The sequence below is a fragment of the Pipra filicauda genome, unplaced genomic scaffold (assembly GCF_003945595.2).
Source record: "Pipra filicauda isolate LSUMZ 115617 unplaced genomic scaffold, ASM394559v2 scaffold162_size1660881_pilon, whole genome shotgun sequence".
In the NCBI taxonomy this organism is placed as follows: domain Eukaryota; kingdom Metazoa; phylum Chordata; class Aves; order Passeriformes; family Pipridae; genus Pipra; species Pipra filicauda.
The window spans coordinates 651,273-795,451 of record NW_024104129.1 but is presented as its reverse complement, the minus strand read 5'-3'; positions in this window follow the sequence as shown (position 1 = coordinate 795,451).

The window sequence follows — 144,179 nt, the reverse complement described above, 5'->3', positions numbered from 1 at the left end:
TCGTCATGTTCCTACTGCGTACTCTATGTGTATATATGTATGACACAAGTCTGCCTAAACAGAGAACTTTTTAAATTTATAGTTGCAGTAATTTATTTAAAACTGTGATACACTCTGCACCACACGTGTTAAAAGCTGTTACTGAGAAGATAACACAATATAAATAAGACTCCAGTGATTTTCAAGCATTCAGGCTTAGTGGTATCTAATTCAGTCTCATATTTGAGTAACAAATCTTAGCGGCTACATTTTAGAAGCCCTGGTAACAAGGAGTAGGATAAAAAGAGAGAAGAGCAGTGAATAAGAAAAGACAACAATTTGGAAGACAATTTGTAGGTATCAGGGTGAGTCAGAAAGACGCATGTCTGTCCTACAAAAAAGATTTCCTCCTTCAGGCAGGAAAGTCACATCAGTCCCTTTTTTCTTTCCTTCACCTCTATTTCCTTTGATATTATACTACCAGACTGCACCCACTATTATCATTTTTCTGTTTTCCCACCTCTTTTATTGAATTTCTTACAAAACAGTTGATAATGAGGATAGCTATCCTTACCCTGGATGAAGCCTTGCCCCCCTCCCACAGTACACAACTGTTCAGAGGAAGTATACTATTGGACCTAAAATCTGAAACACTTTGTGAACCATTCCCTGCTACCATTCAGGCTTTAAAATTTGTTTGTTTGTTTGTTTCGGACCAGGCAAAATAGAGAGCACAGATAAAGTGAAGTAAATTAATTTTGATGTCCTAAGGTAATAAGTCCTCTAGCATTGTGGAAAGATAAAAAATACTATGTGTAGACTGTGAAGCATGAATTTAATATGTCCTTTTAGTTATTTTCCTGATGGCAACATACAGTATTTAAAACACTGTGACAATTCCCTCACCCTAAATGAAGCTGTCAGAATACATTAGCACTTTTCCAGTTGTTTCCACAAGTCCTCAGCCCTGCAATGCATATGCAGCATATGTATTATGCCTGTCATCAATTATAACTGGATCATGTGAGCACGTTTTCACAGATACTGTGGGATCAACATGACCTGAAGTTGGTGAGAGGACAAATCAAACCACAGTCTCAGGAGTGAAGCTTCTGGCACCAGGCACCCATATTCTGCATAGATCCTATATTTTCTAGTCCCGTAAGGTTTGCACTGGTGAAGACCATACTGGGATTTACTCCATCTTGATTTGTAGCAGCTTAACTGAGAAAGGATTTGAGGACCAGGCAAGTGTTTGGTAACCGACTGGGAATGCAATCTCTTTGAACAAATGTGCCTACACTTTGGGCAGTTTCTGTTACATGTATTAGCATTTCTAATCTACTAACAGAGAACATTTTAATTGTGCTTGTGCTATCAAACCTGCATGAAACAGAAAATCTGCTGAGTTCTTCAAGATGCTCCTTTGTTTTAAGCACCGAGACATTTATTGCAGTCTTCCCAGCTTTATTAATAATGTTATTAATATTCTTTTTGCACAGAGCAGCAGTAGAAAAGTGCCTGGTACTCGTGGGTGTTTCATTATTTAAAATGTAAATAAGAAGGGCTGCAAGAAGTTAACCATCTCAGCAGGAAAAAAGGAACAAACCTTTAGTCTGACAGATAAGGGCTTATCACCGCTTCCCTCATTAGAGCATATGAAATACTTTATAGTCTTATATCTGTAACATCAACAAGAATATTTTTCTTTGTTCATACACAGAATTATTCACCTGCCTGTTTCTTTAGGAAAGGAATCTAGATGAAAAGTTTCTGAATAGCCTGTAAATTGATTTTATTTTCACAGAGTTATCAAAAAAAACTTTCCTTGATTCATCCTCTACTTGCTTCTGGATTGTACTGACTGGGTAGAAAAGGCAAGGGTAAGTGCATTTCACCTGTCACCACTGAGGCCTTGGGGAACTCTGCATGCAGAGCTGTCTGTGGCATGTATAAAGGAGGGACAGGAGCTCTCTTTTGGGCCTGTACACCTCAAAGGTTTTGTGCTGTCAATGGATAAGTCCATGTCAAACCGAGTTGAGAGGGATTTGAGCTGGCTGGGATTTGGCAGCTTTCATATTCTGGTTGCAAACCTGCACTCAGTGTGAATATCAAGCTGGTAATTGGTATCCATATGACAGAAGATATCTCCCTTCAGATTTTTCAACTGACCATCACTGTTGTCCCACTCGTCCATGTCTTTTTCAGGTACTCAGAAAACACAGTGAAAAGTAGTCTGAGAGCAGGTCTGAGTTACATAGGTCGCTCTTCTGCTGGAAAGTTTTGGACATTAGATACCAGTACACCACACACAGCAAACACAGCTGCTTTCCTGTGGTTCTGTGTTCTTGCCACTGGCAGTTGCCCCAGGGCAGGCAAAGAGTAGGTACAAGGCAGCTGTGCACCTTCCAAATCCAGTGGTTGATGGTTTTGTACAGTAGTAAAGAACTGGGTCTAGTTAAGTATGTTTGAAAACTGCATCACACCACTGCCTGGTCTTTCACACAATCATATAATTTTTACATTGAAAAAGACTTGCACTGCCAAGTCCACCATTAAACCATGCCCTATGTGCCACATCTACATGTCAGGGCTCCAGAACCTGCAGTGTGAACAATGTTTGATTTTTACTGAGATTCTGACTACTTCTCGAGTATTTAACAACCATAGGAGATGCATTGTAAGAATGTTATAAAAAAATCAGTGCAGCGTAGAAATCAGGGTAATTTTTGAGTCAAAAGTGTGATATCAGAGGAGCAATTGTTTATATTAACTCTTAAATTTCAGTCTGAATAACCCCAGTCTTGAGTAATATATGTGTGTGTAAAGATGGTGGATTTTTGATGTCTTGTGTATGGGGATAATAATAATGAAATTATTAGTGTGGCGGATTTCAACATATGAAAAAGTTTGAATTGAAAGGTTATTTTACAATGAGCAAGTGCAGCAAGAATACTTCTTGTCCAATTTTATGGTTGCTTCTCAAAGGTTCTTTGTCTGTAAAGTATCTTTGTCTGTAAAATAATGTGCAAAAAATGGTTGCCCTGTATTCACATAACCTGCATTCATTTTCTAGTTTTCTCTATGTATTATGGAATACCCTAACTGACCTCATAATAGACTTACAGAAGTCATTCTCATCCTTTTATACTTCTCTTTTATTCTCTTTTTATAACTACCTTCAAAAATACTTTCCAATTGTCATATAAACTTCTCACTAAAAGGGGAAATTTTGGCTTAGATTTTTAAGAGTTTCTGCAGATTCAGCTAGTGTTTTGAAGGAATGACTAATTTACTAGTACCAGCTTGGAATGCTTTCCTTCTTAGCCTTTTTTAATCCCTGAATTGGAAGTCGTCATATTATTCTTTTTAGCATTTTTTGGTGCTGAGTATTCAGAATCAATGGGGGGTGGTTGGGTGTGGGAGAGAAACAAAGTAAGCAAAAGATGTTAAACTGGAATTATGATTGAAGAATGTACTTCATATGACAATAAAATAGCAGGAATTCCGGTTTTGAAGGTTAGAAAAACCAAAGATAAAGTAACCTCTTCAGAAACTTCCCCAAAATATTTGATAGCCTCACATAATGAACTAGATATTGCTGACACATCACTTGCCATCTTAAATCAACCATATTGTCTATAAGGTATGCTATCACTCATCCAATTTATTGTCCAACACATGTAGTTAACTATTAATGAAAGGACAAAACTGTATGGCTTATTAAACAGATGATATATGAAGCCATCTACTTAAGCGCATGACAGCTGAAAGGTAGATTAATGAAGTATATGTCAATATATGGTAATCACTTGAATTATGCCGCCACAGCAAAAAGATCTCAATGATTCAGCTTGAGTACCTAAGGTTGGGGACCTAAATCTGTACCTGGACAAGCACTTTTCAGGGCTATCAGGTGTCAGGCATGGAGCTCACACTCCCCACTGAGCTCAGCAAAGGCTGCGATTGCTAAGTCCTCTTGAAAATAAGGTCATCTGAATTTTGTGCTACTCTGCCTAACTTGTGGCTTCAGTTTGAAAACTTTGGTCAGAGCCATCTGAGGGAGTGAGGGTTAAACATCCCTTCTGTCAGCTTGACTGAGATTTATTGCGTAATGCACTTCTTCCAAAGAAAGATGTTTAATGCTATTGATTGCAAGGTTGCCTACTTAAAATAACATAATGTGACAAATGATGGATACCACATAGAGCAAAATTGTAGGGTAATTCAAGATATGAGAATGTATGGTATGTATATCAGAGTAGCAGCTTCATTTTTCATGAGGGTGAGTTAGAAGGTCATCTATTTCACTTAAAGGCATTGAACATTTTTGTTAGTTTGACAGCCATTATGGGCTTGATCCTTTTATTCAAGGCAATCATTAAACTCCCATTGACCTAAAGTGGGTAGGAGTCGGACCAAGCTTTAGAATATGCAAAGAAGACACTGTGAGATGAAAAAACCTGATGGATAATATTGAAGAGTGAAAAAAGCATTAAGGCTTTTATACATAAAAAATAAAAATCCTAAAAATTATCTGATGACTTCAAATGTTTTGTACTGCACTACTACTTTTATTAAACATTTTCTTGCTAAACTTAAGACTTTCGAATCTTCCAAGAAATCTATGAAACTTTGCATGTTGCTTTGTTGCATCATAGAGCAGATGAACTGCTTGCAGTTTATAATGCTGCATTTATTCTTACATATGTATCGTATGATGGGCTGTAAGCCTTATAAAAATGAATTGTTTTAATGGCATTTAGATTAATTCTCAAAACTGTATAGGAAACCAGGTAGGAAGACGGTAAAGAAAGCTGTTTCTAAAAACAAATATTTTTATTAATGAAGAAATCAGTGAAAGACACAAATTAAAGGAAAAAACTATATTTCTATCATTGCAATGCATTTCATGCTTTAACACAAAACCAAAACCAAGACTTTTCATTGTTTCTTTTTTTTCATGTGCCTGTCATGTGCCATCGATGTCTTTCCTTCTTTTTTGGAGCTTCCTATGAAGCACATGCTTAGGAAGTACACAAAAAGAAGGCTGAGACTTATCCGGTGTACAAATGTGCTTCTGCTCTCTCGCTGACGCACACTTCAATTTGATACATCCACCCAGACAGTTCTCATCTGCCAAGACATACTTGAGGAAGATCCAAGTGCGGGGCTAGACCAAGGGACCAAGGTCTAGACCAAGGGACCAAGTTCTAGACCAAAGGACCAAGGGACCAATTAGCCTAATAGTTACTGGTCCCTTAGGTATGAAATTGCCTCAGCTGTAGCAATGTTTTCCATGGCTATCTTTTGAGCACAAGGATGTGAGGAGGTAGAGAACACAGAATGGCTTTACAGAATGAACCTGCCAGGCCATTTAGGTAGCTCAGCACTACCTCTGACTGCACAGCAAGAACAGCCCAAGATTTTATGCAGGACATGGAGAGTCATCCCTGTCTTTCACACTGAGAATCAAAAGTATGCTAATTTTTAAAAATTGCACTCAGATATAACTCAGATGTATGTATTTCATACTTTTTCCAGTACAAAATAATAAATTCTTGATCTGAGATAAGGCAATGAAATAGTAGGTCAGGGTTAAATCCAGTCTTATGTCCCTTGAAATACCCTGGAGTTTAAACTCAGAATAAATTTTATAAAGAATTTACTATGGTTAAAATTTAAGACTTTCTGAATCTTCCAAGGAATTTATGAAACTTTGCATGTTGCTTTGTTGCATTACAGTTTTAATTCAAAGTGAGGTATAATGAGTAAATTATCTTATTTTTACAACACAGCAGATGAAATGCAGAAGATCAGAGAATGCTTGCTTTGGTTTTGTTCTTATTCACACTCAGAAAGACAGAGAAGACTGCAAAAACACATGTCATAAATCAAAGATATATCCTGAAAATATATTGTGAAGTAAAATATTTCACTTTTATAAATTGGTATATATTGTTTTACATCATTAATTTGAAAGGTTATTTATAATGTACCCTGATTTAAGAAATAATTTTAAATGAAAGGAGATTTTCAAAATAAAACCCACTAAAATCTGAAAAATGCAGTTTCATGTGGATAAGTAAGTTCAAACAATGCAAATATAGTACTCTAAGGATTTTATTTGCCCCATCTTTGTTTGCAAGAATTTTAACCTTTTTACCTCTCCCAGGAAAGAGTCCAGGGAATTTAGCAAAGGGTATCAGATTTTCTGTAATTCTTTAATGAAGGCTTTGCTTGACTGTAGTTTCCCATCAAGCAAGGATCAATTATTTAATTAATTAAATCTCATGTTGCTGAGAAGTTGCTTTGGCATTTCCAAATATAGAACAAGATGACAAGGTCAAAGTTGTTGCCTGAAACACTACAAAGAGATGAGAGGATTGCTTCTCCCCTTGTTCATTCCCCAAAAAGCACTCAGTTTGTATTTAGAAAGCTTATTTATCATATATATGTCATATATACATATTTCTCTGTCTTGGGTTTCTTGTTACAGACATTTTATTATAAGTCTGTCTATAACTTAGAACACCACAGTGGGTACTTAACTGCAGTTAATTCTGATCTATTTAGACTTGCGCTGTTAAAATAAGTAGAAAAATTCACTGTTTTTTAATTATACACTCCAATAAAGGTACAGCAGTTGACTAAGTTTCGTCTACCAGAGAACAATTTTAGGAAGTGCTATCTCCTTTTGGTTTTTTTGGATTTTAAGTCAATCTTGTGAATTACCTGTCACCCAGGAATTCTGGAGCTAATTGTTAGAATAATGCTTTTACTCTAATTCCAGAACTGTTTCAAAATGTGTGTCTGGACTGCTTCATTATGTAGAACATAAAAAGTACTTGAGAGGTTTTCTTTCTGTCCCAGGTACCTTCAGTAGGTTTTGACTTTGAGATGAGAATCTGTCTGGAGGCTTTATCAGGAATACTGGAAAGGAATCCACATGTTTTTAGCTGTTTCCAGTGAAATATAACTTGTTCTATTTGAAAAGATCTAAATATCTTCGAGAATTTAAGAACATCTGTCACTGATACTTCATTTTTTTATTTAACTAGGTGTCTACTTTTAGTCTTTCTGTCATCCTTATTCTTCCATCTTTACTAGTTTCTTCACTTGTGAACAAGACAGACGGCTAGCTAATTTTCTACCAGCCCTAATGGTCTCTGAACCACTGCCTGTAAGCTGATACAGGGAAAAAAATTGCTCAAAGAGCTTATGACACTTTAGAAATTGTGATGGATGACTTTCAAGGCTGCTCCTGCCTTTCTCCTTTTGTTTCCTTTCTTGTTTGAATTGTGATTTATTCCTTGCCACTAATTCTTTTTGAGTTTTGAAGAAAAAAGAAGGGAATGTTCAAAAACACACACAACAGACTTTAAGGATATAATTAACTAATTTTCTGAGATATGTTGAGCAGTTTTCTGAGATATGTTGAGGGTTTAGAGCAGACCAGATGTGGGTTTCTCACAACCCTAGACAGAAAACCTAGACTGAGTTTTGATCACTGGTTTACAGTCCCCAAAAGTACCTATATACAAGGTTATAGCATATATATATAACATATTGGAAACTCAGCTGGAACACATGATCTTTAGGAGAGCTAATGCCAATGGGAAAGTAAATCAGCTGAAATGTTCAGTGTTTTGTAAAACCTGGTATTTGTTTCAGAAGTCGTACAATATGTGGGTAGACCTGTACACTCTCTTGGTTGTATGACAGGAAGAAGAGACTGGGAAGGACAGGGGTGAATCTGGAGCCTGCATTATATCCAATGGCCAGAAAAGGAGGTTGTACCTCTAGCAAGATTATTGGTGCTCAGAATCAAATGTTTAAATCATGGACTTCTTTCTGAGATTTATTCCTTTTGCACTGGCACTGCATGTAAGTTGACATTTAAAATGCATTAACACAGTGCTACTTGATGTACTGTATTATGCAGCCTATCAGTTTTGAAATGGAGTTTAGCCTGTCAGCAGTATCCTCCTTGATGTACTCAAGTAAACTTCGTCAGCCTTGGATCAAGGCTTAAGGAACCTGTGTAATTTTAATGTCACTGTCATGTTTTTTCTTTTTTTTTTTTTTTTTTTTTAAATCCAGTCTGTCATACTTGGGTTCCACGTGTGAACATATAGACATTACCCTTGATGTCCACAGGGCTAAAGTATTAACACAAAATAAAATAACTTTAATTCCTGTGGTAACTCAATGTCTTTATGTATATGACCTTCCTTTTACTGTCTTTTAGTCTTCTGTGTTTGATGACTAATTTTTTAGCATTTTGCAGCACTGAATGTTGTGATTCTTCCCCTTGTACAGTCAGATATTTCATTACATAAAAATGTATCATGATTTCAACTTTACACCTCAGTAAGCACTAGAAAAAAGCCATTTTTTCTTAATTGTTGTGTACAACTAGACTTCCTCCGACTTGGATAACTTCTTATGTGATCTTTAGGGAGATCTGGTGATCAACCCAGTGATTACAACAGCACGTTCAAGTAACATCAGGTAGAAAGAACTTCCCAGGAACAGCCATATCTTGTTATAATGACTGACATGGACTTTCACAGAACATCTTATTTCTTGAAGCATGAAATCAAAATTCGTCACAATTTGGGAATGAAGGACACCAAAGCTCACCATGGCATCAGCATGATATCACGATCTTAATTTCAGGGAGATCCCTTGTTCTTTATTTACCTCTTTGTTCTTTAGAAAATATATTTTATTTTTAGTAATTGACAGTTTGGCTGGCTAGTGATTTGGATAATTGAGATGACTCTGTATATATTAATATTTACCAGGTGCTTATAGCAATCTTTCTTCCATGACTACTTCTGTATTTTCCCCATTACTTATGAGACACGCATCACTAGTCTTTCATTCAGCAACATGACAGCTTCCAATCCTTCTGAGGCTCCATTGAATGAAAGGTTGTTATTCTTGTCAGTCTTCGGGGGCTTTCCATTCTGTTCTCAAATGTGCAAGCAGTGAATGCCCTTGTCATATTTCTTTCCTCTGCAATGAACTTCTTTCTTCCCATAGTCCAAGGGTTAATTTTCTTAAGTGAACAATGGCAAATGCGCAATATAAGGATTTATGCTTTGAGATTTTAGATTGTTAAGTCAACGCTTTAGTTTCTCCTGTAAAGTTACTTTTCTAGCACTGAAAACCATTTGGGTTTTTTCATAAAATTCACGTTATCAAGTAACTTTTGTAGTGTTTTCATGTTTGTTTTATTGTCCAGCTCTGTTGATGCTCCTTCACGGGGAATTAGCTTCAGAAGCCGCTTCTTTAGTAGCAAGGAACTTTCATTGCTCACTCTGTAATCTACTGTGCTATTTGCCTGCTAAGAAAACAATTGCCGAGGAATTGCAGATAAATCAAATGTATCTATTTAAAGTATGCTGAAGTCTAACAAGTCTCTCTTACTCTTTCCTGCTGGACAATCTTCTGTTATTATTTTCTCTTAAAGACACATTTTCAATACAGAAGAAATTCTTTCTGAGGCTAAGAGGGTAACCATTTATTTAAGTAAACAAATAAATGTAAAAAGTGCTTCTATACAAAAGCTTTTAATTTGTCTTAGTTATTTTTAAAATGGGACTCAAAGCACACATGCACATACATAAATATATGTCTTGAAGTTCATAAGGAAGGGAGTAGCAATTTCTGTATTGCTGACTTGTTTACAAGTGCTTTTGTAGACTAAAGTACGTATTCACTCACTAGATGAGTTTACCCTCTTGAGCCTTGCTTTTATAATACAAAGCATGACACTGGGCCGCACTGTTCCTGAAGCAATCATCCTTTCCATCCACATTTCTTTCCATGGCATAACACTTCACAAGGTTAACCCTGCACTAGTCATTTGATGAAGGAAACTTGGTAAGATTACCATAATCTTTCAATCTGCAGATATGAGGCACAGGAACTTGCTTCCATTTCTCCAACTATTCTGCTGCCTGAACAAAATGTTTTCTCACTTACTCTAGAGATGCGAGGACACTAAGCTGAATTGGTAAAAATATCTTAGTGACACTGATAAGACTTGTGAGTTTAACTTCACCGAACTGTTGTAATAGCCCTTTGCAGCAGAAGGGAGCGTTACTGACTTTAAGAGCAAGCCTCAGATGCATTTTACTGAAATACATCAGAGTTTCTTCCTACATTTTTGAGAAATTTTAGTCACACATTCTGTCACATTTCATTCAAGCTTGGTATAAGCATGAAATATTAGTGAAAATCAATTTTATTTATAGCCTTATTGGCACTTTTGAGAAGAAATGAATGAAAATTACCATGTGAATTACCATGTAATCTGAATCCCTTGACAATAGTAACGTATCTATTGGATTTAGTAGGATCACCATCAACAAGTTTTTTGTTTCCATTTTTACACTTTCTAATACCTGTGGTTGCTAAAGCAGAGATCATCTGTTCTGTGTTTATTTCAAGAACTGTGAGACCTCATTGCAGTCTATAAATTCCTCCTGAGCGGAAGAGGAGGGGCAGACACTGATCTCTTCTCTGCGGTAACCAGTGACAGGACCTGAGGGAATGGCCTGAAGTTGTGTCAGGGGAGGTTTAGGTTGGATATTAAAAAAAAGTTCTTCATCCAGAGGGTGGCTGGACTCTGGAAGAGGTTCCCCGAGGAAGTGGTCACAGCACCAAGCCTGACAGAGTTCAAGAAGCATCTGAACAATACTCTTGGGCACATGGTGTGACTCTTGGGGATGGTCTTGTGCAGGGCTAAGAGATGGACTTGATGATTCCTGTGGGTCCCTTCCAGCTCAGCATATTGTGTGATTCTGTGAAGAAACATTTGCATTCAGTCCTGCATATTTCTTTTGGTTTTACAGTCTTTTAAACTTCCATGATTCATATATGTCAAGCTAAAAACCTCTCCTTGTTCATCTAGTGGATTGTTTTTCTTGTCTCTTTAACCCCTCTTTCACTCTTTATTTCTGTGGTTGAATTCATGTCTCTGATTTCAGAACCACAGCAACATTTTACTCATAAGTCTGGAAAAGTGCCTCATGTGTGTCTTTGGTAGGAGAAATCATTTAAGAAATAAATGTCTGAAGCTCAAAGATTTTTATGAATGTCTTATTTTTTTATGGGATTACATGCACACAGTAAATGCAGTCTCTTTGTATGTGTAGTCTATTACATGACATGTAAATTTAATAAGGCAAAAACATTAGCTTTACTTGTAAATATTACTCGTAAATATTTACTTGTAAATATTTACTTGTAAATATCTCTCAACCATCTTTGCATGGTTGAGAGATCAGAGAAGTTCTGTTAAGACATATAATTATAATGAAGATTTTTAAAGCTTGCTGTTCTTTCAGAGAGTTCATCAGATTGTTTGATACCAATTTTGGTTTACTTCTTGGATTTAGGCTGAATAAACATTATCAGTGGCATAGATAATACTACAAATTCTTTCTCGCAACATTAGAAAATATTAATTTAAATTTGAATCTAATGTGTACTACACAAGAGTCATGCAATTTTAGCCTTGCTGCATGAATTTGTTTGGTTTTACTTTAGGATATTCCATTTTCACAAAAATTCAGGGTTGTTAATGATGACTATTAAAAGATGACATATCATCCTCAAAAAAATGCGTGCAACTGAATGGGCAAGAGGCTTGGTTCTCCTTTAAAAGATATCACTGGTCTGATATTTTTTTCTGAGAACTCATGGACAGAACCAAGTTCTATCTTCAGAAATGTAGGTATTACATTTATGAATATATAAACTACTGCTAGAACTAGGACGAGAAGTATGAGAAGGGAAGGAGTCATAACACCCAATTTTAGACACTAGGAGTTAGCTATCAAGTGAAAATTGATCATTCTAGAATTCTTCTGTAGGGCAATTCATTTTACTCATCCTTGAGGCTTATTATCAGATGACTTTTAGGAAGTGCTTACTTTTTTGCAGTAGGTACAAAAGAAGCCTAGTTTGACTGAACACTATTTAATTAGGGCAGATAAATCTCACTGTCTTAGCATTAGATGATACCAATGACTTCTAGTCTTCAAAAGTAGTCTTTACTTACACAGAAATATTTGAGTTAGAAAAGAGAAATACTCTAAATAATGAAGAATCAGTACTTCTGAATGAGATAAAATAAATGCTAGATAAGAGCTCCCTCCCTGGCCCCTGTGCTCTTACAAGAATATTTGTTTCCTCCAGTACTGAGGAATTAAATCAGCAATTTAAGTAGTTCCGAACACGTGTCTCCCTGGGAGAGACCCTTTCCAGCTGTGCTGGAGTGAAGACATGCTCCCTGCAGAGCTGGGCTCTCGACTCTTCACAGGATTCTCCCACTCCCAGCTTGGGCTGTAGGCACCCTGCTACATCCCTACATGTCTCATCTGCCTCTGCAGATGGGTCTCCCGGCTGAGTATACATACATGTTTGTTGGGGAAGCACAATCCCCTCCCCCATTATTTTTTCTGAAGTCATTTAACCTGACCCAGACTGCAACAGCCAGAGTAATCAGCCAGCCTTCCCCTCCACTGCCCAGTTGCAGTCTTTTAGCCCAGCTTACCATCTACAGGCTCAAACACAGCAAATTGTGGAACACTATATCCTTCAAAATCTTACCGGATAATGGCCTCCAAGGATTTCACCTGAAAGTTTCATCTCCATTTTTCCATTTCCAGCTTACCACTCTCCCATGGCACAATTCTGATCATTATGGCTAACGCAGAAAACCATGAACAAGGTAGTCATACTGGAAGTGAAAAAGAGAGCTGCACAGATTGGAACTACTGCTATTTGTCACCTTTATATTGTTGGGATGTGTGTCGGAAAGAAACAGGTTATACTTCAGAGCTGTGGGGATTTTCAGAATTAAAACACTTAAAGCGCACAGTACTTAAAAGTTTGATATGTCCTATTCACAATACTTATGGGTTTTCTCTGCACATGCCTAGAACTGCTCTGGCATAAGTATTGAGGCTCCTGCCTCTTGCCTCCATTCCTCTGGGTCAGACTACATTATTTCAGGAGGAGATGAATTGTATTCTGAAGTACCTAACAGACCTCACTCTCCAGTAGCGAGCACATTGGTCAGAAAAAACCCCAAGCTTTTCTCCCCCAGTTCTTGAGTTGCTGCCCTGCTTATTTAAGCAGGTGTATTAGGGGTAGACCGTAGTACTACCTTTCTTTTTTCTGCCCTGTTTAAAAAGGACAACAGTGAAATGTCTCAGCTCTTTGACAGAACAACTGCAGGTGCTAGTCATAAAAATCACCTTCCTTGGTGGATCAATTTTCTCCCACTATTCTATCTCACTGTACAACCCTCCTAAGCACTTGACAGTATTTTGGGTGTTCATTTGTGGGCTGAGATTCCTAAAATTCTTGTCAAACTCAATATCTTTCACCAGATCTAACACTGAGTATTTGTCTGCATTACATCTTGCATTACATGTATCAAGTCTCTGCCTGCTTTGGCTGTTTCTTTGGATATTGGAGATGAAACAGATGATTCAGCTACTCCCTTGATTGTGTACCCAATGTATCAGTTTTGCTCTAGATGAATGTACAAAATTTTAACAACTTCTTTGGGAGACTATTTAAAAGCCAGATGTATTTCATGTTTAGGAAGACAGAACAGGTAAAGTTTTCTTTTCCATGTTGTACAGGAATTAATTGTATACTACTTACAATTTTACTACTAATTTCAATTCATATAAGAGTATGAATGTCCCCTGGCAATTTTCCTAGAGCTTGTTTATTCTTTGAAATTGCAGGGGTTATGTGGAAGTAAATTCAATTCTCAAAATTTATATTCATATAGTTACCAAAAGCATTGGCTTCTGTTCCAAATAACAAGTGAACAGGTCTGTTGTTTATCACACAAAACATAATCCTGTTTAATAGTTGAGTGACCCTTGCATCAAATCCTGTATTTCACTTCTGTGCAAGTGTAAGAACCTAACCCTAGCAAGGGAAATAGTAGTTAAGGAACATCTTATGGAGCAACTTTTATCATCCCTTAATATTCTTTTTTCCTTGTGAAAGTCTAGCTTTCTCCTTTTGTTTTTATGCCTAAAAAGAATATTCAAATGTTTCAGCATAATAGACTGCCAGTACAGACTGACATCGAAATTAATGTAGAAAGAGTTAAATTCATGACTATATGAAAATAGCCATTATGTAGAAAGAAGCATTGCAACCAACATTGTAAGCTCAAAGAAATCCGCACTGCACTCACAAAAAAATCAGTGTAACTATACCAGATAAATTTTTTTTTTTTTAAAGTTTTCCAGGTGGCTTGGTGTCTTCTTCAAGTACAGAGGTTGATTTTTGTTGACAGAAATAGGTACTTTGCTGTGAAATGTGTTCAGATTTTAATGTGGCAATGGTACATTTAACCTGGAGCAAATATGTGAAAATGTCATCCGGGACAAAATTTGACAATTACTCTCCAAGCAGAACAAAATGCACTTTTTGCATGTAAACTTTCTGAAAGCCATAAACTATCGTTCCTCACAGTCTTACAATGGGAACTAAATAAAAAACTATCAAAAACACAGTAAAATTATCACATCCAAAGTGGAAAATAATTTTGATTATTTTCGTCTGTTAATAAATTTCCAGTAACAAATATAGGGATTGGTAAATAAATGTTGCGATAATTTATTTAAATGAAGAAAAAATTATGAGCAGACTAGTTTACTGCTTATACAGTTCCCAATTTGTCACTTGCCCAGAATTGTGCCTACAGTTCTGATAAGTAGCATTGAATTTAAAATCTCTACAAATTCTGAATGTGAATTTCTCCTCCATTTTTTCCATTGGAGAAACTGGAACCTGCAAAAAATGATGTTAACTGTACTGGGATTTATGAAACTGTTTCCCTCCAAGGTGGCTAATTAGAATTATAGTTAGATACTACATGGGTTCATTCCCCTCACAGAGATGCATGTATTTTTCTACTGGCTCCAGAGAGAGATTAGGGTGACAGTGAGGCCTCAGTTGTATTTTTTTATTATAGACTGGAACAGGATTTATTTATTATATCCTCTGCAATGTCAGAACATCCTTTCCAGAGTCTAGGGTCCCAGACACACAAGATGGGTCGGAAAGTAACTAAAGTGACCACAAATGAGAGATGATATGAGGAGTATCTATTGAGCATTTGAGATCAACCATACAGATGGGAGGTAAGCCTTGGATTTTCTAGAGCCTGCTCTTTTGTTTATGGGTAGAAGAAGCCAACGCTATTTTATACAATTCACATAATCAAATTTACGTCTATTTCTTACTATGCCATATTCAAATTCAATGTCTATTGATTTTTTTTCAGTGTCATGAATTTCACCTCTGTCACTATGTGTCATAGCATTTAGAGTAACAAAAAGGTCTAAATTCAGTTGTGCAGTGGAAAGTCAAAGTAATTTTCCCACAGCAGTCCAATACAATTTAGCTATGCATCATTTGTAAGATAAAAAACCCATCTTGCATAAGATGTCAGCATTTCCAGAATTCCACATTTACAGTACTGTAAACTGTTGTGCAAATCTGAAGAACAAGGTTGCAGTGGTTCACTAAGGTTTAATTTATTGTTACTGTAAACACTCCTTTGCCATGTGATAGTGTTATACACATTGCATGTCTTGACATGCTAAAGCATGCTCTCATTTCATCTCAGTTATTTTCCTATTTTTTTTCACAGCTGAAGAAACTTTGGAATATATCCTGACATCAGTGCATTGGACTGTCTGCGAGTTTTACATACAGTCTTCAAAATGTGTAAATTGTTAATATTTTCTATTATTTGACACATTTGACTGAAGATATTAACCACTATCAAATATTCAATACTCATGGCAGATTTATCTGTAATTCAGCATCATGTCATCTATTTAAAACTACTGCATATATTTCTAGTATCTCAAATTATACTGCTGCCTCTGTTTCATAGAAGAACAGATTTTCTCTTAATCCCTGGAGACTTCATGGTATTAAGAAGACATTAATGGTAAAACCAAATTTATTAAGCCTACTTACTTATGAACAGAGTTGTATATATCCTTAATGGAACTCTTTATATTAATCTACCCCCATATAAATTTCTACATATCAATCCTGCAATTCTAAAGAATCCAAAAGGCATTTCAAGGTCTGGGGGAAAAAAATCAAAACAACCAAAAAACAACAGAGGGTCATAAAGCATAACTCCTTAGAAAGCCACATACAAGTCATGAAGCTGTACAGCAGCAGCAAAAGTATGTACGGGTAAATTGGGAGGAAGCTGGACTCTGCAGTGATCCCCACTTCACCTGGACCAGTGCATCTCCATCCCACTGTTTTCTCCCAATGTTGCTGACCAGCTGCTGCTCTTCTGAAGTGACCAAATCCCACTACTTTGATGTTTGTATAAGGGTCCTGAGTTCATCCTTCCTCCTGAGAGGTTTGCAGGTTTACCTACTGGAGCAAGTCCCTTCCCCTGGGATGTGGGGGAAGATGCCCCCACAGTCCTGCCTTGCTGCCTGGCTGGAGTATTGAGCCCTGACCTGCTGACTGCCTGGCTAAGGTTACTAAGAGAGATTTTCTCTTCAAAAACAAATTGCAGTAACATGTTACTGAGGTTATCAGGTTATGAGACTAGTCCTGAGCTAAAGGAAAAATTTCAGAGCATGGCACATTGAAATGAGTTTTCAAATGGTCAACATCGACCTACTAGATGATTTGATATTCCCTGTGCTTTGAAAGTAAATGAGTCCATATTATTTCTGTACTTCCAGTGAGAATCCTTTTTCATTCTTAAAATTATCTGTTTCTGTATTCCAAGGTAGTAGATGGGTTAGGGTTAGGGTTAGGGTTAGGGTTAGAAGGTGCTGAAGCAAATGCCCTAAGATGTGAATTAGCTGAATGATCTTGCTAAGAAGGTAACCCGCAGGAACATGACACCAATTGATTTTAGATACTCATTTTTTAATGCTATCCATGACATCTCACATCTGCAGTCTCCCATTTTAAATTTTGAAGAAGTTTAATCTCAGAGAAAGCTTTATGCAATCATTGTGTTTTTAGATGAACAATGTGCACTCTTTTCCCTGAAGTTTAATGCAATAGTTTTGTATTTGTATATTTCTGCTTCACTAGTGTATTCCATTAAGGTATTTTTACAATAATAATTCACAATATCTCTTACTACACTGTGCACATATTTCTTAATAATATCTGGGCATGTCTCCATGGAACATTTTTTTTTGTTGTTTCTTTTTTAAATCAGTATGTTCTGACCTTTTTTTCCTGATTTTTTTTTTTTTTTAATCTTCAAAACTCCTTGAAGATTGACATCTCTAACCCTGAAGTCTTGACAGTTGTCTCATATTCCTGCATATTTTTTAGTGACTAGGGTACTGGTTTAACAACGTCTGCCCTATGAAAGACATAAATGAACTACAGTGTTACCAGAAGGCTTTGATTCTCTGCACTTTCCAATATCACAGACTGTCTAAATATTATTACTTGGAACTCTGCATTCATAATTTTATATTTTCACTGTGAGAACATGAAATGTGACTTTGGTGGAAAGTTGGAGTCTGATTTTACAAATTATTAGTTACCTTTCATGAAACTTACCCTTATTGCTGCTCTTATAGATGATGATCCTTGAGTATATTTAAAAGTTCTTTGGAGTAGAAACAAAAATGAACCATGGCAATTAAAATCCTCTTCCAGCTACAACAATTCTTTCATACAATCTTCTCTAAAGTGGTGTTTTATATTCATAATATGTTAAAAATTAAGTGCTGAAAGCATATTCAAAAACATTTTCAATATGCTTTCACTTTTCACCTGTAATTGAGTCATCAATATTAGCAACCAGCTATGAAACTCATTTGGCTTATTGCATTACTCATCTTCATATCTTAATTATTGATTAACACTCTTACTGACAGAGAAAGGTTCCCTTTGAAATGTAATGACCACATTGTAACACTATGCTGTAACTGTCTCCGAAATTATCTGTGCCACAAAATTTCTTTGTAATTAAAATAATATGTTTAAATTTGCATCTGGGTAATCAGGCAAGTATGTTCATACTACATTCATATGTATTAAAGGATAATCTGTAACAGACAAGGGAATTAAACATCATGATATGGTTTATTCCTCCAGAAAATGAACTCAGTGGCCAAATGAATATCTCATGATTTTGCCACCTGCTTACTTTCCTTCATTATTGTATATCCCTTACAAAGGTCATGTTTATTTGATTAAAATGCAGTGTCAGAAGGAAATCACAAGATTAATGTATTTCTTTGTGCAAGCAAGGTACTCTACTAGTACCTTATCAATAACAGTAAATCGTAACATGATGAAAATATATTAATATATTATTATTAATATATTATTTTTGAGTGACTACAATGGCCTCTCAAGAACATCAGCTTGTTGATCACAACACAACAGCAGTTGTTTTTCTATCAGCTGGGTAACCATTCCCAAAATTACTTATATTGTGTTTGGTTATCTTTACTAGTGAAATGAATCAGTTTACCTTGTCTGCACCACTTTATTTTAGCCATCAACTTGATACGTGCTGTATTATTCACATCATTCTGACTTTAGTGAAGGTACTGTGAAAATACGGAGTCAAACCCATAAGCAATGTCCACAGTCTCATAAGCAATCCAAGTTTAACAAACAGTCACAAACCTTGGCTAGACCTGAATCAGTTATGAAGATTAGAATATAATTTAGAATGCACTTAAAATTGAGTAGAACAAGAGGAAATCTGTACTTGTAAACAGCACTTTTAGTAAGCAATGACAAGGAAGTGGGATAAGATGGCTGCTGGGTGGCAGGAGAGAGCTTGTGTTGTCAAGGACTGTGTGTAGTCAGTGGTATCAAGACGTGTTTGTACCATACTGGTAGGAGACCCTTAAAAACAAAGGGGTCCGGGAAGGATGGACACACTTCAGGAAAGAAATCTTGAAGGCACAGGATTAGGCTGTCCCTACGTGTGGAAAGATGAGCTGGCTCGGAAGACGACCGGCCTGGCTGGGCAGAGAGTTTTGCAGAAACTCAGGGGAAAAAAAGGATGCATCACCTTTGGAAAAAGCGGTAGGCAACTGTTTAAGGATGTTGTTAGGTCGCACAGAAAGAAAATTAGAAAGGTACAAGCTCAGTTAGAACTCAATGTGGCCGCTTCCTTAAAGGACAATAAAAAGTGCTTTTATAAATACAAAAGGAGGGGCAAGGAAAACCTCCATTCTTTATTGGATGTGGGGGGGAATAGAGTTACCAAAGATGAGGGAAAGGCTGAAGTACTTAATATCTTCTTTGCCTCAGTTTTCAACAATGACAGGTCATCCTCAGGACAAATGGTCTCCTGAGTTGGTAGACAGGGATGGGGAGCGGAATAGCTCCCCTGTAATGTAGGAGGAAGCAGTTAGTGACCTGCTGAGCCACTGAGATCCTCACAAGTCTATGGGACCTGATGGAGTTGTTTAGCCTGAAGAGGAGGAGGCTCAGGGGAGCTCTTATCACTCTCTTCAATTAACTGAGAGGAGGTTGTAGCCAGGTGGGTGTTGGTCACTTCTCCCAGGCAGCTAGTGACAGGACAAGAGGGTACAGTCTTAAGGTGTGCAGGGGAGGTTTAGGTTGGACATTAGGAAGAAGTTCTTCACAGAAAGGGTGGTTGGGTATTGGAATCACTGGAATTGGAATGCCCAGGGGGGGTGGTGGATTCACCATCCCTGGAGGTGTTTAAGAACAGACTGGATGTGGCACTTAATGCCATGGTCTATTTGACAAGGTGGTGTTGGTTCATAGGTTGGACTTGTTGATCTCAGAGGTCTTTTCCAATCTAGTTGATTCTGTGTTCAAGAGTAAGTTAGGAAATAATGAGAAAGTCTGTGTATAAGCATGGGAAGGATGCAGTCAGTGGGACAGGCTGAGATGTCAAAGAACGTATGGCTGTCATGTTTGGAAGTGCTGTCCCAGGGGGCTGTTGAAAATCAGATATCATAATTTTTTATTTTCTCCCTAAAAATGTGTTTCCACTACTTTCTTATCTATATTACTCTTCTTGACTCTGTGCTTTACAAAAGTAATCAATACTCACTGATAGAAGTGGTTTGAGAATAATAAATATGTAGAAAGTACTTGTCTTAATCAGAAAATATTGTTATCCCTTCCTTGCAGCAATTATTCTTTTTTGCTCTGTGCCTCTTCTGTTTTGTGTTCTCCTTAACATCTGGAAATTTCTCTAGCTTTGTTATAGGGCCTCTTTTGGTCAAACAAACTGTATGGGTCATCCCTAACACACCCCTAACCTGTCCCCTTGGGTTACAGAAAAACTGTGTAGATTCCATGGAGTTGATGAAATAAATTTTAAAACTAAAAAGTACTTTGTCTTTCAGATTATTTGAGGTTTCATACATTTCTTAAGAATAAAATGATCTTTAATACTTTGAATATATATAATTTTATTCATCAGAACTTACTGCAGAATCACAGAATCACAGAATATGCTGAGTTGCAAGGGAAACACAAGGATCATCAACTCCAACCCTTAACCCTGCACAGCACCATCCCCAACAGTCACTCCATTTGCCTAAAAGGCACATCCAAATGCTTCTTGAACTCTGTCAGGCTTGGTGCTGTGACCAATTCCCTGAGGAGCTGGTTCAGTGCCCAACCACCCTCTGGGTGAAGAACCTTTTTCTAACATCCAACCTAAACTTCCCCTGACACAACTTCAAGCCATTTGCTTGGGTCCTGTCACTACAGAGAAGAGATCAGTGCCTACCTCTCCTCTTTCCCTCACAAGGAAGTTGTAGACTGCGATGAGGTCTCCCCTCAGTCTCCTCTTCTCCAGACTGAACAGACCAAGTCTCCTCGGCTGCTCCTCATAAAGTTTCCCCTCAAAGCCCTTCACGATCTTTGTTGCCCTCCTTCAGATACTCTCTAATAGCTTAACATCTTCCTTATACTGCAGTGCCCAAAACTGCCACAATATTCAAGGTGAGGCTGCACCAGGGCAGAGCAGAGCACGACAATCCCCTCCCTCGACTGGCTGGTGATGCTGTACATGATGCCTCCCAGGACATGTTTGGCTCTCCTGGCTGCCAGGGCACTGCTGACTCATATTCAACTTGCCATTGACCAGGACCCCCAGGTCCCTTTCCATGGCGCTGCTTTCCAGCATCTCATTCCCCAGTCTGTACGTACATCCGGGATTGCCCCATCCCAGGTGCAGTATCTGGCACATTCCCCTTGTTGAACTTCGTATGGTTGGTGATTGCCTGGTACTCTATTTCGTCGAGGTCTCTCTGTAGGGCCTTTCTGCCTTTGAGGGAGTCACTAGCTTCTCCCAATTTTGTGTGATCTGCAAACTTGCTTAGTATCCCCTTCCAGTCCTGTGTCCAAGTCATTTATGAAGACAGATATTAGAAAGAATTTCTTTACAGAGAGGGTGATCAGACATTGGAATGGGCTGCCCAGGGAAGTAATGGATTCTCTTTCCCTGGAGATTTTTAAAAAGAGACTGAATGTGGCACTTAGTGCCATGGTCTAGTAACCACAGTGGTAGTGGATCAAGGGTTGGACTTGATGATCTCGAAGGTCCCTTCCAACCCAGTTGATTCTACGATTCTGTGATTCTATGATTCTATGTTGAAGAGCACAGGGCCTCAGATGGAGCCCTGTGGAACCTCATTAGTGACAGGTCACCAGTCTGATGTCATCCTGTTCACTGGTACTCTCTGTGCTTGACCTGTGAGTCACACCACACGATGGGTTTATCTAGCTGTGTGCTGGACATTTTGAGAGACAGTATCAAAAGCTTTACTGAAATCCAAAAAGATTACATCAACTGCCTTCCCTTGATCAACTAGATGGGTTACCTTGTCATAAAAAGATATCAGGTTGGATAAGCAGGACTATTCCCTTGTGAAGCCCTGTTGTGACCCATGATAGTGTTGTCTTTCAGATGTTTTTCAATACTTCCTAGAATAATTTTCTCCTTAACTTCTCCAGGCACTGAAGTTCTTACCCTTCTTGAAAATCAGGACATTTGCCAGTTTCCAATCAGCTGGGACCTCTTCAGATTCCCAACACTGCTCCAAAATCATCAAGAGAGGTTTTGCAATGACAACAGCCATTTCTTTGAAGATTCTGGGATGAATCCCATCAGGCCCCATAGAATTGTAGGGATCTAGTTGGAGCAGTAGATCCTGCAAAGTTTCAGGGTCGAATGGGTGTTGATCATTCTTGCAGTCATGGTCCTCCAGATCAGGGCACTGAGACCCCCTTGTTCCCTCATCTATGTTGAAGACAGAGGTAAAGAAAGTGTTAAACACCTCTTTCTTGTCTCTGTCTCTGTGTGGTGATCATCCTCATCCTGTATCATGCCGTTGATATTTCCACACTGCCTATTGCCATTAATGAAGCTAAAACCCCCTCTTTTTATTGTCCCCCACATTATAGCAATGTTCTCATGGTCCTATATTGAAATGAACTGCAACATATAAATCAGAGCAAATATAAACCTTTTTCAAATATCACTTTCAGGTCCTGCAAACTGAAAACACTTATTCCATGAACAGTTGTTTTGGGTTTTTTTTTTGTCCTTCAAAATGGTCCTTTTGAGTTCAGTTTCTGTAAAATTTGTCATTTCAATTCTGTTACTAAAAATAGTTGCAATGATAAACATTCCACAATCAATAGTTATCAAGTTATTTAATTCATAATATTAGGTGCTTTCAAGGAGTACTATTGCTATTGCTATACGGCTGCAAATTATAATATTCAAAGTACATATGCAATTGATCATTTACTTGTTGAATAACTCAGTTATTTTTCATTGCTATTGCTGATAGAGTCTTTGGAAGGATGATTAATGTGTTCTAGATACCATGCTAAAGCCACAAGATTTGCAGCTGCACACTTACCAAAAGAAAGAAAATACTTCTGCTCTGTAGTGCATGTAATCAAGCATCCAGCTGTTGAAAATGTTACAAAATAATGAAGCATAATTGGACAACTTTTAAGCAGGATTTCTGCTCTGTCACATAGCAGTTGGTGCAAATGGAAGAGCCTAGCAAAAAAGTGGCATTGCTTCTTCAAGTCTTGTTTTAACAAGAAATTGATGTATGCATATCCCTAAGAAAAAGTCAGTAGAGTGGTTGAAGTAGAAAAAAAGTGGTGAAGGGATCATCAGAACTATTGACTGAGAATAAACCACCAGAAGCAAAGACAGATGATGAAAGAAGTAATTTCCTATGACATTACCTGCTAAGCAATGGATTACCAACAGGAACCCTTCCAGAGAATAATTCGGCATTTACTCGGATGCACAGTGATTAATGGAAAATTAAGTACAGTTCCAAACAGTTTTCTGTTAAAAACCTCTTTATACTTTTACAAGAGGCAACAATAGCATAGATTTACACCTCTGCTGGTGTAAATCAGTGTATCTCCAAGGAAGTCATTAGCCCATTGCTCATACTTAATTGCTGAGAATCTAAGCCAAAGGGACGAAGCTGAAATCCAAAGAGCAAATCCTTAGTCATATGCACAATTCCACAAATACCTAGTACACATTGATATAGCTATGTTATTAACCTAGGGGACTTTGTGAAACTAAGAAAGGGCTAGTGTATGGAAAACAGGCAATTATAAACCTTTCACTTGAGCAGGATACAAAATTATACATACTCTGAGAAGGCCAAGGGATGGAATGGATCAACTGTGTCAATCAATCTATTTCAGGTAATTACATCATATAAAGTGTTATATAACACATATGGGATCACTTGTTCCTAAAATAGGGGTAAACCATGTGCAAACTATTTATGTATTTTCTATTCTACTTCGTTAGAAAGCTGTCCCAACACTGCACTTTTGTGGAGCTTGGATGAAAACCTTTCATTTAACTAATATGTATTTAGTTTTGGCTACTATACTTAAAGGCATTGTACCAACGGGAGTGGTTCCATGGGATCTCAAATCACACAAAAAAGTGCTACTTGAGTTCATGCAATTTGGGTTGAAAATGATGGTTTATTGTAATAATATTTAAAAGGATTGTGAGCTAACTGGTCACAAATAGAAAGTATGAGAGCACTGGAGACCATCTTCACAAACAAAACCTAGGGAGAACAGTTTATATGATGGTTTTTAATATATTTTAATCTATTTCACTTTATCTGGATTTGACATGATTACATGCTTTTATCCATATATTTTGTTCATCCACCTATGTTTCAGTAGGATGACACCACCTTTCCTTGTAAAACAAGATTTCTAGAATGAAGAAATGCTGTTGCTGTTGTTAAAGGCAAAATCCAGAGCTGGTAGATAGTTAATCTTCCTGAACACTCAGAAGCACTGTTTTAGCTTTGCAGTCTGACAGATTGTTGACAGAGAACTAGTTTTCACAATTCTTTAACCGTTTCTGGCTAATTCCCGACATCCATGTAAGAAAGAATGGGATTTATTTAATTATTAGCATTTCTGCCTGCTAGCTTTCTTCAGACTTTTCCAAATCTCTCACAAGCTTTTTAGCAATTTTATAAATTGTACTTGGCTACGCAAATTTTTAGCAAAAGATTATATTTGCTTTTCTCAAATTTTCCTGACTTTCTTAGCCTACACTTCTATGAAAAACAGAGAGATTAAGTACATTGAACATTAATAAAAAATTCAATTTCAACTTGTATTTAATATTCTTGTGCTTTTCCATAAAATAACTTTTATTTTTGATGCTATTTTGCTTCTTTCTATCACAGCAAGAATAAGTGAATGTAGCATATTTTTGAACCTGAAATCTCTGTGGCAGAAACACTCAAGTGATCATACTTTAGGCATTACTTCACATAGTGTAACTGTTTTAAAGCAAATGCTGCACATTCTAAATGGTAGAGGACTTTAGAAGGGATAAAATACGACATTTCTATCATATTTGAGAAGATAACATTAATCTTACCTTTGAAACAAATGCTTTTGTTTTTACAAGCTTAATACAAAGCCTTGGTCAGTGAGGATTTGTATGTGTGAGTAGCCAATTAGTAGCTAACATAGCAAATATACTCAGACACAGGACAAAACTCTAAAAAACCTGAAAGTTGGTAGCTAAACAACATTTTATTAGGGACTTGGTTTTATTACCCTATTTATTTTTCTAACACTTTTTTTGTTTTTTTTTTGGTAAGAAGTTATCCTACTATTTAACCTACTGTTTTTATATGTACAAAGTGACATCTGTAGAAAATAGGTAAAATGTGACTGAGGTGTTACTGCCTTTGATTGTTGCACAATAATGTTGCACTCCTCAGTGCAACTTGCAGCACCTTGTTCAGTGTACATAGCAGTATAGCGGTCCATCTAATGTGAGGGAGAGCTAAGGGTCAGGACCCTCAGAGTGGAATTACTTCCACCTTCTTTTTCCCATGTACCATTTAGATGTATAATCTAAATTTCCTCCATTGACTCTTTTATTAATCATTTGAGACTGAAGCACTTGTACAGTTCATTCAATGCATCTAGGGTAAAATGTTAGCTTAGGGTATTCTCTAGAGGTGTCTAGTTCTTCCAATTTACTGTAGAAAGACCAAGATGACTTTTTTAGGCTAGACGCCTTGTTTTCAGATGACTGGATTCAGAGGTGAATCCTACCACTATAGCTTAGTAGATTCTAGAAATCAAGACCCCATTCATCTTGTTTCAGACAATCTGGAGACTCAGATAGACATATCTCAAGTAACTTTACTCAGTTTCCTATTTATCTGTGAAGATAGATGGGCTATGGAGTGAATATATGACAAATTTGACTTTCTTGCAAATATCCCTTCTTTGCCAAGAATGCATATTTATACAAAAATATATTCTTTCTTTACATTTCAAATAAAACGAGATTTAATCACTTTTTTGCAATTGTCTTGCTTAAGAAAAAAATATATGAATATCTTAGTGAAACTTAATCCCAGGATTATAGCATGAAAGAATACACTTTTTGAATAACCCAAGCTCATTATAGTCTCAGCTTGCTTAAAAAGTCTATTTATGTTCCTACTTTCATGTGTATCTGTGAAAGGTACAGTCAGTGGTACTGAAGGTCATTAATGCATTTGAATTTGCTAATACCTTGTTATAAATGTCTTATTAGATTTCTGCTCTATTTCTGCACATATATAAGACATATTTCCTGTATACCCACAGGATGCACTAACATACTTTAACTTTTGTATGCCTGGTCCTTTTATGACCAGGTGACCCACCTGGTGGATGAGGGAAAGGCTGTGGATGTGTCTACCTGGACTTCAGCAAAGCCTTTGACACCATCTCCCACAGCATACTACTGAAAAAGCTGGCAGCCCACGGTTTGGACAGGAGCACTCTGTGCTGGGTTAGGAACTGGCTGGAGGGCCGGGCCCAGAGAGTGGTGGTGAATGGGGCCACATCCAGTTGGCAGCTGGTCACTAGTGGGGTCCCCCAGGGATCAGTGTTGGGCCCAGTTCTGTTTAATATCTTTATTGATGATCTGGATGAGGGGATTGAGTCCACCATCAGCAGATATGCAGATGACACCAAGTTGGGGGTGTGTGCTGATCTACTGGACAGTGGGATGGCTCTGCAGAGGGACCTGGAAAGGATGGATAGATGGGCTGAATCCAGTGGTATGACATTTAATAAGACCAAGTGCCGAGTCCTGCACTTTGGCCACAACAATCCCATGCAGCACTACAGGCTGGGGACAGAGTGGCTGGAGATCGACCAGGTGGAGAGGGATCTGGGGGTTCTGATTGACAGGAAGATGAACATGAGCCAGCAGTGTGCCCAGGTGGCCAAGAAAGCCAATGGCGTCCTGGTCTGTGTCAGGAACAGTGTGGCCAGCAGGACCAGGGAAGTGGTTCTTCCCCTGTACTCAGTGCTGGTGAGGCCACACCTCACCAGTGTGTCCAGTTCTGGACCCCTCAGTTTAAGAAGTACATTGAGGTTCTGGAGTGTGTCCAAAGAAGGGCAACGAGGCTGGTGAGGGGACCAGAGCACAAGTCCTATGAGGAGAGGTTGAGGGAGCTGGGGTTTTTCAGCCTGGAAAACAGGAGGCTCAGGGGAGACCTCATCACTCTCTACAACTCCTTGAAAGGAGGTTGTAGTCAGGTAGATGTTGGTCTCTTCTCCCAGGCGACCAGCAGTAGGACAAGAGCGCACAGTCTGAAGCTCTGCCAGGGGAGGTTTACGGTAGACATTAGGAAGAAATTCTTTACAGAGTGAGAGATCAAACATTGGAATGGGCTGCCCAAGGGGGTAGTGGATTCTCTGTCCTTGGAGGTATTTAAGAACAGACTGAATGTGGCACTTAGTGCCATGGTCTAGTTGACAGGGTGGTGTTGGGTCATAGGTTGGACTCATTGATCTCAGGTCTTTTTCAACTTAGATGATTCTGTTATTCTGTGATTGTAATTGTCAGATTTGTAAGCATTTGCTTTGATGGTTCAAATTTGCTCTGACTATAAGTCGTCTCCGAACTGGAGGCCAGGTAATCACAACTGTCTTTCTGTAGACTTCTTGGATGAGGGTGACTGCTTTTCCTTTATGTTCAGACTGATACGTTTTTGTTGGGTCTACAGAATGGATAATGTGAATTTTTGACTATCTGGAAAGTACTGCTGGGAAACTATTATCACCACCTTAAAACAAACACTTTATTCCAGTTATTGTCAATTAGCCTATCACAGTCTATGACTATAATCCAATGTAGGAATCTACTTTGAAGCTAGCAATACATGAGTACTAAATTACCAATAGCAAGAGTTTTCATACCATTCAAAAATCTTAGGGTGACTTGTGCAGATGAATATGTCTGTACAACAGACACTCAGCATCAGGTCAGATGAATTCCACACTAAAACATTAAATATGGCCCAATTCATATTATTGCATAACAAATATTACTTGTTTATGTTGTGTTTTATAAATAGTATAAGAATAATTTTGGCTGTTTTTCACATGCAAGAACATTTGCCATTAAAACTACCTCTAACCAAGCAGTCACATTAGATTATAGTTTTGTTCAGTTCTTTTTCTTTATCCTCTTTATTCACAACAGGTAGTAGTCAAGGTCAAATTTCTTATTAGTATGCTAAAACGCACTGCTCTTGCTCAGGAGTTAGTCTAATAACTTATGTGTGTGGAAGTTGTAAATCTCTGGTACATTTAAAATTTGGCTTCTTGGTGTTAAGGAAGGTGGCGCATAGCCTCAATTTTGCTTTGCTTTGCTTATATGATTACAAGGAAGCTTTTTAACTTCCTTCCAGATCAGATAGCTGATGTTGTCATATCTAGAATTTCTATTTCTGAAGTAGAAAGTCTTTCTGATTTCAGAATCTTCTGGGGCTATTTTCCAGATCCTCTCTGTTGGCAGCATAGCCGTACTACCAATTTGCCCAAGGTATATGAAGTACTGGAACGCAAAATTCTCATAGTATTCTGATTCTTAAGGCATCAGAAGAGTAATTCTTGATGAAGAGTTGATGTTCAATGTGCAGCTTGCGTTTTATACCTACACAGTGTGTCAAAAGAGGTGGTCATCCAGTGTTGTCAATACACCCCTGATGGCAGCTCCGGTCATTTGTCCAGTCCTCAGCTCTATCTCATGCATCTAGCATGATTAGAAAGCCATAGGAAGGAATCCTCCCAGACTCTTGTACCATTTCTTCTACAGTTTTCATTCAGAAACCTGAAAAATCCTGAGCCAATAAGAGCATAACATCCCTCCCAATCACTTGTGAAAATTTTCCCATTAAACTTTAAGACCAAAATGTCCTGATTAGTCAAGAAAAGCTTTCAGATTTTTCACGTCAGGCTTTCCAATTAAAACAGAGTGTTCTTTTTTCTAATCTATGATTTAAACTTTCATTACAATCAAACATGTCTGGTTCTTAGAGTTACAGAAAGTCTTTGAAAAGATAAGCTTCGCACAACTACTTAGGTGTGCCCGTCGATATCTGCAGAAAGACTAGGACAATGATATATACCACAAGGTGTATTTATTTGTCAGATATTATGAAATTATGAGCAAGATACCTTCACTGTCAACATTGTTAACTGGTTTTTTGTCTTGTAGAGCATGTTAAAAACTATACCCAATGTACAGATATGCACAAATTCGTTTGTGTAGGCTTTTACTTTTTTCCACAATTCGGTAGACCAAGGAGCTTGTTATGTATATATACGGCCACCATTTATTTATTTATTCTGAGAAGCATCTAAACATGAATTTATAGTCTGCAGGACTCACTTTTTTGGGTGAACTTTCATCTACACAGAACTTAATATTTTCTTATACTCTTATTCAACTGCTCATTTACATTTTTTCATGTTTTATTATTTACATTCTTTTGGTAAATAACAGGAAAAGGAAAAGGCTATGTCAGAAAGAGATTGATAGATTTTCATCTTGATCTTCAGGTTTTGTTTGTATTTAATTTATTTCTTAGCTTAGTCTCCTAGACATCTTAAAGTTTTCAAAAATTTCCCATTGTTTAGTTCTTTGACTAAGTGCATTGTGAAGCTGTAATTTTTTCTCCTTAGCTTAAACAGGTGGTGAGTTTACTCCTGGATATCATCATCTTCAACTGAGCTTAACACAAATTTGATTTATGATTATGTTGTGATAGGTGGACATTAAGAACACTGTTTACTACATTTTTTTCATCACACTATACTTCCTCTTAAATTATTCATAAAACATAAAGATGTCTGTTTGGTTAACATTCAAGCTCAAATTGAACTTTATTTTTTTAATCTTTTAGTTTCCTGCTAAGTAACTTGGGAAAGAATGTAATTTTAAATGGAAGAGGTTCACTTCTCTTTCTGCAGAAATAAAAATCCTAAAATTAGTGACATAGAAATATAAAAACCCAACAAGACTACTAAAACAGCACCATAATATACAAGATATCTGGCACTGTGGAAATGGTGGCTGTAAAGAAACGCAATACACTCTGTATTACCCAGGTATACAGCCTTATAAAAAACCCCAACACTGCAGACCAAAAGACATGATTCCATTTGCTCTGTTGTGTAGGAAATTTGCCAAAAAGTATCTAATATCTTCTGGAAGGCCAGCAGAGCAGATCATAAGCAATACAGGTGTGTGCATTGGTGTCACAAATTCATTACATTGATGACAGTGCTGTTGATGAAAGGACATTCTCTGCTGGACCCGATCCTTAAAAAGAAGGAAGAACGAGTAGGGGATTTTGGCTGTTGGTTGCAGTGGCCATGAGATGGTGGAGTTCAGGATCCCAAGAAAAGGGATCAAGGCAAACAGCAGGATTCCAAAATCAGATTTCAAGAGAGTGAACTTCGACCTGTTTAGGGACCTGCTTGCAAGAATCCCATGGGAAACCATGCTGGAGAGAGAATGATTCCAGGGGAGTTGTTTGGTTTCCAACATCACCTCCTCCAGCCTCAAGAACGGTCCTTTCCACTGAGCAGAAAATCAAGCCATGGTGACAGGACACATGCATGGATGAACAAGCTGCTCCTGATTCAACTCAGGCACGAAAAGAACACATATAAGAGGTAGCAGCACAGTCAGGTGACCTGGGAGGAATTCAAAATCCCAGAACCACAAAACAGCTGAAATCAACCAGCACCTCTGAACATCATTTAGTCCAACTGTCCTGCTTGAAACAGGGTCTTCTATAGGAAGTGGTAACGTTCAGATGGGTTTTGAATATGTCCAAGGAGGGACACTCCGCAACCTCTCTGTGCAACCCATTCCTGTGTTCAGTCACCCTAAGTCAATCCCCACAGTCAGGCAGCTATGCTTTATGGTCAAATATTTTAAAATGTTGCACTTAATTAAAAAAAAAAAAGGGTATGCTTTTCCTGATAGCCAAGAGTGAGATCTAATCTCTATATTACAGATAACTTTTTTCACATCTGTTTTTCTAGGAGTAAAAAAAGCAATGCCTAACTTTTGTGTACAGAAGATGGTGAACAGTTCAGTATCTTTGAAGGCCTCTAAAGAGAGTTCCTGCCTGCCTAGTTTCAGGTGCTTAAATTAGGCAGACTGATGCCTTCTCGGAGTGTGTCAATTACTAAAGATGAATCAGTGTAGAAGAATGCATAGAGGAAATGAATCTGGGAAGCCACAACTTATTTCCCTTCCAATAGCAATTTCTTTAAAAGAATATGAGTATTGTTTGAGTTCAATAAGGAGTTTCATTGAATAAATCAGTTTGCTCATTCTATTCCACACAAATATCTATAAACCAAAAAGGCTATTATTTTTTACTGCACTCAATCCCATTTATCTACTTAGGTGCAGGGCTGAGCTACTGCTCTGCTTTGAAAATCTTGACATGTAATGATCTAATCTTTTGCATGAAAAGTGAATAGCTGTACAGGCCACTTCTGCCATTAGTATTCTGTTAAAATCTAAACTCCATTGATTCCAACTTGTTGTTACCTCACAAAAATCATCAGCATATGCTCATGTAACTGCTGCAGAACTAATTGCTCTTCAGTCCACTCTCTGAGTATGTATCCCCAGGCATAACATCTCATGCCTTGAAGACATAGTAAGAAAGGTAAGAAAACAGCCTACCCTTTCACAAGGCTGCTGGTGTCCACGCCCAGTGCTTTGGTGATGTTACCACCTACCACCTAGCAACAGTTATGAGTATAGTAACTGGACAGCCTTCTTATATGAAAATATAATTTAATTTTATTGGTAGAAATAAAACTGAGTTTAAATAAATCATTAGAATCTGAGCTTATCCCCCCAGTGATACAAACTGATGTAGTTGTCTACATCCTACCATTTTTACTGCATGTCTGCCTATGAGACAGTAGCTTTCAAGCAGACCTGGTAACTGTGACACTATTTTCACCATACAAGACCAAGAAGTCAAGGGGGACTGGAAGCTTCAGAGATGATTGGGAGAGCATCAAGTTATTGTTACAAAGGTACCTGGTAAGCAGAAGCCCATCAAAGCCTAGTTTTCATCTGACCTTTGTTAAAAAGAAAATAATCAATCTTTGACATACTCACTCACAATATGATTTTTCTCTTGGCATTTTTTTTTACATTTTATTAAGTCTTCCTTATTCACTAATCAGTAAGAATGTTTTACATTGATTTTGCATGCTTCCTCGGTCTATAAAAAAACCTACATCCTTGGTATGAAGTATGAGTAAGGTTGACATAATCTTCCCTGTAATACCCACCATGGTACAATAAATCCATCATACTAGGTAACATCCATGGAATAGCAGTCCATAGTCTAGACGAAGTGCCTTTTCCCATAATTATTTATTAGATATTCACTTTCTTTGACATTCAAAATGGGATTTAAAATGGCAAAAAGCCTATAATTTTGTCTGTTTCGACCTGCTTTGAGACATGGTTTACATGTGCAACTTGATAGTGTTGGGTAAATGTTTAGACTTGATGAACTTAAAAGGTCTTTTCCAACCTAAACGATTCTATAATTATCATGACTAGGCTTCACGAATGAAGATTTGGGAAGGACTCTACCCACGTTTGTTGCAAGTGCGATTGGTGGCTGAAAAGGCCAATACGAGATAGGTATGTCCAGTTGCAAAAGGCGCAGCAGAAAGACTCCTTAGTTGGTACATTCTGCAAGACACGGTTCTTTATGCATTGCCTTTTCTCCTCAAGGGTGATCCTGTGTGCTTTCTCAAAAGCATCAGCGGCGTTATAGATGGTGTGTCTCCAGACCTCTGGATTGGAGGCCAGAGTAGACCAGTTATGGTGATAATATGACCAAGGCTGAGATGTTGTTTCAGGGAGTCCTTGTATCTTCTCTTTGGGGCTCCTCTCTTGCGGCAGCCGGTGGCAAGTTCACCATAAAGCAGGATCTTAGGGAGGTGGTGGTCCTTCATCCTGGAGATGTGCCCTGCCCAACGCAGCTGTGTTCTCAGTAACATGGCCTCAATACTTGTGACAGATGCTTGCTCTAGAACAGATGTGTTGGTCACATAGTCTGACCAGTGGATGTTTAGGATTGTGCGGAGGCAGCGTTGATGGAAGCGTTCTAGGAGACGCAGGTGGTGGCGGTAGATGACCCATGATTCGGAGTGATATAAGAGAGTCGACAACACTATGGCTCTGTAAACACTGATCTTTGTACTTTTCTTCAGGTGTTTGTTTTGCCAAACTCTTTTATGAAGCTTTCCGAAGGCACTATATGCCTTTTCTATCCTGTTGTCTATCTCTCTGTCAATCTTACCATCCGAGGAGATGAGGCTACCTAGGTAATTAAACTGCTGGACTGATTTGAGCAGTTGGGTGATGTGAGGATGATGGGGGACTTCCTGAGGTGCAGGTTGATGGAGTCTTCTTTAGACTGACTTCCAGCCCAAAGAGCTCTGCAGCGTCTGCAAAGCAGGATGTTAAACGCTGCAGAACTACTTCTGTGTGGGCAACAAGGGCGGCGTCATCGGCATAGAGCAGCTCCCTGACAAGATGGTTTAAGGTCTTGGTGTGGGCCTTCAGTTGCCTTAGGCTGAAAAGGCTTCCATCAGTACGGCATCAAATGTAGATACCGTCCTGATCATCGAGGTCTGCCGTGGCCCTTTGGAGCATCAAGCTGAAAAAGACTGTGAATAGGGTAGGAGCGAGAACGCAGCCTTGTTTCACACCATTCTTTATTAGAAAGGGCTCAGAAAGTGTGTTGCCATATCTGACTTGGCCGTGTTGATCCTCGTGGAGTGAGATGATCATTTTGAGGAACCTGGGGGGACAACCTAAACGTTCCAAAATCTGCCACAGTCTATAATTATATTATTCTATAGTTCTCACCTCTGTTTCCTTCCATCAGTCTCTACTGCTTCTCAACAGCAGTCTTTTTACCCCTTGGGAACTGTATCTATCTAATTATTAAATGTTGATGTGCTATTTCCCTCTAAGAGTAAAAGGAGATCAGAAACTTAGCTGTGTGTGATAACAGTAACTTGTCTGGAAATAACACTGTCGCCACTTTTTAATCGCCCTGAAATGTTTATCAAAAAATTTCTTCTTGTGGTTTATCTTCCCCTTTCTTATTCTTCCACACCACTACTACTGTTATACTTCAATAATACATTCACACAATGAATATCCAAGTAATTTTGTCATATAGGATACAAAAATGCTTTCACAGAGCAGAGCCACATTAATCTCAGTTCTTGAATTTGAGCATGCATTAAAGTTTGAAAAAAAATACTATTGTAATGAAACATATGGTGTAGGGATAAGCTAATCATCTTCACTCTCTTTGCTGTCTATGGAGAGATCACTATTTAATCCTTCCTGTTTTAGAGACTTAGTTGAAAAAAAAATATGGATGTGTTGAGTTGCTTTCAGAAATTTCCTAACATTTTATATTGACTATATAGTGATCTTATAGTGACCCTTAAGTTAGTTACACAACTTCTTAAGTGTCTAATGAGTATTAATTAATTTTATCTCAGCAAAATCAATAAACCTTCCCTGAATGAACCCTATACTTGAACCCTGCTGAATGTTTTCACTTTACTCATGCTACGTCTCTTTCCATTGGTTTAGTATGAAAATAACTTAATATTTCCAGTTTCTCTTTGCACATGAAGTACACAGCACAAGTAATGTTACTTCTTCACTAAGGTACCATTTAAAATTTTAAATACTAAATATAGTGCAAAAACTAATATTACATATGGCCCTGTTTTATTAGTTTTGACAAGTGATTCTTATAATTTGAACTTTCTGTCTGCTGTGCTTAGAAAATGGGTTAATTTTTTCCTTTAAAGGTTATCACACCCTAAATTCAAGCAGTTTAGGGTGATCTTTTCTAATCAGTATGCTAGCTGCATTAAAAATGGCCTTTGACTAAAGGTATTGAATCTTTCTGCTTGCAAGTTTGAAAATTTGTACTTTGTTAGATATGCTATTATTCCTTGTTCTTGCCACTAGACTCAAATCTATTCATTATGTATTAAAAGCTAGTAACCACATGGATTGTTAGAACCTATGAGGTGGAAACTATGTTCCTTTTTTCTTGCCTAAGGTAAGGAATATTCTCTGATTGCCACAGCTTTACAGTTTGGTCCTCAGAATCAAACCATCTTGAAAAAAATTATTCAGTCACAAGCCAAATAAGGAGCAGGGAAATGATTTGGGGTTTATTTTTATTTGAAAATTGAACATTTACTCGATGAACACAAGTTGTTTCTATACTTTTTCTTTTCTTTCTTCTTTCCGTAGATACAGCCCCACAAAGTCATGGATTCATGTATTTACAGAGTAGACAGTGAGAACTTGCCAAATGCATGTATGCTGAGTAGAGTTAAAACCACAAAAATTGATTTTCTTTTCTCCGTGTCACTACATACAAAAGACCATTCATTTTTACAATGGGAACAATATTAAGCAGAAGTTCATTACATTGACTCTTTCAAAAACGTAACTGAGCATAATGATAAAACTTCTTCTTGTCTATCAGCCCCAGGGCATAGCCTATATTTTAATAACTTTAGGGAAATAATTTGTGAATTCATATTTTTTCTCTCTCTTTTTTTTTTTCTTAAATTCTCAAAAGTCTTGTTTCATTCAGATATGCAGAAATCTTCATGTTTTCCAAAGCTGATTTTTCATGTCCAGCAATTAAAACCACAGACATTTGTATGCACAATAAATAGCATATGGCTAATTTACTTTTTTTGTTGTTTTTATATTTTTCCCATCCACACTTATTTAAGTTTGAGAAGTATTATATGTGACTGCATTTACCAATTCTTATGAATAGGTATAAAACCTTTGCTTGACAGCTTACTTATGTCAGCTTACTGTCCCATTTTTTTTTAGTGATGAAGAAGTGATTAATATTTCACAGTAAGTTTTACTTGCAAGTACTATTGATTTCCTGATTGAAACCAATGTTGAAATGCTGCACTGAAGTTTGAGTTCAAATGGAGAGGTGCATTGCAATAGATAATTTATTCTCGATAGTATCACTCAATACAGGCAGCAGATAAGAAGCATTTTTGTTCCAGACTGCCAGTAAAAGAAACTATGTAAGTGTTCATAAGGTACTTGTAAAGACATGGGTCTGGAGATGGGAGAAGCAAAAGGGAAAAAAAAGAGAATTTGTGTATTCAGAGGAATTTTTGGGTTATTTAGAGAAGTTTTATTATGGATCTGTAGCTGGACTTGTCAGTCAGACTATGCAACAGTTAAAACCGTATTCCACTAATTGCAATGCTTTCCTAAAACTGAATCTTTTAAAAGGGATAAGAATAGCAAAGCTGAAGAAATCTGCTTAACTTATTTTTGTGCTTTTCTGTATATCAACATTACCTTCTTTTCTTTAGAATGGTATTATTAAGAATACAAAGTATGTTAGAAGAAAGTGGTATTTTTCAGCCTATTTGTCAGTTCAGGTGCAGTATGTCAATAAAGTAGCAGGAAAAGTGCAGTGACTAAAGAAATGATTTATTGATACTTTAGGCTTCTTAAAACAGGTTAATGTCAATGCAATTAACTTCTGAATCATCATTCCACTGCAAAGTGAAAGCTGACAGAATGGCTTTAAAACTACATCCTGAATAAAATGAGAGCATCAATGAGTGTCCAGCCTCAAAGGAAGAAACAACTAGTGATAAGACTGAGCCTCTTTCAGGAAAGAAATTGTTTATTTTTTAGGCAACTATTAAAGTAATAGGCCAGTGAACAGCATACTGATCAGATAGTTTCAGAGCTGTATAAAGAAAAGGAAGATGGGATAACAAGATACTGCGTAGAAATTAGAAATTAGACAAAGTTGAAAGTAACAGTACTGCATGATCAGCAAATGACCAGGTTATAGGATATCAGCTTCACTTGCAAAATATTAGATGCTAATTACATTGATTGGATGAAATTCTGTCAGGAAAGTGAATAAATTCTTCATAATTTACTCAATTATATAATGCCATAATACCAAAGAAGTTTGTTTAGGTGTTCAGATTGCTTCTTAAAGGGAAAGTTAAAGTGTATGTAAACCATGGGAGGTTAAAACTGACACCAAGAAAATTTATAACTGTGAAAAGGTGCACTAAAGGAAAAGTAGATAATAAAAAAACCCACACTCAAATTTCAGAAAATCGTTTAAATAAATATTCATGTATTACTACCTTATCACATATTCAAATGCAAGTTTTCTGTTTCAATTTTTCATCATGATATTGCAACAACAATTGATTTCAGCCACATATATTTTATACTTAGTAAGCCACTGCTCCTTGTGTAAGTGGTGGCTCACACAATTTCAAGGGAAAGCCAATGCTATGCAAACAAGCAAAGCAAACTAAGAAATTAATTCACTGCTCCTCATGGGCAGGCAGGTGTTCAGCCATCTCCAGGAGATCAGGGCTCAATTATGTGTAACCTCCATCATGGTTACTTAGGAAGACAAATGCCATCATTCCAAATGTCCCCCTCACCCCCCTTCCTCCTTCTTCCCTCCACTTTTTATACTGAGCATGTTGTCATATGGTATGGAATATCCTTTTGGTCAGTTTGGGTCACCTGTCCCAGCTTGTCTTCTCCCAGCCTCCCATGCACTCTCAACTTCCTTTCCAGCGTGGCAGTACGGAAAGCAGAAAAGACCTTGGCTCTGTGTAAGTACTGCTTAACAATATCAAAAACATCTCTATTATTATCAACCCTATATTCAGCACAAATCAAAAATAAAGCCCCATACCAGCCACTGTGAAGAAAGTTAACTCTACCCCAGCCAAAACCAGCACAACATCAAAAGGCCTTTTAATTCGAAAAACCTAATTTTACATAAAAAAGATAATATAAGTGTTGAAATATATGCTCTCTTTCAGAGTTTCTGAGGGAATTTATACTATGCTTGGTCTGCTTTAAATGGACACTGTTATTCCTCCAAAATTGAGCTTTCAACATACATTTGCTGGCAACATATCAGTTGGTTATAAGAAGGCAAGTGTAAGCTCTTGAGTTAATTTTAGTCATTTTCACTTGTTCTCACATTTCATATGGCATGTTATCAATACATCCAATGGTAACAGGTATTCACTTTTATATGTGCATGATGTTTCTGTTTGTGTCATGCTTCCTTACCTCACCACCTTCTTTCTCCCTGCAACTTGCTTTGCTTTTTCCAGAAAATGCCTGACTTTAGGAATTGCTTAGAACTTACTGAGACCTATTGCTCTCACAGTTATCAAATATCTGTTCCACTCTGTATCACAAATGTACAATCTATAGCAGAACAGAGATAAATTACCTGTAATATATTTTCATGATAATTACTTATTCGTCTCAGTCATATTGTATCAATTCTCACATAATTTTGTCAAATATTTTCTATTTTTTATTATTTGTGTTTCTATAAGCAAAAAAGATAAGCCACATAAATGCATCAATGTGAGATGCCTATGTAAGAATCCTAGAAGTACTTTTTATATATTTTCTTGTATTTACCACCCCTTCTTCATTGTTAAAATGGTACTTGTTTTCTAAAAATATATGGATTAATATCGGTAAGGAGAAGATGCCACTGCTAGTCCATGCTATGCTCTAAGTAATCTGACTGTATAGTAATTGTAAGGTAAAATATGGCTTTCAGTTGATCCTTTTTGTTTGTATACTGTATATAGCACATGTTGACATCCTTCATATCTCAGTTTGATAGTCACTAAACAACAACTGGCTGCACTGGCTCTTCATAACTTTATAATCTTGCACTAATTTAAAAGATAAAAAATGTAATATCATGATGCAATACTTTTACACGTGGTTATTTGCCTTGCTTACAGGCAATTGTGAGATACTTTAAACAAATTGTCATGCTTCCACTGGGATTTTAAACTACTTGAGTGTATTTTTTCATCAAATTCTTGTCTCATACAAGATATTTTGGGAGTATTTTTATTAAAATTGGATGATATTGAAATGATGAAAAAAGTATTATGGCTTACTTACTGGTGAGTGCTTGCAAAGTTTTATTATAAAGATCTGGTTTCTTTGTTTTGTTGAACCTTGAAAGTAAGGAAAAGGATTGATATCATGTCAAGGGTAAAGTTTTTGCCACCCCCTTAAAAAAATGGCTGTGTTCTAAATCACTGGGAAATCATACTCAGTCTATGTTCACAAGAGGGGTGTTGAAGTTGGCAGAAATTTTCACTGGTTTTGTGCAAGTTTCATCCCAAGAAAACTCCTCTATTCCAGAACAAAACAAAGAAACATATTCTAAAGAAACATATTTCTAAATCTGCTTTTTTTCAGGCTAGGATTACAGCAAATGATTGTGTAAGAGCCAGACAACTATGACACAGAATGGCCTCTTCATTCTCACGTCTATTAGTGCGCTCACAGCTGATTAACTTCTGTCTCCAACATCTTCAGTAATTTTCTGATTAATACAGTGTCCACTCCAAGTAGGAGCTGTTACCTCTCATTAGAAGATAGTTTTTTATCTCTACTGATGAGTGAGTCAATAAGCCAACTCATCACCCTAGTGCAAGTCCATTTTCTCATTACATGTAGTCTGTGTGGGCCCTAAGCAGCTCGAGAAAGCTCAGCTTGTCCTCAACAAAATGTTTGCTTTATCAGTCTGAACACAAGAAGGCAAGGAGCACGAAATAGGAGTCTAGGTACTAGTATCTTTTGGCTTGTTCTAGAAACTCTTCTTTATCTCTTGGTTTAGACATAACTGATGAATTCTTAATTTGTTTGGAAGCAGATATTAATAATTTCTTGACCGATAAGTTAACTCATGCAATTGGGTTGCCTGTGCAGAATTTAATCCATTAAATTTAAGTGATTAACTAGTATAGTCTCTTCAATGTGACAAGAGGAAAAAAACCCAACCCTACAACTCCAAAACCAACAAATAAACTTTATTGGGCTGCTGAATACTATTTTATTCTGTGTTCACAAGTCAACTATACCTATACTGTCTTTAAATAATAAGGAAATATTTAAAAGTGTCTACATGCTGGCTGAAATCTCATAAAAATTTGCATTTCTGGAAGTTTAAAGTTTGTAGTGTGAAACCTGGTTGTGCAAGTGAATAAAATTATGATAGCCTAACTTAAGGAGAAAATGTTTTCCTTGTGACAAGATAATGCAAAATATACAAAGAATTCGTTGCTTTTTCTTGTTTTGTCTCTCTGTATTTGAGTACATTTAGCAGTCCTCATATCTTCTTTTATGCTGTTTCAATAAATTCTCCATCCGCTTATTCTGAAGTTTTCTTATGATAAATATTCATATAACTTATATTTAAACCTTATGAAAGATAGATTTTAAATGAAATAGATAATTCATACTGACTTCCTACTGATTGTTTTCTTCACTTCCTGCTTTCCTGTAAGATAAACATTGCAAAGAATATTCTTCGAATAATTATAAACTAAAACCAGGTCAGTCTAGGTGAAATAAGAATATATAATAAATTTAATGCTGCAGAGGAAAATCCTCAGGGAGCCAATTCTTGACCACTGCACAATTGCGGAAAGATAAGGGTCATCACATGTCACTGCCAGAAAACTGATACTGCCCTTGGAAAAAGTCTGCATCCTCTCAATGGCTACTTTTAGCCATATTCTTTCTGCACCAACTTGCAAATTATGCTATACAGCCTTTCCTACTTTATTAGTAGTTCACATATAGGTGGGAGCTATTCTGCCACACGACAAGGTCTTACATGTTAGAATACTCTGTCTTGGAAGGGACCCACAAGGTTCATGTTGAGTGGCTACCAGCAGTACTTGTAAGTGCCAGTGGTTAGAAACCCAGATACTGTGTTAGCGATTGTGCTTCACAAGAGATGATTAACAAATTGAATAAACAGAGTAATAAATGTGTGAGTAGCAGCATTATGTTTGCTTGACCTTCTTATTAGGTGATTTCCATCATCATATATTTTGCTTGGTGTATGGATTTGAATATGCCATTCTCAACTCACATTCCTATTCTAAATGTCCTTCTCTGATTACTAAGTGGATAGCGATTAAATCAATTATTTTGAATATGAAATATTAAGAGAAAACTATCTCAATATGCTATTATTAATGGATGTAAGTATTTGCATGATTAGACCTATAATTGTAAGTTGTCTTAGGGCTGAACCTGTATTATTTTGTGCAATTGCATTACACCAGAATAACAGGGACCAGTCCCTGCCTTTAATACCTAGTTTTAGTGCATAATAATAGATGAAAAATTCTATAAGGCTTTTGCTAAACTACCAGCACTTAATAATTTTTCAGAATGTGAGTCCGTTGGTTATTTAATTTAGAAAATGTCTGTGTCTGCTCTTTAATCTACTGCTTGGTGGTGTATTACCATTAAGACTATGGGTCTGACACCATGGCTCTTTGAAGAATGGCCTGTAACCTTCCATTATACAACCTAGAATCATATTCACTTTTTCATGCTTCCATGGCATTGGTGGCTCATGGATGTTCTGTGACTGTTTAATAGATCCAGCTGCCTTTCTGTCTTTATTGTTTCCAACTGAGAAGTTCCTGGATTACAGAAGAAATTCTCTTTATGGGTCTCTGCATGAATAACCTTTACTTTTTGCAGTTGAATTTCATCCATATTTGTATTTCAATTCTTAATGTCATGGAGTCCTTCCATTACAAGGATCTGATCTTTCCCATGCTCCCAGTGTTCTCAGATTTGCATCAGCAAGTAAAATACATTTGCATTTTTATTTCCAAGGTTGTTAATGAAAATATTAAATGAGTGTTGATTAGTGCTTCATTGTCTACTTGAAGCTCCATATGCTCTTACAGATTTTTGACATTTCCTTATATTACATAATATATAATATGTATATATTGCATAATATATTTTATATGTCTTTATATGTTTTGCTGTTCACATTCTAGTTCTGTTCTTTCCCAGTACCATTAATAGTGTCCAATATAATATCATGTGGCACAAATATCTAATCTTGCCAAAATACGTTTATAGTGTATACCATACATTATAGCGTGTATTTATATATTGTGAAATATACTTCTTGCACTTAATGCAAGAAATTATATATTTAATTTTATATATCTGATGATTTTGTTATAATCTGCCTCTATGAAGCAGTCGTAGACAAGAATGGCTGTGTTTAGATTCTTTCCCCAGCAGTTGGAACAATTCTGTTTAAAATCACATGAGGCGGTTGTGTCTCTCACGAGCTACTCCAGACTGAAGTAATTCCATTGATCTCTTCCATTTGAAATCTGGACTGTGTGCCAAAATGGAAAATAATCAATGTCTGTATATTTTGCCCCATTTCTTTGAAAATCCCTTTCATCCCTGACCTCACCCTGTGCATATTTGCTCCTGGCAGACTTTATACTGATTTTCTTCTGGATCTGCTTTAGTGGCAGGTTTGATAAAAAACTGCGTCGCATCTTAAAGCTCTATTCTGAGTTATTTTTCCTCTCTATTGACTACCCTGCCTTCTCTTCTCTGTAATGTCTTTGTTTATACTTGGGCAACTTCTCATAGCTATCTCCATTATCTCTTCTCTTATGGGACTTGCAACTTCTCTCTTCTGTCATCCTATCTTCTCTTTCAGCATGTTTCTCCTCATTGCTGCCCACTGCAGCATAGCTGTTTCTAAGCTGGCTACTTAATCCTCCTGCCATGTTCTCACAATTGTACTTTTTTTGGTTTATTGATCTGCCATTCAATTTGGTTGTTCAGTAAATGCAGGCCGTCAGTTTTTTATGCTGCCTTCTCTCTTCCATTTATCTTGACATTCCTGTCTGGACTTTCTTCTGTTTTCCAAGTCCATATCCAGTCTTCATTTCCTCACCTCCATGAGCCCTATGGGGAAAACTTCACAGAAACCCAGGTTCTCTTACCCAGAGAGAATGTGCTTCCCACAGGCTTTTTTTTTTTTAATTTTATTTTTATTTTTAATTGTCCCTTTTTGGTGAGCACTGTTACTTGCTGCCTGACTAACAGCGTTTGCCCTTCCTGCCTTTAAAGAAATTCATAAGTGAGTAAAAGTTACTTTATACTAACAGAGTTTTCTCATTGGTCAGTGATCTCCGTTTTACTATCAGACTTTTATGTTTGGGAGTTTATCATCTGCATGACACCTCAAAATATAGGAAAAAAATGAACTAAACAGGAAGGAATTAATTCTTTTTTGGGTAATTCCATTGCTTTTTATCTGAAGATCATGGTAACATAAGAGTAACCAATGAAGGTAATTTTCTGGAAAATATTTGCTGTTCCTTTTCTGCTCTCAATCAAAAACATACATATATGTAGGTTTGTCTCCTATTTATCAGTAGAGGTATCCTAGCAAATGCTTGCTGTTCAATGTTTCTCCATATCTGTCAGGTGCAATTCCCTACAGAACAGCTGGAGAAGAATGTAGTAAATCATTGGAGACAAGGTGAAGTGTCTACTCTGTTTCTATAATGCATTTTTCTACCCTATTCTTTCAGAGCATGAAGCTGTAATCCAACAGACCTAGTTGATGAAAAGGCAAAATACTCTGCTCCTTTTCATACAATTTCATTGCCTTTTTAAATGAAAATTCCTCTTGGTGGCTGAATCTAACAACTATATTTCTTCAGTAAAGGATTTAAATAAGAGTCAGAGGTAGAAGAATGTGGTTTCTCCTTTTTGAGCTCAGAATGAAATATTTCACAAAAAAGGTTTAAATTCTATTACAGTCTCAAAAAGTACATGTGGGTTTATAATATTTTAATGTAAAGTTGTTGAAATTTGAACTGTAATAAAATCTAAATATTTTAGAATTCTGAAGAAACCTCAATCTTCAAAATAGTATGAACTTTAACTTTCCTTTATAGTTGACTGAGAAGAACCCTTTTCCCTAAAAATTTTTTCTGTCTGTTTTGTCACTGTTGGTGAAACAAGATACCTATTTTCTTAGCTTGAATTAGAAAATGGATCACTGTTACACCTAAGGCCTGATGACATTTATGGTTTTTTTTATACTGCTACATGAGAAAAATCATAGAGAGGTAAAGCAAAATGAGTTTCACAAGCATTAATTGCAGTCTACAAAATTACTGTACTTTTAGTTACTGTAGTTTAAACTGGTATAGCTTTTAACACTCCTGAAATATTTTAGTTCTGAGCAGCATATGGATCATATATAGGACCTGATCTTTACAGTTATTCAAACAAATTCAAAATTGCAAAGCACATGTACTTAAAAGCACACACTACGCATATTATTCACATTGAAGACCCAGTTTCCACGTACAATTGGAAGGACGGTAATTAGACAAACTAGACTACAATTCTTTGCTATTGTACCCTGAAAAGTACAAGGCTTTTCTTTCTTATTTTGTCACTAGGAATCTGTTTCAAATGGATTAGTGACTATTTTTTTCTACTAAATGTGTTAAATTCTTCAGAGGCTCTTTTGTCTAATAGCTGAGTAGTACTTTCTGGAAAAATTTGAGTGCAACTTCAATGTTGGATGAAGATTATGAAGATAAGTTGCAAACTCTTTGATCATTTCCTAAGTTTTCTGCTGTATAATACATAACCCAGGAGGGGTTTTTACATTTTTATTATAAAAGCCTAAGTTTCAAATAGCTTTGTAAGTTCAATTCTGTTTCCATGCACTTTGAAGATGCAATACAATCAAGACACTTTGGGATGAATTTTAAGAGTTATGCATGAAAAATAATCACATACAGTTTGATCATAAATAAAGGGGGGGTTGCATGTATTTCCTGTGGATTGCTTTGAAAGTTTACTCTTTCAGAATTTCATAAGCTTCAGCAAAGAGAGGCCTTAAGGGTCAGACAGGAGTTCAAAAACTTTTTGAATGGATTCTATAACATGCTCATTTTAAACTGTTGTAGGTGTGACCTAAAATCTTCCAAAGTTAATGCAGTTGTTTCTCTTCTTTTCAGTAAATTTTAGACCAAAATTATCCCTTAATTTTCTAAGAGAAAGAACATATATGTTTGAAAGTTTTGTACCCTGCTTTTGGAAAATAATTAAGTTAATTGGAATGAAATGTCATTATCACATTAGTTAGACATTTAAATAATTTATTACTAGAAAGTCTGCATTTGGAATATAAAGTGAGCTTTATATGTCCTTGTGAAGGACATATAAATGTCCCTTTAATTGTCCTTGTGAAGTAAACCTAAAATTTTGCATTCTATTACTTGAAATTTCTGAAAATTAAAACAAACAAACCCCCCAAAAATAACAACCAACCAACCAACCAACCAAAAGAATCAGGAGTTATTGAGGTCAGTATCATTTTAAGACACAAATTCTAGGAGGTATTAGAAAGAGTTAGTTCCAAGTCTTCACTGAATTTTTACTAAAATTTTGCAAGACTGTATAATATTTATGGCATTTGCACCATATTCACAGAATCACAGAATATTTCAAGTTGGAAGGGACCCACAAGGATCATCGAGTTCAACCCTTAGCCCTGCACCCATTCCCAAGAGTCACACCCTGTTCCTAAGAGTACTGTCCAAATGCTTCCTGAATTCTGGCAGACTTGATGCTGTGAGCACTTCCCTGGGGAGCCTGTTCCAGTGCCAAACCACCCTCTGATTGAGGAACCTCTTTCTAATATTTGACCTAAACCTCCCCTGACACAACTTCAGGCCATTCTGTCAGGTCCTGTCACTGGTCACCACAGAGAAGAGATCAGTGTCTGCCCCTCCTCTTCCCCTCGAAAGGAGGTTGTAGACTGCAGTGAGGTGAAGTCTCCTCTTCTCCAGGCTGAACAGATCAAGTGACCTCAGCCACTCCTAGTTTCAGAAAATGATCAGAGGGCTGAAGCACATCTCCTGTGAAGACAGGCTGAGGGAGCTGTGATTTTTCCATGTGAAGAAGGAAAGAATCCAGGAAGATCTTATTGTGACCTTCAAGTACGTAAAGAGGGGTTATAAAAAAATAACCTTCCTATTTTGACTAATATGCCTGTAGAAACCCTTGTTATTCTTTGCATCCCTTGCCGAGTTCTGTTCCAGCTGCACTGTAATCTTCTTGACCACATCCCTACACACCTGGGAAGTGTTCATAAACTCTTCCCGGGATATCTATCCCTGCTTCCATGGCCTGTGGAGTTTCCATATGTTAGCATAACCGTGATGGAATTTCAAACAAAGTTAATGGTATGGATAATTAGCCAGAATTTATAACAACATTTTGTAGGGTATGACATGATCAATAAAAAAATCTATTAGGTTGCTGGACACACCATGAATGAGGGGGTTATTTCCACAGACATGTGCTAAAATGACTTAGCTGTACAGGCAGTGGTCTAGATATGAGTAACTGTGCTGCAATTACTCTTTATTTGGCTACACACACCTAGCCTTCGAGCAAATTTTATTTCTTAGTTTGAAGAACTGAAAAGCTGAGTAAAAAAAGGGTAATTTAGAGCTGCGTTCCGCTTGCTCTGATGTTGTCCAAGAGGAGTTTAGGAAAGATATGGTTTATTGTTTTTGCTATCTACCTAGGTCAGTTGATCTCTTAGATTTAATATTTGCAATATCACTGCTTGCAGCTGTGATTCAAAATTGGTTTTCAATTAAAAGTTACTGGCATTGACTTACTAACTCTACAAGTAACAAGTGTCCAAATAAATCTTCTTTACTTAAGCAAGAGCTTACAAATCCCTGCTACAGATTATTTTCCAGATCTATAAAGAGTCATAAAGCATATCGTCTAATAGAATTTGTAACTATTGCAGGAATCCAACAAGTAGAGTGAGTTTAAGGGCTAAGGATTTAACTAGGTCCTCCCAGATCAGCAGGATACGAAGAATTTCAGTTTACAATAATTAAATAATTACTTGAGATAATCCTGGACTTATTGGTTGATAAGTCGCAAAACTTGTGTAGAGGACTGCACACAGAAACAACAGAAACAACAAATATATAGTAAAAGAGAAAAAGAATGAGCAAACTATGGATCACTAATGGCAATGAGAGTACACAAGAGGTTTGGAACTAAAATTCAAAAGAATTTTGAAAAAACTGAAGTCACAGTCAGAAAAATATAATATTTATTAGGGAAAAGAAAGCTTTCAAACAGGAATAATCTGCTGCATAATTAAAGAATGAGAAACCAATTCTTCAGAAAAAAAGTTGGAGTTATAGCAGTTAGCAAGCTGAATATAGGTCAGTAATGCCACGCTGCATCAAAGAAACAAATTTGTAGAATGTGCTGACACTAGTATGGCCTGTAAGACACTTGCATATCCTGAAGCCAAGAGTGGTTTTCATTCTTAGTCTGAAGTAGGCATGGTAGCTTGTGTCAGCTTCTTTCCATCTTCTCCTTAGGCTCTAAAGGAGGTCCAAGTAATGACCAGTAACTTTATTGTCCTACCTCCCTCCATTTCCCTTTTTCTTTCTTCTCCTCCTCTCCTCCTCCATTTATTAGTTCCTGTGTTATTTAGATGGATTTCCATGCTCCGAGGCAACCAAGAACTCCCAATACTCTGTCTAGCAATCCTGGAAACCTGTTATCTTTTTCACTCATGAACTTCCAGCCTCTTGGATTGAAGAAGAAAAGTCCCCAAGGAATGGGGTTTTGGATCTCATAAATTACTCTAGATTCCTTTCAAGAACATGAGCCCCCAGCCCTTGATTAGCAGATCTATGAGTTACCAATAACCAGGGGTTTGATTTTGCCATAATTTGCCTTTATTAGGAATTGGGAGAAAAACACCTTTACATTCTTAGACATGAATCTCTTAAGCCTAAGTACTATGTTCCATTTGGGATGTGGATTTAATTCTGAACAACTTATTTGAAAGATATTTCTCTCTGCTCCCTCAGGGATTTATTGGCAAAGCTAGCCATCTATTAACATTATCTTGGGATTCTGCACAGTGAGAATAGATGCTATAAATCTTAGTTGTATAAAAGCCCAGAAGCTATAAGGTTTCACTGGATAGCAAATAGAAAATTCCCATAAGTTCAAACCTGTTTATTTTACTTAGAGTGAAAGAACATTCCGAGAGAAGCTTGGCTGGAAATACCTTTGGAGACAGCCATTTTGCCCACCTCACACTAATCAATTATACATCACACCTTGCCCTTGCACACTTTTTCTCAAATACATAAAATTATTTTACATGGGCCATGCAAAATAACAGGGGCATGCATTACTAATTACTATGTCAATGGTCTTCATCTTGGATGAGGTTAGAACTAATAATAATAATAAAAGAAATGAACAAATCTATCTATAATATTACACTGTGTTAGTGGCAAGAGTCTACAATTTAAATTTACATTACTTATTAGGACTCATGTTTTTCAACTGTCAGATAAAATTATGTGGAGCTGAATCAGTTCTGATTACATTTGTTAGTTTTTCCTGACTGGTCTTGCTACAACTATTAAAGAAAGTCATAGATTTACTTAAGCATAGTTAAAATTTTTTTTACTACAAATAGAAGATGGTTAGCTATTCAGAGCTTGACAATAAGAGGGTACATGGTGTCCAGACTTGAGGGATTTGAGGCCCTGAAAATACTCTTTGATTTGTGTTTCTTAAATTTTATTTTTGCTGTACATACTATTTTCCTTCCACTTTCATCATGCATAATTCATTCTGCCTAACCTCATTTGCAACAGGTATTTTTTCAGCAGTTACTGTCATATCACCATAGTTATTCTGTTATTATAGTTTATTGCACTTCATTTCCAACCAAATCACGCTCTAGCAAAGAAACAAAACATTACCACTTATCACAACTACTGTCTTTATTCTAACTTTTAACCAATAAAAATCTTCTGATTAAAATTCTTCTGGATGTAAGGCTGGCTTCTATACATTATTATACTTCTAGTACAGTTTAATTATCCAATAAGATTTTTTAATCTAAGTGTTGCCAATTTGGTTTTCTGCACCGCTGCAGTATCATAACAGGGATAAAAACCCACCATCATGTTCAATGGAAAGAAGAAATTCTATTACATTATATCTTAACAATCTTATACACTTATGAAGTTTAAAAATTCAATTACTAAATATGAACCTGGAAGATCACAAAACTGTTCTGTACCTATTCTTATAGCTGTAACAATAAGTAAATAATTCATACCTATTTTTAGAGGTGCATTAGCTCCTAAGTTATTGGTAATTCATGTAAATCAGAAAACATTTAAAGAAAACATATTGTAATTGAACTCTGACAGTAAAAATAAATTTAAAAAGCTTCATAGGATTGAAGTTTCCCATCTCCTTTGAAATATTTTCAATGAAATTCCTGGAAAGCACAAAACACTCATATTTACCTACCAAAAAATAGGAAAAACTTATTACTCATGTAAGACATATCCTTGGCACATAGTTGTGCTGTTCCACATTAACCTTTCATCTTTCTTGATCATTTGCCTCTTATTCAGAGGCAAGGAAGGCAACTGGAGATGTCTAAGGTAACTTGCAATCCCTATACGAGGCAAGATAATAAATTCCCAAATCTTATGCTGAAAGGCTACAGGGTCAATACCTCTTATTTGGATCCCATAAAAATTTAATGTAATCTTAAGGTCACTGAGTTAATATTCACAATCCTGAAGGTACATAAGCCACCTGTGTTCTCACATTTTGGTCCACCCTTAATTTGGGAAATGGTATTTCTTTTTAAATAAAATTAAAGCATCAGAATTCTGTGGTAAGTAACTACTCTAAAACAAAAATGCTTTTCTTTCAAAGTCTTCATTTATATTAGAATTATAGAATCATAGAGCAGCCTGTGTTGGAAGGGAAATCAGAAGATCACCTGGTCCAATCTTTCATGTAAAAGAGAGCCTAGATGAGATTATCTAGATGAGATTATCTGGCATTCTGTCCAATAACATCTTGAAAACCTTCACTGATGAGGCCTCTACCATGTCCCTGGGAAGGTTGTTCCAATGAATGACTGTTCTTGCTGTAAAAGATGCCTTTCCTGTATCAAGAGGAAGTTCTTAATATCTGAAAGAGCACCTTGAAATGGGAAGAAACAACTAAACACTTTACTTTATGATGGTCTCAAATTATTTATATGGGGAGGTATAGAACCTGAGTTCTCTGAAAGCTCCACAAGCCTTTTCCAGAAAAAATTTAGGGCAAATGCTTCTGCAAGGAAGCATGTTACTTTTGATCTCAACTCCACGCTACTTTCTTTTGCTAACAAAGAGACTGGTGCCACCAGTGGATGAAAAACAGTAATCCGAAGGTTTGATTTTTAAGCAGTGATCTATTTATGACAATAGACTTTATTGCTTCCGTTCTTGAAGAGCAAGAGAAAGCCAGGATAAACTACCCATTAGGATGTCATGGTAACCATTGTGATTAGCAAGCCCAGAGACAGGGCCCTGGCCAAGATGAGGTTGCCAATCATGCTACTGGAGAAAAATCAATATATTAAATTCTACCAAAAAATTAGGCAGTCATCCTAGGAAATTGGATAGGAACAAATCATGCAATATGATAAATTTAGCAGCAGTTAGATGGCTGGTTAGGATACTTACTGGAATAAGAGAACCACAAGAAAACTTCTCAGGATAGGGGCCAGTACCAATCACATAAAAATTAAAATCATACACATAGACACACAACAGACATAGAAAGGAGGAAAAGAAAAAATGTTACCATCAATTTAACAATGAGGACGTGTATTTATGTTTTATGACAAAAACAAATGACTTCCAAAAAAGAAGTAGAAGCAATTTCAGGCAGACTGTGGGACTGCTGCAAGGGTTTGTGTAACTATGAAGTAGATGTTTACTTAGCAACATGTTAACAACTGAAGAGTCAGAGAGGATTTGTTCATCCTTAGAGTTATCATAAGAGGGCCAGGAAATTACAGCTTTGGAAAATCCCTGGCAGGAAAAGCTAAACATTTGCAAAAAAACAAGGTAGATACTGCCATTGTTATAATCCACAAGCTTCACCCACACCAGCTGTCAGGGAAAACTTACCAAAAAGGGACCTTGACAATATGTTACTATGTCTACCTGATCTACCAAAAACATTACCTGAGAAGGAAGAAGAGGGTTTTAGAATGACACCAAGTACAATAGATCAGATGTTCAACTTATGAAATTGAACAAAAATACTGAGAATATGAAATAGAACTACACTGCAACTTCACAGGCTTCAATAAAGCATTTGATCGTGTATGGCAACGAATACTATAGACTGTGATGAAGACACTCAACATTAGCAAAAGAACAGTGATAACCATTGAAATCCTTTATTACAGTGCAGGGAGTAAAGTCCTTGAAGGCAACACACTGAGTAAGTAGTTCTGTATAACAGCTGGTGTAAGAAAGTGATATCTCCTATTGCCACATCTCTTCAATAGTTTCCTTGAACATGTTATGTCAAAGGACTCTGAAAACTTTGAAGGAGTGCTATCAGTTAGAGGTAGTAACATAGGTAATCTGTCCTTTGAAGATGATGTAGATTTAATAGGAGGAATGGTACCAGTATGTGGAAATGCAAGGACAAAGCTGGGCAGAACTGCAATGATGTATGGTATGGAGATCAGGACAAAAAAAATAGCAGTGTAATGACAATGAAGATTACTGACTCTGAAAAAGAAATAGATATCAAAAGCAAGAAAGTTGAATGGGGAGACTTATTCAAGTATCTCAGTACTACTACCATGAAAGACAGGAAACTTGAAACAGAAATCCAAAGAACTGCCCTCATGCTAGCAGTGCTCACAGTCCAAAATACAACCTGGACAGACAAGAACAACCTTAGTAGATCCAAGAGAAAAAAAAAAAGGAACTTAGAAATACTGTGTTCTCAAGAGCGTGAACAGTGTGAAACAGGAGAAACTCAAACAGCAGCAACAGAATGAAGAATTCAAGCCTTTGAATTCTGATGTCTCTGCAGAATTCAATGGATACCATGCACAGTGCACAGAACTAACAGCTCTATTATAGAAAAGCAGGATGAGCAGTAATTGGATCCCATGAGCCTCTACTAGCAGCAATGCAAAGAGAGAAGCTGGAAAGGTTTGGCAATGTGACTAAAGCCAAAGTCCTAGCAAACATAATTTTGCAGAGAAAAAATATGAAGAGAAAAGAGGAGGAGCTGTTTGTGGAGAATCTGGTAAAAAAACAGCACCAAAAGCTGGACAGGCAAATCTTTAGCAGAACTTCAAGGAGTTAAACCCACCTGAAACAAAAGATTATAGTTATCACCTCACTATGACCCAGCCAGCCAGAGCAGAGGAAATGGATTATTGCAGCACGAAGATAGGTTATAAACCCCATCAATACAGAATTTCTAGGAACCACATCAGTATTATTATATTTTATAAATAGACAAGGTGTATTTTCTTTTTCTTTACTACCTTTCTTCTTTCTTGTATTTGTTCACGTGATATTTAATCATTTCCAGAGTTGAACTTCCTTCCCTAGATAAAAGGGAAAAATTATTTGCTCAATACATTGCTGTTAGTGGATTAGGGCCAAATCTGGCAGCTCAAGAGAGACAAAATCATCACAGGGTCATGTCCCCACATTCAGTCAGTAGTGAGACTGAGCATGTATTCCCTAGATCCCCCAGGCACATGCACAAAAATATCTTCACTGCCTTTAAATATATGATGGTCTGCACAGATCAATACAGAGCACCTCAAAGAAAGCATTGCCCTCATCCTACTCTCTTCTCTGTTGAGCAGGATGGAGGTCTCCCAGTGGGAATATGTATATGTGTACACATACAATATGGATGTCTCCACAGCTGGGCTTATGCTCCCAGTCTGCCCAGTAGCTGGCAGCTGGACATAAAAACCCCTCAGGCCACAGCTGTGCTCTAGCTGCTGGCACAAATGCCCTCATAGATGCACACATGCACAAAGAGCCTTCTGGAACTCCCCTGGTCCCCAGTACCCCCATCCCATCCCTGTGGTCTCACTCTTAGAGACCCACTCATGCCCTGGTTCCCAGACCACAACACATACTTGGTGGTTCATCAGGTTTGATCTTTGCTGGCAGTCACACACTCATTTACACACCCACGCTGGCACTATGGACACATGGCTCCCCGAGACCTGAAGTCCCTCTCCAGTTGCTGGCATTGACATCCATCCACTGGGGGCTCTGCAGCTGCTGCCACCACAGGGACACAGGTGCTCCAGACTGTGGCCCGGGTGCAATCACACTCTCAGACACACACAAGCACATGAGAGCTCTTCATCTGGAAAAGAGTAGAAAGGAATTTAGTAAGGACACAGGACAGTCTGTGCTGATGAGGTGCAGAGCATGGACAAACAGGTGCAACAACCAGCAATCTACTTAAACACAACTACCCTTTCTTCCATCTTTATTTTCCCACTATTCTTCCTCCCCAAAGTCCTTTGATTCCTCTCTTTCCTTACATTTAATTCCACTCTTAAACTTTCCATAATAAATCTTATCCAATTCCCAAGTGTTCTTCCCCTGCAAACCATAGCATGTCCCATGCCCCTAGGCAATACCCCACTGTCCAAAAGGTGTTCTGACGTGGACCTATGGTGATGGGATTCATACCTGGACAATGGGGCTGCAGCTGTCCTGGGAAGAGACTCAACAGTGTGTTACTTCCTCTGAGACCTCAGTTTGGGTTTCCACTTCACCTTGTTCTTCTCTCTGGGTCTGTGGACATAGGCCTAATGGCTTCTGTGATGGCCCTGGTAGAAGCCAGGGCAAGGGCTCCCTCACTTGCCTCTGGGTCTATAGATAAGCTTTTAGCACACAGTCTAACAGTTATAATTGAATGACTGTTACATGGCATTACCTTCTCTTCCGCTGAGCAAGGTAAAAGGTTGTACTTGTAACTTCTACTTTTTGTTTCAGTTTCACTTTTGTTGCACAACCATCTTCTATGTAAGCATCCCAGAACAGGTTTTCTCAACCTGTTGGAGACTGACACAGATTCAGTTTGTGTTTTCTCATACCTTTTTTTCTGTAGTTGTATATCTAGCTGCAGTCTATCACTGCTGTATTGATTCGCTCTCTGCTCCTTTTGTATCAGGACAGCTTATATGAACATCTTTTGTTGGTGCAAAACTTCTGATGTAAACAGACTCCAGGAGACACTGGAATTGTGAATGCTCATACCTCAGATCATTAGACAGAAATGTATCACCTCTGCTGTTCCTGAGCTCCTAGAACTCAGCAACCTCACCCTCGTTGTACTTCTGTAGTTAAATTTCAGCTGGATTCAGTGTGCTGTCATGAAAATTTTTGGACAACAGTAAACGTTGCTTATATCAATGCTGTTCCTAACACTATATAGATATTCATATTAAACTGGGTCTTATAATAATCCCAATACACTTAGAAAAATATTTAATTAACGCACTTGCACAAGGAATATCTGTTTGAAATTCATGCTGAATCTTTCTACCTGCAGTGCTTCATTTCAAATTTGAATGCTTTAATCTTTGTTCTATACTGCACTATCCAGCAAAAGTCCTGGGGGAGTACACTCAACCCCTCTCCTAATTTTACTTTAAATTTGTTAGTCCCTATAAGGGACTATCTGACATGTGAACTACACAAAATATATTATGGCTTTTTTTTTTCTTGATTCTTTGCTGAACAACTACTGATTCTTGATGAGCAAAGAAGAGATGAAGGTTAACTAAATCTCAATCAAAAGTTATGATGAGTAATCTAAGTGTGGAATTATTAAATAGGAAAAAAAAAGAGAAAGAAATCAAAGTAATTTATTTGATTTGGGTCATTCCTTGCTTTGAATTTGCAAATAAAGTGAAAATTAAATATGACATGGATATTCTGTGTTATTTATATGCTATAATAAAAAAGAGATTCACATTATTTTTCTCCACAAAAGTAGAGTATTTGATGCATGTGGAGGTCTTGTAAAAACTGAAGATTCTCATCCAAGTCAGGTTCTCACTTTGCAATTTTTACTTGTGTTAATGGTCCTTCAGCTTCAATAGAAAGTCAATGGGACCATTTTTATCAGTAAATATTACTGCTGCATACAACTATGGTATATCTTGTGGTATTTCTGCTTCAGTTGGATGAAGAGATAAAATTCTAATTACTTAGAAATTCACATGCCGGCTTTTTACTCTCCTGGTTAAAAAAAAAAACAACAAAGTGGTCAGAAATCTAAAAGAGTTGGTTATTGTAAAGGGAAAGCATGAAATCAATGACAGGCTCTACTAGAAATGTAAGCCATAAAGGAAAGGTTGGGTGGAAGATGGGAGTGCAGCAGAGCCATGGGAGACAAGAGCAATAACAGCTGGCAGCAAAATGTGAAACTTGGTTCAGAGATAAAGCACAACTGTTCAAAAATACAACCAACATGTACGACTGAAAAAAAATCTAGATACTTTTGGAAACATTTTAATTTTATGTATTCACCAACAGAAAACTCCCTAGTGGAACAAATACATTGCATCCATTTCCAAAACAACAGAAGTGCATAATGAGTATTGCTGTTTCTACAGCTTTGTTTTCATCTGCCTGTGTGTGGTACTCATGTAAACGTTTCTTGTTTTCTGCGTGTGACTTCCCTGAACTCTATAAATAATTTCCCCAGGCTTTCCCTGTACCTTGTTTATTTCACCTTTTTTGAATTTCTCTAATGCAAATGCAGAAGCACCAAAATGATTGTTCATAAATAAAAGTTCTAAGACAATTAGGTAGGAATTGCATAAAAAAAATATCTTTTCAGATGTCCTGAATAAAGTACCCTATATTTTGTTTTGCTTTGATGTGCTGTCAGTGATTTATTAAACCACTATGATTAAGATAAATATTTTCAATATCAAAAAGCACTGGGAATTCTTTCAGTGGTTCAGCACAAAGGATTTTAGCATTTTGTGCTGAAATAGCTATGGAAGAATTTGAAATGTTCAATGACATGCAAGCTCCAATTCTATCTGCATACTTTGCTGTTGTAGCATTATTCAGACTATGTATGAAGTAAGGCCTATAAAAGTCTGCCTGTTTAACTGTCTATGTAAGTTTTTTTATTTCCTCTCTGAAAAACTTTATCTTCCCCAAAGTTGCTATTTGGTCTTCTATTTAAATATGCTTCTCATTGTTTCAAGCAAATCTAAGGTTAGCAAGAATCAGCCATGACATAGACTTGCTCGTAATTCACAATTTCTAGAAGCCTAGTGTCCTTCAGCTTCTTCTAAACTTGAACTACTTTACAGAGAGGGTAATCAGGCATTGGAATGGGCTGCCCAGGGAAGTGGTGGATTCTCTGTCCCTGGAGGTTTTTAAGATAAGACTGGATGTGGCACTTAGTGCCATGGTCTAGTAACCGCAGTGGTAGTGGATCAAGGGTTGGACTTGATGATCTCAGAGGTCCCTTCCAACCTGGATGATTCTATGATTCTACTTTTAAAAATAATGGTCCTAAACTGCCTTTGTAATAAATATTCCATTGGTTTAATTGATTTCTGCTGTCTGTCATCAACTGAAGAGCTGACAAAGATTTCTGACTATGAATAATGTATTTTGCTTTTTGAATAGAGCCAATTCTGTATTCTCTTCTTAAATTTTGACAGACAGACAGACAGAAATGGTATTCTAAAAGTATGAAGCATGAAGTTCTTAGTTGGGTACTGATCTGAAGCAAGAGATCATTCAATCTTCTAATTCTGTCCACTTGAATTACAGAAGCAAAGCTTAGCTCATCCTGTTGACCACTCTAGTATATTTTACCAGGCATTAGCAATGAAAGCACTTTTAGTCAATTGCTGTGAGTTTGCTGACTTACTACATTGAAAAAACATGGTAATTTATAAATCTGTTGTATTCAGAGGCAAGAGAAACAAGGTCCTTTCCATATTGATGATACATCCATGCTGAATATAATACTAAAAGCTTGAACTTTATGCTCCTTTACTAATTTAAAAATTGTTGCTTTGGCAGGAAAAAACAGATAATGTTTGCCCATTGTGAGTATATACCATGAAGCTAGAAGTAGCAAAGGATCAATTTAGTTTGCAGAATACAACATGTGGGCTGTGAATTTCTTTCCTCTCTAATCAATATTTCATAGATACTGAAAGCCTGCAGCATAAAATTTTCCCAAATTTCTAACAGTGAGACGCTTTTTTTGTATATGTTCAAAGAATCATTTGTAGAGAAGTGACCTGAAGTATTTTGCAGCTGAAAAAATTAATTTTTTAAGTATGATCTGGGACAGAAAGAGACAGAGGGAAGGCACTTTCCATTCGCATCTTTCATGATATTCAAAGTTCATATGATTCTTCCTGCGTTTTGGAAAATATACATGAGAAAATTGTGCTCTGAGAATGTGCTGAAAGTAACCTTTCCTTCACTTCACATAAAAGCCTTCACAGATCCAAACCTTCCATTTTCTTGTTCCAGTGAGAGTGTTTTTGTTCACAACACTGCAATGACTTTGGGTAAGTGTTAGAGGCCGAGAAGTTGCAAACTTGTGTTTTATATGACTTGTATTTGCTCACAGCAGATGGAATTGCACAGAAACTTTTACAAGTTCCTGAATATGTTGTCTCCCACTGGAGCTCAGCCTATGGTGTACCATCCTCAGAGCTTAACTGCACTGTATAGTCCCATTGGCACTCTGTAAGTGAAAATGCACTTCCAGAGTGTTTCAGTGACCTTGATTGCACTAGGCAGGTGGGCCCATTTAAGATTTGCCAAAGCAGCAGATCTATAAAAGGGCTGAGATGCCCATTCCAAGCCTGTGATTTAAGTAATTTTAATTAATCTCTACTCCAGAGCACTGTAGCTTATTTCTCTGCCCTGCTTACATATTCTTTACCTGCAGTTGCCAACATTTTAACTCAGCAAAGGCTAGACTAGCTAAAGCCATTATTAGCTAAAATCATAACCAAATAAAAATTATTTGCCCCATTTGAGGTCAAAATAACCACCAATGTAAACATGATTTCTGTCCCCCACCATCCCCCCCCCCCCCGCCCCCCCCCCCCCCCCCACACCATGCCCCTCAGCCCACCAGATGTTTAACTGGTGAAACTGTTGGAGAAGATTTAAGTGATAGTCTGCTGGGCATTTTACTCCCAGACCATCACTGCATTTATTGCATATAAACGATGCTTGCATTGCTTATGCCTGTTCCATATTGTTTAAAACTGATCTCATAATTTCCTCATCTTTCTATTCCCTCCAGTGTGCCTGGAGTTCTGATTAGTAATTTACCAGAGAGTTCTATATCAGTGAATACTCTACTGCTGCTGTTAATTAAATCTGTGTGGGTAACTATTCACTCACTAGAGACAATCATTGCAGCAAGATATTGTCAGGCCTGAGGCTTTGCTCTAATAGAATCTGTACATATCCCAGAGGTGATATGTTCTGTATCTGGAGAGGAAGCAGTGAGCCAGATCTTCTAACATATCCAGCCAGTGATTCAGTGAATGAATGCCAAGGGGACAAGCTTCAAAAGACAATGTTTCTGAGACTGAAAGATGGGCAGAATCAGAGCAAAACAGTATGGATATTTTATCATTCTTGATATAAAGTAATCTCATAACCTGAGATTTAGTCCATGTTTCTTTTAACTTTAATTTGGGACACATGACTGACATGGAGTGCTTTAAGTTGTTAAAATTAATCATTTAGAGAAATGTCATACACAGTGAATGGTATTGTTATATTAGGAGCATAGATGAGTTGAGGACACACATGGTAAAAATGGTTTATAGCACAATACTGAAGAATTACATAAAGGAGCTTTAAAGAAACTACTGACAATTTGCCATCAGTTAGTTTCAGTGGTGACCCATAAAACATTCCCCTGTCAGATAATGATAGCTTTTGCCATATTCCAGGTATTTTCGAACATGTGTCAGGAGGTTATACGCATCACAGGAAAAATGAAAAATTTTAAAGGTTGCCATTGTCTTCATTAGCCCCACCACATTAACAAAGGGACAGTTGCCTCCAGCAGGCAATTGCTGCCTCATGAACCCTGCACATAAATTGCTGCAGTACAGGCAGCTGCAACAAGATCCAGTCTATTGTTAGGAGGGAATGCCTTAACTGGGTTACACAGACCATTTAAGAATTATACAAATCAATGCTTTTCTTCTTAATAAAAGTTATAAAAACTGTATATTATCTTCCAATCTACAAAGTGAGTGTTTAAAAATATCTTTCTTCATAGACATATAATCTTATATGCACATGGGGATGTATAATAACTACTGAAACAAGCATTATTATGAGAGAAGAACCTGGTTAGTAGGCAGTGGAAATGCTTCCTCAAACTTTAGAAGATACTGTGAGGCTAAACTATGTTTTTACATCCATACACAGTGGTACTACACACAGTCTGTTCAGACAACCAGTTTTACTATTTATACAAACATCAATGTAGTCATAGTTAATAGTTTACTTTCTCTGTTCAATAGATAAAGATGAACAGAATGAAAACAGATTTGTTAAATATATATAAATAGGTATGTATACACCTAATAAACAGTAATATATGAGATTAATAATGCATATAAAATATATCTGATAAATACTTGTATATATCTAAAGAAGAGGACAACTAGATTATTAGAAATTATTACAAAATCTGGAGACAAAATGCTTCCTAGAAGCAGGTCATTGCCTAGATTTGTGGTATCATACAGTCAGCCATTTAAATCTTGGATGTCTAATCCAAATGGGTCATCCAAGCCATATCAGTAGCCACTGCAGTAACCAGCTCTAGAAGATTTGTCACACCTATTGCGGGCATTTGAGGGTAGTGCTTATGCCTCTTTCCACACCTGTCTATTACTGCAGTGGTCAGCAGAGTCACTTGAAGGGCACACTGTTCATGATAAAAAAGCATGAGCAGTTCATGATAAAAAAGCATGAGCACGATTTCTCTTCTGAGCTCTTGACAGCTTCGTAATTTGCTTCTGTTCAGGGACTGGAAGAGTTTCGACAGGTTACGGTTTTGATCACTGGAGGGAACCAGAAATGATCTGCTGAGGTACTTTGATGTCAGCAGGTACAGCTCGAAGTGCCTCTGTGGCAAATAAAAATTGCCAAGGGGAAGTTGCTATTGATATGGCACAAATAAAACAAAGAAGAAAAGGGTAGCTTTGATGATTTAATAATTTAGGGTTAGTATCAGGATCTTGTAAGATTGTTGCAGGTGCTGGAATGGAGAGTGTGTGGGCTTCTGTGCATTGATAAGGAGAGGAGCTCAGCACTTTCTGCCATGACTATTTTTAATGCATGCACATTTCTGAAGCACATTTTGAAGAAACTCTGTAGACATAGACTGCAGGATATTTGGTCACAGTCATTGTTTCCCTTTCATGTGACTTGTGTGGATTCTGCTTCTCTGCCACACGAAAGTCAACAAGCACAGTAAGAATAGTATTAAACAACACTCAAAAAAGCCTGTGAATACATATTTGATGATCAATTCATAATACATGGGCCTAAGAGAGTATTTCCTAGCTTATCATCCTATATTATTGTTTTTCTATGACATATAATATATAATAAATACTGCATATACACTTATTGTATGCAACTATGCAAAATGAGACAGTAATGAATTTAAAAATATCCAGAAACAAGTAGAAAATTAACTGGAGGGCCTTTTTGTTGCTAAGTGGTAATTAATAACTAAAAATGGCCATGGTTACTTACTTCCACTGTTGTTCTACAAAGTGCTTCTGGCTTTAACGCATTGAGAAAATCAGTAGCTGGTTCAAATGAATATTTTATGGACAAAATATTTGCTTTACCATTCTTCTTTTAAGAAGGGTTCTCTGTAAATTTTTATTTGGTAGAATAAGCACCCAGGATCACTTCAAGTGGAACATGCTGGGGATGTGGGAAGCTCAAACCCTGAGGTCTTTGTGAATGCTACTGAAAATGATGTAAGGAGACATTTCTATTAAAAAAAGACTAATAGCTTTTTTAGCCAATTTAAGATAAAAAGATTAATAGCTGCATGCTTTAATTCCTCCTTTTGCCACCTCTGTCTACCACTTTAGAGAATTTCCCAGCTTTTCTTTCTGAATCAGATTAATGTCTTTGCCATGATTAGCACTCAATTGGACAGTTTACAGTGAGCCAGTGACCACAAGGGGGAAAAAAAGTGTGACTTAATGAAATTGCTAATAAATGCTTTATGAAATAGCTGTGTTTTGTGGAAGGTGGGAAGAGGAAAAGAAGCTAAAACTTGATGACAGTAATTTAAAAATCATTCACAAAAACAAAAGTAAACTAAAAAATTCTGCAGCTAAGTTCATGACAATATTTCTCCAAGCCAAATAGAGAAATCACAAAGGGAAATAAATAGTTTCTTAGGTGTTATGAGTTGCTTCCAATATAGTGATCTCTACCTGCTTTGTATGTATAGTGTGTTGTACAAACATGAAAGAAACGAGGTTTTTCTCAGTCTATTTGTCATTGGCAAGACAATTTGTTAATGATTATTTTTCTATAACTCTAGTTTATAAAGCAGGGAGACAAACTGAGCAATGAGAGAAGGATGAAAAAAAGGAACTTTGCATTTTAGCTGAGAGGCTGAGCCAAACAGGAGCTGCCTAATAACACTTTCTGCAGTATTCTGGCAGAGTCTTTGACATTCCCTGGTCCACCATGCATTAATAATCCACAAGAAATGTCAAAAGTTTAGTTTTATGTCTACCTATCTATTGACTACATGCTGTTTTCAAGCTAATGAAAAACTCTAAGAATTTGGGATGGAACATTAACATCCCGTCTTATATTGTAAAATTATTAATTTTAAAGATCCATTTAATACACTGACTCAAACAGGCAGGACACCAAGAAGAGACAGGAAAAAGAGGAATACAAAGGGATTAAAATCAAATAATTTTTTGTCTGTGACACCTGGAATTAAAAAAAAAAAAGAAATTCTATGTAAGTTTGAAAGCAAAATATGTACACTAACAAAAAGAAGAGTTAGGAATATGGGAAAAAGGGAGTATGCAGCTGGTGGGACATAGAAATGAACTGCAGTGCAAAACAAATCTTATCAGACATGAGAGACTGCTGGAATCAATGACCAGATTGAAAAGAATGTATCATAGAATTATAGACTTGTTTGGGTTGCAAGGAACCTGTCAGATCGTCTAGTTCCAGCCCCTGACATGAACAGTTATACTGTCAAAAATCTGCAGTATTAAAATAACATTTTCTGTGAGGCACAATAGAGCACATAAAACTAAGAAATGCCTGAATTAAAATTGTTAATGTAATCTAAACTGTGTCTCTGTGTCCCTTAGTCTTATAGTTCTTAATTGCATGGTGACATATGCCCTGATGTAGTCTACCTAAATTAGACAGTTACTGAAGTACCTAAAACTCAAGTGTAGTTATTCAACATTCTGCTGATAGCCTGTCAGGAGGCAGGTAACTTTTACATCTGATTCTGCCACTGCAGGAGCTGAATAGTCCCTGGGGTGGTCTGCTTCCTCCCACTGACCTCAGAAAAAGTGGAAAGTAGAAGCACCTCAATTAAGTGCCTACAGTATGATGGGATGAATAATGGCAGGAATAGGACTGATTCGGTACAGAGAGGCATCTGTCAGAATGAATGGTGCAGATTTAATGAGCAGCTAATCAATATTTGGTATTCTCACTGCTGGTAAGTGAGAGAGCACGTGTCATCTTTGCTGAACATATTTAATTTTGCTATCCATGTAGAATAATTAATTTTGTCATTAGTATTTCCATGGTGCTCCTCATTGAAGTATCTGAATTACTCATAAAAATGAGTTGGTGCATCTTCTTAATACCCTGTACAAGACGACACACAGAGGCAAAGACTCTCAGGATATGCAATGCTCAGCAATGTAAGATCCAAGAGCAGACACCTCCCGTGTCCACAGTGAAGTTCATACAGTTGAATTATACTCCCAGGTCAATTTGCATTCAGTGGAATACAGTGTTTTTGACTGGAACTTACATGTGTCAGGACACTGAGGGTTAGGAGGCCCAAACTGACCAGCACAAAGACATGGATGTGTATGTCTGAAATCGTCTTAGGTGGCTGCCTTGGGGGTTCAGCAAGGCTTCTCTGTGAAACCTCTTTTGAGCTTACACACACAGCCCAGTCTCTCGATCAGGTATTTAGCATGTTCACATCAAGAACTTGCCCACCCTACACCTAGAGATGAGAAGCAAGCATGTCAGTATCTCAAATTACCATATAGGTTATGTTTTAACAGATTATGTGTGGGAATACTCTGACAGGAGTCTAAGGAATTCTTAATGCCAGACTCATAGATCAAGAAGAAAGTATATTAGAAGTAATATATGCCAGAAAATCAACATACTTAGGCTCAGGGACATGAAATTTTTGGATTTCAAAGTCTCTAGTTAGGCCTTTTGACTCCTGTCTTTGTTGACATGAAACCTTTGCAGAACATCTCCTTGAAGCCTTCTGTGCCAGTGGTCGTCTCAGGTACCTAAGCAAGGTAGACAGTATTGTCCTACACTCCTCCTACATTCTGCCAAGAAGGTATTTCAGACACTTTCTGCTGCCTGAGAGGTTAAAGTCACAAAGTCTCACTGCATGCTATTACCTGAAGAGTAAGAGCATGCCAGCATGAAGCTATTCTGGGTCACCTGGCATACTGTAACTGATTGTCCTATGGTCAGTTATCCATGTGTCCCTTCCCTTCTGTTCCTGGAATGAATAAGGCAGCAAACTTCTAGGCAAAAATTTGCTTTACTACAAAGTGCTTTCTCATCCCCTTGGGAGTTCTATTTGCTTACACAGGAGCCCTCTCTGTTCACACAGTTCTGCCTCACTCCCTTGCAAAATTTCACTGTTGCAGTGTTTTCACCTAACTACAACTACTTTTCCACTGTTTCCCATCTCCTGACAAGAAATGTCTCCCAGAAAGGCTACCCATACTGGTCCCTATTTTTCAGTTTTTCACCTGCTTGGTCTCTGTTCCCCAGGATCACATTCAGTATCACGTTTGACTTTTATATTTCCCATCTAACCACATTTGACATTTCCTCCTGCACTTGCTGGTTCTGAAGCTCTTCCACTTACCACAGACAATGAATATTCTTGCATCACTTCTGCTTATTAGTACTTTCCATTTCCAACTGTCTTTCACTGAAAAAAGAAGAAAAAAATTACATGAGATCCATCTATAAAAATGCTGGCAACTGGAAAAAATGTCCTAATTATGACCACTATTAAAATGAAAAATTTTATCCTACACGTATCCAAATTGAATAACATTCATACTTCAGTGATATAATAAAATATGGAAGAAACAGAGCTAAAAAATTCTGAGTGGACCATAACATTTATGTGGTATGATCAGGGTTGCAGAAAGAGGATACAGAATTTGTGACACAGAGAACTACAAGGAAATTGCCTTCAGGGTTCAGTAAGTGGGATTATCACCTTAATCCTTTTGATAGAGATATTTTGAGTTCAATGTCATTAGCTATATTGTGTAAGTATTTGGAAAAAGAAGAAAACTTTTAAGATTGAGGGTTTGGTTAACGTGAAAGGCTGCTTACATCTGACCTATGTAGCCATAAATTGCAAAGTGCTTCATAAAGCACTTCACCTCAGCTTTTACTGCTGGAAAATCCTCAGCTGCAGTTAGTAAACATCCTCTCAAAAGATGGTTATTGAATACATTACATTCTACGTATGTAGAAGGAATTGCAGCATAAGCAATAGTAATGTATATTGGGAAGACAGAGATGAGCATGTGAACCATTATAAACCTGTGTACTCTGATGATATCTGTAAGTGCTGCAAACTTTCACTTCCCACCAATTCAATCCAACTATTTAGACTTGCACGTGAAGCTGACCGAATGCTGCATCCTTTGAGCACAACCAATGGGAGATATGGCTACTTACTTTCCCCTGAGGTTTTTGCAGTGTGCAAAGTTGCTCCTGAAAACAAATGCTTTTAAAAGTGTACGTAACACAAAATTAAACTTTCCCTGGCTACTAATATAACTGGCTTTTTGAATAAATAATTACAAATTTATTTTTTTTTTAGTTAGTTTTATGAAGAATGTAATGGATCTTTTTAGTTATGAAAGTTTGTCATATGTAGTCAGGCAAAAAAACCCACATAATTTATTAAAAAAGAAATGTGATTGCTGCTTTAACTACAATTTCAAGTTGACAATTTCTGTTCATTGTGAATCTTATTAAAGAAAAAATGTCTAAAAACACTACTATGAGTCACTTAAAATGTTTGAATTTAACTATTGCAGATAATAAAAATTATTCTGGTATTTCTGAGTGTAGGAAAAGTTATTCCTTTTCCTACATCAAATTTTCAAGGCAATTTCAATAGGTTTTTAGTATATTAGTGTATAGGAATCATTTATCAAAATGGTCTTTCATACACACCACCACTTTATAAAGGCCCAAGTGGGAGCTAATTAGAAATGGCTAATAATTTCACCTTTGTAAACTCTTAATACTTGCCCGATAGTGTTTCACTCCAGAAAACATTGTTATGCCGAATTATTACTGGAACTGCTTAATACTATTTGCTTACTTTTGCCATTATCCAGTTAATTTATTATTTGACAATTATTTTCCTTATCCAGGAACTCTATAATTAATGAAATGCTATTACACAAATGATGTATTTAATGAACAATGTCAGAATTCAGTGGATAGATTCTTAATAATTTACATGATGTGCCCAACATTGTTTAATACCAAAACAATACAGGAGATGAAAATGCCCAGTACACCTTATTTTTGAAACATTCCGGATTTGAGCCTTTTTGAACAGAAATTGAGGTTTCGCTTTAAAGTGTTTTCACAGCAATAGGGAGCTCTAGTTTTTACCTGAGAAGTCTCTAAACCCCTCTTGCATTTTGAGTGATTTGAAGACTTTTGACTGTAAAGATTCGATCGATAGTTTTCTCAAGAGCTTAAGATTCTGACGCTTAGATAGGTTCATCCTGAAGCCAGAGATAAGACAATCAGCCAATTTGGAGTTAACAGCTTCTGACTGGCTTAAAAAAGGACAGTGAATTCTTTCCTTTATGCCCAGATGTCTGACAGGTCTGTTCACAAGCAGAGAAAGAACTAGACCACAGTGCTCCTAAGGCAGAAGTGCATAACTGTCACCTTTTCAAAGAGGAAATGAAGGTGATATGTGCTATCCTAAAGGGATGTCAAGTCAGACTTGGACCGGGGTGCCACTCCTTTCTCATCTAATATGGGAAAGCATTCATATTTTGTGTGTGTGCTACATGTAGTTAGAGCAGTGCGGACTCATGGTTTCCAATAGTTTACAAACCATGCTCACTGTAATTTCAAAAACAACAACCACAAACACGGCCCTTTACTAAACCTCCTGCAAACACTTCTTCATTTCTGTTCACTAATCATATTTTCTGCAAAACTAATTTACAAATATTTTTTTCTCAGTAACTATTTTTGTACTAAAATTTTCAGCATTGTTCAATAAATTCTTCTCAATTTAATTTATGTTTCTCTGAATTTCTTCTCTCTCATTATGCCCTTTATGCCATTTTTACAGTATTCCTTCCCTTTCCCTCTCTCTCCCTCCTTTCCTATATTACTCTTAGCCACCCAGGTATTTCTCACTTTCTTCAGTGCTTTTTCATAGAATCATAGAATCATTAAGGTGGAAAAGACCTCTAAGACAATCAAACTCAACCTTTGGTCGTACCATCACCCTGTCAACTGAACCATAGCACTAAGTGCCACGTCCCATCATTTCTTGAACACTTCCAGTGATGGTGGCTTCACCACCTCCCTAGGCAGATGGTTCCAATGCTTAACAACCCTTTCAGTAAAGAAATTCTTCTTGATACCCAATCTGAACCTCCCCTGGTGCAACTTGAAACCATTTTCTCTTGTCCTGTTGCTGGTTACCCGGGACAAGAGATCAATCCCCATCTGATTACAACCTCCTTTGAGGTAGTTGTAGAAAGCAATAAAGTCTCTCCATAGCCTCCTTTTCTCCAGGCTGAACAATTCCAGCTCTCTTAGCTGCTCTTCATATGACTTCACGCTATATATAATTTATCTAATCTAATCTAATCTAATCTAATCTAATCTCATTTTTTTTGCTCCTCAAACATTTTTCTTGCTATTACTACCTACTGTCACCTCTTTTTCATCTCCCTGGATGGGACCAGAGAATGAATTCTGTCACTCTAAACACAGGAGCTGAGGATCTCAGGCAGGAAGAATATGTGGATGCTGCTCTCCAAAGAGAGTTGGCCGAGAGGCTTGTATGCAAAACCTAAACCCCTTTTTGAAAGTATTTGCTGATCTGATGTTACAAGACCATCTAAAAGGAAGATATATATAAATGTAAATTTCCTGGATATGTTTTTTAAAGTGAAATGTGTCCTTTCTGGATTAAATATAATGTAAGAAAAGAGGTAAGAAATAGATATACTAAGGCAGTGTATATCTTGAAGGAACACCTTAAAATAAATTTCAGTTTAACAGAAATGTGTCTATGTGTTTGTATACATATAAATATAAAAATACTAGAGAAACATCGTTTAACAAAAGGTTTCAGGAGATACTTGATGAGATATTATTCTTCAAATAATTTCCCAAAATACATCCTAACTTCTTTGAGGGTTGACTTGGTAAGAAATTATGACTGAGAGTATAAAATAAAAAATGAATATTTCTATTTTAGTTAAAGTGATAACACAATTATTCTTCAAGATAGAAAACCTGCATAACCAGCAGTGCTCCAAAGTGTGCCCAAGTAGAAGCACATGAAGAAGACATCAGCAATATGGAGTCTAGAACCACATGCCAAGCATGGAAAGCTCAGAGTTTGTGCTCTGGTAGGCTCAGCTCTGCTCAGACAGCAAAGGGTAGACAATTATTCTTAATATAAAGAGGAAATTGCTCTAAGTTTGAAATTAAATCAAAAAGGAGTGATGGAAAATGGCAGATATATCAATAACTCTTCAAAAAAGCTTCTCATAGATTCCAACAAACAGGGTTTATTTATGAGTTGATACATAAACACATATATTTACCAAATTTCTATGGAACACAGGTTGAATAGTGCTTTTTTCAGTGCACAAGTCACAGACGTCAAACAGTCAGTGGTCTGAAGATTGGTTGCTGTCTTATCTGTTTTTGTTCCAAAGTTTCAGAGAAATGAAAGCTACAGATTACCTTCAGTTAGAAGGCATTCTGTAGCTTCAAAGCTTCAAAGGCATTCTAAACCACCTTTACAGGAGAAATAAGTTGATTACTTGAAAAGAGTGCACAATGGAACTGTTGTGAACAAACATGATTCTCAACATATGCAGGGTTGTATTTCTCTCAAAAGAAGAGTGTTACTTGAGAATGGAGATGGTAACAAAAAGAATAAGCAAGTCAAAGACCTGAAAAACTATCCTATCCTATCCTATCCTATCCTATCCTATCCTATCCTATCCTATCCTATCCTATCCTATCCTATCCTATCCTATCCTATCCTATCCTATCCTATCCTCTGTCCTCTGTCCTCTGTCCTCTGTCCTCTATCTTATATCTTATACAGGTTTATGAACGTATTTCTTAATCTCAGAGTGCCTGAATGCCTTTCAGAGAAGTATTCATTACTGTGTCTATGTATCTGCCACATAGTTATGTTGTACTCTCCTATTCCAGGGAAACAGCACATGTGTAGTAGTAGAAAGTAAGGACTTTGCTGGAGTTAGCCTTTCTCCCATTGTTATTTTTAAAAATGCACATCTTGTGATGTATTTATTAGAGAGGGTAAGATAAAAGAAATGTGCTCTCTGCTGGGGGCAGCAGCAGAAGAGATTTGTGATGGCATATTTTTCTGAAGGGTGTGGGTAGAGGGTAGGGAGAGCAGGGAGTGCATTTTTGGATCAACCTCTAGGAAATGCATGTCACCTGCATAGCTGAATTTTACTTCTGTAGTATAGAGTTCTGTTATACTGGAAGACTAGGGCTGCCACTGATGCTTTTCATTTCTGAGCTGTAGATTTTTGTTCTACTGTCTTGGTATAGGCCATAAAAAAACCCAAAATGCTGTAGTGCCAAGACCTCGAACTTGAGGATACATTTTGTAAGAATGGGCACCAAACTGGTCATGAGGCACCAGATCCGACAATCCGGCATTTGGTACATACCCCATTTGGCAAAAGTTATTAAAACAAATTTCGTGGCTAGGCTTCGTGAACAAAGATTTTGGAATTAAAAACAAATACAGCTACTGCAAAGGTATTGGTGTTTCTGTGTGGACTTCACTTGGACAGTCTGTTGCTTCTTCTGCACAGGAAGTAGTAGATCAGTTAGGGGAGGCCTGATGTGGAAGGTAAGGTTGTTTCATCTAAATGTTCTGCTGTATTAATACGGTTACCCTGCTGCAGTGCCAGAATTGGAGTGTCTGCAGACTGATGTGCTTTAACACGCAGATTAATCGGTTTCAGAGAATGTTATTCTGCCCATAAAGTCTGCGGCAAAGATTCACGGTCTGTGTTCCATAGAATTCTTCCACAGGGAAACCACTAGAAAGTAAGCTTGATATATTCACGATGGCCTCCTGTTGCTAGGAGATGCATGGCTGCGTTTGGTGCTACTTGGAATTTCCTAGGCACTTAAGACATTACATCAAGGTACATCAGTAATCACTGCCTAGCTGAAGGTTGCAGAAAGCACTGATAGCTGATGTCAAGATTTTACCTGCAATACTGGATGAAGCCTAAGGCTCAGAAGGAGAGGAAAGAAAGTTTGTAACTCTTCAGAGACTGCTTTCTGAGACCAGTGAATAGTGCAGAAACACTCCTCAAGTATGGTCTGAGCTGATGATTTCTAGTTGCATCCCTAGATCTTTCATGAGAGTGTTATTAGGGGTCTTGTTCAAGCACCAGATCATCTTGCTGTTAGCCCTATGTTTGCAGTGAAGGACTGATTCAAACATGGACTATTTTCAAATTAGTAGCACCTGTTCCAAGCCATTTAATCAATTCATCTACTATAACCCTGTTTGAGCGTTGTTTATGTAGTATATTAAAAATATGATTCATTACTCTGAGAAATCTTAGTGGTAGGGAAGAGAGGGAAAAGTTGGTGTGGAGTTCTCAGTTGCTTCTCTAGCAGAGGGATTCAAAGCCCTTGACATTTTTATGTTGATGATTAGACACAGTTCCAGTCTGAATAAAGAGGTATAAAATCACTAGCATCCAATGACTGGCAAGTGCCTTCAGAGGTCTGTACTCAGAGGTAGGGTGGTGACTGTGCAGCATGAAGGTAATGCTAGGCTATGAATCCTGGTTTTACAGACGCACTTCTCAGGGTATATCTTCAGCAGGCATTTAAGTCTGACAGAGAGACTGCATTTTCCTTATAACATTCTCTTTCCAATGTCTGTTTTGGACAACCACTCTATATGCAAGGAACTGTGACTAAGACATCTCTCTGACTGTTAACTGTACAGCACCACAGTTTACAAAACTCTTAAAAGCATGAAGCACCAAGCAAGGAGAAATGGGAGCACTGATGAGACTTTGTTTGTAGAAGCTTTCTAGGGTAGTAAAACTGTTTTGAGAGGGACAATACCCAAAGTGCCAATATTTTAGGCCAAAAAAAAAAATCCTGATGTGACTAATTTGTGTGAGTCAACTCTGAATTTACACATGTGTACTTGTTGAAACATGGGCACCAGAAACAGGCCTCTTGGTTCTTAGATCCTGCAAGGACTCTGCCAGAGATGCTCTGAGACTTCAGGACTCTGCAGGCTTAAAGTTTCACCTTAAAAGAGTGGTTGCTTTTGCCAGATGTGTCTGCTTAGTAACAACGAGATTTGGGTTCCAGTGCTGCTCCAGGAGAGGAATGAATTTCTAGCAGAGTGCCCAGATGACTGGGTTACAGGCTGGCTCCTGGAACAGATGGCTTTTTATCATGCAACAGGGTCCACATGAAGCTAGAACTACAGGATTTATGACATCAAAGGTGAAAAATTAAGTGACTATGTTTACATCATAGAATTCAACTGGAGGTGGAAGTAAAAGTGTTATAAGTAATCCCTGGATTATTTTTTTTTAATTCAACAGTTGTCTGATAAAAAAATATATAGAGCCTACATAGCTTTTACTGCAAGCAGAAATATGCATCTCTATGTGTGTAAATACATATGCACATAGTAGAAAAAAAAGATGGATTTGCAACATTCAAGTACATTTCTGAATTTTCCCAAAACTGATGATATAAATAGATATTACATTCCATTGCTGAAGCATCTCAGTTCTGTGGCAGCCAGTTTTTCCATAATCATGAATTCTCTTTGCACCCTTCCTTATTTCAGACTGATGGGCTTGGGACTGCAACATTTGATGTAACAAATGGAAGAAGATGGGCATCTATAAAGTGTGGTCTCATTTACCCTTCACTTTACTCAGGATACTCCTAGAGAAGGTAATTCATTTTACACTCTGTTCTGATGATGAATGATGATGGTCTGGATACTTTCTGATGAGAATAAAAATAACTCAGAAGTTTTATCTGTGTCTTTTTATAGTATATTCTGACAGAACTCAGTTTTAAAAGGCAGGAAATCCTACTTCTAGCAAAAGTGTTGCTTGCTTCATTTTATTTTAATCACTTGGATAGAAAGATTTGTACTGACATGACAAAACAGTGAGATAGGATCATGCTGAGGTCTACCCGCTTTCCTTTTGCAATTATTGATTTCTTTTCATGGTAAAATTAGCACTGGACTATTTTCTAGGTAAAAATCAACATTTATTCTTTGTCTAGTGTTCATTTCAAGCCTAGCAACAGCAGAATATAAATGGCAGAGCACCAAGCTTATGGTCAATATACTGCTAATAAGACATAATAATTATTAGTTCAGATGTATATGGTGCGTTGTGCATATTTCTCTAAGTTTGTCATACTTTCTTGGCAACTGCTTGTTTTAATTACTTCCCTATAGGCCATATGAAGAAAACGGGAATGTTAAAGCGAAATTTTTACTATTTATCTACAGGGATGCTAAGCAAAATATGTTCCTTGAAATCACATCCTTGAAATAATCGTGTATGGGTTTACAGCACTGGCTAATGTTAGGCAGCAGTTTCAGTGTAAGAAAACTATCAGACGGAAATATCTCAAAGTAATTTACTAGCCATCATGGGTCTGATTTTATTGCTTATCATAAAACTACATTGCAGCTATTCAAGAGAAGAATGTACTGAGCTTGTCTCTGTAAAGGTATCTGCAAAACTCCATCTTTTGTAACTGTTCCGTGTCTGAAGAAACTGATTAGTCCCAGCTCCTTGTATCCAAAATCAGACGCAAATGTTTTGCTGCTGTTAAGAGTTTCTTATTGCTTTATGGATAAAAGTGCTTATGTCTAGATTGCTATCATAAGACTAGATAAGGTTTTCGAGGCAGCTGAGTTCAGTTCCCTGCTCTCAAAGCCTCCATATGCCCTAAGGAGTGCCTCTGAGTGCCTGGCTCTTGGTGCATGCTCTGGCTGAATGCCAGCACTGTGCTGGGACAAGATGCAAATATACACCTCCTGTCAGCCTCTTGCTTTCTTCATGAAGGTAAGTCAACTGAAAAGCATTTTTAATGTGTTGAATTTTTAAAGTTTTTTAAAGGATTTTTAATTTTCAGAATGAACTTCTCAAAAAAAATAAGAAACTGCCTGTGCAGCTTTAATCCTATATATTTTAATAGTCTTTAAGAAGAGAGTCAGCAAATAAATAGTACTGCTATCTGAATATCTACGTGAGTGGGCCCTGACCCACACAAATTCCGTATTCAGAACTACAGGTTTAGTTCTTGTTGCTTCTTTGCTGCTCACAACACAGCACCTGGTATTTTTCAAATCACTAATGAAGAACTTATCTTCTTAACCTGAAATGAAGGGGTCAACATTGTCTCTGCTTCATTTGCAAGGACTGAGACACAGAGGAATGAAAAACAACACTGACTTAAGATTCTAGACTTTATTATAACTCAGTTGTTCAGATCGTGGTTCCAGTCAATATAAAGTGCACCCATGAGCGTGCAACAACTCTGTATGTTCCTGAGGATGTTGAAAAAGAACTCAAAATTACAGTTTGAACACATTCAGATTAAGATATGTGTTTAAAGCACTGTAGCTGTTCCTGGGTAATTCTACTACAGGAAAAAACTCGTTACTGGGTGATGAATACTGAAAGGATCTGTGCTAGAGAGCAAATCTGGCATCAACTGGTCTTCTTCAAGTTGGTATTCAAATGATTTAACCCTGAAAACAGGTAGGTTGGATTTAAATCAAATTATTTAATCCTGAAAACAGAAAGGAAGAGAACTGTCAGGAATGAGATATCTGTAATTACTGAGACTAAGAGAGGGAGAAAAGATGTATATATCCAACACTCGTGGCTGGCTGCGTGATTTTCAGCATAACAGGGCCTCAGAGACCCACCACTATCAGGAACTGGAAGTATGCTCAATATACACTAAACTTTGCTGTCAAAGTTTGAACAGGTTGCTGTATGGTATGAATGAACTGAGACTTCTTGAAAGGCTCATGCTTAACCAAGAGCTGTTTTTCATGTGAATGGTGAAAAGCTGATGTTCACCACATATTTTATGACTCTGTTAGTTTCTCAAAGAGAATAAATAAGCTTAATGATCAGGAAGTTAACAAATTTTTCCTCACATCATTCTCAGAATAGACCGAATTATTTCTTTTGAAGATTTCCAGCATTTTTCAGTCTGAGCCAGGTACTCATCATGAAAAATGTACTTCTAAAGACTAAGGTATAGATAAAGTCACTGGAAAAGCAAACTACAAAATTTAGACGAATTTGTGATGGGCAACAATATTTTTAATAGCTTTTTATTTCTGGAGAAGAGTCCTTAGGCATATTTGCTTTGATAGAAACTTCTGAGTTTATTGCCTTATTTACGTGAATATTTTCTACGAACAGTGATGTAGAAACACTGAATTCATTAATGATACGTGCAGTTAATTTCTTGGCAAAACATTTCTGAGGGAACCCATTGCTATCAATTAACTCTGTGCAAAGAAAATCTTTATGTCGAGGAGGAAAATACATCATAGCCAGAAACAATAGCTCTTGTTGTGCTAACCTCTTCTTGTACTGATTGTGGCTTGCTGACATCTCTATTATTAAAGAAAACATGTTGTCTAACTGAGAACTAGTCTGAATACCATCCAGTTTAAAAGCAGGAGGCAAAACCAAGGGAAATATTTAGATTGCATGCCAACAAAATAGCAGCACAAAACTTGGCTTCGCTTCAGTTACTGAAGCTTGGATTTATGTTCATAATCCAAACTATCTTTATTAGAGTTGACAATGGTGTGTGGATGCAAGAAAGCATCACAATGAATGCTTTATGTGTTCAAGGGTCTAGTGGCAAGATAACTTGCAAACTTCCCTTATAAGGAAAGGTCTTGCTAAGTTATATACATAACCCAAATCAATAATCTAGTCGTGCTCTCTGGAATAAGCACAACACAATTTTTTTTCTGTTTACAGTTTTCCATCCCCAGAATATTTACTACATTAGCCTCAACCTAATTTCTGTTTTCACATTAAACAGAGTATTGTTGTGCCTATATTTCTGTCTCAGATGAATTTACATCTGTGAATTCTCAAAATGTCTTGTGAAGAATGACCGTGCCTCAACACTTCACTGAAAAGCTGCGCTTAAGTCCTTTTTACATAGGGCTGTGAAGGGCCACTCTCAAGTGTAAGAGTCACCCTTTTTGTAAGTGGAATCTTGGAATGGTGTTACCACCCAACCTGTAAAGGTTCTTGATTGTATTTCCATATAATATTATGTTCATGGATGTTATATCTACTGGACAATAGAAACCATCACTGTAAAAAGAAATGGCTAAGAATGGATATTTTTTTATATCGTACTGCTGCCTGAAAGTCACTGAAAGCCATTTCCTAAAATAGAATTCTCTATGAAGAATTTTATTTACAATGAGACAAAGAGAAGTATTAAATATTATCTGAATTTCTGTGCTTGTCACCACAGAGTATAAATTTCTAGGATTAGTCAAATAAATTAGACATCACAATAAGGGGGCCCTCCAGCTTATATCAGGGACTACAGCTCATAATGTCTTTTTTCTAATTACTCATCTGGTTCAGATTTCAAGTGCTCTATGCTCCTAGAAAAGTTGTTCCTGGTTCAATCTTTTATCTTTATTGACTTTGAGGCTTACAAAAGTATCTCCAGTATTTTCCCAAAGAATTGTGCTAGAGCTGTTCCTATGTGGAGTTTCAGTGGGAGATTTTGCCTGTTTGATATTCTGATTCTTTCCTCTTTGAAGTTTAGTGAAAGTCCTGCATTTAATGCCAGGGAGAATAGGATCTAAGGATAAATGAGAATGTTGGAGCAGTCACTAAAAAATAAATTCTACAGCATTTTGCCTTTGTCAGAGAAATAGATCTGCCTTGGTTTTTGGCCTCCGGCCCTTTTAAGCTCATCACAGAGTCTCACATGCACATCAGAAAAACGTTCTCTATATCATTCCTAAAAGACTTATCTTTGAACTTTACTCATAATTTATGAGTAAAACTGGAGAATATAGGATTATTAAACAAAATATGATAGTGGTAAATCATCGGCTAAAGGGGACATTGGGGTGGACTGCGCTGAAGGAAACTGCAGGTCTTCCATTGTGGTGAAATTCCTTAAGAACTTGGCTTAGGTTGAATTGTATTTAATACATTTATTGATGTCCATATTGTACAAGTTTCGAGCTGGCTTCCCGCTAAGTCCTCGAAACCCGACAACAAGGACCTGCTTCCCAGAGAGGGAAGAAAAAAAACGAGAGACAGATATATACAATGAGAATACTATACACCACAACTCCAGAAATCCCAAACAGCGCCCCAAAAGGGAAGAGGGGGAGGGAGAAGGGAAAAGGACAAAAAGGGACAAAGACCAAACAAGTCAACGAGCCAACTGAAGGTAAATTAGCAAAATCTCACCACTTCCCTTTGAACAGGCAGGATGGCTAGACACGGCCCAGCGCTCTCCCCTCACGCGTGGCAGATAACAGCAGTCACTGTAGGCCTCAGCTCCAGATAAGCCAGACCGAGACAGGGACCCACCGTTCTCAAACCTCGCCGGAAAGGAAGAGAGCGAGGTCCCTCCTGCTGGCTTTATTTATACCTCAAGTTACGTAAAGGAATAGCATGGAATACTTCCGTGATCACCTTCCTAGTTCCTTCCTGGTTACAAGTTGGTCTCCAGGAAGGCCTGAGTGAAACCATCACACATATAAAGCCATAATGATATGCTAATGATAGTTGCATATGACATCACATTCAAAAAAAAAATTCAATGTAGTAGGTGTAAGAATATCATATAGAAGGAACTTTACTTTCTTGAGAATTGGAGATGCAGACAGATGAGAAAAAATAACATTATTCAGTAGAGGCAAAACCAATGAAATTTCCTCTGCTTTCAATATCAGATTAGATAGAAGAAGAAGGGGAAAAGAAAGAACTGGGTGTATTGGCTGACTACAAGATATTTTGGAAAATAAGGTTGTGAAAAACTCCAGTGTTCAACTCTAATCTCTTGAAATGCTAGATTTTCTCAGCCAGAAGAAAATTGAAGCCAGAACACATGCCCTCTTCCTTCTCCAGCTGTGTTGATTGCAGAGGTAATGACCCCAATCCTGTTCCCAGCTGCTAATCATTTTCTCCTTCACATCATGATGTGTCTTTTAGCTCATTTTAGTCAAAGGGAGCTGGGTTGTCTTAAAGCGCTTCAACTGAAGATGAAAATGAGCTCTCCCAGATTATTTTACCAGAAATAAAAATAATCACCTGAGTGGCTTTCTGGTATAATCTAAGCAAGTAATAGTCTATCAGGATATCTCTGATAAAATGATATAAAATGAAATGGTAGCCTCTGGTTACCACTAGTAACTTCTTACGGTTTCCATAAAAATGGTAAACTCTGCACTTAGTGCAGAGGATTAGAGGTGGAAGATAAGGTGTAACAACAGCTAACAAGTACAATGTTCCAAAAATACAGCTGCCTTTGCATTTGAGGGTTACTTTCTACGGAACTGTGAAGCATAGATAAAATGTTGGAACACTTGAAGAACACATTTTGTGACTACCCATAAGAAAGACAGAAGCCACTGAAATATAGAACTTCTGGTCTAATATCAAGTCCTGCAAAAAGATTTTACCAAGGAATCAAACACATTTTTAAGCATCTAGAATATAACAAGATAAATAACAGGCAGCACTGAATTACCTATAGTAAATTATGTCAAACCTGTCTAATTTCCTTCCTTGAGAGAACTGCAGGAACTGTGAACAGGGGAAAAGCAATGTATAATGGCTTTTGTAGGGCATTTGAAATTGTCTCTTGTGACAATCTCATAAGCAAACTCTAGAGTCATGGTTGAGATGAAGACTACCAGGCGGGTGTTAGACAGTTTTGCTAACAGTACCCACAGAATCCTTGGCAATATTTCACTGTCAAAAAAGAAGAAAGGGTCAGGTGGGAATATACAGGCTTCTGTCACAGGTCTAGTTCTGTTCAATGTTTTTATTAACAAATTGAACTGAAATTGAATTGAAATGGAAAAGATGTTTATTAAATTTGCAGATGTCATGAAACTGAGAGATATCACAAGGATGGAGACAGGATTAGAGTTCAAAATTATGTTGACAAATGGGAAAAATGGCCTAAAAATTGGATGAAATACAAGGTACAGCACTTAGGCAGAAATAATCTGCAAGATGAAGCCAATAAGGGAACAGTGGGCTCACAAATAGGTTTCAGAAGAGAAGTCTGGGAGTTACAGAGAAAAAATAGGGCAAAGATTTTATGCAAATATCTGTATGTTGCACTAGAGGAAAAATGTTTACCAGGAGAGATTATAGTGGCAAACAAAGAGTGACAAGGAATACAGAAAAAATATCTAAGAGAAAAGATTGAATTAAATGGGATTATCTATTTAAACTGCAGCAAAGATAAAAAAGGAAAATTATAACTGCCTTCAGGTATTTTATTTAATGCTGAAAAGAGAAACTCCTTGTGAACAAGACAGACTGTGTCTTCAGATGGAGCAAGAAAGACTGAGTTAAACATAGAGAGGAAAGCGTCTAATGATCAGCAGATTAAAACACAGGAGTCTTTGCGCAGGAAGGCTGTGGAGCTCCACTCACATCTTAAACACAGACTGTCTGCCTGGGTTGGCACATACTTCCCTTGTGGTGAGTCTTGATATTCCCACTAAATCTAATTTTTGTGTGATAAAATGACAGTACAACACAATAATGAAACATTCTTGGAATTCCTATTTCATAAGAATATTTCTTTATGAAAAGTTGAAGACCTTCAGTGCAACCCAATATGTGGTTTGGTATATGGAAGCATTTCATTACAGAAATAGGTGTAGGCACAAGGAACTCTTGACATGAATTTATTACTACTACTATCATCTGAAAAAACAAAATGTCAATTTAGAGGCCTAAGTTAGTGAAACGAAAATGAAGGATCTAATTGCGTCTAAATATAGTAGACAAGATTTTTTTATGCAATCTTGAGAGATTCCCATGGGTCAAACTTAATGTCACTGTCTAAAATTTTGGAAAGAAAAGTAAGACAATAATTATTTTCATATGCAACAAACACTAATGAAAATACTGGGAAAAAAAGCATTCAGCTTTGCTAAAAGTTTGAATATATCATAAAACCAGTTTTGCTTAGAGAAACTTTATTATCGTTCTAACCTTTATTGATGTCAGACTTGTTCTACTGTAAAAACCTCTTGATAAGTGGTAATGATCTGACTAAATCTCAAAGCTTTGTTTCTATTTATGTTATAAAAATAAATGCCATTAACCACCCAAAATTCCATGGATTTACATCGAGCTATGACCAAGAGGTACAAGAGGCATGACAGAGTGAAAATGTCATGAAGTCACTAGAATAAAATAGTGAGAAGAGGTGGTAATTTCCTATGTGACAATTTTATTTTTCTCTATAGTAACTATTGTTAGTGTGGATTTGGTTCTAAGGAAGGATAAATGAAAAAGACAATTTAATCTTTGATAATATTATCAATAGTTTGATACTTGTGTATATGTTAATTTTATCCTCTTAAATAGTAAGAAAGCTTAAAAGACTGTATCAGTATATACAGTTTGCTTGAGTATTCCCCGCCCTTATACTTTTCCATCAGTGGTAAGTCTTTGTTGCTCCAGAATTTACCCCCTGGTCTCAGGAATCTAGGAATTGTGGAGGTCAGTCTTGCTAGTTAAGAACTGAGGCTATTATTTATTTTTCATAATGCTGGTATTATTTAAGTCATAGTTGAGAAGGTGAGGGGTTTTGCTATCTTGTAAGAGGAAAATATGAATTTTGCTTGTTCCAGCTTTGTGAATGCTAGCTCTGGATTTTATCTGAGAAGCTGATAATACCTGTAACAGACTTCTGCTGTAGTCTACATATAGAATGTCCCAAAGGCATTCTGTTGTCCGAAATGTAGCCAGTTAAAATATGTTTTGGTGAACAAGAAATAGGTAGTTTACGTAGAGTCCCTCTAACCCATTTTGCATACCTGCTTTAGGGTGAGACTGGAAAAAAGTTCCTTCCTATCTCAAGCAATTAGAAAGAAATCTATATGTGAACAATACAGTGTCTGTGGAACAGACCCTTTCCCAAGGGAACTGTCCCAGTCTTTCAAACTGAATCTCTAAGGCAGCAGGGAAAAGTCTGCATTCTGGTGGTCAGACACCAAGGACCAACTGCCTCATGTGCTCTGTGTTGCTCTGTGACTTACTGAACTGGTGGTCACTCATTGCAATTAGTGAGAATGAGGGATGATAATCCAGTATCCTTGAGATGACCCAGATTCTACCATTTGTTTGTTTGCTTCTTTGTTTGTTTATTTTGCTCAAAGTCAGTAATTGTCAACAATTGCAATATAGGTATTTTCACACCAACATTTAATTGCTGAATTTTGGTGGGGAGTTCCAAACTGAGCAATCATCATCATGGCCAGGCTTTGCGAACGAAGATTTGGGAAAGGCTCTATCCACATTTGCTACAAGCGTGCTGGTGGCTAAAAAGGCCAATGCGAGATAGACAAGTCCAGTTGCAAAAGGCACAGCAGAAGGACTCCTTAGGTGATATCGACAAGACACGATTCTTTCTGCGCTGTCTTTTCTCCTCGAGAGTGATCCTGTGGGCATTCTCAAAGGAAGCAGCAGCGTTATAGATGGTGTGTCTCCAGACCTCCCAATTGGAGGCCAGAGTAGACCAGTTATGATGATCAATATGGCCAAGGCTGAGATGTTGTTTCAGGGAGTCCTTGTATCTTTTCTTCAGGGCTCCTCTCATGCGGCAGCCAGTGGCAAGTTCACCATAAAGCAGGATCTTAGGGAGGCGGTGGTCCTTCATCCTGGAGATGTGCCCTGCCCAGCGCAGCTGTGTTCTCAGCAACATGGCCTCAATGCTTGTGACTGCTGCTTGTTCTAGAACAGATGTATCGGTCACATAATCTGACCAGTGGATGTTTAGGATTGTACAGAGGCAGTGTTGATGGAAGCGTTCTAAGAGTCGCAGGTGGTGGCAGTAGATGACCCATGATTCAGACCCATATAAAAGAGTAGACAGCAGTGCAAAACAAAGAATATACAAGTTGCATTGTCAGTTATGTTGTACACAGATGAATGGCAGGTTCAAGACAATAGCTGATATAATAAAATTTTAACCAATTTCCTCATAGGAAAGGCAACTTCCTAAAATATTACTTTTAGTTCTAATTTTACATTTTTTAGGGATGAAAATAATATTTTAAACACAGGAGAAATTATAGTTGCACCTTTCAAAAAGGCATAATAATTTTTAGATTGTAAATGTTCTGTCATGGTATAAATAAAACTATTTAGGATACATTGGCTGATAAATAATTACCCTTCTTTGGCTTGTGCATGCAAAATATTGTTAAACATATTTTCAACACTAAGAAAAAATTATAATTAATATTACCAACAGATCAGGGTGTCTGCAAACAGAAGAATCCTGACCAACTCTTTGGGAATAAAATCCCCCTTTTAGTGTAAAGTACAACTATAAAATTTCATAATTAGAGAAATAACCCCCTCTTATTTCTGCAGACAAAATTCAGTTTTTGAAAACTCTTCTATCATCTGAAATGAGCAGATTATTCCCCTAGAATTCACAGATAATTCAGCTTGCTCAATATACTGAAAAATCCCAGAATTATTTCTCAACAACTTGATAAGAGAGACGTGCACACACTGAGATCTTCATAGTTGCCAGTGAGAAACCTTCACTAACAAAATTACTTCTTTAGTGGTTTTTTTGTGGAGTACAAGTATTTTTTGTTAACTTTACTATATAACGGCATTTTCATAGTAACACAAGTGATTGCAGTTTGTTTGAAATATAATTTCAATTTTGTAAAACGGCCCCTGTGGTTTCTGGGGGAAACAAAGATGGTGTGGCATTATATGCCTCAATCATGGGGCATGGTGTTTCATTTTCTCAGTGCCATTATGCTCAGATATAAAAATAAGGTGTTTAATCATTTACTTAGTTTTTTTAAGTATTTAGAATTTATCTTCTCAAAAAACTGGCAATCATCATTAAAATCCATTCAAATACTAACTGCAATTAAATAATGATAGTATGTTCACACCTGTGGCCTCAGTAGCCTGACATATTGTCTTGCAGACAGTGGAGGGAGTCTGTGAAGACATCTGGAAGAGACCACAGGAACTCAAGGTATACCTCACATCTCTCTGTTGTCTGTACGGGGAATTGAGACTAACACTGAAGGACAGGATGCAGGATTCAGGCAGCCTAACCTTCTGCTGTGGTTAGATACCTAATGGAGAAAATTAACCTCTTTTTCCAACACACTATGATGCCAAAAGTATCCCAAAAGCCTATGTTCAAGGTCCTCCTTATCCTGAGGAGACTTGATCCCCCTAACCACAACAAAATCACATGATGTTTTGAGGGGTGCAGTGAGGACTCTAGATCCCTCCTGTTGGAGCAAGGAGACAGCTGGAAGAAGAGGTCTTATTTGGACAGAATGAAGAAGACAGCACTGGTTCAACCCCTATCCTATGCCACATGTGTATATTGAGAATATGACTGGAAAAAAAAGACAGAGCTAGAGGTGGAATTTGAAGTGTGAGGTCTCATTCCCTTCCACTAAGTGTCCTTTATTTTTTAATTTCTGGGACATTGACCTATGATTCAGATTGTATTTTCCTTCTACCATTTGCAACACCGAGAAAGTCCCATAAACCAGCATTAGTACTCTGATGTGAAGATCAGCTCCAGAATTCATCAGACTACTCTGTCAATGTCCATATTATATAAAAAATAATGAGTAAGTTAGAAATACTGCATGTTAGTTACCTAATTTGTGACTCAGACAATAAGATGGACGTCAGTACTGGGTCTTTATTGGCTTAAGGAATATGCAACATTTATTTATATTTGACCATGGACCACTACCCTGAGTACTGTTATATGGCTTTTTAAAATTGTAATACAGTTGCTATTCTGCATTGTTTTTAGTGATTTTGGTATACAAATCACTGATTTCCTTTTTTATTTAAACTTGGATTTCCAGATTTGCTCTGTTAGCAATTATACTTTTTGAATAATTTTGAATTCTCAGTGAGATTTTCTTAGTTCAGAAAGTCAAAGTCTGTTGCTCATGCCATCCCAATCACCACAATCATGCCATGTCCAAACACTACATTGGTGAGTAGCTCTATACAGATCCACTGATTAAGGAATTTAGTTTGCTAGTTCTCTTGTTTCTGTCTTTACATAGAGTTTTGCTTTCCAAAAAGAACACACATTTCAAAGCAGCTCAAGAAATGGCATTTTTAATATGCATTATTTTGGCTTATTTAACAGCATTTCTAGAATCTATTTGCATTTCTTTGTCATGCTGTTTTGGCCATGGACCTATACTCACTAGCCTACTGTGTTATTTTGTCAGTGTCTCTTAGGCTTAGTCTGTCATAGCAAGGATTTGCCTTTTTCATCCTTTCCAAAATAGAACAGATCTCCAAACTGAAGTTATACATATGTAAAAAGGTTTATATTGGTGGACAGTGCTGTACTGTAGTGCAAGGTTTTTACAATAGCGTTTTGATGGCAAAAAATAATTTCCAAAGTTATCACAGATATCACACCAAAACTTTCCAATACAAAACAGCTTTTAGATTGAGATATATGTGGTGTTATCAACACACTGATCAAATTAGTGTCTCTGTCATCTGCTTGTTACATCCTGACTTTGAACAAATTTTTGCATTGGGCTTCTTTCTTTGTTTTAGTATGACAACACTAGTATTATTAATAACATCATCCTGTTTAAGAGGCTAAAGACTCTGTCTTTACAGCTTGCTAATACCTTTGGTTCTTCTGTTGTCATTCCAGGGTCATTCCGCTGGCTTCACTTGCTCTGAAACACTGTTGGGCTGGACTGTTCTTTCATGTATGTTAATCTAAGTAGGAATAATTTTAAACACATGTGTGAAATGTGAGCCTGTGCAAACAATAGCAGCAAAATCTAGTATTGTCACACAAGTGCTTTCATTACAAATATTTTGTTATTAGATTAAATAAATAGAGACATGTTACTACAATCCAAGATAATAATAAAAATAGAAAAAAAAATCTGAGAGTGTTTTCAAGGGCAAGATAAAAGCACTAATGGAGAGAAGAAAGAATTGTCATCAAATGAGTTCTGTATAAAGAATGCTAATGGTAAAATGATAAGGAAGAGGCTGAATCCTTATAGATGAATGCTTATAAAAATATTAAAAAAACCCACCAAACATCTCAGCCTTTCCTCAGGGCCCTTAAGTAGATAGAACAACCCTGAAACATATCATAATGTAAGGTAACATAACACAACATAACATAACAATGTAACAGCTGAAAAATAAAAACAAGCAGCAATTAGAAATGATTGCTGATGGGAGCTAAAAATGAAGGCATTTTTCTGGCAATAATGGTGGAATCTCTAGCATTTGAAGTCGTGTGCTTCATTTGGAAATCACTTGGTAAAAACAATGTCCTGTGTTATGCAGAGAGACAGACAAAATGGTTAAAATGGTCCTTTCTAGACTTAAAATCTATGAACACAAAGCTTCCATTGACAATTTCATTGCCATTTGAAGGCATTCAACACACAGACATATGAAGGTGTGTTAAAATAATGAGAAAATGTCAATGGGCCTTCCTGGAAGGTAAAGCAGACGATCTTAAAGCTCCCTTTTGGCTTTAAGCAAAACATTGGTGAAATGTAGACCATGGTTAATTCCTAAGGCATCCGGAACTAGGATTAAATCTTGACTTTTCACTTCAGAGACCGCATAGGATCCTGTTGCTACAGTTAAAAACACAACTCTTTGTTGTCGTCCAGTGAAGTTGATTTTTAAAAATTGCTTAGTTTTTCTTGTCAAGTCTTAATGTCATTATGTAATGCCAAGGCAAATAAACAGAAGGTTGTTGCCTTCAATATTTATTTCTGTATGTTTCTGTTCATTTACCTTCTGTAAATGAGGAAATTTTTGATTTCTTTAAGGTATATTCTTAAGATTCAGTTGATGACTTTGGAGATGCTCACTTCAGATATGATGCAATGATTCTTCAATGTTTTCACTCCACAGTTTCTACTCTGTACTTTCTTTTCTTCTTCTAGTGGGTTATACAGTTATGAGAATTTTAAAAAATCCAATAGCTATCTTAACTAACACTTACTGTGCAGGATTTCATCGATGGTTCTAAGTGAGAATGGGAGAGTCCCTTCTGTTGTAATAAGTTGTGGAAATAAACAATTACTCGGGCAATAAATTTTGTCAATGACCCAATTAATAACAACTTCATTTCTAAAAACCCTCAGCTGTAAAACTTTATCCCTGGAAAGTTCATCAGGTTCTCAGAAGAAGTGGAAAGAGTGACAAGAGAACATGTTATGTTTTCCAACATCTTAAATCTACACTTCACATGAAAATTGAATTTTAATTTTCCAGTTTAGTGAAACCTTTATCAGAAAATGGCCTTGGAATCTCTGAATATGTCATTGCCTTTTGCGTTGTGCTTTAAGCAATAAGATATTTGAATTCATGACTTTTTACTTTTCTAATTGTTACATTTTATGAAAAGCTCTGCTTTTATTTGAGTAGTGTTGATAAAATACATTTTCACAAATATCTTCTAATACCATACATTTACTTCTTTTTCTGATTAGAAATGAATGTAGTATTAAGAAGACAGTGTTAAAATGGAAAACCATGCTGGTTTAAATGTCAAGGAAACAAAGCTTAATATTTTTGCATGATGCACATCTGCTGCATGTGTTTCCTAAAGATGATTAAACGTTCCCAGCACAGACTTTGAATCTTAGATTTTGAAAATTTAAGAAGTCTTAAGCATCACCTACAATTCACCTTCTTTTGCTGATTCCTATTACAGTAAATGGCATTTTCATGCATCTCAGTAATTTTCAAAGGTCATTTTATTGGCTCAAAATATACGTATTACAGAAATAGATTATGTAATCTATTTGCATTTGTTCTGTAGTTAATAACAATCCCAGTTACTTACACTTTACTTAAAATGCATATGTATGGCATAGCAAACGATTAGGCCAAGATCTTCAATTGGACATGTATAAAATATGGCTCATTGCCAAAGTCTATTAGGATTTTTTGAGACAGCTTGTTGAATGGTGGCAGAGAAATGAAAAATGTGGCAGCTACAACACTGAGAACCATAAAAAGTAATTTGTATTACATTCTCTTTTATCTGACATAGGTGCAATAACATGAAATGCTCTGCAATTTCCAGCTACTGATTCATGGTAGAATTAGTCTTTTTTTCAGAGCATTCCCCATTAAGTCTTTTGGCTTAATAAATATTAAAGTAGGCTTTTAAAATACAGTAATTTTTGAGGGAATATATATATATATCATAGGAATCTAAGAATATTTTCCATAAAAATAACATATATATTTAAAACCCTGATACAATGGCAAGAGCAATGAGAATGAGAAAAAAAGAGCTAACATTTTTCTTTGTTTTGCAAACTTTACACTGTTAGAGAGTTTACCTTTTTATCTTCCAAGTGATTTTTACTTTGTCTATTATTATAAAATTTCACTAGAAAAACACTAGGTACTTGTCAGTTGTCATTTATTAATGTAGTAAAATAATGATACATAAAATCCCTGTTGCTTATAGCAAATTAAAGAACATATACCAGGAACATTATTTTCTTGTTCTTTCTATATGACAGTGAAAATTTTACTTTGTATAAATATTCTTTAAGAGTTGGGTTTTACTTAAAGTGTTCATCTTTGGACTGCTGAAAACTCTTAGGTAGAGACTTAATTTCAATTTTTACAATAATCTGTTTCTGTTGTTGTCTAGAGGTAAATATAAGCATACGCTCAGGTGCTGTTGTGTACTGGAATTCTACTTGCTGTTTTTCATGCTGTTAAGTGGAAGAAATCACATGAGATTTGTGGGTGTAGCTGACATGTTCAAATTGCAATAGACATTTTTTAATGGGAACTTGAGCTGGAACATTGTTTTCTGTGCTTCAAGACACTTTTCAAACTCCCAGAGGATTGCTTGTTGTTGGCATTCTTTATTTGTTTTGTAGTTCTACTGGCTACCAAAGGCACTTTGACTCTTTTTATGTCTTTTCTTTGAACAGGTGTTTTACACTACTGGAATAGAAAATGCAAAATAAGCCAGAGATTTCAGTAAATTCTGGCTAGGCTCTGTTCTATAGGTTTTTTGGTAAAAAAAAAAAAAGTAGGAAGAAAAAAAGGAAAATAAAAAAAATGAAACAGACTTGCACAAAGAAAGACACTTCTTAATGTATAATAGTTGCATATTTTTTAAGTGCCACTGGGCAAGTTCACAAATGAACATCATAACAAGTCCAGCTTGATCTCATTCGTGTTTAATGGGACTAACTTCAGAAGGGTTGATGAAGCGTTTACGTAAACCCCTCAGGCAGCTCATAATTGGCTATATTAAATGAATCTGAATATATTTTGAAGAGACAATAAATACTCAATGCCTTGAAAAAGTCTGGCTGAACTTGTAGAAAATCACCAGGGTATTTTTAGAAGTTTGCGTTGCTGCAGCATATTACTATAAAACCTTAGCACAATTATAATTAAAATCACTGCTATGAACAGTGGAACTCATTTAGCTTTGCTACAAGCTGTGGTGAAGTGAGCTGAGACCTACACAGGAACTTGTAGGCATTGGCTGTATGTTGTTTTCTGAACTGTTTATATGTTTTTACTTAGAAAATAGTATTAAAATATCAATAATCAAGGGAGGAGGGACCAGAATCAAAGACTTCTCCCTGATGAGTACCTAATCAGTAGATTTAATGCATATTCCTTACTCTTTGCTCAAATCCCCTATCAGAACACCAAACCATGCTTCCCTTTACAAACGTGTTTCTTGCACTCCTGGCTATGTAACTGGGCAGCTTCAACAGCAGCAGAAGAATGTCTACCAAAGCCTCCAGCCTGGTGGCTACAGCTTCTGCCCAAAATAGAACAATCAAGGCAAAGCATGCTACTCATGAGGCCACAAAGTGTTATTGGTTCTCATTGGGCCAATTACCATGGTACAGGGAGACAGGGAGGGGGTGTCACTGTCTGGTCAGTGACCAACTGGAGTGCACAGAATTCCACCTGGGGATCGATGAGGTACTGACTGAGAATTTATGGGTCAGGATTAAAGGGTAAGCAAGGACAGGTGATTTTATAGCAGGGGTCTGCTACAGGTTGCCTGACCAAGAAGACTGATGAGGCCGTTGACAAACAGATAGAAGTGACTTCACACTCAAAAGCCCTGGACCTCATGGGAGACTTCAATCACTGCAACATCTATTGGAAGACAACACAGCAAGGCACAGACAATTTAGGAGGGTCTGCAATGCACTGATGACAACTTCCTTCTCCAAGTGATAGAGGAGCCAACCAGGACACGTTCTATGCTGGACCTTATTCTCACCAACAAGGAGGGGCTAGTGGGGAATGTGAAGCTCAAGGGCAGCCTGGGCTGCAGTGATCATGAAAGAATGGAGTTCAAGATCCTTAGGGCACCAAAGAGAGCAAGAAGCAAGCTCATTACCCTGGAATTCAGGAGAGCAGACTTAAATCTTGTCAAGGATCTCCTTGGTAGAGTGCTGTGGTTAGAGCCCTGGATGGCAGAGGGGCCAAAGAGAGCTGGATGATATTCAAGGATTGTCTCCTACAGGCTCAAGTGCAATACATCCCTAAAAATAGGAAATCAGGGGAGAACTCCAGGAGGCCTGCATGGATGATCAAAGAGCTCCTGGACAAACTTAAACACAAACAGATAACCTACAGATAGGGTGGAAATAGGGAAAGGTAGCCTGGGAGGAATACAGAGAAATTGTCTGAACAGCCAGGAAGATGGTTAGGAAAGCTAAAGGACTGGCAGAAGTAAATCTGGCCAAGGACATAAAGGGTAACAAAAAACATCTTCTTTAGGTACCTTAGTGATAAAAAAAACTAGGAAAAGTGTGGGTCTTCTCAGGAAGGATACAACAGACCTAGTTACTCAGGATATGAAGGCTGGGGTACTCAATTATTTTTTTGCCTCAGTCTTTACCAGCAAGTCGCCCAGCCACACTGTCCAAATTGCAGAATTTGAAAGTAGGGATTGGGAGAATAAAGAACTGCCTCCTGTAGGAGATGACTGGGTTCAAGAACGTGTAAGCACAAGTACAGACTGGGCAGAGAATGGATTGACAGCAGCTCTGGGGAGAAGGACAGAATGGATTGAGACCAACTCTGGGGAGAAGGATTTGGGGTTGTTTGTGGATGAAAAGCTCAAAGTGACTTGGCAATATGCATTTTCAGCCCAGTAGGCCAACTGCATCCTGAGCTGCATCAAAAGAGGCTTGACCAGCAGGTAGAGAGAGGTGATTCTGCCCCTCTGCTCTGCTCTAATGAGACCCCACCTGGAGTATGGCATCCAGATCTGGGGACCCAACATAAGAAAGATGTGGATCTATTGGAATGAGTCTAGAGATTGTAAGATGACGAGCATGCTGGAACATCACTACTGTGAAGACAGGCTGAGAGAGTTGAGGCTGGTCAGCCTGGAGAAGAGAAGGCTACAGGGAGACCTTGCAGCAGCCTTCCAGCATAAAGGGAGCCTACAAAAAAGCTGGGGAGGGACTTTTCACAAGGGCATGTAGTGATAGAACAAGGGGGAATGGACTTTAGTTGAAGGAGAGTAGGCTTAGATGACTTATAAGGAAGAAATTCTTTGCTGCAAGGGTAGTGAGGCACTGGAACACATTGCCAAGAGAAGTTGTGGACTCCTTATTCCTGGAAGTGTTAAAGACCAGGCTGGATGGGTTGTTGAGCAATCTGGTCTGGTGGAAAGTGTCCCTGCTCATGTCAGGGGTTTGGAAGTAGATTATCTTTGAGGACTCTTCCAACCCAAATCATTCTATGATTCTAAGACCTCTTTAAAAATAAAGGATCTTGCCCATCAGGTCAATACATAAAATATGATTCTCAGTTTGAGGAGAAGGAAATATGCAGTGTGTGTTTCATCTCAACTAACTTCTGATGAACCTACGTTCAGATGATTACATCTAAATGCATTTTCCCAAGCTTCTTTGCAGACAGTGGGGAAAAAAACTGCACACTTTTAGAAAACAATTAATCATGGTTGAGTCACACTCATTAGTGTAATTTTCACTTTTTTAATTGTAAAAGCAACCCCTGTGATTAACTCAGACACGGATATGCAGATTTGAGCAATGTTTGATTACTGTTACAGGGTGTCTTGAATGTCTAAGCTCCAGTGAAGTACTAAAGTGTTAAACAAGAAAATTTTCTACCTGCCTTTCCAGAAGTGTCTGAGTCATTATTGGCAAGAGAAGGGACCCTAAATGCCTAGTTTCTGTACTGTGCACACCTATGGCAGTGGGGCCCTTGGAATTTGAATTAGATGAGCACTTTGCAAACTTGTTTACTAAGACTGAGTTTCGGGTATTTGAAAAGTTCCGCGTAGTGCTGCAGTTTTTCAATGTGATTGGTGTCTAAAGAATAATAGTACCGTCATATAACTACAATTAAAGGGAAAGGTTTATCAGTAGGCATTGCTGCTTTAATGAAATAGAATAACACTGAATAACAAACTGTTTCTGTTTTAAAGGACAGGTAAACTTGTGCATTTTAGAGAATATTTGACAGTTATCTTCAAATCCTATCACCAGTTTGAGTTCTGTCTTCCCAAATTTGGTTCTTGCTTTTCTGGGTATCATCAGCGTGCTAGGTGCAATGCGGTGGGGGACCACAAGAATAAATTTAATGTTAAAAATGATTCTTCATTTAGGATATTTAGACTTCATGGTACTGTGAAGCACCACGAACAGAGAAAGTATGATTTAGTAGTGTGAGAACAGGAAATTAACAATATATTTATTATAATGATCTAATCAAACCTAATGATTCCAATTGGTCAAGAAATACTTTCATTTTCTATATCTTTAAAATTTGTGTTCTTGATTGTGACCATTCCCTCTGTTTAAGTGTTAAGCTGTGATTTAGCAAATCACCACAATCATTCTACAAATATACTAGAGTTTTACACACAGTGGGCAAAAGTAAGGAAAAGCAGATTAGAAGTGTTTGTCAAAGTGTTTAAGGTTTTGTTACCTGCTCTATTGTCCTGTTCATGTACTAAACAATAATTGTTATACAGAATTTAGGAGAGAAAAGAAAAGGTGAACTCCTGCTTTTGCAAATTACTCAGTCATTTGAGCTGCTGCACACAGTTATTCTCTGATTAATGTAACTGCTGAAGCAGGGTAGATATAGATGATTATGAACTTCATGCATTAAATAATTATCAGACTTTTCATCATGAATAAAATCTTAAAATGATTTATGAATAAAACTATTTCAAGGGGAACTGCACAAACTTAGATCATGAATTGAGTCTACTGCTGTTTAAAAGTTCTGTCATTGATTTTGAGAGATGTTAATGGAAGGTGCAAACGCCATCCATTTCTGCGAGACTCCTCTTGATCTTGCTGGACCGCCAGCCCTGAGCTCAATGGCAGGGGTTTCACACGTAATAACTAACCGGCCTTTCAGTTCAATTCAGTGAGAGATCTCTTAAAATTTAGATATTTGCTTTATATGTTAGCCTCTATAAATTCAGACTGGGCTTAGGAAAGGGGTTTAAGTGTTAAAGGAGATCTTAGAAATAAGAAAAATAAAATAAAATTAATCTCAGCTTTTTTCTAGAGGCTTTGTTGCCTAAAGTGGTGTTGTGGTTTGGTTTTTTTGTTTTGGTGGGATTTATTTTTTTTACGTTAGTTCTGTAGTTCTTGATCTTAATTGTGGTGAACAGGTCAGTATCAGTCACTGTAGGTACTCAGGATTTGTGAGTTCATTCACCTTTATTACTTGAAAGGTTTCATTCAGTCAGTTTTCTCAGTTCAAATTGCTATTGCTGCCTTCCTTTTAAAAGCTGACTGAAGAGCTGCCAGCTCACTTTTAGAAGTAACTTAGCAATTAAAGCACATATCAGTAAACAAAGGCCCAGAATTTAAGTTCTGCCTCAGCCTGGAGCGATCAAAATCCATAATATTGTAAGGGTAGTTTGCTTTCAGAAGAATTTGTAGTGGAAAAGCTAGAAATTCTTGTTTTCACTTCATCATCATCATGGCCAGTCTTTGCGAACGAAGATTTGGGAAAGGTCATTACCCTTCGAGCCTGCGCAGTGGATTTTTTAGGTGAGACACAGAGTGCGCTGAACTGAGCCCACCCTTTAATCCTGAGGTTCATCTGCTGGGGCCGAGCGAGCTTGGACAGTGGCAGCGAGGTCCTCAGGACATAGGTTTGTTTAGAGTGACCTTCTCTTAGATGGATGGTCTTACAGGGCTGACGAGCTCCATCTGCCTGGGGGAAGTCCCCTGACCAGGAATCAAACCCTGGCCGTGGCAGTGAGAGTGCTGCATCCTAACCACTAGACCACCAGGGGGCCCACTTGTTTTCACTTAGGAAGCCTGCTAAATGCCTTCTCAAGAAGGTTAGATGTTTTTTCGCCTTCTGCAGTCCACAGAGGGTTGCAGACAGAGCTGTGTTATCTCTCTCCCTCCTATGCCAGAGAGAAATAGCCCTAACAGACATGTACAGAGGCCTTGGGAGGGTGAGGAAGAAACAGAGAGGATCAAGAGGCCCTGAGAGGGTGGAAACTTGCCTTTTTCTCCCTGGGGTCAGTGCATAAACCACGCTTTTAGGTGTTTTGTAAGTTTCTCAGGTTCTGGCCTTCCAAATAATCTTTTTGCATTCTGGGAATACCTGCACATCTTACTTTACAATATTGACCTCCTAGCATGTTTGCTTGCTACTTCAATATTAGACTACTTTGCTACTAAGCCCTTCTTTGAAGTCTGTCCACATTCAAAGTGGACTAACAGGTCCAGGAAGAGTCTGCAGGAGTGAGAACCTTTGACTCAGTGACTGGGACACGGGTTAGATTGTAGAGGATCAAAGATGACTTGTATGCATTTATTTAAGACTGCCCTCGAACAGAATGCAGACCGTGGTAGGCTCTAGGATCATCCTGTTTAGTTCTTGTGCTTCCCTTGGTACCCCAATAAGTCCTGAGGTGCTCTGTGTATCTTGAACAAGTTATAGCAGAAGGAATGGAGACTACAGATTAAGAGAGCATTAGAGGAATAATGTGGAGAAGGAGCAGTAAATACACTGCCTTCACAGATTAACTGGCCTGACAGACTAAGCACTGAATGTGATATAGTCTGACTTTTAGCAAAGTTTGCAACACACTTCCAAGTGACATTTTCATAAATTGACATGTATGTTTTGCATGAAACACCCCTAGGTTAACACACATAGTGGTGGAAAACTCTGCTTCTGGAGTAAGCATCACTTATTTACTGTTCACCACAAAGATATTTCAGGAGAAATATCTTGCAGAAGTCTGTTCTGGATCTGAATCCATTTGATGTTTTCATTAATAAATTAGGTGATGGAGTAAGAAATAGAATGCATTCTGCTGCTAAGACAAACTTAGAATAACTGTTTTGGGGAGAGGGCTGAGAATTCTAAACAGTCTTAATAAACTGAAGGGATGATTTGATAGAAACAATATGACATTCAACATAAAGAGTTGAAATATTATATATTAAGGGAAGCTGAATTAGAAAATCAAGACAAGCTGACTAAGCAGTAATATTTCAAAACTGAATCTGGATGTTGAAGTCTGACCCTAAAATGTGATACTTTTTTTGAAATTGAAAGGGAACATCACAGTATGTCTTAGCAAGAGTTGGGTATTCAAGACATATATCATTCTGGATTGTTGAAGATTTATAAAAGTCTTACATATAATTTTTGAGAAACATACTTAAAAAAGATATAGACAACTTGGAAAGAACCCAGAAGGCAACGAGTGTCACAAGAAATTTCAAGATGAGTTGAAAGAATTGGTTTTTTCTTCCTTAAAAAGGAAGACTGAAAAGATATGTTAACCTATCACGTGAAAAAGATACTGGAAGAGAACAACAAATATTTCTGGAAAATTAGTTAGGCTGAATATTGAGAGAAATTTTAAAGTATGGAACTGAATATTAACAAAAATATAGAATGTCATTCACTGGAAGTGAACTAAAGCAAAGCATATAAGAGGTTTATTATGACTGGCGGACGTGCACACGCCTGCTCCAGAGCAGAGGTTGAGATTGCATCTACACATACATCATTACACTGTTAGATGCTAAATAAATTATTGTTTGTTAGATTACTTGAAATTGTAATGTAAATAGCTTAATTTTAGTCATACATACTGAATTTCTACAACTTTCTAGTGAAAAAGGATTGCTTTGCTGAGAAGCCAATGATATCCTTATCACTGGAATGTGATGACAGGGAAAAAGATGAGTTCTATTAACTCTACTGAGTATTTAGCTTTGCAGAAACATAGGCAGAAAAAATTTAGGCTTCAGTAGTGTGTTTAGCATAAGCACATTACTGACATATAGTTTATGGTGCTGATTTTTAGGCAAAAGAAGCTCAGGTTTGTTGGGGAATACAATACAGTAATGGCTTTTGTTGGAGCCTTGGGACTGGATACTGGCGTTATTTTGGAATCAGCTCTCTTGGTTAACAGCCTGAAACGTGAAATTGCAAATAGAACACTGCCATGGTGAAAATGCTGTACAACTGAGGTATATTTAAGTGAATCTTTTGTACAGACATTAAGGAAAGTGATTCATCAAAACTTTAACAAATACTATTTGGAAATGAATGCAAAATAAAAGTATAAATTAGCAAAAACAGAGGTTTAACAAGTATATGAGAAGGTCACTACTTCAGAGCATGGTATTTTTTGAGACCAGGGTGTCTTCTTAATTGGGCCAAGTAAACCAGGTCTAAGTATGGAACGAGAGAGCAAGCTGCTGACAGATTTTGCTCTCTGAAAATGCTTAATTTTGATATTATCTATAGAAGAACATAGTGCATTTGTCAGATTCTGCTGAAGTAAACCTCTAGCTTCCTGCAATCATTTCAGAGTGACTTGACAGAGTCAAACTCAGCACATGTCAGGTGTGTTGAGCAGTCCTCACTTTATCTAATCTATCAGTCAACTCAGGCATTTCAGGAAAATGCTTGTGTTTATGATCCCTGCTGCAGGGAAAAAAATTACGCCATTTATGTAGTTTAAAACAAATCAACATTAAAGTGCTTTATTGATTTATAAATGACACACAAATAACTGGCAATCAGTGAACTATTGATCAAGTTCAGGATCAGGATCAGTAATATAACAGATAGACCCAAAATATGACTCAGAAATGTTAATAAACATGTACAGTTTTTTGAACTTGCCTTTATAACCCTGAGTGGTTCTAGTACACAAACATGTACACATCCATATGCATCACACGAGTCATCACAGACACCTCGCTCTACCCATCTCCTCCTGGGATGCTGTGTGGGTATTCCCTCACACTGCCTGGGAAGATGAAGGTGCCATTTTTCACCCCACAGAGCCCTGGTCTGTGCTCATTGCAGGTAGAAAGCATCATGAAGAATTGACCTTGTAGCAATACAGTATATGCACTGTCAGGACAAGTTCCTTAAACAGGCAGTAAGGTTTAAAGAGCAATAAGCTTTTCTGAGTCATAGATGCTAGGGCTGGATAAAACCTAATAAATTTTCTAGGCTGTTTCTCTGCTAGCACTGAAATGCTCCTGAGGGTACACTTCTGTATTTTCCAGACTTAGTCCAGTATAGCTTTACATGCATCATGCAGTGTGCCTTCATGCTCAAATTTTGTTTATTTCTTTTTTTATATCTGGTTTGTATTCAGCTAAAAATATGAAATGAAGACAATAACTCTTTTCTGAAAATTCCTCGTAAAGCCTACTATTCTCAGGTGTCCCTTTGACATGAATATGAAACACAATCTAATAGCAAAACAAATGCCATGAATAGTGTTTCACCTAATGTGCAAACCTGGTATAAGAGGAAGGAAAATACCTGCTGGCAATAAGCTGCTGGTAGAGGGACAGCACCAGAAGGAACCTGAACAGAACATCTCTAACAGTTATATGTTTCCCCACTATGATACGTGCAAAACCAATTCTAGTAATAACATTAAGAACTATCTACCTGAAAGAAACTGAGGGACAAATATAGAAATAAAAGAGCATCTGACAAGTAGAAATAAAAACATTGAAGAAATTATGGTCGTGATTGCATGTAAAATGCAGATAGCTGCCCAGGCGGAATCTTTCTGTGTACTCTGAGCCTCCTCCAGGCACTGCTTAACACACGGTAAAACACACAGACTTTGGCTTTTTTTTCCTCATTGACAACTTCATGATGAAATATTTCAAACCAGTAGTAGGATAGCTTCAAATCAGAAAAGCCTACTCCCAGCTGAAGCTAGTAGAAAATCAGCTCTGGATTTTTGAGGCAGAAGGGTAAGTTTGAAAAAATTTGAAAGACTTGTGTATAAAATTTTTTGCATACTATCTGCTAATCTATGATGAGTTTTGATGACATTTGAGCTATAGGATCTACTAGAGAGGACAAACCATTACAAATGGACAGTCCTGTAAACTACCCACCTATTTTTCTTTTTCTATTTTTTTTTCTGAAATGTAAATGCTTATCCTATTTTGTTTTTTAATTCACGAGTAGTGATTTCACTTTCCTTCTCTATTAAAAAAACAGCAGGGAGTCACTGCAACTTCTGAGCTGATTCAGACATAAATGCTGGGGTTTTTTTTCTGTGAGGAAATGAATATTCTCTCAGTATTTGCCTCAGGATTATATTATTAAACAGTGAAATAAAAAGAAAAGCCAAGGTAATTCTTTGTTTCTCTTTTATTTTTTTTTTTTTCCATTTTTCTCTAAGGAAAAAGGCTTAAAGAAATCAAGCAGTTTGATTTCAAAACATATATAATCCATTTCATTAAAAAAAACCAACCAAAAAGCGGTAACAAAATCCAAATTAATTAGGTTCTTAAATCCTTCCCTTTTCCCCAGGCAGCAAAGGCCCTTACCAAACCCCGGCGGAAGGCACAAAGGGTATAGGCAGTACTGCACTACAATTTTTCCTGATCTTTATCAATTGATAAAACCAAAGTATAGCAGAACTAGAAGTGAAGCTGACCCTTTAGACACCGAGTCACAGAATGGATAAGGTTGGAAGGGACCACAGTTGGTCATCTGGCCCAACTTCTCTGCTTAAGCAGGGTCATCCTTGAGCACATTGCACAGGATTGCATCCAGAAGGCTCTCGAGTATCTCTAGTGAGGGATACTCCACAACCTCTCTTGGCAATCTGTTCCAGTGCTCAGTCACCTGGACAGTAAAGTTCTTCCTCCTATTCAGGTGGAACTTCCTGTGCATCGTTTTCTGCCCATTGTCTCTTGTCTTATTGTTTGGCACCACTGAGAAGAATCTGGCTCCATGATTTTGACAGAATCACAGATTCATTTAGGTTGGGAAAGAGCTCTGAGATCATCGAGTCCAACCTTTGACCAATCACTACCTTGTCAACTAGACCATGGCACTCATATCCAGTTGTTTCTTGAACATCTTCAGGGATGGTGATCAACCACCTCCCTGAGCAGCCCATTACAATGCTCAACAACCCTTTCAGTGAATAAATTCTTCCTGAAGTCCAACCTGAACCTCCCCTGGAGCAGTGTGTGGTTACATCCTCTCATCCTGTCACTAGTTGTGTGGGAGAAGAGATTAACCCCCACCTTGCTACAACTTCCTTTCAGATAGTTTTAGAGAGCAATGTGGTCTCCCCCGAGCCTCATTTTCTCCAGGTTAAACAACTCAGCAACTGTTTCAATTGCTTCTTGTATGACTTACTCTCTAGACCCTTCACCAGTTCTGTTGCCCTTTTCTAGACATGCTCCAACTCCTCAATATTTTTCTTGTAGACACAGGCCCAGAACTGAACACAGTACTCGAGATCTGGCTTCAGCAGTGTTGAGTATAGAGGGACAATCACTTTGTTGGTCCTGCTGGCAAGCACTGTTGCTGATAGAAGTCAGGGTGCTATTGACCTTCCTGGCTACCTGGGCACACTGTTGGCTCATGTTCAGCCAGCTGTTAACCGGCACCCCAAGGTCCTTTTCCACTGGACTGTTTTCCAGCCATTCTTCCCCCAGACTGTAGTGCTACATGGGATTGTTGTGACACAAGTGCAAGATCTGGCATTTGGTCTTGTTGAATCTTATACTAACGTTGAACCTCAGCCCATCGATCCATCCTTTCCAGATCCCTTTGCAGACCCTTCCTACCCCCAGCAGATCAACTCTCCCACCCAACCTGGTGTCATTTGCAAACTGACTGAGGGTACACTCAAGCTCCTCATCTAGATCATCAATAATGGTAACATTAAACATGACTGGTCCCTTGGGGAACCCCACTTAGTGACACCCTCTCTTCAGATATTTATGTACATTAATAAGGTCCCCTCTCAGTCATCTCTTCTCAAGGCTGAACAGGCCCAACTTCCTCAGTCTTTCCTTCTAAGAGAGTTGCTCCAGTCCCTTAATCATCTTTGGCACCCTCTGCTGTGCCCACACTGGGAGCTCCATATACAAGTCTCTCTTTTATTGAGAAGCCCAGAGGTGGACACAGCACACCAGATGTGACCTCACTAGGGCTGACTAGATGGGCAGGATCACCTTCTCTGACTTGTTGGCAATGCTCTTCCTGATGCACTCCAGGATACCTCTGGTCTTCCTAACCACAAGGACACACATGCACAGCTTGTCCACCAGGACACTCAGGTCCTTCTCTGCACAGCTGCTTTCCAGTAGGTCAGCCTGTGCTGGTGCCTGGGGTTTTTCTTCCCCTGGTGTTGAATTTCATACTGTTCTTGTCTGTCCATCTCTCCAACTTGTTGAGGTCCTTCTGAAGGTCTGCACAGCTCTCTGTGGTATCAGCCGCTCCTCCCAGCTTTGTGTCATCAGTGAACTTGCTGAGGAGGCATCTACAGCTTCATCCAAGCCATTGATGAAAAAGTTAAACAATACTAGACCCAGTACTGAACCTTGGGGAACACCACTAGTGACAGACCTCCAACTTGAATATTTTCTACTTTTCCAGCACATGTAATTTCAGGCGGTGGAATGACTCAAGTCTCTAAACCGGGGATTTGAAAAAGAGGTTGAAAAGAACAATTTTCCACCTTCTGTAAAATCCCCAGCAGCTTAGAAATTCAGTAGTAAGATTCTACTTTTCAACATCAAACTTTCTACACTGCTTTCTATTATATTTGGAGGAATAAAATAGGAATAAGCTTAAGTTCAATAAATCTGAACTGCATTTAGCATGAAATGTTCTGCAATAGGAATGATACTGAAAATAAGTTTAAATATCCAAAGTTGGAAACCAAAATTACAGCATAAATGTGAATAATACTGTAGCATAAAAGCAAGGACAATCAGTTAATATTAATAAAACCATACTTACTTATTATTTACACAAAGATTTTAAGACTGATTCTGTCTTCCTCTGTTCTGAAAACCTTCTACTCTGTTCTTCAGCATGAGAGCGTAGGAGAAGCTGTACAGGGTCAGACCAGAGGTTTGTCTAGCCGAATACCTAGTCTGTAGAAGTAGGAACCAGAAAAATCTTATAGAAAGATTAAGGGAAAATGGAAAATATTATAAAGCAATTTTCCTTTTATATCCTATCAGTTTCTGACAATCATGAGGATTAAGAACTTCTGAGTTGCAGGTTAGGCACAAGGCTCGTTTTTAATAGCTGCTGACGGACTTTTCCCCATATACCAAACTAATCCCTTTTTCAATTCAACAAAACATTTTGTGACATTCTTTTGTCTGAATTGAGCCTGTTATCAAGTAATTTTACTGGATATGACCAGTTTTCTGTAGCATGGGAAGTACTGAATAATCATACCCCCGTCATCTTTCTTACCCACACATGAAACAGTGATGTCCTGTCTCAGATGTCTCTTATCCAATAAGGACACCTAACTTATTCCATCTTTTCTATATGGAAATAATTTTTGAGTTTCTCTTCTTGGTCATTGTCTAATTTTTCCATATACCTTCTAAGATGGGAGGGTAGTAGTTTTCAAAGAATGGAGTTAATTTTTCCTAGAGAAGATGGTGTACTTTACAAATTAAGTGTTTAGTCACAGTTCACCATCTGAGATCTTCTTTAATTCATGGAGACACATTAGTATCTCTAGAATTGTATCACTTGGACATTTTTAAATTAGGTGAGTTATTGTATTTATTTTGCCCTTTTTTTTTTCTTTTCTTAATGTGGCAAAAGTTGAGCAAACTAATTTACATTCTAGAATGCATACAAAATATATTTATGCAACTGACATGATGAACAATTTCTGGTCTGGTTTCAGTGGTTTTATTAATACTATCTACATTTGTTATGTCTTTTGACAGCTACCGAGTGTTGAGTGATTTCCAACAGAATGAGTAAAAAAATTGTGCTAATTTCTATAATTTATTCTTGTTGAGAATTTTTTTGGTTCACCTGAAAACAAAACAATAAATGAGTGCAGTGTCAGATATAATTACATGTCTGTAACTGGAAGCTGAAAGCAAGATTTCTCTGTAATATTTTTCTGTATTATTTTTATGACAACAAATAATCCTGACAATATTATTGTATAATTTTTTTATATATTCATTATGATATTTTATTTCTGTAGTGAATTTCATATCAGTAATTACTTTTTGTCATATATTTAGCAGTTCTAAAAGTATCCAGCTTAGTCCTGTGCTTACTGTAATTATATATTTCAAAAGAATAGCAGCAATAAGCAAGGAAAGTAGCTGTATTCTCTCTTGTAATGTCACATCAACATTCGTATAAAATCCTTGTCAGAAAAATCTTCTTTCTTTCCTATTAAAGACACTTCTAAAGAATTTGCATAGGTTTCTGACCAGCTAGTGTGCAGCCTTAAGTGATTTGTTTTCACAAAGCAAGTGATCAGCATTTTAGTTCTGAGGGACAATCTCTGGAAGCATGAGAGGACTTAATGGTCTATATCTTTCAGACTTAAGACTCTGTGCTTATATGGAAATTTCTCTTTTCTCTCCATTGATTTAAAGAAAAACAACTGAAGAGTAATCCTTTTGAATCATATTCTGTCTGAGCGGTCCTTGGATGATGAAGGAATCCATTCCATTCCGTGATCATCTAATCTAGTCCTCTGAACTGAAGTCAACGTCAGTTTGCTATTTAATTTTATGAAGAAGGGATGCATAGAAGAAAAGAAGCATTATTACTTTCATATGCAATTTGGTTTTGGGGAGTAGAATCTTGGGCAAAAATAGTATGTGGAATTTATGAAAACTTTTGGATGAATTTGAACTATAATCTAACTTCTAATGAATTACCTTTTTGGTCTTACTTTGCAGAAATTATCTCTATGAACAAACATGATTTTTTAGGCAGAAAGGATTAGGGATGAAGAAGACTAGACCAGGAGTACACAACTGACATAATTTTGTTGTCAATATTATTGTTTTAAAGGGAAAGTAAGAGAATGACACTGAATGTTTCTGAAACAAATGAGGGACAGAAATGAAACACAAATTAATTATGATGTATTAATGGAAAGATGACTGCAGCTAAGAAAATTTCCTTGTAGTCAGTGAACTGAAATAAACCTGTATGCAATTAACTTCATCTCTTCTTAAAATAAATTTCTAAAGTAAATATGGAATCTTGCAGTGTTTATTCCTCTCTGTTGATGATAGAGGAAGTCTAGGTTTCAAACTGATCTAAATATCCATGCAGCAGACTTCTTTGGCATTCCTTTGCAAATTGTAAACACATGAAGGCAGTTCAGTACAGATCAATGTTTTCTTTTTTTTTTTTTAAGACATATTTCAGAACATCCTCAATGCAAATGACTATCTTTGTTGAATAAATCTTCCTTCAGTGTATTAGGTAGTGAGTGATTCTTTCGTGTCTCCTACAGCATTGATTTGTTTGTTTTTTTCTTGTCCCAGTAGACTACTACAGAAATTGCAGTTTCTCACAATAATTATACAAGATACAAGGAGTCTGACAAATGTTGTAATCTTATTAATATATCTAATATATCTGCTAATTTATTTATTCTGTACTTAATAATTTTCTCTCCAGAGTTCTAAGGTACAATTCTTTCGTCTTGAATACAGACTTTAAATATGATATATATCTATTTTCTTTGTTATCCAGAGATAATCAGGTTTGGTTAACTGAATGACACTAGGGATTTTTTGTAGGTTTTGTTGTTATTTGGGTTTTTTTTGTTAGTTAGTTGGTTTTTAGCTTTATTCTACACATTTAGTATGTTATAAAATAAAATATTTTGTTTGTTCAGAATCCTTTTCATGATTTATTTCTCAATCTTCTAATCGGTTGAAACTTTTTTGTGTTCTGAAAAGATTTCTAGCTGACAGTTTCATACGTTCCAAGAATAAAGGATTACTTTATATGAAGAAGAGATATATTCCAGATGCATTTTTGAGCATTTTTACCAATAAGTCCTGTATCAAGCTTATGCTTTTCATCAGCTCCAGCAAACTGGGTGCGTGGAGAGAGTGGACATAGAGGAAGAGGTAGGAGTGCAACCCATACTGCCTGGATGCCTTGTAAATTGTTCAGGTGATTAACCACCAGCACTGTTACATACATTTCACCTAACTTCAAGTTTGAATTTACCCAGCTTCATTTTTTTCCTTTGGAGACTTTTTTCCCTGTCTCACAGTCAAACGCTTGATATGCAGTACTTGCAGTAATTATAGATTATTTCTGAACATTTCATTGAATCTGAGTCTTGAAGGAGTACATGCTACCTAATGTCCTAGTCAAAATTAGTTTTACACAATTTAAAATTCTCATATTGAACAAAGTTGGGCTTACTTATTATTCTGCTAGTAATTCAAATCATATAACTATTGCAAAGAAAGACATTATAAACACATTTTGAACTTCTATCATCATAAAATATTGCTCGTTATACTAAAAGTTAGGGATTATAGAGGATAAGAAAAACATACGTAGTACTTGTATTTTTGATCTGTCAGAAATGTTAATCATGAAATTTTAATGTTTTGGGATTCAGAAATAGACTTCCTGTCTGGATAATCAAGCATTTTAATAGAACTATAAGAAACATGAAAGAGGTAAAATTATTTTCTCAGATATCTTTTTTTATATTTTTAAATTCCTGTATGTTTAGTGGAACCTTAATTCCACTCTCATACAATTTATTGAAGCAATATGGGGCAGGCAAATTGGATATAACTAGAAATTGATAAAATACTGGTTGACTTAGTCAAGAACACAATACACAATGAAAATATTAGTAAGTGAATTCTGTGCCAAATGCTGGAATATGAGTGCAGATGGATATCCAACTCTCATTGCTTTTTTGGAAAAAAAATCCCTTAGGAACATTGCTGATTTAAAAAGGAACCAGATTCATATGCTTATGTATGTGCACACATACACACACTGACGCTTTTCATCACTGTATGAAGTGGGGATTAGGATTTGACGTGTGGTGGCCTGATCACATCTCTCTGCTTCTCCTGATCATTAGATCTCATTCAAAGCAGGGAATTAGACTTTGTCTCCTTGATGTCAGTAGATTTTCTTTAGGATTAGGTGTAAAGAAGGCTTGTTGTAAGCCCATTTGATTGAGCTCTTCTTCTCTTGGAGAACTTAATCCAGTTACATAAGAGTGTGTCTACGTGTGTGAGAGAGAGAGAGAAAAGAAAAAAAAACGTACTATGTCTGTTAACATGCTTTGCTTAAACATTTAGCTGATTACTACTTTACCTGTTTAGCTTCAGGATGTAATTGATGGTTTTATCTTTTTTTTTCAATCTTGTATCTAAGAAATTTCTCCTAATGATAGCTACATTAAGAGTAGCTTACTTGAATAAAAGATTTTATTTCCAGAAATCTATATTTTTTGTTTAAACAATTAATTGGAAGTGTTTTGTGCAGCAGGTTATCTAACTTCTAGTAAAATATATTTGCCTATACAGACTTCATTGACTTATATTGAATTTACTGTGCATTCTCAAACTGAGTTTATCTGTTTACTTCAGTACCACCTAATCAAGAGAATATTGAATTATCATCTCATTGTCTCATCTAGTTGGTTGCTCAAGTGCACCAAACATTAGTTAATCATTTAAGAACTAGGACTAATGTTTGTTTTCTACTTTTGAGTATTGGAGCAAATGAATGATCTAGATTTACAACCTTGCAGTACGAAGGTCAGCAAAGATCAAAAATGTTTCAGTGTTTACATATTTATTACAATATAACATGTTAATTGTTAATATTGGATGCAACAGAATGTATGGACATTTTCTATAACATAGAAAATCTCAAAGAAAGGAGGTGATATTAATTTAAACCATCTCCTTTTCAGCTGTACCAAATGTTGTAAGACTCCCCTCACAGAAATGTCATTGGATTTGATTAGACTAAAATCCTAAAATGTTTTAAGTGAACATAAATCAGCCACTGGTAGAGGGTAACTGTTGATCAGCATAGAGAAAGCTCATTAATTTTCACACCACTAATTTGCCAACCTGTGTCACTTTGCTTTCTTGCAGAGATTTAACTGCAGATCAAGGCAGAAGGGAGCCTCATATTACTGATGCTTCATTATTTAAATCACATTTGTGAACATAATGAAAAGTATTAGTTTAACCACTTAAAAGTAGACTACAGGTGTAGGACTAAAACCAATACATTTTTCTTGTGCTGTTTCCCTGAGATTTTCCCCACGTGTCTATCTGTTTTTAAATTGGCTCTACCTCTTTATTACATTCAAACTTAAAGTTTTTCTTCTCTTTAAATTAGCAACATCCTTTCATTCATAGTTGCTCTCCTCCTCTTCTATCCCATAAGGCCCATATGGAATTACAACTGTGAAATCAGAGCTAAACAGCAGTCATCGAGATTCTATACCTCCTTTACAAGAATGCTGTGTATGGAAATCATATACTGATAAATTAAAATTATATTTTAATCTGAAAAAGAACTATATATCACCAGAAAACAAATTCTAAATAGTGCACTGTACACCGCAGCTGAGTAGGTCTTTCATCCCTAACTCTCCTACTTTCCCCTGCAGTGTTTTATTATCCTTGCTGTTTAAAATTTTCCTGTAATTTTAAGCATGTTTTCATGTACTTCACTTAGATAAATAAAAAATTAGTTCTTACTGGCTATTAATCAAAATATTGAGAGAAAGCTCCATAGTTTCTGTACATACTTCTCTACTTGAATTTTAAACATTTTAATGCTAATTCTGATGATATTCAAAGGGAGCTGTTTCATATATTTTTTGCTGACATAGCCAATTTAAAAGAGTTAATGTACATAATTACAGGATAAATCAGATCAGGGTGTGCTTTTATTGTGTCAAGCCAAACTATATCAACTAGATTGTAAGGGAAGAAGAGTGGTTGTGTTACCCAGGAAGATTCAAGTTCATATGCATTTTAATAAAATTAAGTTGTCTTTACTATTTTCCATGTGTGGAAGCCACATTAAAGAGAAAGCAGTGATAGTAAATAGCTACCAGGAAATTTGAGTAGCAATTCAGCAATTCAGAGCACTCAGTGTGCCAGGTGATAGATGATAACAAACATGTCTTCTATATGATCTTGTACAATCCAAAGTGATATTAACACTGCAAAGTAAAAATACACAACTTTTATACCTTTTTTATCCCATTAAAACAGAATGAAATTCAAGGATAATTCTACATATGGCTTCACAGAAAAAGGCTTTTGGCCTATTATGACTGGTTTTGAAAATTCTTCCTCAGTAATAATCCTGTTCCAAACAGGGGGAAACCTTCTTTATGAAGACAGAGAGAAAAGAAAGAGACTGACAAATTCACTGGGTGTATTGTTGCAAAGGTCTCACTTTTTTATTTTGGGAAAATATATATAATATGTATTTTAAAGGTTTTTAATATAGGTGAATTAGGAAGTCAACACTGGACCTTAGGGCAAGGATGCACCATTGAATTTGTTTGTTTATAAAGTGACTCATGAAGCCTGATGCTGAAACTCAGTGTACCATGAATCACTAGTGCATAGGATAATGCATTATTTTTATATGCTTCTCCTTGAATAAAAATGATAACAGAGATAACAACTTAGCAAAATGTAACAGAAGCAGAGAATATGCTGAGTTGGAAGGGACCCACAAGGATCACCAAATACAACTCTGAGCCCTGCACAGGACCATCCCTGAGAGTCACACCATGTGCCTGAGAGTATCATCCAAAAGCTTCATGAATCCTGTCAGGCTCGGTGCTGTGACTACTTCCCTGGGGAACCTGTTCCAGTGCCCAACCACCCTCTGGGTGAAGAACCTTTTGCTAATATCCAACCTAAACCTCCCCTGACACAACTTCAGGTCATTTGCTTGGGTCCTGTCACTGGTCACCACAGAGAAGAGATCAGTGCCTACCTCTCCTCTTCCCCTCATGAGGAAGTTGTAACTGCAATGAAGTCTCCTCTAAATCTCCTCTTCTCCAGGTTGAACAGACCAAGTGACCTAAGCTGTTTCTCACATGGCTTCCCCTCAAGGCCCTTCACAATCTTTCTTGCCCTCATTTGGATGTTCTCTAATAGTTTAATATCTTTCTTATACTGTGGTGCCCAAAACTGCTCACAATATTCAAGGTGAGGCCACACCAGTGCCGAGCAGAGCGGGACAATCCCCTCCATCGACCAACTGGCAATGCTTTGCCTGATCCCCCCCAGGACATGGTTGGCCCTCCTGGCTGCCGGGGCACTGTTGACTCATATTCAACTTGTCATGGACTAGGACCCCCAGGTCCCTTTCCATGGTGCTGCTTTCTAGCGTCTCATTCCCCAGTCTGTATGGGCATCCAGGGTTGCCCCCTCCCAGGTGCAAAATCCAGCACTTTCCCCCACCAATTTTATATGGTTGGTGATTGCCCAGCCCTAAAATTTGTCGAGGTCCCTCTGCCTTTGAGGGAGTCAACAGCTCCTCCCAGTTTTGTGCGATCTGCAAACTTGCTTAGTATCCCCTTCCAGTCCTGTGTCCAAGTCACTTATGAAGATGTTGAAGAGCACAGGGCCTAAGATGGAGTCCTGTGGAACCCCACTAGTGACAGGTCCCCAGTCTGATGTTACCCCATTTGCTATTACCCTCTGTGCTTGACCTGTGAGCCAATTGCTCATCCACCACAGGATGTGTTTATCCAGCTGTGTAAAGGATATGGAGACAGACAGTATCAAAAGCTTTACTGAAATCCAAAAATATTACATCAACTGGTTTCCCTTGATCAACTGTGTTGGTTACCTTGTCAAAAAGGAAATCAGGTTGGATAAGCAGCACGTTCCTCTCATGAAGCCATTCTGGCTAAGACTGCGTTGTCTCTCAGGTATTTTTCAACACGTCCCAGAATAATCTTCTCCATAACTTTGCCAGGCACTGAAGTGAGACTGACAGGCCTGTAGTTTCTGAGGTCTTGCTTCTTGCCCTTGAAAATCTGGACAACAATTGGGAGTTTCCAGTCAGCTGGGACATCCTCTGGATTCCCAAGACTGCTCAAAAATCATCAAGAGAAGTTGTGCAATGACATCAGCCAGCTCTTTGAGGATTCTGGGATGAATCCCATCAGGCCCCATAGATTTGTAGGGATCCAGCTGGAGCAGTAGATCCCACACAATTTCAGGGTCAACAGGGAGTTGATCATTCTCGTAGTCATGGTCCTCCAGCTCAGAGCACTGAGACCCTCTTGTTCCATCATGCCTGTTGAAGACAGTGGCAAAGAAAATGTTAAACACCTCTACCTTGTCTCTGTCTTTGTGAGGTGACCATCCTCATCCTATAATGGGCCAATGTTATTTTTACACTGCCTATTGCCACTAATATATTTCAAAAAATTCTTTATTTCTGGCCAGCTGAAATTCCAGTTGAGCATTGGCTGCACAATTTTTTTCCCTACATTGGCAAGCAACATCTCTGTATTCTTCCCCCATCACCTTACTTCACTTCAACTGGTCACACACCTTCCTTTCTTGACTTACTTCCAGGCCAAATTGGCCTGCCTTGCCTACTTGACTTCCAACATTTGGGAATTGCCTGTTCCTCTGCCCTTAGGACACAGTGTTTAAAAAGTATCTGCAGTGATGGACCACAGCACCCGCAAAAACATTTTCCCAGGGGACCTTACTCATTAAATTCCTGAACAACCTAAAGTCTACTCTCCTCATATCCAGCACTGAGGTTTTGTTGGCATTCTTCCTCCTGTCAACAGAGATTTTAAAGTCAATCACCTCACGGTTGCTGTGGTCAAGAGAGCCATCAATCTGCACTTTGCTCTGTTGACAAGCAGCAGATCGAGGAGGACATTTTTCTGAGTCGTCTCCCTTAGGTCCTGTTCCATGAAGTTGTCATCCAGGTATTTTAGGAATCTTCTGGCCCAGATTGTACCAGCTGTGTGATGATTCTGGTTAATTTCTGGCAAGTTGAAGTGTTCCTTATTTCCTCAAAGAATAATTCATTGGAATCATTGTCCTGACTGGGAGGTCTATTGTAGACTCCCATGACGACATCTGCATTATTTATTTACCCCTTGATTCCTACCCAGAGGCTCTCAGCTGTGCCGTTGCTAACTGTGAGCTCCAACATTCTAATCCTTCTACTACATACAGTGCCACCCCTCTGCCTCTTCAGTCCTACCTATCCCTCCTAAAGAGCCTGTGGCAGGGACTCATTCCACCAGGTTGCACTCTGGCCAATGATGTCAAATCTCTGGGACATGTGGAGGACAAAAGCCAAAACTGAAATATTTTCCTGCCTTTCCTGAGGTTGGCTACTTTCCAAATTGTACAGATTTGAAAGACGTTAACTCGCAAAAGAACATTCTTATCTTTATGGTAGTTGATTTTTTTAATTTTTTGGTCAGAATTCCTTTAGATTGACACAAGGTACAGTAGTCTTTTAATTAGGTGCTCAATTATTTGATCATAATGTATGAAGAATGCTATTTCTCAGTCACAAAGCAGCTCATTGATTTTTAATCCATATAAACCAGGCTGTGGAACAGGAGCAATCATCTAGATTCCTAACATGTGCAGCTGGGTAACATATTTTTTTCCACTGAAGAGTTCTTCTATGAAATGGTAATAATAAAGCTATTCCGAAAAGTGGAGTTATCACATTGCATTTTTCACTCTCCTGTGGGTTTAGACCATTGCTGTTGCTGATGTTCTCTATTTCACTCATGGAAGTGATTGTCTTGTGATAGTTATACTTCCCCTCTCGTACCTTTTGTTTAATATTGCAAGTGAGTAACTCAGCATATCAAGTCCATTTGAGGTAATCTCTGAGATGTGTAATTGTACAATATTCCACTGTTGGTACTCAGTACCTCATGTAGTAGTTTTTCTCTGTGTATTTGAAATACACAATGCAGAAATTACGTATAATATTTCTAAATATAATTTCTGTTTAGCTATAATTTTCTGAGTCAATATGATTATTAGTACTCTTGTGAGTGAAAGTGAAATGCTCCCCTAATCCTGAGAAATTAACAGACAGTATTTGCTTCACTATTTATTACGGTGTGCTTTTAGTCTAATAGTAATGTACTGTAGGTGGTACTTACAACTTTTAGAGCAATTTGAGTAATTCAAGTAGTGCCTCTTTGACCTGGTGAGTGGTAGTCTCACTGCGGAAGATGCCTTGAGCTCTTTCTGATTTACTTTTAAGCACAGCTGCCTTTTACAGTATTAACATGTTTTCAAGATCACAGTTATTTACCACTAAGTCACGGTAAATTGAGATACTCACAGATGAACATAAGGAAAATATAAAATAATGTCAAAATCAGACATGAGAAACTCCTGCCTTCCAGATTTCTGTCTGATCCATAATAGGAGATCTCCCCCTGGAGCACCACAAATCCAGAAAGGATTCAGTAGCAGATGTCAGGAATTTGCTGTTTCTCAGGAGAGGAGGAAGGAGGCATTGAAATGTGTGAGATATTTGATAACTGAATATTAGGCTGACAAATGTGTCACAGGGCAGCGAAACAGTGCTCAACATTGTTGCTAGTGGTTGTGAGGACTGTCTTCATGATCACTGGGTGAATTTCTTTACTAGCAGTTCCTGTCAATGGACATCAAAGAATTTGAGACAACTGGCATTTTCAGAATAGATAGGTAATTGAATTGGCTGAGCAGTGTGCCAAGAAAACTATTGAAGAGCTCCTATAAATATACATCCTATTACATTGACATTGTATATTTAAATAAGATCTCTTCTTGCATCTATAAACAGGACTAAGATTAAAAAGATTTTCTCAGGTAGTCTATATGCATTTAATATTTAGTCTATGCTCATTTGATTTAACTGAGCATTAAAAAAGAAATCATTTGATAAAGAGAGGAAGATATTGCTACTCACAGTGAGTAGACAGGATCTGCAGATGAACATTGTGCTGTTTGTTCATCTGTTATGTAACTAAGAATATTTCTGAAACTTTGAAAAGGAGATGGCCCACAAGGCTTGAAAAATAATGCATTCAGGAATTTAAAATCTCCATTAACACAATGGTAGATATTTGGATCATTATAATAATTACCATGATTACAGTAATGAAATTGGCTATTATAACACAGTTTTGGTTTCAAGGCTTTGTACTTTTTACAATTATGCTGAAAGCTTATGACAAAATTGCCTAACATGAGACAGATTTCAAATCTGTGTTTAGCCTTTCAAGACTGTGTTTGAGTAATTTTTAACTTTCAAAAGAGTGCCCATTAAAAGTGCTAGTGGGGGAGTGCCTGCTAGCAGTGATTTATCAGCTCAAATCCAAGGCTTAAGTGAAATTCATGGTAGAAAGAGGTGGAATAATTCAAACTGCAATCAAAATGTAAGTAAGCCACATTTTTATACTTTTAAAGCGTAAAATCACCACTTTTTCGTATCTGATTACCTTCGTCAGTTTAAGACAACCTAAACATAATTCACTTTGGAGCTGATATCCGCAAGCTCAATTCATCAGCAAATAAAGAACAGCAGCCAGGAGCATGCTTTGGTGATAGTTTTTAAACTAAATTATTGCTCAAATGGGCATGGAAAGCAGAATAAAACCTCTCAAAGTTGGAAGATGAATAGGCAAGTTCACAATTATTAAGTAGATTAATTGACTTTTTAGTAAAAATATAATCTATAAAAATTAACTTCTGAATGAAGATAATTTAAAATGAAAATCAACATATTTCAAGAATACTTATAAAGTGACAGGGCAGTCTTCTGCTTTTTCAACATTAGAAGTTTGATCTAAATATATGCAAAATAAGTCTGTAGTCATAATTTCCAACTCCATACTGACTGACATATTTTTCTTCCCTTTATTTCATACTTCAGTTTGTGATTTATGTTTTTTACGTTCCTGAATTTGTTATAGAACTTCTTCCTTCACACCTTAGGACCCATCATTTAATTTTTGCTCATACATATCTCAATCTCCCATTTAGCCTAAATCTTGTTATGTTTCACCTTTACCACTGGATCACCCTACTTATCACATTCCCATCCATGAAAGGCTTTGCATTGAAAGGCACCTGAGCCTGTCCTGGTGACCACATCCCTCCCTCTCTGCAGCCCTGCAGGGGTTCCCCGTCTGTGGCTCCACCAAACACAGTAGCTGAATCTGCTACTCCCTGCTGCAGTGAGATTACCTGCCTTCACTTCAACACCTCTATTTCCCCCTAAATGTTGTTTTTCATTCTCATGATTCCTATGGAATACTTCCTTCTTCTTGTTTTCTCTAATTAGACTAAAGCTTTATTGAACAGGGACAGTTTCTAATAACATGCATGCACAGTGCCCAATTCAATAATGTTCTGACTGCAGCAAGAACCTCTCTGTTTTATGCACTTATGAGCCAGAATAACCCATTGTGTAAAGGCACACCTGTCTACAGCAAAGCCACATAAAAAAATGGAGTAGTCAGCACCTGTGCTGTAAAATATTGCTGAGCTGCCAGCTAGTGGTCCTTGACACATCACCAGGGCAAGGATTGCACTCATTTTTGGATCTACTGCAAAATTGCTTATCAGCTCAGTTGACTCCTCTATCCATAAATATGATGTAAAACAAGTAATAAATAACATTTCCAATAATTAATTCTTCCTGGAACTGTATTCTCTGGATAAGGATAACTCCTGGAATGATACTGTTGTATAAGTTGGGCTTCACTCCACTTGCTGGCTGATGAAGAAAGGAGGAATTTATAGTCAAGGTCTTTCTAGAAGATTTGGATTTCTGTCACTGTAAAGACACTCCTTGTCTTTAAGTCTAATGAGGGGAAGGAAAGGAACACAAATGTTCCTGCTTTAGGTGTGAAAGAAAAGAAGAAGATTGATGGCTTGTGATGCTTTTTGGTCCTACTTTGCAGCTGAGCTTATGCGCATTAAAACTTAACATTTCTCTTTTCTATACTGGGTGTGTTGCAGCACCTCTGCAGATGCCCTAGAAAAAAAAGAAAAAAAAAAATCCCTATATCTGAATACTTATTTTAAGGAAAAACTCTCAAGGTGTTGCTAAGGAAATGAATATGAAGGCAGATATCTCAGACTATTTCTGCTCAGAGATGAGATTCACAAATCCTTGCAACCAGTTCCTCTCCACTCACTTGTGTGTAAGAGACCTCCTTAATTCTTTTGAGTTTAATGAATTATAAAAGCTCCTTGGTAAAACAGAGCTAAAAATGGAATTTGTTATCTAATGAAAGTCACTTAACCATTATCAGTATCTTGGCACTCTGTCTAGGTTGAGAGTCTATTGGGACTAACTTACTGAAGCCCTATTATTGAGGTATTAATCATATCAGACTTCCAGCCATGTCTGTCAACTGCTCAAAATAAGTCTAACATTATTCTTTTTCACATGCAATGTCTCCAACTTTCCAATTGTCAGATAAGAAAGAAAAAAACTGATGCTGCACTCATTTTGAATTCAAATCCAATACCACATTCATTCCCAATCTAGTACATTTAACACATTATGAACCTAATTCTCTGTGGGTATAAATTAGTGCAGCTTCACTTATACCAATAGCAGGCTCTGCTGATTGACATCAACTGAGACCTGCAAAGTACACACAAGTAACAAGCGCAAATATGGAGACAAGTAGAACCCTTCCACATCTTTACTTTCATTTGTGAGCTGCAGGTTAGGGGGCCTTGCTACTCTAACACTGATTCTTTTTTAAGTGAGATTATAATTTTAGTATCTTTCCTAGCATAGGTGATTCTCTCTTTTCCTCCAAGGTGGAGAAAAGTTGTTCAGAAAACATTTCAGAACAAAAAAGTTTCAGCTCTCAGGGTTGCATATTGTAGGGACATGCTAAGCCATAACATTCAGATACAAGTTATGAGTCGTCCTAAAAGTTAGGAGTATGCTAATTGACATATAACAACAATATTGTTTCAACTGCCAAAAGATTTTCCTCTTTTTGACTTTTCCTAACTGGTATTATCTATCCCACAAAATTTCTTTTACTGTCTGCCATTTGCACAAACTCTCCGACAAAGGAGAACAGCCCTTTCCACAAACAAATGAATTACTTCATCTCCCATCTGCTTTTTCCCCCCCCTTAGATCATACTCATTTCTAATTCCCACAACTTCTTTTGCTACTGTAGTCTACCTCCATTCAGCATAGCACTGGTAACACGCTGGCCATGTGATATCTAATCACTTAGGCTCATCTGTCTGCTCATTTTTTTTATAAGGGTGCAAAAGCCTGGAGTAGAAGCTCCAGGCTTACATTCTTTTGGAGCTGTCTGTGCAAGGTTGCTGTTATGTCATACTTTCCTGTCGCTACGCATTAAACACTCAGACACTAGCATGGGGCAGTGCCTCAGAGCTTTTTCTCCTTAGTGAACTAAGATCAAAACCCCTTTTTGTCTTCTGGGAAAAACTTGCCTCCTCTTTTACTACCTTTGTTTTCCAAGAGACAGAAGATAGATTTGTACATCTTAGCTCTTCAGACTTTACCTCAACCCAGATTCTTACCTGCCAAAATTATTTTATAACATGAGGCAGTTCTACTTCTACTCCATTAAAACTCATTTTTCTCACTACCTATATGAAAGATAAAACTCTTGGTTAATGGCTGTTGCCAGGATAAGCAGCTATTTTCAGGCCCAAAATCACCCCTTTTCCTTAGGTTGTATTGTAAACGTACAACTGATCTGACCCCGGTTTTCTAAGTCAAATACAGTCTCATCAGCCAGCTACCTAGATATGATTCACATTTTGAGAGGTCTTTCTAGCAGGCTCCTATGTGGATCATAAGTACCCATGTATGTGCCATCATCCCACGTACCCATTATCCACGATAATATGGCAAAAGAGAATTCATTTGTTATCCTTCCTCTGGCTTTTCAGGACCACAAGTCTCATTTGTATGGTGGTGTGCACCAGAAAGGTTCTTTATCTGTGAAAGATATATACAGCTATGACTGCATCCTACACCTGCTGAGCAACTCTGCAAAACTTTCTTCCCCCTTCCCTCCTCTTTAATAAGCAGTTACCATTTCCCTCTGAGAAGTACTTTGTGTTGCCTATACAGTCTTCCTTGTCTGACTACAGCACCCTGCTGTTCTTCCTCCTTAGGGAACTAACTATGCTGCCATACCAAAAGCTTCAACAAGGTGAGTGTGCTCATTTTTTGCAGAAACAGTGCAAAAAAAATGAATAAAAAATTCAGATGCCACTGGCATATCACACACCACTTGGAAAAGTAGCAGCAGCAAGATACTGCTAATATAGGTTGGTCAAGTCTGCAGGAGTGCGAGCAAGTCCTGCTGCGTCAGTCAACTGCTTGTTGCACTCAGTCTATAGAACTGGGACTTGAACATGAGACAACCTCTCCTGTCCCCTAACATCATACCTGTCTGAGAATCCAGATGCTTTGTTTTGCAGTCAAATGAAAGTGTGAGCCAACACACAGTTATTCTGGACAACTGGGACATTTGGGCTTGAGTATGAACTTGAAAGTGAGGTAACATGACAGCAGAGGACACCCAAGGAGTAAAATTTCTTAAGTGGTATTTGTGTTTTGGTTCTCTTCAGCTAATCTTTGTGGGAATGGTAGTATAACAAATCCAACTGTGAAGACAGTAAGACTTTACAACTCCTGTATTTCTTCCCAAATGCTAGAAAATGCATCAAAAGTCAAAACAATACAAATGCATGAGCTTGATATCACTTTTCATTTAGAAAATTGTGTACCAGCCAAAGCTGTGACATGCAACCTTCCTTTGTATATAAAAGCAAAATCACCTGTTAAGCTATGTGTGTCTGAAATTCATGAAGTCACTGCAAATGAAAAATATTGAACATAAAAACAAAGGATGTAAAACAAATAATAATCTTTCAATGTTTTTACTGCCCTTATTAATGTTTCTTACTTTTCTATTGTAAATATAGAATTTTGTCTTAGAACACCTCCTGTTTTAAAATGCTGTTATTGAGAAACTGCATAGTAAGATTTGGAATTAATGAGAAAAAAAAACCATTTATGTTATAAGAAAAGGGCATCTTGTCTGATAAGAAGGAAAAAAATTATTTATTCTATGTTAAAATTTATAAAGTGCTGTTTAGTTAGTTTTCTGTTTTTCACATCCACGACTTTAGTGTATGTGACATACAACTGTTTAATCATCTATAAATGGATTGGTCATTTGTTAGTGGTCCTCACTGGACACAATATGAATGCAATGCTTCTGAAAGACCTGTAAAGACCACTAAAATTTCTCTGATTTTTTTTTAAAAAAGCATTTTTTTAATCAGAAAAATGTGTGCACTTATGCAAGGGAAGATAATAATATCTTCATTACAGTAGAACCTTGTTAATCTACATTAATGATAGGGAAAGCTATGGTGAATTAAAGAATTTTGCAAATTAACATCAAAGTGAATAAATAATGAAGACTAGAGGACAGTTAATCCACAAAAGTTTCATTAATTCCTTTTAATAGTTTGACTATAATTATCTGTGATTTTGTTATTCTTTAGTTAAGAGCTAGCAAAACATCTGATGTATGCTATGATGCTAAAAATGATTTCTGCTCTGCAAAGTTTACAGTCAAGAGGACACCTGCAGAAAAAAAAACCATACTGGAAAACACACAGAGGAGCATGACCTGTCATTCTTCCTCATCATTACTCACATCTCTTTGCTGGGGTGTTCCAGCAGTGAGGATGATAATGTTCACATGTATACTGGAACACAGCCTATAAAAATGAAGTATTTAAATTAGAGACTGGAAGAAACTGAATGGAGTTTTGGGCTGCTTATTCAATGCACATCTAAGTGGAATACAGACTAATGAGGTTTTGAAGTATGATGTGACCAAAGTAAAATATATCGAAGAATAATTTCCTTTAAATTATTTTAACTTAAAGGTGAATATGGACTCATCTTTAAAGATCTTTTCAAATAGGTCCCGAGATCTTAAAAAAATTAGGAGTTTGTGTTTTGACTACCAAAAGTGGTATTTTATGCTGCTTTTTCATAGAATCATAGAATGGGTGAGGTTAGAAATGACTGGAGGTCACCTTGTCCAACCTCCCCGCTCAAGCAGGGTCATCCTAGAGCACATTACCCAGGATTGTATCTGGATGGCTTTTGAATATGTCCAAGGAAGGAAACTCCACAATCTCTGTATGCAACATGCTCCAGTGTTCAATTTATCTCACAGTAAAGTTTTTCCTCATGTTCAGTTGGAACTTTCTGTGCATCAGTTTCTGCCTGTTGCCTCTTGTCTTATTGCCTATTGCTTTGCACTACCACAGCCTGGCTTCATCCTCTTTATATCATCCCTTCAGATACTTACAGACATTGATAAGGTCCCCTCTCAGTCATCTCTTCTCAAGGCTGAACAGGTCCAAATATCTCAGACTTTTCTCGTAAGAGAGATGCTCGAGTCCCTTAATCATTTTTGGTGCCCTCCACTTAAGACCCTCCACGATCTTCGTGTCCTGAGATGTCAAGGGAGACAGTGTTGAAAGCCTTTCTGAAATCCAGGTAGGCAACATCCACTGTTCTCCCCTTGTCTCTCCAGCCACTTCTCCCATCATAAAAAGCAATCGGGCTGGTTAAGCATAACTTTCCTTTGGTGAATCCATGCTGACAATGTCTGATCACCTTGTCTTCTATATGCTTAAAATGGCTTCTGGAATGTGCTGTTCTGTTATCTTTCCAGGGATTGAGGTGAGACTGGCTGGTCTGTAGTTCCCTGAGTCCTCCTTCTCACCCCTTTTGAAGACTGGGGTGTGATATTTGCTTTGTTTCAGTCCCTAGGCACCTCTCCTGACTGCCATGACCTTTCAAAGATGATTGAGAGTGTCATAACAGTGATGTCTTCCAGTTCACTTAGCACTCATGATTTCATCCTGGCAGGGCCCGTGGACTTGTAGATATTAAGTTTGACTAAATGATTTCTAACCCAAACCTCTTCAAACAAAGTAACGTCAACCTACCTCCAGACCTTCTTCCTGTTCTTCTGGGCCAGTGATTCCTGAGGGCTGGCCTTGGCAGTGAAGACTAAAGCAAAGAAGGTGTTCAATATTTCAGCTTTCTCTGAAACCTCAGTTGCAAAGGTAACTGTTTCATTCAGTAGTGGGTCCACATTTTCCTTAGTATTCCTTTTGTTATTGATTTATTTGATGAAATCCTTCTTTTTATCCTTGACATCCTTAGCCATATTTAATTCCAAATGGGCCCTGGCTGTCCTCATTTCATTTGTGCATACTCTGATAACATACTTATATTTATCCCAGGCAGCCTGTACCTGCTTCCACCTCATCTGTATCTCCTGCTTATGTATGAGTTTTTGTAGGAGTTCCTTGTTCATCCCTGCAAGTCTTCAGCCCCTTTTGCTCAATTTCTCACTCATGGGGATCCTCTATCCTGGATGAAGTTATCCTTTGACCCCTCTTCTCTCTAGGGCACATTCCCATACGATTATTCCATGAAGGTCCCTGAAGAGGTCAAAGTGAGCTGTCCTGAAGGTCAGGGGTGTAACCTTCTCAATGTGCTGCTTCCTTGCAGGATACTGCACTCCATGATCTTGCGGTCACTGTAGTCAAGGCTTCCCCCAACCCTCATATCTCCAGACATTCCTTGTTTGCTCCCATAAAGTCCAGCAGCAAATGTTTCCATGTTGGTTCCTCTGTCATGTGTTTCAGAAAATTATTGCGTTTTTAATCACAGTAATTGTGGAGAGGGGAAGGTGATAGGATTTATTTTGGTTTTATCAGATTGTAAAAATTATGGCAGTAACACTATAACAAATTCCCTCTTATATTGCTTCATTGTCAGTGGACATTTGGTCAGAAGCTTGGTTGTATCCGCCCCAGAAATGATAGGTGAACTTTCTAGTTGATTGCATGAAATGTCTAAACTAGAAGCAATTGTGGGTTTTTTCACTTTTGGTGTAAATTCTGACCCAGATACTGTGCTAGGGCACAGCAGGTCACAGTAGTACAGATGGTGTTGACCACACAAATAGCTTTGCAAGCCACCCTACCTTGCTTTCAGCTTGCCAAGTACTCCGGCTACCTCCAGCCTGCAACTGCCACCTGTTTCATCAAAGCTTCTTCCACCTGATTGTGGATTGTTAGGATGCCGATTAATTGAAAAGAAGCATGGAGTATGTGAGGAAGGCACAGGTATCTCTTTAAGTGTACCCCTATTCTGCTAAATAATCTAGCTTTGAATTCATTCCCAGGTGTAGTCTTCTGCTCATCTACTTTGCATACATATTAGATAAGACTCAGGCTCTCCTGAACTAGCTATGTCCTTCTGAGAAAAAAGTCATGGATTATTTCAAGGGATAGTTCACTCAGGATTTCTGATCCCATAGGTAGGGTGGATAAAAGCATTGGTAGCTCTGTTTCTGCAGAAACATCTTAACTCATTACTGCACAATTATGAAATATTTGTAACCTCTGTAATTGATGTGGCACTTTTTTGTGCAGTTTCAGAAAAACATGAGCACGTGTACATGATAAAAGTCCTCAAGGTGTTCAAGTCTGCATTAATCTCAATGCTAGCTAATATTTCAGCCAACTTTGTCATATTTGAATAAACTGCAGTGGTCACTGAAGTACAAACTTTCTCTACAGTTGGCACCACACTGGTTACACATGCAGCTACAAATATACACTCTGATAATTTTTATTTGTAGATACAACACATTTCATTTGTATTTGGACTTGTCTGTCCTAATTTGGGAGGCATATGAACTTCTCCATCAATTCTGTGAACATGTACAAGTACAGTTTGTGTTGATATAATGGCCTTTGTTTGCATGGCAGTGTTTCTTCTTCATTGCCATAACTAGTGTGCACCAGAATTGCCAGTTGATAAATGAAGAACCCATGAGCCTGTGTGTGGTCCAGCAGCTTCTTCTCTGCCATCCGCAACATGCAAAGGTTCAGGGTGTGTCCACCCTAACTCATGAATCGGTTCAAGGGGGGGTGCACTAAGGAGCTGGAAGACAGACTAAAAAAAACTGTTTCCCATCTAAGCAACTGCAATATTAATCAATTTGTGACAGTATGGACAGACAGTACATCTGGCTTTGCAGTGTGCTGGAACATTCTGGAATATGTGTCCAAGTCTGCAACAGTTGTGGAAAAAAAGCACCTCTGAAGGAACAGTACCTGCACTAATATTTGATTTATCTGAAAATGGGTCAGTTGAACAGCATAGGTCACAGAAATGGGATAGGACAAAACTGAGTGCTTGGGGATAGTGAAGAAATAATCAGAAAATGGAAAATACATGTAGTGCAGAAACAGAGATCAGATATAAAAAGGGGTATTCAGGGTCCAGATGAGTAGGAATGAAGGGCAAAGCATGATGGGATTTATAAGTTCAAGAAAAAATCTCTCCAGTAAGATGTTAATTTCACAAAAGATTTCAAGAATCTCAGTCTCCTGTTACACCAAATAGCAGCCAGAGGATAGAGCAGATGCAGTAAACCATTAAAAATGGAGGTTCATTTGATATTGATTTTTCTTGCTATTTTAGTGCATCACTTAATAAAAACCCTAATATGAGAAATACTATAGATATGTCACTCATCATATAGCTGCATTAAACAATGAGAACGTAGTGACATAGCAGGATGAGTGTAAACACTAAAATAACATACAGAGTAATTCTGCTCTCTCACCCAAGAGCTGAAGAAAATGAAGTGGTAGTAAGATTACAATGGCTGCAATCACTTTTATTTTATTCATACTCCACTGAAGTTTGATGCATGTGCTTCTTCCTGTGCTACACATTTGTGTTAGATAACAGGTGGTATTTTGGTAATGGGGATAGATATATGTGAATGCAGGATTAAAACTTCCTTACTTCTCTCAATGCTATTTATATTTCAAACCTTCTCATGTGCACTCATGTCACAGCATAATGTAGCTCTCATTTCAGTAATTGTGTTTTTCACTGTCAGCCTACTTGTTTTCTCTGTGTACTTTCATAAGTTTTTGTCCTTGATATTTTATTTCAATTTGTTTATTGCAATACTTCATCTCAGTTCTTTTTACTTGACATGGAGCAGTTATCTTTCTTCAGATCTTTTCACTTCCTTTTCTATTATTTTATTTCTCTGTCTCTTTATACTTTTCCTTATTCTTCTTTCCAATTCTTTTTCACTTCCCTTTCTTCCCTCCGCTCAGCTCTTTGACTGTACCTCTTCTTGTTGAACCTTTTATCTCTTGATTCCTCTTTTTTTTTTTTTTCCCATTAGTTGTTCAGCCCGACTTTTCTCATCTGTGGTTTCTTTCCAGCATTTTCATTTGTTTAGTTTGATACCTATAAAAAAATCCTCAAATATACCAAAATAGAGGAGAACTCATAACTAAATAATGAGGAACTGGATAACTGAGGAAAGGACAAAGGACAAAGCATGGAATAGGAAAGTATGGTGGTTTACAGGTGAAGATGGTCTATTTGGTGGCTGAATGGCATTGTGTACCACAAACTATTGGAATCACTGTAGCTTCCTTTCTGAGAATAAGGTCTGGGTCTAATGTGTGGATGAGGTAGATGGTCCTACCTGAGAAGAGAGCAGAGTGTTGTTGTTTTCTGTAAGCTCCATGACAAAGCTCCATGACAAAGCTTCATAACAAAGTTGAAACGACTGAGGGTTTTTTTCTTCTTAAGCTGCCCACAATACCTCTGAATTTTCTTCTTAAACGCTTTCTTTCCTGCAGCTCAGTGTTGTGAACGATAGGCATATCCGGTTGCAAAAGGTACAGCAGAAAGACTCCTTAGGTGGTATATTCTGCAAGGCACGATTCTTTCTGCTGTGCCTTTTCTCCTTGAGAGAGATCCTGCGTGCTTTCTCAAAATTATCAGCAGCGTTATAGATGGTGTGTCTCCAGACCTCCCAATTGGAGGCCAGAGTAGACCAGTGATGATGATCAACATGGCCAAGGCTTAGATGTTGTTTCAGGGAGTCCTTGTATCTTTTCTTCAGGGCTCCTCTCATGCGGCAGCCAGTGGCAAGTTCACCATAAAGCAGGATCTTAGGGAGGCGGTGGTCCTTCATCCTGGAGACGTGCTCTGCCCAGTGCAACTGTGTTCTCAGTAACATGGTCTCAATATTTGTGACTGCTGCTTGTTCTAGAACAGTCACATAATCTGACCAGTGGATGTTTAGGATTGTGTGGAGACAGCGTCGATGGAAGCATTCTAGGAGACGCAGGTGGTGACGGTAGATGACCCATGATTCAGATCCGTATAAGAGAGTAGACAGCACTATGGCTTTGTAAACACTGATCTTTGTACTTTTCTTCAAGTGTTTATTTCACCAAACCCTTTTATGAAGCTTTCTGAAGGCACTACATGCCTTTGCTAACCTGTTGTCTATCTCTCTGTCAATCTTACCATCCTAGGAGATGAGGCTACCTAGGTAATTAAACTGCTGGATTGATTTGAACTCTTATTGGCCAGTGGTGATATAGGGATGATGGAAGACTTCCTGAGGTGCTGGTTGATGGAGAACTTCTGTCTTCTTTAAGCTGACTTCCAGCCCAAAGAGCTCAGCAGTGTTTGTGAAGCAGAATGATAAACGCTGCAGAACTGCTTCTGTGTGAGCGACAAGGGCGGCGTCATCAGCATAAAGTAGTAAACATTATGATGCTAATATAATATCTCCTTAAGTAGCCCTAGTGCATATGCTGCATTAGTAGCAGATGTCACAAATTCTGAGACCTCACATGACATGTGCTGTCTCTAAAAAAAAAAAAAAAGGAAACTTTGAATGGTAGTACTGTAGTTTGTTGGGGACACAATCTACGGTTCTGGCTGAGAACACAGTGTAAGTTTAGGGTAGAAAACAGATACAATATGTCACACTGTGGAGGAAAAACTTTTTCTGCATGGATTAGTTTTACATTGTGGAGCAATGTGTTTGGGTGGGAGCAAGAGACATTATAGACAATGAGTAGATGGAAGCTGTCAGGATGGTGAGAATATATAATATAGCATTCTCTTCACAGTAGATGCTAAAATTGTTCTTCTCTGGAAAAATACTGTCATTAACATTGTATCTGAAAAGATTCTTGTGTTTGGCTTGTGTTCATGAAATCTAGCCAGCTAACATCACTAAGATTTACTTTATAATATGACTTTTTCATTGTCTAAGAAAAAAATGGATGAGAAGGTGCCAGTGTTTACACTGTGACTATTAGGTCATTTGAACTCATAAGCTTAACTTTCTTGTTTTGCCTTGGTTTGCATGTTAAGATTCTGAAGACATAATTAGTTGTAGTCACTTAAGACATTCCTATCTTTAAGTGACTTGTACTTTTTTTTTTTTTTAATTATAGTCTAAACAAAAGATTGATAGGAGGGGAGCATATGAGAACTGTATCTCAGAGAAATAAAAATGCACTGGACCATATTAACCAAAACTGCTATGGGGACAATGCTTCTTTATACAGCATTAGTGTATCTATACTGGAAGATATACGTTCAAGGTAAATATTTAGATTTTGTAAATATATTTAGAAAAAAAATAGAAGGAGAGTTCCAAGCATGAAATGAGCTGGGAAACTTCCCACCTCTTCCATTCTATAGTGAATATTAGAGAGTTTAGAAGCTTAATGTATTTAGTAAAATTAAGGTGATAAGCACATGAACTTGTTCATATTTCTACCCAAAATACAGTAAATTTTACTTGGTATTACTGGAGGATAAAACTGTCAAATGAATAGTGTCTCTGACAATGCACCTGGACACAGTGTCCTGTTGGGTTGTGGAGGATTCCCTTACCTAAATGCAAAGGAGTGCTACAATGATAACATTAATATCAATTAACTTTGTTCAAGTTTTGTTTATGCAAGAATTGAACTTAAAATCTAAACTGACAAAAAAAATTGCATTGGTAAAAGAATCTCCTGAGAGATATGTGGCTTTGCATCCCAGTGATTCATGTTTAAAAATAAGACTACACAAAATCAATGTGATATGTACTAAATGAAATAAAGACGGGCTAAGTTACATGCGTCAAAAGCTATGGCTATTGGAAAACCTTCTGAATCAAATGAAAATTTTCTTCCTCATGGGTTAGTGTAGGTTATTGGTCTTGGCGCACTGCCATTCAATCTCTTTAACAATGTTCTAGAAGAAGATGGAAAAATGTATACCTGCTGAATCTTCAAACTATGGGTTTTGAAATCTAAAGTGGTCAAGGGTAACTGTTCTGCCAAGACATGTACATTGAAACAATGCATATTTTAAATTCATATTTTAAATGCATATTCAAATACAAAATCTTTGATCTAAGTCCAAGAAATACTCACTGATGTACAGCATACTTCTTTGCTTGCACGCTTTTGTAACTATTCTGGAAAATCTGAGACTTTTCAAACACTATAAAAAGCTAAAATGAGAGCATTCTTGCTTTGCTTGCTTTGCAGCCATCTCCCCTGCTTTATTAAGCCATGCAAAGCATGCAGATTTCAAGTAACAGCAATATGTTTTGATGATTGGTGAGGACGAGAAGAGTTTTTCTTAAAGAAAGCTAGTAGGAAGCAAACACAAGCCTTATGGATGAGGAGGGACTTTGCCATACTCATTAATCTTGATTTTTTCCATCTAATTACGTATGTCTTCTTTGCCCTTTTCTCCTGAAACGCAAGAACTCTTTACGTCTGAAGGGGACCAGTTTCTGTCTAAATAAGTGTTTAAAAATCAACTTCCACAAATCCATCACCTTCAAAGGAAGTGTTACAATTAGATTATAAAGTGCTGAAATGGTACTCTTCCCTGTGAGAGAGACAGAAAATAAGGTCCTGCCACTTGCATCTTACAGTCAAGAAACTGACTCAAACGATTCATTTGGCACCTTCTGTGAGGTTTTGAACTTCCATCTGTCTGATCTTCCGTGAGTTATTTTACAGCACCCTGAAGTGAACTAGGAAGGAAACATTGTTTGCGAGGTACTTAACTAAAGAACACCAGCTGCATTTTATTAAATAGTTTCTTTATGCTTAAGGAATCAGTCAATGTCTTCTCATATAATTCTGTAGAATCAAGATCCAATAAATAAAATATTGCTCTCCATCATAAAATATGATGTTTATTAAACACATATTAAAAAAATTACTGGGTACATGCAGAGCTCGCAGAGAATACCTGAAATGCTATTAGGTAGGACTGGATTTATCTGCCTGATTCTAGTGGAGTTTATTTGTAAAACATAAATTACTACACTTTCATAGGTTATGCTATACTGGCACCTCATCCCACGATTTTATTGTGATGATTACAGCTTTCAGTAGTCAAGCGAGGAACTCCATAAAAATACTCTGAAATTGCATTTTTGAAATTCCATCCCTGCCCACAACTATAAACTCTGAAGAACTGAAATTTCAATAAAATAACTCAGGAGTATTTAATTTCCCTCTACTTTGGATCTGCTACCTTCTTATATCTATTCTGTAAGCTATTAAATGTTCAGTCCTGTAAAGCCTGCACTTGATCCTCAGAATGCGCAGAGATGCCAAGGTATGACTAGAGAAAGCATTAGTTACAACTTCAAATGAGAATCCACAATCCTACTCTCTTTCTGTGTCTACAGTAACAGGAGGGAGAGATGACGGAACAGAGCTGATTTAATTGGGCAGACATAAATAAAATTTCCAGACCAGGAAAAAGAAGCTATTGCATAAACACTGTACCATTTTCTAGTCAACCAGCCACATAGAGGAGCTCATCATGGCATTATGACATAAAATCAATACCTTGAAAAAGTCAGAAATAAGATCATGAAAGAGCAAGGTGTTGTATCTACAAAGGTTACACATATCCAGTTTGGTACTTAGGATATCAGACTCAGCAGACTAAAAAAAAAAAAAAGGGCAAAAATCTTTCTCATTCAGAAGTGTGCAAAAGTGTGAGACAAAACAGGCTATTTAACAAGCCTTTGTTTATGTGCTTATCAAGATGGATTTAGATGGATTTGAAGATCTGTGCTTTCTGCAACAATCACTTCAATATAGTGCTTAGAAAATCATGTTTTAGCAATATTTCTGTTATGACAGTAATTGGTAAAAAGAAGCAAAACTGAAGACTACTTGTAGATATTTATGAAGCAATATTTATTGCATTTCAAAAACATTTTTTAAGGCATTATTTGCACAACCCTGACCCTGTGTAAGGAGACAGGGTGATCAGCTCCCTTGAACTACAGTGGGTAAAAAAATATTAGTGATTATTTATTTGTTGTAACTTTTGGAAGATTTATATCATGATAAATGAAACTGGTAAAGAAATACTGATGCAACAGGGATTTTACTGTATTATGCCATGGGATTGACATCATAAAAACTCATTGAATCATGTACTTGTACAATGTAGTGGATTTTTTGCATATAGATTTTTATTGCACATGTCAGACCTTTATTTAATGATATTAATGAAACCTGTCTGTATTCAATTCATCTGCAGTGGTGTATCTCAAGGTGAAATTTGGCCATGCAGGACTGGCTGACACAGGAATTACTTCATTTTATAACACTGGGTATTGAAAGCAGACTCAATCCCATTACATTTTTCCAAATGGAATCTACTTCAATGGTCATTCTAACCATGAGACACCTTGTCTTCTGCATTTCTAACTAACCACCTCACATAACAATGTAACAAAAATCAGATTTTTCTTCCTTCTTTTCTCAGAACCTTCATGTTTACTGTTAGGGTGAAACTTCGACTTATAAAAGCAGAGAACTGTACCCAAACAACAGTTTCAAGGAGGCTTATCTGGATCCTAGTCTGAGCTGATGGGGTGAGGATTTGAATATTTCCAAATGAACATCATAATCACTGAAATATTGGCTCTTCAGAAAGCGAGTGCAGACCTCTTGTTCTCACTCCAATCCGATCAATTCCCTCCTGAACCTGAGAAACCTTTAGTATCAAAATTTCTTCTGTAGGGGAGTTAGCATTTTGTATGAAAATTTCCTGATTAGTGCAAGTACATAGACAAAGATATGGGAGATGCTCTGAGTTCCAAATCTAGGAGATATTGCATTATTATCCTACTACAGTATTATTATGTCTACTTAAGGAATACTTTAAGCAGTCTGCTTGGATTGTGACCATTAACTCTGAATTTGACTTTACAATGAAAATGGGAGAAAATAGAATGGCTTCTTTAACATATTGATTTGTAGTGGAAAACGTACGTGGTATACATGTTTAATGTAATAAAGACATGCACTTGGCACTGCACATGATTACCTAAAAATTTTATTCATAAAAAGAACATCGTGATAGTGACTTCATGCAAATGGGAAGTTTGTACAGAAGACACAATAAAAAGAGGTGAAACTATGGCTTTTATCAAAGCTGCTACCAAAATATGTCATTTAATATGCAAAAGAAAAGGAAACAGCAAAACAGAAGGGGGAAAAAAAAAAAAAGATGTTACAGGTACAAATTTGCAGGCATCCACTTTCTATACCAATTTGTTGTTGTTGTTGGATTCAGCAGCAAGTCATCAACTTGGAATTCCCTTGGGGGAGAAAATGGCTCCTATTGCTCCACTCAGTCTCAGCAGAAAGCAGGTTTGTGTGCATACTGAAAAGCACTGCTACAATGCACAGTCTGGGATCTATTCAGAGATACTACTGAACCATATCTAAAATAAATATATATATGGGTGAGATTAAAGCGCAGTGTGAATTTGTGCGTCATACAATACTGAAGACTTATGCAGAAGCAATACAGTTGGAGGGGACTAAGAGTAGACAAAATTCCTAAATTGCCATGAGCTACACAGACTGCTATGTGAAACATTCCAATATATTTTCATTAAAATAATTTCAATCTACTTTGCTGCCTGCCATCCCAGTAACAAATGTTTCATTGAATGCTTCTGCCTAACTAAATTCTTTCTGTTAACTTCCTTTTAACTACTGATATCACCAAGAATTTCAAAATCAATACCTGAAAATTTAGATCCAAGTCACAAGTTGTTGAAAAAAAGTGATAAATGAAATATGGAGCTGTGAAGTCAGAAAACCTTGCTAAGAAGAAGTAAAACTCTACTGTTACCAGATTGGCAATTTGGTAGTGATGGGCAATACACTGATGTCATAACAGCACTGCACTTGAAACTGAATGCAGCATCATTTGGGTTAGGTCTTGCTGCACTACACTGCACCCAGACACACCTCTGCTCTACTCACCTCCCCACTGTGCCCCTGCCTGCCTCAGACTCTTACTCATTACAGTTTTGAATAAAAGCTGCCCTGGGACAGATTTGGATCAGAAACAATGTGGCTCTGACAGAAGCTATAAATAATTTATTCCTTTTTTTGTTCTTGGTCTTAGGGTTGAAGAGTTTTTCTCATTCATATCTTGACTAGTAGATTCATCATTTAAGATGACACTCTGTGTTTTATAATTACCTCTGAATTACTATACTAGAATGAAAGGCTTGCAGGAGGAACTTCTAATATCTGTAATGAAAGACCTACAAAATGTTCACCCAAGCTGAAAATGTCCTTTGCTGAAAAAGGCTGGCAAAGATCTTACCTCCTTCATGCTTCCTGCACTTGGATGATGTCAGTGAGAGATGAGTGCTTCCACTGAAAGACGACTGTTCCCAGGTGCATTACACAAAGGGTTCTCTTTATCTCAAAACTGCTATGTGTAAGGTAGGGGAGAAAGGGAAAGTAAAATTAGCATAGTTTTCCTGAAGCTACAAATCTGTGGCTTCCAATGTCTACCAAGGGGTGGTAGTACTTTTCCTCTTGCATAATAACAACTTTAAAATCTGTAAATACAATATGACTTGCTTTTCCTTTAGCATTTTGCTTATTTTACAGATGTGGCCACTGGATGTGACTGAGTTTGAAATAATTAGTTTTTTAATTAAAAAAAAATGTTTCAGAAGGAAATTAAACACCACATTGAAGAGTAGAAGACAGTCACAAGACATTCACAATTTTGTGAGAATGGCATGCCGATAGTGAGAGCATATAAATTTATGTCTACCTCATGTGGAGTCTTGCCTAGTACCAGTAACAATAACATTGGATTACACAGACATCATATCTGGTCCAAAGTAACAGTACCTTTATTCTTCCTCAGATTATTAGTGATATATTCTTGAAGAGTTGATTATTGATGTTTGCCACTGACATCTCTGATTTCACGTTGTCCCGCTATTCATTCCTCCAGGACCAAGACAACAGGTAAGGATTAAGAACGTCAGACTCCTGGATGACAGAAATCTCTTTATACCTCCCAAGTCATCTGATTTTCACATGCAAACCCAGATTATTACATTATGTATTTTTAGTGTTTTATAAGCTCCTTCACTTTGCCTCTTGTTTTGTACATTAGGGATGCTTTATGTGTGAGAACTTAATATGTTATATTGGAAACAATGGTCGCTTTTGAAAATATTTTGGAAATCTGCTGGCACTAAAACTTTATGGGAGGTTAAAGGTCTGGATGTGAGAAAGGTCGGGTGAGAAAAAGTAAACAAATATTGAAATTGCACAATGCAAAGCTGGCATGGTTCTGTTCAGGAAGAGATATGATGACAAAAAGTTACTATCTTTTTTAATAAAAGATGACCTTCACTAAAGAGACTTGTCAGTAACCCATCTCTTGCAAGTTTCTTCATTTCTCAACTGCCTAATTCTGCTCCTCTTGTGCCAAAGCTTTTGAGTTTAAAGTTCAGGAACTTGCAGATGATATTATGTAATAATTTGTAGGAAGAACTTCAGCAGTAATAGTGTCAGATTGCTACTTTTGGCTGTCCTTACCGGTCATGAAGTGATCATCTTTTACTGACACTTCCTAATCTGTGACAGAGATAAACAGAGCTAAGGGGAGCAATATCTCTGTTTGTCTTATGACTTCATTTCATTATCATAACACACAACCTCATAATATTTAAATGTTGTCCATTGCCTCAGATAAGACTTTCCATTAGCTCACCTCAATATTTGCAGTGTTCAGGTTATTTTTCCTATGTGCCAGTGGAAATACAAGGCAAGGTATATGCAGATAAAGCTAAGCAAACATTTCAATCCATAATCTTCATTAAAATTGGCAGCATTTAAAATATCATTTTTGCCCTGAGGTCTAAACAACCTGTGCTCTGAAAACCCAGCACAAAACTTCAACACTTAGATTTGGAAATTATCAGAAAGACCTTAATTATAATTTTTTCTTTCTCAAAGCAAAGGAATTGATAGCTCATTTGGAAATGATGGATCAGATGATGAACACAAACCTCATTTTCCACATGTGGAGTTTCATTACCTCTTTTGTGTGTATGATATTTTTAAACACTAAACTCAAGTGCAAAAATGGTCACTTTGATGACAATGCATTTTAACATTATCTTATGCATTTTGATTTAGATATTCAAAATATCTGTTTGCTGAAATATTTTGTCTATAATATACATGAATTCTCTGAACTGTAGTCAGCAGCTCATTTAGTAGCTTTATGTGTGATTAACAAATAACAACAGGAAATGAAAAGATGGGAAGGTAAAAAGAAATTTTTACAGTTTCCCAAAAAAAAAAAGAAAGTGACTCTGCAAGGTGATTTTTATTCCACAGTTCTCAGAATTAAAACATCTGTTTCTGTTCTGCATCACAGAAATACCCAGATTTTCCTGACCATTTTCAGGAAATGGAACTACGTCAAATAGTCCAGATTTTAAATCTGTCTTTTTCCATCTCTATTCCTCACTAGAACCAAGAAAAGGGTCTGTTTTAGCTTCAGAAATCCTGTGTTAAAATCAACACAAATGCACCAAATACTTCAGCTTTAACTGTAAGTCATATTAAAAAGAAGATTTTAAAATAATTCTACCCGTTTCAATGTCTGTCTTGCCCCTCCACATCTAAGTATCCCTTAGGCTTCCAAATATATGTATAAAATAAAATGTGCACAGCTTCGAACAAGTATATGTAGTGAGGAATATTTGACCTTTATGAAAAACCAAAAAAGTTTAGACCTATAAACAACAATGCAGCAATCTCAGCATTAGGAAATATCTTTTATCCATTATCCATTGGGAGATTAATTGAGTTGGTGACACTGTGAAAGTGAAATGTTCAGCTAAAAAAAGCAGTGCCATGTTTTTTAAGTGGTTGCACATAATTCTTTTTTAAAAACTCCAGCATTATCAGTCGAGTGACATGAGAGAAGCTTTTATGAAATCCATGTATGTATATGCATGAATTTCATGTGTGTATAGATATAAACACACACACACATAGAATGCAATTGCAAATCACACTGTCACCCACATAGTATTTGTGAGCTCTGAAATAAGTGTTTTGAAATCAGGTGGACACTCCAGTATATCTAATAAATGTTTGAATATACAACAATTGAAATATAAGGCACCTGACTATCAATGCTAGAAAAAAAATTAATTCAACTCTTGTAATTTTGCTCAAGTGCCATTGGGGTTTGGGAGGTTGCTTTTCCTTGTTAGTGTGTTTTAATCAATTCAACAGTTCTAAGTAGATTATTTGAATGCAGATACTACTACAAGTAGCGTATAAGAAAATTAGATACAATCCAAATAAATCCACCTTCATAAAACTAATACAACCTTCTGTCATTCCCACTATAAAAACCAGTGTGGTTAATCATGTGAAAATATTGGTGCTTTCTCCTAGGAAGTGTGACAAGAACCTTGATTGCATAGAAATTGGATGGGGAAAAATGCCATTTCAGTGTCAGACTAACTGCTTCTGCAAGAAATATTGGATGCAGAGTATGGTTTTGTGTTTGCTCTAAGGATGTTTTTCCCATAGTTCATTTTTTTTTCAGTTGAGGAAGAAATTTAACTATGCAAACATTAAACCTAGTTTTTGGTCTGTCTTAATGTCTTTGATTCCCCTATGTTGCCTTCCATCCTAATAACTATGCTTTAATACGCAGGACAGATTTTTAGAAAATACAACTGACAGTCAATTTAAGACAGATGACTGTTTCAGACAATATCTATCACGACTGTATGTAGCCCTGTTTTGAAGTTTTCCTCGAGATCTACAGTGCAGGTCAAGCTCAGTTCAGAACACTATAGTTTTGATTGTTTATATCAGAAAATATACTATAATGTTGCACAATCTAAGACCTCCAGGTCTGCAAATGGCTCCTCTGATAAGCAGCCAGAATTGTTTGCAAATCCTTGCCATTGGTTTCAGGAACTTGCAGCAGACACAACACACTGAGGCTTTAAGGGCTAATTCTTGAACCAGAAGACCAAAGGAATATGAGGAATGACTAGTTAGAGAAGGACAGTTGTAGGGGATTTTATGCTTTGTCTATCTGAGGGATTGGAAACTAGAAAAAGTAAAATGAATGGTGGGAGAGTCTGGGTTGGAATCAGACACCCAGAGACAGACAGCAAATGACTAATGAGATTAGTACTGGACCCTGGAAAGACCAGAACTGGCTAGAATATAGGAGAAAGGACTAATGAAATGGGATGGGAAAATAAAGATGCTTAGCATGTAAAATTTGTGAAAAGTTAGAGCATGCGGAGAAATAAAATAGCCAGAGAAATGGACTGAGCCTAGAAATTCAGGAAGAAGGGTGAGAAAAACTATGAATTGGAACAAAATGAGACCAATTTCAGCAGAAGGAAAGCAAAGGAATGTGGAACGTAAGAGAGGTTATGGGGACAAACTTGAAATGATTGACAAAAGAGACTGAATAAAAAGCTGATTGCAAGTGGAGTGGTTGGGGGGACTTGAATGGGAGCCTAAACCAGCAGAAATAGAATTTTCTGGGCAAATGTGTTTGATTGGTCATGAGAAGCTTGTGAGAGTATGCTCATGCAACAGTGAGGTGAGCTGGTAGACCTTGAAGGGGAAAAAAAAAGAGAAACAGAACTGAAAAATGTGGCGAAAGGATCAAACATGGCACCAAACCAAAGTGGAGTCCATTGCTGGGAGTGATTCAGTCATCTGTTTATCAGCTATTCTTTGTGAAATCTGTCTATCAGGTGTCCCACAGCAGATCAATATAGGACTATACAGAGGATAATAACTTACTCCCTTATCTATTGTATTAGAACAGGTGTCAAAAAATGTGCATGGGTGAACTAGAATTTTAATTCAAATTTGCAAATAGAATATTCAGATGGGAATGAAAATAATTTTAATTTGGTAATTAACTAATATATTGCAAAGGTTTTTTTCTCGTTAGTGTTAATGTAAATTAAAGTTAAAAATTAGGAATAGTGCAAATTTCAGCATATAAAATTAAAAAGAATGTCATAACGCATTGCATTGCTGTGCAAGCTCAACCAAATTCCTTTCTAGGATGTTTTTAATTTCCATGAGTGAATACATCAGATTCTTTCTCCTTTACATATATAGTTATCTCTGTGGATGATCTGGGTACAAATGCACTATTACCAAGCTGGGAAACAGAATATCAATCTCAGCAGAAAATTCATGTATACAAAACCAAGTGTAATAGTGGCAAGGAATGGCAACCATTGAAAATATTTTCATGGCCTTTGCCTTCCTATTTCAAGAAGCAGTCATCTGTCTCCCTATTAACTGGGTCCACCAACTAAATTATTGTTCTGTTTCCTGTAGTATCTTTCAATTTTTATTTTGGTTTGTGAGAAGGACAGATGGAATGCTGGGTGTGCAAAAAGGTGGTCTTTGTGCAAGCTCAGAAAGCCCAAAAAGGGCAGCTGGAATATCCAGGTCCAACCAGCCTGAGGAAAAGGGCAATATGGCCATTTACTGGCTCGGCAGCCTGTGAAGGATAGGAGAAACTGTCCAAGTAGGAAACACAGATGTTCTGCCAAGACATTGAGCCTGAGAATGTGAGAGCTTTACGGAGTCAGATGGCATTATAGGTGATACCTTGGCAGAAAGCTTGATCATTTGGCTGTCATTCTTGGATTAGTCATTTATATTGAAAACTGTGACCAGCCACTGTGATTTGTTTCATTATTATGTCATTAGAGCCTTGTGGATGGTCCTGTAAGCTACTCTGAGATCTGTTAAAAGTGTGACAAGATCAGAGTGCTTGTAGTTTCTTAGTAGTGTTGCAACAAGGTAGGCTAAACCAGAATTTGTTAGCCAGAAGAAAAAATTAGATTGATAGAAATGTGGAGAAACAAGATGAAGAAAGAAAAAAATCGGAAAGGAAGGGTAATAATGGGGAACCCAGTTTTAACAGGTGACATTATGTAAAAATTAGCTAAATCTCATCAAATGTTTTATTTTGCTAACTTAGTCGGCTCAGGATGCCTGATATAATATGGAGAGCAAAGCTCAAACACAGATATGCCCAAACCTAAAATCATAGGAAGTGGTGGTTTGGAAAAAGTAAAAATGAAATTGGCACTTGAACACTCCTTTGTTGATTCCCCAATTAACACTGCCCAAACAGTAACATTCCACTCTCATAAACATCAATAAATCAAACACTTTTTGGAAAAATTACCATAAACATGCCTTCCAGAGATATGTCAATTTCTTCCAGTACTGTATGGTGTTCTGACAAGGAGTCTGAAGGTACCTTTATTGCAAGATGTTCAATCTCAGCAATCTATTCTTCATGTTTTTGTCATCTCAGTCTTTCGCCAGTCTGATATAAAATTTTATGTAACAGGCCAAACCAGCCCTAAGATTCTGAGCTGGCATTTGTTTCTTTGGAATACTTAGCACACAGCTTTTTGCACATTCTATCTCTAGAAGGAGAATGAACTTTTTAAGTGTGTCAGCTATAACGATTGATATGTGGGCAAGTGATCAAGGGCTGTCACAGTTCACTGAGCATCTTTCATTCCTTCTTCATCTAAGTCATCTCCTTCCCTATTACTCCCCTGCAATGTCCCAGTCCCACAGATATTTTTACAGACAGGCTGCCATTTCCAGTACTTACTTGAGGAAAATAAAACATAGTGAAACAAAAGAATAAAACCTTATTGGAATTACTGAGGGAAAGAAATAGCTCACTTTCAGGCAGCTTTTGTTATGATAATTTAATTTCCATAAGATGGGACATCCAGTCTGTAAGTTCAAAATGAAGGGCATACTATGTTTCACATATTCTGAACAAATATGACTGAATGATTAATCCTGAACAAATGCTGTCTAACATGAAACAGAAAAAAACCCCATGTTTTCTTTCTCCATCTAGCCTTTCCAGTTGTGGTTTCTTTCTCTTAGCTAGGGTGGTATGTTTTCGAGGTTTGTAACGGCCTCATCCTGCTCTGTCCATGAGCTGTTTCAAAAGAATATTTTCTGCTTTAATGATTAGATTTTCCATTTCAGTGCTATCTGTCTGCTTGTGTACTTGTCCCTTCTGTGCTTGCCTTGTCAATGCAATTAAACATTACAAATATCCATTACAATATGCACTGGATGAAAGTACAGCCAGCAATACTGCCAAATTCAATCCTCCATCTCATATCCCTGTAGTTAATGCACAAACCTTTCAGCAACTGGCACAAGTGAATGTATCACTGCTTTCATCCACCATGCCGTATCTCAATGTTTTGTTTCCTTTGGCCAGCTTGGATGCTCTTTCTTCTTGCATGGATCTTGTTTTTCAATAATGAGTCTTTCCAGGTTCTGTTGACTTTCTGTCTGACAGCAGATCATATGACCAGAAACAGTCCTAAATAAAAGGCAGAGAACAACTCATGGAAATGAATGAGGTGCAAACACAGAGGCACCCAGACAGTAGAGAGACTGAAATGACGAGAAGATGGGAAAAAGAAATGGTTACTTTTGTTGGACTAGGTAGTAATTTCTCTTTGCTGATTTAAAACTTTGCTTGGATGATGATTAGATTTTCATAGTGTGGTGCAATTTTATGTTTCCCTTTTAGAAGACTGAACTAGCTTCAGTAACTTTTGAGGAGTTTCTTTGTATGCCTGTCCCTAGGCTGTCCATGAATATTATAGATTTCTCCTCCACCCACCTCCATCCCATGGCAGAATAGTTGGCCTGAACTCTCCACACACAGAGAGGGGAAGAGACAAAAACCATTTGTCATCACCTGCTGCTGACAGTTGCGATAGTTTTGGATGTTGAAATGAGATTGTAACTTGTGTATCTGAGAGATGAGCTTACATTTAAATTCAATGAACAATTTCTGGGTTTTAATTCTCTTGCCCTAAGTGCTGGTTATCTGAAAAACCATGCTTAAGTGATGAGACAGAAAACAATTGGTCAAGTACACCACTCTGGACAGACATATGGTATTCTGGCCCTCAAAACAATTGTAAAAAGAAATTGATGCTTCTAACTAATGTTTTTATGTAGTTAAAAAAATAATATTGCTGACATGCAGAACAGAGATCATATGTTCTCCTGTAATGGTTCTTGGGTATAATCTTGAGAAAAGGTAGGGCTGGATATTTTAATCTTCTTATTTCATGGTCTATCTGTTGATTTTACCATATTCAGTTGTCAAAGAGAGTGTGTCCTTCAGCTACAGAAGGCAGAAAAGTGCTACTCTGTGGAATTGTCCTGGGTAAGTGGGGTTTTTCCTGTGAAAAGACAATATGTCAGCTTCTGACCAGCTTGTACTGGTCAGTGGCTCTCTTCTGATATGAGTAACTTTTTTCTGAGACAATTATTTTGAGAAGAAGGTATAGTCATTTCCCTAAAAACAGAAAAAAATTGTAGTGCAGGTTGCACACCTGCAAACACTTAGAGAGTGACCTGTCTAAATTCAGCCCAAAGAACAATGATAACCCTTTAACTGTATAAAACTTCATATATTCACCAATTAAAATAACATAGAGTATGTAAGGGAGGGAGTAAGGGGTATTTTGAGTAAGTAAGGGGTCTCTTCCTGAAGGGGTAATTTCTGTCCTTTCAGAGTGCACACTTCCCTCCCTCCCTCTTCAGCAGGAGTGATTTACAAGTGAGACTTGTAGGTAAAAAAGCTATCTCCTCTACCCTAGTCCTTCTGCACTATCATGTCATACTTCACCAGGTTTTGCCAGATACCTTCTTCTACCAATACAGACGTGGATGTTAAGAGGTAATTTACACTTTTGAGCCAATGTGTTTTTGCCTAGGGTCTAAGAGTTCATGTGGCCTTCCTTCTCAGGCCTAACTGATCATGGATTCTCCTTTCCACTTTTCTTACAAGCTGTGACTCCAAAAACTAAATTCAGGTTTGGTGTAGATAGTGTCAGTCAGATTAGGCATAGTCCCTAGTACAGGATGGTTTCATGTTTCTGTGAGCAGATCTGAGTTTGCTTTGGCTCTATTTACAACACCTTGAAAGCTACAGCATCTGGGAGGAGCTGAGAGTGAAATACACATCCATGCTTTTGGCATAATATGCTTACCCCTAAGTGGTGAACTATGTGGGAGTGGATATACCAATATTGTGAGTGCTCTCTACACTGGATGATTTTCATGGAGAAGGTATGTGCTAAGTACTGACCCTTCTGTGAATCTGGAGCATCTGAAGGCAAAGCATGTATGAGTGAATCTGCCCCAGAGATCGCAGTTTTACAGTTTATCTAAGATTCAACTTGATTTCTTAAATTTCAGTTTGCTTTTGAATTACTGATTTCCAATAAGCTATTTTTAGACACAATTTTCTCTTGTACTGTTGCATGAAAACCTCCTTCATCCTATGCAGAAGAGTTGCAAAGATCACCAACTACTGATATATAAGCAAGTAATTTAATCAATTAAAGGATCTATTTCCCTTTTGTGTCTAGAAATGTCCTGCAAGGATAACAACTCAGGGGGAAGAGTGCAGGAGAAGGAGAGATTTCCTGGTGAGCTTTGTATTTACCTCCTGGGGAAAATAGAACTTTAAAATGATTTAAAGCAGCAAACTAAACTGGTAAATTTAAGCAAACTAGCAAGCCTTTTTCATCAGCAACATTTGCATCATGAATCATAGTCTGTGTCACAAGCCAGGAGAGAATCATACTGCTGTATATGGTTTACTACCTCTCTCTTGCCCAATATTGATTCTACAATGCTTTGTGCCTGTGTTATGTTAAAATAAAATGTTGGGCAGAATCAAATATGTCTCATTAAAATAATTTTTGTAAAAAATATATGAAGAGCAAATTTTATTTCTATTAAAAAAATTTGTGTTGATGAATAGAAGGAAAACAAATCACATCTTGACATAGGTTGGAGGATTTATCAAACCAATAATATGTAGAAGTGCCTTACACTTTCCATTTTAACAAAATCCTTCAATATCTAGGACATTAAACAGTGATAGCTTTTGTTCATTTCAATTCAGAAAGGTTTGTGTGCATGTGCATTTAAATAGTTATGATGCAATTTTCAACCAGTTCTGCTGATACTGTGAGGGATTTACTCTGTCTCTCTGTTTCTGGTATTTTGAAGTAATTTCTTTCCTGTTTTCTGTAATTTGATTTTTCTCCATTTCTGTTCTCCTCTTCCCATTCATCTTTTTCCTCTGAGCTTATCTCTAGCATTGGTTGAAGAGCAGCATGAAAAGACATGATTATATTAGAATAAATTTGTCTGATTTTTATTATGATGACAGATGTGAGGCTTATTTGTCCCTTGGAGATGACGATTAAATGTCTTCTTGCTTTTGCTTTGAGGAAACAGAGTCTGAAGTTGAACATCTCTTTAACTTGACATGTTAAACTCATGAGTTCACAAATTATCAGTATATGTTATAAATATTTTCTATAAATCTTATTTAATTTCAATTTTACTTTACAAAAGTATGAAATTTAGCATAAAATTGAAACAGTTTTCAATTTTTAATTATAAAGTAGCTTTTTTGTATTTCTCTGTAAAAAGATAGTTTTTCGCACAACTAATTGTTACTGTGGTGTATGACAGACTGCCTTCTGGTATTTTCTAACAGCAATGCATAAAGGCAAAACAAGTACATTTTTGCAGGTTTTCTAACCACAAATAGCATCTACCTCATAATCTCTACACAGACTAAAAGCTTCACCTGTCAGCAGCTAACATGCTGGAATAAATCTAGAAGCAGAAAATACTAGATATACACACTTATGCTGTGCTGGTTTTACCTAGAATCCGGAGGTTTTTTCTTTTCCCAGTAGCCCGTGGTAGAGAGTTCAGTGCTGATAAGGTGATGCAGCGTGTTGGTAGGTGCTGCGAATAAACATAGCTAAAGAGATTTTGAAATGAAAGCTTCTCATGGCTCCTCAGGCATGCCACATGGCCTGAGGGTGCACTTGCTCCTGCAGCAGTTCCTGAACTGATAACAGAGAAATTTTCCCTGCCGTGCAGTCCTGAGAGAAGGTGAAAGAGGCAAATAGTTGTTTTTCTCATGCGCAAAAATTAAATCGTGTTTCTAAATTTTCCTCCTCTAACAACGTTTAAACTACTTCAACAGAACTTTACTAGCATCACATACATCTCATATCCTTCTCAGACCGAAGGTATATAGGAAATTTTATAAAACCTACAGCTTTTCTAATTAGTTACCATATTATGCCATAGCTTACAGGAGTGACAATCATGATGACAATAAAACAGAAAGGAAATACAGTTTTTCATTACAGATAAAAGATACAGTCCTAGCAATGACTTAAATGATTTATGTTTGTAATATTGGGATCACTAACACTCCTTGGAATTTAGAGACCTGTTATTTTATTGTATTAGATTATTTTTCTTTGTAGCCTTCCTGAATTTTGCAGGATGCAGGATGCTCTGAATAATTTCAGTCTTCTATCTGTACTATGAAGATACTCAGTTCTGTAGATGTAAATATTGATATTTTTTCAACACAGAAAGTAGTTTCAATAATATGCACTCTGAGACACAACACAAGTCTTGATGGTTTTTGGAACATAAAGGTGGCATATGTTGAATACCTCTGTAAGAAATATTTTAATATAGTTCTCTACGATTCATGAATATTTTGAGAGGAACACAACAAAGTTGTAATTCTGGCAGACTGTCGCCATGGCTTGGTGCGCCTCAGAGCTGGGCAGCCTTGGGTGTGTTACTGAAAAGGGGTTATCAGCCTTTGGCAGTTCAGGTCTCTCTATCACCAACATGCTCATTGCTGTGATATCTGATACGGGCTGGGGGAAGCAGTTGGTTAATCAGAAAACTCAGACTCATACAAAGTTACCTGAAAATTTTGAAGATCTACTTCCAAAAGTAGAAGGGTTGAAATGTAGCATGTGCAGGTTAAAGTCATGTTAGGTGTGTAACAGGTAATTGACCAAAATAGTAGAGCTGGCAATTTTAAAATTTTTTTACTTCCCATGATATATGTTGTGTGTATGTATATTTGCATTTAAAACCAATTGTGTTATGAAATTATCTATTATTTTTAGTTTTTTATTATTAGCAGAACTATAACATGAGAATTATTTCTGAGGTGTACTGTCAGAAAGTACTGGGGTATGGCCAGGTGTTGACTCTGCGTTGGCACCACAGAGATTTTACACCTGGATTAATTTCTTGCAACATACCATTTCTGCATGGAAAAGAGTGTGATGTCTGTCCTCAGTGGGCCATGCGATGCCTCTGGCAGGAGATTCCTGGCTGTTGTGTCCATTCCACACCCCTCATGGAACTACCAGGTGGAGGGGCATCACTCAGGCTTGCTGGGCACTCAACCTGGTGCAGTGACACAGCAGCAACTGTGCTGCTTGGCAGGCACTGGGGCAGGCTGAAGGTGTTGGAGTTGGTGGTGTCCAGGAGCATGGACTGTCCGTGCTGCGGGTGAGGTTTGATGCCTTGAAGACAGTAAACCTTTCTGTGCCATCCGGGGTAGTGCTGCTCCACTGGGTGCTCAACAGCTAAACAATATTTCTGGCTGGGAAATGTGGATTTTCCATGTGCTCAGGGTGAATCAACAATTCATTGTAAATGCAAACATGGGCAACTGGAGTTTGTCCTCTGAGCACACCGTTATCTTTATTTATGATTTAGCTACTTAACACACTGCATATTCTTAATGCAGTCAACATTATACACCACTGGAGTACGCTGGCTCATCAGGTGACTACTTTTAAAAATCCAGGACATGATTTTATATACTAGTATTTAATGTCATGTTGTGTTTCCTTGCTGCTAATTACCCTTCTAACCTGGTCACTTTTTTACAACTATTTACATTCTGTTAGAGAGGTGTAGTCTTATGGTGAATAAAGAAAAATAGACAAGATGTTTGGTAGCACAATAAATTTTGCTGGCAAGCTGTGAGGCTGTATTTTCTTCTTGTTTGGCCAGAGTGGCTCTTGTTTCTATGGTATATAGGATCCACCTCTTCAGTTTTGCAAAGACAGTATGGATTAAGAGTGTTTTCAAAGTAGGTCTCAGGAAATGGATGGGGAAGAAAGCAAGGAAACTTTAAAATCTGCTTCTGACAGCCTGTAATTCAGTAATCACATTTGAGATTCATAGACAAAGGGAATAGAACTGGAAATTATATTAGGAATGCCTATATATTTCTGTCATTTTCTGTCCATTTTATTTTATAGCCATGTTATACTGCTTTTTGAGATTATGACTGTGATGTTCTATCTTTATTACTTTGTGGCCTAACCTTTGAAGTCTATGGAGCTTTCACGGACTAAACAATAAATTTTGCTATAACAACTGTACTTAATTCCCCTATAAAACTGATGTTTCCTGATGCTTGTTCACTGACACGTACTATAAATATGGCATCCATAAATTTTAGAATTTAGTCCCATGTGGTCCATATGAAACAATAATAAAGCCTATGAAGCGGGAAGCAGTAATAGGAAAGTATTCAGTAGCAACTGAGCCTAATTCTGTTCCACAAGTGAAAAAGTATCATTCAAAAATGCCTTAAAATGTAAAATTTCCCAAAATTACATCGGCAATATGACTGATTGCTAAATTACTTCTTTAGCTGTTACTTAAGGATGAAACTGTTACTGGGAGAACAAAGAAACAGAGGGAACAGTAATGAGGAACAAGACCTCTGTCAGTACACGTGTGAGCTGTGGAGCTGTGTGTGAAGCACAAAACAATCAGTTATCCTCTTCTCAGAGAAAGTAAGGAGAGACATGCATGTCTCCCTCTGACGGTGAATGCTGTCCTGCCATAGGGATCCCTAGTTAATGGATGACACAGTCTAGTGTGAAGCAAGGAGGAGAAAAAGGAAAGAAAAAAATCTTTCTATATTGCAAACTCTCAACAGCTTTTCTCACACATTGGACCTAAATAACAACCTAAGCTCAGCTTTCATTTTTTAATAGTCTGTTGTTCTCCTCTAGCTTCCAGATGTGCACTCCTAATAGCAATAATGACAAAGCATAGCTTCTGATTAACACTAATGATGCCATTGTTAATTAGCACTTTGACAATACAAATGTTTTTGGACTGCTTCAGCTTTTTACCTTAGACATAACCCTGATCTGGCTCCACTTAAGACTTTCAGGTAGCAACTTTCCCTTACCAGCTTTCCTGGGGTGTTTATGTAGAATTTTTTCACTTTTTCTTATTCTGTTTTTCTTGGGCTCTGTTGAACAGTACTCTCTGTACAGTTAGATTGCATTTTTGCGTAATCAGTGCCAGAATACAGATGTCTTAAAAAGAAAGAAATGGAAAGGGGGGAAGCCAGTAACCTATAATTAATGAGTCATTGGGAGAAAAGGTATCAAATTACAAACAGAGAGAAAAAGGAGAACAGAGGCAACTTTGACGTTAATTATGACCTATCTTCATATTTCAGCATCCCAGGTTTGTCACTTGTATGGTTGACAGATAAATTTTTCCAGAATACATTTAATAATTAATAATTCAAGTCTAGCAAGAAGTTTTAAATACAAAAGGCTGAGTGGCAAGACAGTTTCAATAGCAGAAATTATCTACATTTTTTCAGCAGCTATGTTGACTATTGCATATATTTGCTAAATGTTCTTCATTTAGTCTTTCTAAACCTGTAAAAGGTCTTATAATTTTTAAATACCAGATTATTCACAGTTTGAAAAAAAATTAAGATAAACAAATCCAAGAAGGCAAGTGTATCTTTTTAAATAGAACTGAACCTTCTCCTATAAATATGTAACTGCCTGCATGGTGTCATTGTACAAAATTATGTTGAAAGTGAGAATCCCAGAGAACCATTTATAATTCTACTAAAAAGATGTAACCTTAAGAACTCAGGAAGTCATATCTGCTAACATTAGGTACACCTCAAAACTGGTTTACATCAATTTTCTTCGCAATTTATGCCAGGTGCTCAAATATCATGGCAGTGAAAGGTGCAAAAATGAATGAGTGAACTGACAGACAGAAATGAAAAATCAGAAAATTAGTTTAAATTTTAATATTTAAATAGATTAAGCATGACAAACATAGCATAGGAACACATTATTTATCTAGTTCATTTAGCTTTGTTTTGTATTATAAAAAATATGTCAGTATGTATTGGAAATCTCATTCAATGCAGATAAAAGGACGGGAAGTTGGCATCTGATGCCGTCAAAGCCAGAGCTGCAAGAAAACACACATTCTGATGACAGGGTTGAGGTCTGATTCTGAAAAATGTGGTAGTGGTTTAATGAAAAATATGGTCATAGATTTGTACAATTTGGCTATTAAACTGACAGAGTTAATTTTAACAGTCACTTCAGACTAGAAAATCCTTCAATACACAGAATGTAATATGTTTAGAAAAAGTGAAGGAGCATACATGAAGAGCTAACATAACTTTACTTAAAAAAATATGAAATGTTAGTCAAGTTTGAAAATATTCAATTAAATCTTGCAGTATTATTCTAATATTTTTGCTGATGCAATGATACTGCTTTACTTGGGTTGGGATAGTTTGTCATCTACTTCTAGATAGGATGAATTTCAAGAAAAACTTAATTTAAAAACATTAACAAAATTCAGAAACAAAGTTATACATTTCACAATGTTATGAAAATATAGAAATTTCTTATTCTTGAACTGTCATCTGATGCCAGCTACTACTATTCACAGAATTCATAACATGTAAAGAAAGTTTTAGTAGGCTTACAACTGTTGCAGATAGATTAACTTTGAACAAAATGACGTACTGAAAAAGAGTAAAATTATTTCTTGTTATACTCATCTCTTGGTTTTATCTGTCTAGATTGAAGACATTTACTCCCTATGTAAAAAGGGAAAGTATAATTTGGGTTTTTTTTTCTTCATCTTTTCTTTTGGAATTCTTCATATTTATGACATGATACATATTTCTGCAACTGTTGATTTAGTATTTCTCAATGGGTCCAGGTCTCCTGAGATTTTTATTATTTTTTAAATAATTTCAAATGGACCATTAATATTATACTTTGCAGTCTGCAATGTGATGCACAGTGAAACACCCTGGACCTAGAAATAGTCACAAAGATAAACGTAAAGAATGAGATCTTGGCAAACACATGAGATCCTTCAGGCCTAAGTCCTAGGGGATCTTAAAAAATTGTGTTTAGTGTATCCTTCCTTCCTTCCTTCCTTCCTTTCTTTTCATCCTCTTCCATTCTTCCTTTCTTCCATCTCTTCCTCTTCTCTTCCCTACCTGCTTCCTTTCCTTCCTGTCCTCCTGTGGTTCTGTGGGAGTTTTTATGGCACATAGCAGCCCTTGGAGCATGCAGAGTGTTCTTTTACTCCACAAAAGGACTGTACTTGTTCACAGCAGGGATATCATGCTGGACTCTATAAGTTTTTTCTTGCTTTATTTGTACTCTTGAGTTTAATATTTGGACATAAAGCTCCATTCTGTTTTTCTGTGTTTCAGTGTATAGGGTATTTCCTTCAGTTTTGTTGATTGAGCAAACGTTAATTTTTTTCTATTACTTTCTCTGTTCCTGTTCTTGAACAATTTAATCTCTAATTTTTTCTTTGATGATTTAATGCTGGTACTCACAGTCATTTTCATTCAAATTTCTTTAGGGCTTTTCTCCGTTTCTTTCTAAACTGCTACTCGGCATATATACCTTGTATTTTCTGCTGTCAGGTCCTTCCATTTTGGTGGTGATTTATGGACCTTAATTCCATTATTCCTAGGGAA